The following is a 105,000-nucleotide window of genomic DNA, read 5'->3' as shown; positions in this document are numbered from 1 at the left end:
AAATAGGAGGCACTTTTTTACACAGAGAATTGTGAGGGTCTGGAATCAACTCCCCAGTAATGTTGTTGAAACTGACACCCTGGGATCATTCAAGAAGCTGCTTGATGAGATTCTGGGATCAATAAGCTACTAACAACCAAACGAGCAAGATGGGCCGAATGGCCTTCTCTCGTTTGTAAACTTTCTTATGTTCTTATGTTTTTAAGCAAAATATTTATGATAAAAACAAAAAGTAAACAGCTTCCAATTTAATTCTTAGTTAATTCCCCTTACCTTGTTTTGATGTTAGCAATTATTCTGAGTGATTTGTATTGCAAATACTGTGCTCTTTTATAAGTCTGTGCTAAGGTGCTTTCAACAAAGTTCAGAAGCTGCTCTTCTGTTCTAAATGACTCCCATAGATATATGTAACATAGTCTGATCAAGTGTCTAGACCAGTGCCATCTAGTGATCTGCCATGTTTCAAACAAGTTTCACTCAGATTTGCTGCAATACACTCCTGTGCACTAGATGGTGCTGGTGCTTACTAATATAACAATGGCTGAGCTAGTCTATGTCTATGACAGGCAACTAAAACTGAAGACCAGCTCCTGAACTAAAGAAACAGTATTTGTGTAATTCAAAAAACGATTGCAAACATCACATAAAGAGGACAGTAAAACCATATGCTCTTTGAAGCTAATCCTTAAGTAATATAAAAAAAAGTAAAGGTATTACTTCTACTCAGTACTTTACACTCATGTCTGCCAAGTCTAGAGGTATAAGGCAGTTAACATCACAGTTAGAACCTAGCAAGAAAGCAGGTTTTCTTAAAAAGGGAAGCAAATTATAAAAGAATGTAGTGCTCCATTTGCAATATATCAAGTCCACTCATTTTTAAAAAGGTAAAAATGATCTATAGTACATGTCATCATAAATGTCGTGCTGGCCTTTAAAAAAACAAAACAACAACATGCATTGCATGCCTACAACTACAAAACATAATACTGCAATGACAATAACATCTAAACATGAGACACACATTTTGCCCAGACTACTTTTTCACATAACAGAAAAGGGGGTTGTCACTTTCATGAAGTGTTATCAAGATAGTAAATAAGATTTTTGAAGCTGCATGCTAATACAGGTGAATGTTCTGATTCACCTGAAATATGGAATCTCTGACGGCAATACAAATGATCTTTTTACAACTAAAAAGACAAGTTTAGTACACAAAACCTTGAAGTAATGCTGGGAACAGATTAACCAACATGCACAAGCATCATTATAAAACAGTACTGATAATACTGCTTTGTCTTCCATGCATGTTCAAAATGCTGTTCTAATGCAGATTTGGTAGATCCTTTTTGAAGCTAGAATCAACACACATATATATATAAAATCAGGGTTCTCCCCAGGAATTCTGTACAGCCGGGTGGTAGAACATTAAATCCAGGCGCACTTATACTGGAAAAATAAACTTGCTTTCCCTTAAATATACAATACGACAAAGCACGACAAACATGCTTTTATTATGGTAAATGACCGTGCTTATTTAAGCACTCTATGATTTGACTGGGCAAAGATAACGTAGGGTTATTGGATTTCACAAAAAAAACCCAAAAAACTTGTAAACTTTGCACTTCCTTTTTAGCTTAATTATTGAGCTCATTGCTTCATTTAAATTGTTTTCTCTATGTTAAGTTATCAGGTCATTTTGTTTATGCATGTCTATTTTTGTTTTTCGTTTTTTGAATTGCGTACAACCCCAATATCTCCTATAAGCACCTGGGTACATATTGTTACAATATCACAACAAAAGGAATACACACTCTTTTTTTGGTGCACATGTATAGCTATGTAATATATATCACCTTACAGTCCAATAATATGACACAAATGGACTGAATGATAATACCTGAAAATAACCTTAATATTTTTTTTAATAAAGTAGCAAGTATAGTATCAGGAGGTGGATTTTTACACTCACCGGCTTATTTTGACCCCTTGCACTCATTGTCACTATTTTTGCTTTGAAAATAATTGTTTATTTTTTTAGCAGTCACTTTTAACATCTTAGCCTCTTGAAACGCTTAACACAAAAAAAACGCCCCTTCAACTCTCTGGTTGTGTCAAGATGTAACACAGCTGTCATGTGGTGTGCTAAATGCAAAATCAATCCTTATTGTTAAAGGCACAGTAGCATCTGCAAGATGGGCGGATTGGGTTTTTTGGGTGCGCGACTCGGTGGAACGGCAGACCGATTTTTCCGGACCCCCCTCTTAGATCTAAAAATAATAATATATATATATATATATAATATATATATTATATATATATGTGTGTGTGTTATCGTTGTAAAGTCTGTTCCGTTAAGGGTTCTTCTTAAAACTTGATCTTTTTTTTTTTTTTTGATTCAGTCGACGACGGTGTTCCCCCCTCCCCCCCCCTCAGGTCAGTATTCAGTAGGTGTACTTAAGAGGTTGGACTTTATTTGCTTAAAAGAAACACTTTAAATTTAAAACTTTAAATCAACTCATTATTTACTCTTGTGCCACAGCTGAACTATTATTGTATTTTCATACAAAAGATGTTTTCAAAGACTAATCTAACATTGTTTTGCCTCACATTAGTAAAAACAGCTGTCAGCAGGGATGCTCGCACATGTGGCGAAGGCAAGACTCATTTTTGCAAAACCATTTTTTGGGGGGTAAAAATGCCCAATTCTGTAACTCTGTATTGGTATAAATTGTGTGAGGCAAATTGCTCAATTGAAATAACCTGCAGGTTTTTAAGAAGTAATGATTTTATATTTAAGGATATCAATATATGAATTGTTGGAGGGTAGTGTAAGACAGTTAAATACATACATACACACAAAGGTAGTAGGTGGATCATATTTTGGGTAAAAGAGGACATAAATACCTATTCAGGGACACACAGATAATTAGCATGCAAAGTAGCCTGAGTGAGGTTACCTGGCAATAAACTGTCCATGCCTAGTTGAATGGCTTTCCTACTAAGATCTTTTTTTCCACAATACCAGGTGAGATGAACTGTTATTACAATATTCTGCATAATTTTAAAGATATTACCTATTCAGGGATACCAAGATAATAGTAAGAGGTTGAGAAAGGAAAAATGGGCAAATAAAATCCACACCCCAAGTTCAGTAAATCAATTGTTTCCATAATTTGTGTTGGTACTGTTCATACATACATAAATAAATACGTTCATGTGTTTATACAGATAGCCTATCTCCCTAGGTCGCTGGCTACTGTAATTGAATTCTAATGGTAACGAATGAGTTAGAAATGCAACAGTAAATATTGGAGCTGGTGCACCACTTAACAGTCTTTTAAAAACATGAAATAAATCTGTGACCCTCTTAGGTTTAATGCTACAGCAGCAGTGTTACAGATGCATGAAGACAGAGACATTAAGGGAACACAACACTGGCTCTCCTTCGTAAAATTTTCGGATTGAAAATAAGGGGAGAAATTGCTGCGATACTGTTTATATATAATTATATATATATATATATATATATATATACACACACACACACACACACACATACACACACACACTAACTCATCATGTACATTAACTCATCTTGTACATAAATCTTAGAAATAGGTCCACTTTTGGGTTTTGCTGATGTAACAGAGACCTTACCATAGGTTTAAGATAACAAATAAATACATTCTGGTCAGGACGCTGCCCTTATACTGCTAATCCAGCAATCTTAACAAAGTGCCAGTTTCTAGTTGTTATGGAAACGTAGATTTATTTCATTCCTGAGGAATGCAATATACTGGTCTCTGCATATTTCCCTATTAAAATGTATGCATACAGTTTCACTTATTTCCATCCTATTATACAAGCTATGTGTTAAGTCAAAGCTTTATGCATTGTTTTTCTGCAGGACAAACATAACAGTGCTAACCATTTGTAAATGGCACGAAAGACATAGGAACAGATTTACACTTTACTCTGAAGCCCACTGTTTGTAAATGAAAAATACAACTGGTAATGTTACAAACTTAGTAACAGGTAGTGTTAAAAGTGTATGTAAGTTTGATGAGAAAGGGTTTTTAAAAATAATTGATTAAAGAAATTGAGAATGATTCATTAGCATTTTCCACCAAAAAACGTTGACAAAAGTAACTATTTGTGTTCAGAAGTTAGAGATGTAATTTAAAGCTGATACTCTAAACTGTAACATTTAATAATCTTGTAAATATCAATGACTTCTATTGTGACCCTAGTTAGCTCTAAGCAAAGCTACTTTAGGTAAGGAAGTTCAAGACTAGTGCGAATCCAGGTCTGTGAAAACAGCCCTTAGTGTTTTATAGTGATCAGCATAGGTGAACTTTCATGAAGATAAAATCTCTGCCATTTTATCTACAATAGTCTATAAAATATTTACATCACACTCTGAAATTTGAAAGGAGTACTCTTTACAAAGCGGTTTTACATTTCAGAAGGAAATCTATCCAAATGGCTTTGTAGCATTTAATGCAAAAATGAGCCGTTTTAAAAAGCAAGTAGCTTCTAGTGTCATTTCAATCTTTTTTTACACTGCCTTCAATATCTGATGGTGTTTGCAATCATTGTGAGTGGTTCAGAGTTGTTATCATTTTCTCTAAATCTGCCTGGTTTAAAGATTGTCTGGATTACTCTAATTGCCAGGACTCAATGGCCACCTTATTCCATTTAAATCATGTGACAACGTGACCTTTCAACTCTCCCTACTTAATAGACAATTTGCAGGGCTGGCAGCTTCATTGCAAACACCACAAAATAGTGAGGAAAATGTATTTTAAAAAAATACACATATTGAAATGACATTTTGAGTAATGACTTACTTTTTGAGTAATGACTTACTCAAAGTTATCATCATAACTATTAAATACTGTGCTAAATTTAGAAATACTAATAATTAAATGGCAAATGTTTATTTCAGAAGTCTTTTTCAATGTCTTCAATGAAGTACTATGTTTGTACCATTACAGTTTTATTTATTTATTTATTTTTCTTTCTTAAGAGTCAAAGCTTATTAAATCTGTCCCACACAGAATAAAAAAAAAAATGATGCCACTGACTGCAAAACATCCGCCTCAGTAGTGATCAGTAATGGTGCCCTGCTGGATAAGCCTCACCCTTCCTTATTTGTTAGCAATGAGACATCCCAAGGAGTAATAACCCTCCCGCTATTGACTGCTGGTTAATGTTTCAACCATGATGCTTCCTTAAGGATTGCACATAATCCCTTTTAGTGTGCAAGTAAAAAAAATAGACCCTGCAAAGAGTGAGTACAATTTTGTTGCCTCATCACGAATTACATTTTTATTTAAAACAATTATTTTACGAAAATATTCTTCCCATTATCTAATGGACAAAAAACTCACTACTTAAGGCAAACTTGGGTGATCACAGTGACTCATTGTAGTTGGTTTTCATCTCTGTAGTGTATCTTTTTACACCTTACAGTAGCATTTACATTTTAGAATTTGTCCAAATATAAAAAATAATACAAACTGTAAGGATTCCCTTAATTCTGCTGTGTAGACTGCAAAGTAAACTAGTAGGATGATAAAAATAAAATGTGTACAAGTGCTGTTTCACTTTAAGCATGATAATCTATTTTTAGAACCAATAATATTAACTATGGGGAGGTTTAGTACTCCTTGTGCTTAAAAATAAAAAAAGAGAAAGAAATGTTGACCAGTGCTGGTAGATTTTAAATAAATAATAAAAATAAAATAAAATATGACTATTCACATTGAATAGTTTGGCAGGGTACAAAAATAGGCAGTGAATGCTGGTCAATTCAAAATGTAACAAATAATGGCAAATAAATAACAACCAAAAACAAACAACAAAGCAGTTAAGAACATGTGGTTGTCGACAGAAGTTGCACATCTTAAATGGCAGCCTGGACACATCTAGTCAATGTAAGAAGTCATGAAAAGAATTATATTGCCATAATTTCTAAAGGGAGGTTTAGTTTTTTTTTTTTTTTTTTTTTTTTTTTTTTTTTAAAAACCGATTTCAGATCAAAGCTCAATTCGATGCAAAATACAAATCGACAACCTTAAAAGATTGTTTAAGTCTGGGCGATGCAGAATTTCCCATTCATCAGCTGCAACGAGGGACAAATGGCAAGTGCTAAACTGGGCGCAGTGGCAAAATAAGCTCAGAACAACAAGCTTAATTTTTTTTTTTTTTTTTACATAACAGAGCTGCCACTATCAACAGTGGAACACCATTCACACACATCTGAACAATCTGAGGGGTTGCTATTCTTCTCTAAACCTGCAAGGGGCGCTGTTCCCTGGCCCCTTCCACGGGTGTTCCCACGCTACAGCCGGTCCATTCTGAACGTATCCTCTGTGGCAGGATCTGCAAGGACCATGTCTGGGTCGTTGAGCATGTGAAGTCCGTCGAGGGTCAAGGGGTCGATTTTCAGTTCGTCCAGAGGGAAGTGGGAGTCTGCGTCGAAGCTGACGTCACCGACCCCTGCCAGTGAGTTGGTTAGTTCCTTGGACAAGCTGGGAGGAGACTCTCCTGTAACTGAAGCAGGATATTAGCATAGGTAAGCATCAACAAACAGAGGATTTTCATTCCAATCTCATATTCACTTTATAAAAACCTGCCCAATTATTTTACCTACCATTGTCTCCCCAATTTAGAATGTGCAATTAGGTTCCCTCACCGCAGCTACTCCCCACAACATCTCTGGAGAACCGAAGGTCACTGGGCATCCTCCAATACCATGATCAACCTACCGGTAACTTCCGCTCAACACCCAGGAACTTGAGAGCGGATGTCAGCTAGCTACCGGTCCCTGAAGGACAAAGGCCAGCCCTTTAGAAGCACTCCTGATAATGTTTTGGGTCACTGAATAATTTATTCCCCAATTTAGACACTATTAAAATGCAACATTATCTTTAAGTCATGAGTACTTTCAATAACTACTGTACATACTTTAATTCTTATGCATTAACTACAACCTTACGTTTTAACTGTAATGTTACTTTGAACCACAGTGAGCACTCGGTTATCCGTTACCCAGTTACACGCCAGTCACGCTTTGCTGTCATTGTATTAAGAATAATATTATTCCCCATTATATATACTTAACAAATAAGCATGCTTACCCTTCACCAGTTTTCTGATATGAAGCCCATCTCTTCAATGTTACAATTTACTTGAATATCCATCACAGCCTGCGTATTTATTTATTTATTTATTTTATTTATTTATTTATTCTCTCATGCCAAATCAATCTGTTTTTATTGTGCAGTTACACAGCGCTTCCTCCAGTTTCACCTGACGAAAATGCAGCCAAAACAAAAGCTAACGAGACAAGCTAGGGTAAAGTAACAGTTAATCGTTAAACATATTCTGCAAATCTGAATACTGACTTTGGATACTGTTTAATTCTGGGAAGAGTTTTTTTTTTTTTTTTTTTTTTTTTTTAAATCTTTTGCTAAATTGCATTACCTTTTACATTGTATGCAGTTCTGTGCATGGGTAACATTTTGATTTAATTTTGCTTTTGGGTCGTTAATGGGGGATTTTACATACTGCTACAATATGTACCTGATTTAAAACTATGTACTGTACTACAGGCCACATGTTGTCTCTTTTGGCAAGTGATATTTTCAGAATCATATCATTCTTCTGTTGAAAATATAGTATTGTACCAACAAAACCAATACAGTACATCTAAACGGTAGCCTACTTATTTTAAAACACAGTCCCTTCAGCTATGTTTATATGATATTGTATCTTTTTTGTGTTCCCTAAAACAGACAAGGGTTGGAACGGGCCAACATGAAATAATCAGATATGCGTCACATACGTTTAACCGTTCCTGAAGTCAATGTTTTATAGGGTTGGATATGTGAGTGCTGACTGTAAAGTACAAAAACCTGTTTTTAAAATAAAAACAAAAAAAACCCCAATTATTCTTATTTCCTTTATTGACCACAAACAATATGGCTGTGAAGCAAATAACTTTTAGATTGATTTTTTTTTTTTTTTTTTTTTTTTTTTTTTTTTAATTCCAACGCTGCAGAAATAACTAAAGGCCTGTATGCACATACTATATATTTGCAGTGATTTAAACTAAAACAAAATGATGTATTTCGTGTACTCTCCCTTTCCAAACCGACAGACATGCTCTCTGCAGGTCTCCAGAAGTCAGTGGCTCCTAGGCCCAAATCTAATTGATGGAGCCACTTCAGGGGCAAGTAAAGCTGCTACCATATTCAAGTGCTTAAAATACAACAGCTTGCTCAGACACTAAAGTGATATAAAACAGTAACTTAATGCTGTACTCGTTCTGCTGAATGTATAAACTATGCAGCTGATGACTACAATGAACTCAGCATGTTTACATTTTAAATATTTTGCAAGTGTTTTGTATGGAATTGGCGACCACACATTTAATTGTGTACAGTTGTAATATAGGAAATAGGATGCTGCAGCTTCCATGTTGTTAGTGAAGTTCTGATGTGACAGCATGTAACAGAGCTCTGCCCTATACCTGAACCTCAGCAATGCTTAGTTAACTACAACACTGTTTTCAAATTTTGGACGTACACTTCACAATATACTGCAATATATGTGAAAATGTTCATATCCACTAAATAATAAACTATGCCCTTCTGCTTTTAAAGTGAAAGAGAAAAATCAGCCTATGGGTTTAAGACACAGTTTATTATGTGGTATGAATATCTTCAGGTAAATAGATGTGTAGTTTTCTGTATTAAACATTTGATAAGGTAAAATTGAAAATGTCTGCGTTTGTTTCACACGTGTAGCTCAAATGTATTTATTTTCAGTGCTCAAATTTGTGAAATGTCTTATTTTAAATCTCATTCTTTTTTTCTCCAATAGTGGTTTAACTGAGATTGAATATATATATATATATATATATATATATATATATATATATATATATATATATATATATATATATATATATTCCCTCTCGAAAGCATGATCAGCCTACTAGATACAAGAACATTCCTTGTACAGGAAACACAGATCAGGCAGAGTAGGGTATGCACAGGAAACACAGATCAGGCAGTGTAGGGTATGCACAGGAAACACAGATCAGGCAGGGTAAGGTAGGTGCAGGAAACACAGATCAGGACAGGATGGGGTATGTACAGGAAACATAGATCACGCAGTGTAGGGTATGCGCAGGAAACACAGATCAGGCAGGGTGGGGTATACACAGGAAACACAGATCAGGCAGGGTGGTGTATGCTCAGGAAACACAGATCAGGGAGGGTAAGGTATGCACAGGAAACACAGATCAGGCAGTGTAGGGTATGCACAAGAAACACAGATCAGGCAGTATAGGGTATGCGCAGGAAACACAGATCAGGGCAGGGTGGGGTACACATAGAGGGCAGGGTGGGGTATGCACAGGAAACACAGATCAGGCAGGGTGGGTACTTTTTCGGTAGCAGTGTTAGTGAGTGACACATTACACAACGTGTTACTGTAATCTGATTACGAATTTCATGCGAAAAAATAAGGTAGTTACATTTCACTGCAGCAAATGCATAATGGAAATCAGAAGCACTTTAGTAGTGCAAGTCAAACCTTACACATGACAGGAACATGCTTTTCAAACACGTTGCTAGAAATGGTGTCAGGGAGGGAATGTGTGGATTCGACAGCTGGATCTTTAAAGAACATTTCCAAAACAGTCTGAACAAACCGAAAAGAAATACTTCTGTAAAATGTGCCTGGGAGTCCTGATTTGTAATTGTGACACATTTTTGTTTTCTTCAGTAACTTTTAAAGTTCCCCACCCTGCCTGCCTTTGTGATGGTGTGCAGTCGCTGGTGGTACCTGTCAATATGATGTTGGGGATGTTTCCGTGGCTCATGTAACTCAGTTGCTGTGAATCTTGTAGACTCCCATGACTCCCTGTCAGGCCCATCATGGTTGCCTGGGAGTAGTTCAGGGTGGAACACTGGCTGTACAGGTTATTGGAGCTGATGGGATTCTCAATCATATTGAACTGTTCCAGCTGTGTGGAATAAACATGAATTAGAGAATCAGGAGTGAGAGGACAATTTTTTATTTCATTTTTCTCCCAATTTTAGAATGTCCAATTACTTTTCCTCACCGCAGCTCCCTAGAAGGAGAACTGAAGGTCAGGGGGCATCCTCCGATCCCCAAGCCAATCACCTCATTACATCCAGGAGCTGCCGGCCACTGGAGGACAAAGGGCAGCCTTTGAGCTCACTGAGCGCCAGGCCAAAGGGGTCCACTGCAGCACGGTGAGTGAAACAGTCCCTGCCAGTTTCCATTCCCTGTGGTATCCCCATCGAAGACTGCCAACTTCACCAACCCTAACCTGTTCTCCCCCGACTGTATAATTCACCCTGCCAGAGAAGATTGTTTTGATATTTTTATTCACACATCAGAGGTGAATAGGGAATTTTCTTCTAAACATGCTCCCTCCCGCAACAATGCTGATGCTCTGATAGAAATTAGTGCCGTATTGTGGGAGCTAAAAAAAAACAAAAAAACAGCAATGTTGCAGAGGGAGCTTGATCTAGAAACACTTCTCCTGGCGAACGCTTCTGAGTAAATGTTAAGAAATGCTTCCCCAGTTGATTTATGACCCAGGATGTGAGATTCAAATTTCAAGAGTTGGCAATATGTTTAAAAATATAATGCGTTATACGGACAACACAGGACACAGCAAAGGTTAACGCAATGTGTTTCTTGTAAACACTTTAACAGAAACTACTTTTTCTATTGAAGTTTACACCCTACCAAAAATCTGCAAGAAAGAAAAAGGCACAGCAATAATACAATTAATAACATTCCATTCAAATCAAACAGCACAATGGCACCAGAAAATATGGCAATGTTACTGTGGTAAGCTGCAATCTGAGCAAAGACTACACTCACCTGGTGGGACAGAGCATTCGTCTGCCTGGCCGTGAGTTGCTGATCATAGTACGAATCCCCAAAGATGCTGCCAAGGATTGAAGTGTGCTAAAATAAAAGCACATGCGATTTAATAAAGGATCTGACTCAAAACAAATACACTTCGTCACCACCTTAGTTTTTTATGCAGAAAAAGAACTGCAAGATGCCTGGGGTTTAAATATCATTTTCCAATTCTAAACAGACAAAAAACAAAAAGCAATCCAATAAAAAAATTCTCATAGCTTACTAATATCCTGCCTTCTAGCTGTCCAGTTTTCCTGTCACCTGTGTTTTCAGTTCTGCGTAACAGGGCAACATGGTACAGATGTGAAATGCCAGCTATCCTAATGAACGTATTCTTTTTGTTTAGATTCATTTCGTATAATTGTCTGTTTCAGTTGCATACTGATGACTTTCTAAAAGTTTGAACTCCTACCATGGCCTCTACAGAGCTCTTTAGAGACATGTCTAACATGGTACTAAGAGCCTAAAATATGGAAACTGTCCCAAAGAAATAATATGTAATTAAATTGCTTTTATTTAAAAAACAGAACAAAAAAAAACGTGTTACATTTGTTTTCATAATTAGACAAGTAAATCTATGTATTTATGGAAGATATAGTTTGTGCATGACGATATGCATTGAAACATTACGTACATTTTTCGAATAGTTTGTTCTTGTTATCATTGCATATTTTCTGACTTATTTATATAAAATATAAAATCGTTACAAATATGTCAAACATTACTATTCAAACAGTACTCGGAAGCATTCCTGGTCCTCGGTAGAGCTCTCAGAATCACATCTAACCTCATCTGCTACACCAGAGTGTAGCCCTTAACCTGCCCCCTGAAACACTACAGTGGTCGTAAAAAATATCACACCGCACACTTTTTTTCTTACATTCACTGTAATATTTTAGGGGGGGCAGGTTAATGATTACACTCTGGTGTAGCAGATGTGGTACAACATGATTCTGAGAGCTCTACAAAGGACATAGGGACAATTCTGGAGCTTAAAAAGGCTCCAGGATGTGATGATTGAAACACAATGTGAATCTAAACATGACAAATACAACTGAGGCACTTGCTTAAAACAATGTTAACTGGATTCTGTTTCAATGAACTGATCCCCATTTAATTCCTTGTCTCTGGTCACAGGTAGTAAGTAGCATTCTACACAAACCAAATGAAAACCAGATGCAACATCATATTCAAGGCTATCACTGGATCTGCAAGACTGTCTGAGAACTATTTCCTTTCAACCAGGATAATATAAGCATACAAAAGAATATATACTGCTACGATTTAGATACTGAATCCATGAGTAGAACCGAGAATTAGCTGGTGCTTTTAACAATTAAACTCACTACATACACTGCTGCTGGCTTAAAAAAACAAAACAAAAATAAAAACCAAAACACATATTTTGATGTTTTGTAGCTTTAAAAGACCATGAAACACTGTTTCCAGGAAACAAACAAAAATAAAATAAAAAATTGTTTATCAATTTTTCCATGTGGTGTTAAAGCTGCATTGTATCAATTTTGGTTTTAGAAACGTTGAAAATTGTTGAAAATGTCTCAATTAAAAGGAGGATACTCATTGGTGCTTTTAAAGGTCAATTATAAATCTAAAATATTTTCAATCACAAATTAATTACTTTAACTTCTTGACACTGCAGTGCGATAGAATCTTGGAAGTTCCATAAAAATCAGTGGATAGATATTTTTGTCCCTAAAACCTATGTAGATGCTTGAACTGTGGTCAAAACAATGTATTTCATCTAATTTAGTTTCCTTCCCATGAATTCAGCCGGTGCCAAGCCCCGATTTTTAAAATGTTTTTGTTGCCATTATGTGGGATTCAACGTTTTGTTGAACATATACCCAATGGGGCAAGCCACTATTTTCACATCTCAGCTGCCTGGGCTCTGAAACACATTTTTGTCTAGTTAAGCATCCCTTTCTGTAATTTGCCAGGTGCACAGGTATGGTTTGAGCTATAGTAACTCTCTGGAATTGGGCAGGTGCACAGGACCGGTTTGTGCCATGGTCCCTCTCTAGAACTGGGCTGGTGCACAGGTCTGGTTTGGGACATGGAAACATGAAGTGATCTCTTGACCGCTCTACAATGTCATTTTGCAGTAGGATTCTATGGAGAAGCAAACATCTCTTACTCATGGCAGTGAGCAGGGACGCATTACAAGCCGTACATACATTTAAACAAACTGAATATTTGAGGGGCATTCTAGCTAACCTAGGGAGAAGAAATTCAGGTAAGATAAATACTTCTTGAGACTACACTTTAACTAGTGGACAGAAACAGTTTCCCTGTGTTTCAGGGCATAACACTGGCTTGCTCCTTGTAGTTTCTTACTGTTCCCTTACCTTTCTATGCAAATCACCCTGCGTGGTTCTATCTGTAAATATATAATTACTACGTGAGAAGGGCAGAGGCCCTGCAAGTGTCATTAAGCCCTGTTGGTTAACTGGTTGCCATTTATGGGGGAGGGGGGGTGGCACCCTGTTGATTAACTAGTTGCCATTGGGGGTGGCGCCCTGTATAACACAAGGGCTGGGTGACAGCGCCTAGGCGGTTAGTTGAGAGAATTGACTGGGACTAGAAGGCTGTCCCTGTCATGACACAGATAATGCCTTTGCTTGGGTGCAGTTTTGTTTTGGATTTGTTTGTTTTATTGTTTAACTCTTTTTTTTATGTAAAAAGTGTGCCAAGTAGTGCATATAACTGCAGTCTCCCATCTCCTGGGTGTGCTTTGTTGACGTTAGCCAGCCTAGACTGTCCAGCTACCTTACAACAGTATGAAGGAGCTTTCACCCGAGTGCAGGAGCTGCTCTTCAGTTAGTTGCCTGCCATTGATATTTTATACTGTTACTTCAATTTGGCACCGCAGCATTTATTTTAAATTGAACAAAATGACTGCGGCCCTTAAAAGAGGGCAGCCATTATACAACCATTTTCAAACACTGCAATATCTTATTGCATGATTTATGACAATTTAGTATCGCGGTTGCTTATTTTCTGTGATATGTCAATTTGAAATTGTGTTTCTGCACTGAATTGTGTTACTGCACTGACAAAGGCCAGTGGCCGCAACACGCCTGCGTAAATGCGCTTCATTGTTATTTCATAATGCTGTTATAATAATAAATATATAAGCTCAACAGCAGATACCTGGTGAGTGCTTGACTTTTTACGACATTCTGTATATTTACTTGAACCTATAGCACACAGTCAATACAAGAACATTGATCTTTTAGCGTGCTCCTATTCTTTCAAAACTACAATATATCCTACTCAGTTATTTTTTTTCTCACTGTTTAAGTTACTTGTGATTTCTCTGCAAGAGAAACCGAAACTAAATCTTCTCACAGATAGTAAGCACATTGTTTTTATTTGTATAGGGATTACAATTGAACTAAAATCAAAACCACCTAAAAGACCTTCAGAAGGACCGCTGTTCAGTAAATGTGCTTACTATGTGTGTACATTAGTTTGTAATCACTGACTCAGGCTTAACAAAGATTGATCACTGAAAACAAAAGGACATATTTTATGCGTTCTGCTTTAAGGTCAATTCTCTTTTTTTGACAACATGGAAGACACACTGCAGCGACATATAATCAAAGCACTCTGACAGTCAACAGAGATTTTAAAATATTTTGTAATACACTTAAGGCTTGGTTGTCCTGTAACTTGTGTAAGCTGCTCTTTGTTATACACTTTTAATAGGTCATTTATGTCTTTAATGTTGTATTTTTTTAATTAAATGTACAACAGGAGGTTATTGCTATAGTTTAGAGCAGACGTAATATGGAGAATTATTACAGTTGTCATCAATGGGTCTGCCTGGGGACTTTCAATAGAAATTATAATACTGGCTTAATTGAACATACAATGCATCTTGTGTCATGTAAGTGACACTTAAGTTATAATTGTATGTGGCCTTCATAAATAAATACAATAATACAATAAACAAACAACGCAGAATACAAGGCTGCCATGGTGAGGTGCGATGCAGACAAACACAGTGAGCAGAGGGCCCATGGGTCAGTGATGGAAGGCTGCACTGAAAACGGAAAGCAAGGCCCTTGGAAGCACTGTGTCCCTTACTTGAGGGGAGCTGCCAGGAGAGAAGCCTTGATTGGAGACAGGAGAGGTGGGAGACTGGTTGGCTGGCGACCCAGCATTACTGCGGTACTGCTGGAGTGAAGCATACAGGATCAACATATGTGTTAAAGACAAGAGCTTCATTTGACCACTGAGAAATAATCCCTTACTGGTTTTATCCACCCGGGACAGGATTATTGCACTACATTTTCTGCACATCTCAAACTACAAACATTCAGTTTCTGGCCCCTTTTGTAACCGGCCTCCAACAACATATTTGCAAATTGTGCAAGCATACATTAATTAAAGACATTGGTTTGTCTTCCAGACAAGAGCCCTGCTTTATCATCACTGATTGGTTACAACAAGGTAATGGAGCTTTCTCATTGGTTCAGGTGCTTCCTTTTCTCACTGCAAGCTGTTTTAGTAAAAAGGGAAACTTGAGTGCACCGCAACACAGAGTTTGTATGTCTTTTTACACATTGCAAAATTTCAACAACAATATTTACTGTTTGTATTTTTTGACATATTAAAGTAAATGGCAGGGTGTCTGCCATCATTTCGAGTGGTTTTGGGTTATGTTACTCCAATAGAATTATTTAACCTTTTCTCTCAATCTGCCTTTAAGAAAGTGCCAGGGCAGAACAGCCTTCCTAAATATCAGGGACGGACAGAAGATTTATTTTATCAGACTACATAATTCATGTGTCAAAAATATTTGCTACAAAACAGCATTTTAACAACAGTTAACCTGTATTTACAGTATAAAACAGTAAGGGCCCCACATTGAAAAAGCTGCCTGTACTTTAGACGGGAGTAAAAAATAAATATTCATCTTGGAATAAATAAAGGCTAAATAAAGCAGGTGGGGCTGAGAGAGTTGAAAGGTTACAGTGCCACATGGCCTGAGTGGAATGAGGAGCTCCACTCAGTGCTGGCAGCTAGAATTCTCCAGACAAGCTCAAAGCAAGCTAAAAACTCAATTTTGGAGACACAAGCCAGAACCAATGTGGTTGCAAACAGCACACAATAGCAAGCCACCGGCAAATTAAATCAGATCGTTTCATTTCGTTATTCCTTACCCACACTTGAAATGAGTTCCATTGTTACCTTGAATTAGACATTCCCAAATGAAATAGGGCTGTGAAATGGTGACTCATAAACCTTATGAACGAAGAACCTCAAAGCTCACATTTTTATATATGAAAGTTCACACAAGCACCTTGGAATTCTTTACTTTCCCCAGCACTATATTTATTTAGTTATTACTGTGTATTCCACTTAGTGTTTTCAAAGAGATACTTGTATACAAGATTGTTATTCTATGACTTGAGGGACCTTACAATTCGTCTTCAAAGTTTTGTTGAAAAATATTGATGTCTGGGCAAATTATAAGACATTACTTCACCCGAGTGATTTTGTGATTTACTTTTATTATACAATAGTTTAGGAACTATGAAAAATACTTTAGTAGATGTTCCACTCCAAAAACAAACAAACAAAAAATTATATTTTTGAAATTATTATTCAATAAAATGTTTGGGTTTCATAGAAATAATGGTACAAAAAGGACCCTACACACTCCATGAAAGTTTCGTTGATTTTTTTTTTTTTTTAAATATGGGCAAAATACAAGACATTGTTTCACCCGAATGACTTTATGAATTGAGCCTTTTGTTAAAAAACACAACACATGATTTAGAACTGAACATTTATTTTAAAAATAAATACTGAGAACACCTATATTATATACACTGAATCACTGTCAGAAAATTCTGATTCACTGAATCAGACGACAGTATGTATGCCAACAATGATCTAATTGTCTTGCCATCTTGAAATAATATTTTGTAAACATTTATACTGTGTGCATATCAATTTCTGTACAAACAGTAAACATATACACAGAATCCCCCCCCCCCCCCCCCCCCCCCCCAAGCCAACTATAAGCATGCATAGTAAACACCAAGCCTTATAGCAGAACCGCCTCTGGAACTGCATATTTAGAAATAAAATATGAGTTCTTCATTCCATTATTATCAGTAATAAGGGGGAAAAAAAAACTTAATAAAGAGTGCAATATGTTTAACATAGCAGGGGGTTCTGAAACACTGTAACAAGGATTATTAGAGATTGAAGGTGACACATGTACTTCACACTAGACATAGTATTTTATACTTGTTTCTTAGGGTAGAGGCTTGTCTTCTACATTATATTCTGAGCACTTTGAAGTATAGCATACAGACAGATGCCTTCATACTTCATTCACACACACACACACACACATACACACATACACACACACACACTACCAGTCAAAAGTTTGAGTAAACTTGCTGGAAACTAGGTTTTTTTCATAATTGACAATGTTTTACGTCGTATACGTTTCTGTAAATACTTGAAAATGAAAACACATGTTTCAATATACAAAACAAAAGCAATGTTCAAGAAAATTGAAAATTGTCTCTAAATCTTGGATTCCTCAAAATTGCCTTAATAACAGCCTCACAAACATGAGGCATTCTGTTAACAAGTTTCAGCAGGAAATCACCAGACATGTTTTCTCAGCTCTTCTGCAGCAAATCCCAGAGATGTAGGGCGCTTGTGGGTAGCTTTGCTTTGATTCTTCTGTCCAGTTTGTCCCATACAAGTTCTATGGGATTGAGGTCTGGAGACTGGGCAGGCCAGGTCATTAGATTGAGTTGTCCTTCACTTTCCTTCTTCGCCAGATAGTTCTTGCACAAGTTTCAGGTGTGTTTCAGGTCATTATCTTGCTGAAGAATGAAGGACTGCCCAACTAGCTGTAATCCTGATGGAATGGCATGCCTCTGAAGTATGCTTTGACAGCGATGCTGGTAGAGCTTGCCATGGACTTAGTAAAGATCACCAACTCTGTCACCAGCAAAGCAAACCCAGACCATGACACTGCCTCCTCCATACTTGACAGTGGAAACCACACATGCAGAACTCATGCGCTCACCCTCTCTGCGTCTTACAAATACGCGGCGGTTGGACACAAATATTTCAAATTTTGACCCGTCGGTCCATAAAACCGGCTTCAACTCCTAAAACGGCCAGTTTTGTGTTTTTTGGCACAGGCAAGTCTCTTCCTCTTATTCTGCACTCTTAACAATGGTTTCTTTGCAGCAATTCTTCCAGTTAGGCCAGCTTCACGCAATCTCCTCTGAACAGTTAATGTTGAAATATCTGTACTTCTAGTAGCATTTAGCTGAGCTTGTACTTCAGGGGCAGTTAATAGCCGGTTTCGCAGACTTGTAACTTGAATGAACTTGTTCTCTGATTCTGAGGTCACCCTTGACCTGCCTGATCTTTTTCGGTCCTCGTGAGTGCCAGTGTCTTCAAATTGTTTGATGGTCTTGGCCACAGCAGTTACAGACACTTGCAAAGTTCTTGCGATTTGTCTTAAAGATTGACCTTCATTTCTTAAAGTAATTACAGTCTTTTTTCTTTGCTTAACTGAGCGTATTTTGCCATTTTCTGCTCCCTTACATTCAGGAATGACAAACTTGTGCCTATGCTACCTATATTTATAGTAATCATGGACCCTCACCTGTTAACAATAATTGTTGACAAAAGGTTAATTAGGTAACATGCTAGTTAACTCAGAGAACATCTAACAAAGACACTTTTATACTTAGGCCAGTGTTCTAACACCGTGTTATACACATTTCAGAATTTTAACTGACTTGGGCTTCAGACTGAAATCCCCTTGCTTCGGGTGACCATTTCATTGAAATTGACAAGATTTACATTATCATTTAAATTTTTGAATGCAATTCACTTAAGATTATCAGCTTATATAAGTACACGTATCATATAATGAAATATTAAGTTTTTATAGACAAGTTATACAGTTAAAAGCATAGATAATCATGAAAAACCTGGTTTCAAGCAGGTGTACTCAAACTGTTGACTGGTACTGTATGAAGACTGTTGGACTGGCAGCTCCACATACCCAGAGATTTTTATACATTCAATAGCGTGCTAAAGAAGGGAAGTTTCGTCACAATTGGAAAGGCGGTTCCTAGATACGTGGAAAATCCTAAAGTACAACCAACATACACATTTATGGGACTGTTGCTTTCTTTTTATAAGTAGACTGTATTATAAACATACACCATGTCAATGTGTCTTTCTAATACAGCCGTACATCTATGAATAAGTGAAGTGTTTGGTTTTGTTTTTTACCAGTATTGGATATTATCTAAATACTATTAAAAAACAATGTTAGTCTGTTGGGACCCAAAGATGCAGTATACTCCTCTGGGGTGAAGGGTTAGGGAGCTAGATGGTATAAAAAAAACAATACTAAAACACGACCGTAAAGGAAGTGACATTTTGTAATGACAATATATAAATATATAAAGAAATAAAAGACACAATGAGACAACTTCATCAAGAGCATCACATCAAAGTGCTACTACAATCTTGAAATGTGAACAATACTAATGTTTCTGGCCTGTTAACGATTGAATACCTTCTTGATAATTGCTGCATTAATAGCTTTTACTTTCATGAAAGCAAAGGACAGTTAAAAAATTAATACAGACTGAAAACAGCGAAGGAGACTGTTCTTCACACAGAGAGTGGTGAGGGTATGGAATCGATTACCAAGCCATAAAGCCATCCTTTAAGACCTAACAACTGGACAAGCACTGATGGGTTGAATGGCCTCCTGTGATTCGTATAGTCCTACGTTTAATACTTTTTCCTATTTTCTTTTTAAAATAGGGCCCTAAGCTGATAAGGGCCTGATTCCAAGCGTTTGCACCTGAGCTGTGCTCACCGAATTGATGTCGATGCCCACGGATGTCTGGCTGCCCGGAGGAGACTGGGACAGGGTGGAGGTGGTGCAAACAGACAGGGAAGGGAGCTGCACTAGCCTGGGCTGCTGCAGGCCGCTTACTACCTGGGTGTGGGCCTGTGAGCTGGGCTGGGTGAAGAAGGTGTAGAGAGGGAGCTGCTGTTCCAGGGTCAGAGCCTCCATCGTGATAGCCTTCAAAAAGAGAAAAAAGATGACGAATTTGACCTTACAACACCATCTATTGATTTTTGTAATTCACTGCCTATCTTAACCTAAAGTAATATTTTTCCTTTAGAAAATCCATATTTGAGACCTGTGGAAACAGTTAATGGAACAATTAACCCTGTTCCGCTGTTTATCCTGCTGCTGTACCTGGGAGATGGTTAGAGGAGGGGGCAGCATTGGGGAGAGAGATTCCTGGGAGATGCTTAGAGGAGGGGACAGCGTTAGGGAGAGCTGTACCTGGGAGATGGTTAGAGGGGAAAGCGTTGGAGAGAGCTGTACCTGGGAGATTGTTAGAGGTAAAGTGTTGGGGAGAGCTGTACCTGGGAGATGGTTAGAAGGGAAAGCGTTGTGCAGAGCTGTACCTGGGAGATGGTTAGAGGAGGGGAAAGCGTTGGAGAGAGCTGTACCTTGGAGATGGTTAGAGGTAAAATGTTGGGGAGAGCTGTACCTGAAAGATGGTTAGAGGAGGGAACGGTGTTGGGGAGAGCTGTACCTGGGTGATGGTTAGAGAAAGGAACAGCGTTGGGGAGAGCTGTACCTGGGAGATGGTTACAGGGGGGGAGAGTTGCTGGGGTGGCTGCCTCCTGGAGTCTGTGTTCAGGGTGAGCGGATCCACTGTCCGCTGATGATGCCGGCCGGATCCACTTAGTGTTGCCTGTGATGTTGTAACCACTGCAGGGGAGGAAAAATACAAGTCTTAATACCTGATCTGAATGAAACTCCACCAACAGAAACTGGAAGCAATAGCTGGGCTGTATTCCAAAAAATATTAATTACCCAAAACAAACTAGTTTGTTCCAATTCTAAATAATTTAAACAAGTATGTCAGTAATAAATATCCCCACCACACCTATAGACTCAAAATTAGAGAAAACAATAACATCAACAGTATGTACAGAATACTATAGAATAAGAAACAGTAATGAATAATGGAAAATTGGACAGGTGGTATTTTAAGCTAATCAAGTTCAAGCATTGTTTTCAAGTTACACTTAGAAATGTAACTTTGACATAGATGGATGGATGTACAGTAGACCGATATCCCCAGAATCTGATATTATCAATAATTTATGATGAATAATATTGACACCAAGTTTCATGACAACTTGATAAGTGGTTTCCAGATATAGAGAGAAATCTGTGAAGTGTGACATATGTACGGCTGCCTCCACTATACCCCCTTTGCAGGGGATTGCAATAATACTCCGGCTGTACATAACATTATTCATTACCCTACGCAAACCTCAGTTCTTTACAAATGTTTTATTTTATTTTTAGGGTTTTTGTGAAGCGTTGGCTTCTTGCTCTTGTATAATAGCGTTTTCATTGATTATTCTTGATTACCTGTCAGTTAGTCAATTAGCAGAATGTGAAATACAAAGAGACAGTTTGACAGACAGAAAGGGCCATCCCAGATTCCTGATAGGATCACTTGTGCTCATCCTGCAATAATGATTGCTAACTGGACTAATCTGTCATAAAATAGACAAAACTGCATTATTTCAGAGACATTTCACATTATACACAGTACGATTATTCTTCTGATAACTTCTTATACCAAGACTAAACCTATTATTGGTTCTAGTGAAGTAATCATGAATTTAGTGAGGGTCAGTGGACTTAGCCCTAACCATTACCATGACCAGTTACAAATTAAGTGGAGATAGACTAAGGACAGAAGGTAGAAAATAAAGGAATAGGTTACCTCATCATGCTGTGCAATCACTGGGATCCTTAAGACCAAACTTGACAACATTTTGGGATCAATTAGCTACTAGGAACCAGACAAGCACTGATGGGCTGAACGATCTCAAATGTGACAAAATACTGAATATTAAGTCAATTGGCCTACACTGTACACTTACTACTATGTAAGGGCAACTATTAATATGGCTTACATATTTCACGATTAAAACTCTAAACCCTATAGACAATGCAACCAAACATTTTTTCCTATTTTTAATCTTGCTGTATTGGAGTAATTGAACCTATATAGAACCAACTAAAACCACTCATATTTTAGCAGTGATTATTATTATTTGTATATTTAGCAGACACCTTTATCCAAGGTGACTTACAGAGACTAGGGTGTGTGAACTACGCATCAGCTGCTCACTTACAACAACGTCTCACCAGAAAGACAGAGCACAAAGAGGTTAAGTGACTTGCTCAGGGTCACAAAGTGAGCCAGGATTTGAACCGGGTACCTCCTGGTTACAAGTCATTTTCTTTAACCACTGGAACACACAGCCTCCTTGGTTATTTGTTTTTTATCCATTTGATATAAAAGTCCTTTTGATTTTGCTTCCTGATTTTTATATTTCCATAGAAACGTGCGTCTCCCAGTGTGCGCAATATCTATGCACTGAATTGTAGGATTTTTACAACCACATATCCCAGTATACAATAGTGGAAGACAATTTGGTCCAAGTGATTAACTCTAAGGTAGGGCAAATGAGGGAAAGGCTGCTTTTCTTGCCCTGAAACTCAATAATTTGGTATTATTTAATACCTGCTGAAAAAACATGTTAAAGGGAATTCCTTGTATTTTTTGAGAATCTGCAGGCCCTTGTACAGATGCCATGCCGTTGCATATGCAAGGCAATAGCTGCAGGCATACCTTGGTTAGCAGTGGTGATGCCCAGGTGGGTGAGGGTGGCTGCCAGGTTGCCAGTGCTGCTGGAGGAGCTCAGAATTGGGAAGGATGAATCTTCAGGGTCCAGCGGGGTGGGGAGAGGAGGAGGGAAGTGGATGTTTGTCAGGTCTGGCAGAGACCCCCCTGTGTTGTGAGCAGCTGGAATCAGAGATGATGTTGTTTCCTGGTCAGGTGATGTAAATATACTAAATCCAAAGAGAAAAATAATACAAGCATTATACTGTGCTGAAACTATTTCAGTTAAGTAATTTCAATTATCATTTTAATTTCTTCTTTAAAATTTAGTTTGTAATCTTTCTGCTTGGTAAAAGAAACACAGAAAAACAGCAACACAAGCACCAGTTCAGATCACTCCCTGGTTCATCTCAATCTCTGAAGATGCAGAGTTTCATGAAGATCAAAAGGAAGAAAATATTTTTGTTTCCACTTTTTTTTTTATTTCTCTAGATCTTAAAATCTAGTTTTACGTGTGATGTTAGAGTGTTGAGAAAAATATTCAATGGCACTGGAACAACTGAGATAGTCCCATTAGGATTTCCCATAAAGTGCCATCCTGTATAGGCTGCCTAGCTTGGCCTAAGTAATTACTGTGACTCCCAGTTTATCCCGGCACAAATCAGCAATCTTGTGCTTTAATGCAAATCAAGGAAGCTCAGTTGAATTAAATTCTCAGTAGCCCGTCTCACTCTAATCAGTTTTAATTAAGAACCAGTCACACTCAGAAAGGCTTTTATTATTTTGACAGAGTCATATCTTAGACACAGCAATACTTCCTACTGTAGCTTAGCACTTAATAGTCTATGAAGCACAAGAATCAGTATGGGAAAAAAATCTGTGAGCATGACATCATGACTGGTCAATCTGAGTGATTTAATCAAGTGCTGTGGAATTATACTGGCATAGAAATCCATGCTCTAGAGAAAGTCTTCAAAAATGACCTATTAGAAAATGGATCAGAGATTTCCTTTAACCTGATTGGTCAATACAATGTCCTTAATCTGATAAACGGACCTAGAATTATATAGTTCAAACTATGTTTAATCTCTGTTCCAAATCAATCCGTCGGAAAATATGTAAATTCAGTATTCATTTATGTAATGTACCTTTTTTCTGCTTGATGAAAGAAAATCTGTTTTCGTATATAACACTTCCTCTGAATGTTGTCAATGTAGACAAAGTCTGCTTCCTTGCTATCCTAGACGTTTAATCTGTCTATTAAATTTAGTACAGCAAAGTAAAAAAAAAAAAAAAAAAAAATAGCCAGGAAGGCGGCTTTAAATACTTTAATTTGTGAACAAGTTACTGAACAAATAGCACAATCCGCAACAACACGTGTAGGCTACTAGATATTTTTAATTACTACAACTCTCTTTACTTATTTATTTTATTTTGTTAATATATTACAGGACCCAACATTAGCTTAAATACTGAAACTTACACAACCATGCTCGCTTTTGTGTACGAGGTATCAGAACTAAAGAGCAGCACCATGTAAGTAGAAGCACACATGGAATTCAGAGCTAACCACATCATTCATTAAATATTGAGGAAAACATTTGTATTCATTAACAAAAAAAACTAGTGCGGCTCAGGACATTTCACTGCACAAGCCAGGTCTTACCAGACTAAGGATTTCTTCTTCGGGTTCTATTGCTTAAATAAGACTGGATTTGAATGAGTTTATGGATTCATTTGTTCTGTAAAAATCTTGTCTTTTTTTTTTTTTTAAAAAGGAGGGCTAAATCCCCCCCCCCCCCCCCAATTTAGAATGTCCCTCATCACAACAGGAGAATGATATTGGACAACATAATCAAGGGACCCGGCTATACCAGGAGATCAGGCCCTACACCAGGGCGGTGCCAAATCCAATTGGGTAGACACGTCCTAATGAAGTGGTAAGGCAGTGTATATAGTGAGTGCAAAACAGGTTTTATGAAACAATTTATCAGGTGCAATTCACTTTAAGAAGAGTGTGTGAGCTAGCAGCTGAAGGCCTTAATATCAGCATGCAAAGATAAAACATTATGGCAAAGTTTAAAGCATGTTGCTAATCAGGTGACCTGCAGTTCCTGTGGAAATCGTTGAAGTAATCAGATCAAAAAGCAAGAGGATAATGCGCCTGGTGAGTTTACAACTCAAATTAGGATTCCCCAGTGAAGCGTTTGATTTACAGAAATCCAGCCCTGCATGCCAGATACAGTTCAGATTAACAGTACTTTGATTTCATTTGAAACTCATTTAGTACCTCTTACCCAGTGTGCCTGGCTATCTGCTCTGCTCGTCAGAGACTCTGGGTTAGGGTGAAACTGCACCCTATGGGAATCATGTATTACATTTTGGAAAAATATTTTTACATTACCAAACATTAGAACAGACAGGTCTTATACAATATGTAACAGTGCTCAAGTAATCTTTTTATTTTGCAGACTCCTGCAGACTCCTATTTTTTCTATACGGTTGCCTGAAAATAAAATGGTTGCCTATTTAAAAACATGAGTGTGTAAGTATTTGTTACAGTCTTCGTTTTTAAAAATAAGTTAGAATAATTCAGCCCGCATAGACATACAGTAATGATTCTGAAACGGTAATAGAAACAAGCTTTTAGCGACTTTTAAATAGTTTGCAGAGTTTAATCCAACATTAACTGTAACTCTGTAATTGTAATACTTCTGGTAGTGTTGTCTTATATAATACATGACTCATGAGCCACATACGTTTGAAATATGTTTTCAACAGTCTAAGTAGTGCAAGTGTGTGCCAGTGACATTGTCACCAATGTCCCCCAGTGTATTTTGCTACACTAACTGCCACTGCAGCAACAATAAATAATAACATATCACAAAATTAAATAGAATTTAATGAAAACAGAAAGTGTGAAATGTACCATTTGCATGCGCGTGTTGAACATCTTGGATTCCAGCGAGATGGTTTCTTGGCTTTCCCTCCTGGATAAGTCACATGTAGACCACCTCATTTTCTGAACCAGAGACATCGGTGAATCCATCCACCATAAATGAAAAACAATTACTCTAAGAGTTGTGTTTTGAGTACATTTTGCATTTGTGCAGCAGTGGAGCCGATCATTTCGGCATACATTTTGTTATTTGTATAGGTAGCGTTGACATTCACTCCATTCATTTTTTGTAACTCCAGCACTGGGCGATACTTTGTGAAAGGGAGCTCTTCTTTTGCAATAAAACAGGCGGTGATCAATTCTATGCGCATATCCTCTTTGATTCCGTTTGATGAAAATACATGGAGATTGTCTGCTGTGTTGGTTGCATTTGCTTTTCTGAAATATACAGCTGAGCCTTTGCATGTCTTGCACTACTGTTAAAAGAGGTACAGCCTGCTATAAAATCAGTATTGCTGTCAATTTGTGTCCCTGCTTGCCTACAATAACTGCAGTGCATTAGCCCTGACTTGGTGAACTAACCAGCTGAAGTGTTGGCACCACGATGGCTGAGCTTTTCATTTCACCCGCTCAGAAAACGAAGACTTGGATGACTCGGTCAAAATAACAAAACCCTTTGAGTGTGACCGGCTCTCAATTAAAATTGATTAGAGTGAGACTGGCTACTGGGAATGTCATTCAGAAGTTGAGTCGCTCTCCTCTTTATTTGTGCTGCAGCGGTTTTGTAATACATTTGAGTATTTTCTGCTGTTCTTTCCCTGCCATTTTTAGCACGTTTCAATTTTTACCACCTGACTTGACTGTTCTGGTCTGCATGTTCATTATTATTATTATTATTATTAGTAGTAGTCGTAGTATTTTATGTTCAAGTTAATTTATGCTAAAGTACAGTACACCCATTTGATGCCTTCATTAAAGCATAGTTCTACTGCAGGATTAGTACAAAATGTGTCTTCTTGAAAAAAACATCTTGAACTACAGCCAGCTATGGAGCACGGGTCTGGATTACCGTAATGTTATTATGCACGTGCAAAGAGAAATGTGCTGTATTACTATATTTTTATGTTAAGAAAAACATCTAAATATTGTTGTAAAATGTTGTAAAAAGTATGTATGAAACAAGAAATTCCAGCAGAAAGGTGGTCACCTGAAGGCCCCTAGATTAATATTTACAGTCGCCTACAGAGAATAAAGGTTGCCATGGTGACCAAAATGGTTGCTACTTTGAGCACTGTGTAATATATGAAGAACCTGATGGACAAAGTAATTCTAGATAACAAAATAATTGCATTAATCTCACCCATCTTGCACATCCATTAACTACTCAAGTCACAGATGTGCAGTTGTTAAAAGAAAGACATGTTATAGCTAGGGTGTCTGATTTTTAGGTCAAACTGTTTTTACAAATTAGGGTGAATGCTTTTTTAAAAATCTTAATTAAAAAAAAAATAAAAAAATGAGTCAAATTGGGTTAAACCCCAAAATCAGACGCCCTAGTTATAGTGGACATGTGTTTTCATTTTAAAGCAGACATCTGGTACCACACTAGATTAATGAAAGTTCAGTTTGCATGTATTTCCTTCAAGGGAGTCTTTCATTGGTTATTCCATCCCAGTCTCTTCTGGGTCATGTTATTGACTGAAAGCATGTCAGCCAACAGAGAAAGCAGCTGACCGTGTATTGACAGGGAAGAAGCCAGTGAATGGGTGGGGACAGTTTCAATTTCAAGTGAAATGACCCAGGAAGTGCAATGGCTTGCCAATAGAGGTTTATTTAACCTAGTGTAGAACTTGATATCATGTTTTAAAAAGAAAATACATATTTGCTACACCAGATACCAGTAAACTTAAGCTCAAGCAAAAACACAGGATAGCAACACATTGCATAGAACTTCTGGTTAGTTAGTGAGAATACATTTATTTACATTGAATGCATCTTGATTTTACAGTGATTACTTATTTCCTATGCACAGCAGCACAGCTCTCCATTATCACTGGCTGTCTAACATATTGATGTGAACAGGCTGGCTGTAGGGGTGATGTCAGGCCAGAAAGGAGTACATAGACAGAGAATACTGGCAAGTGAAACTGATATGCTGTGGCACTCAGTGTGTTTATTAAACAAAAAAAGTTAAACAAAAAACAGCACATGCCACTTTGGGCCAAAATAAACAGACAAAAAAATGGACTAACACTAAAACAAACAGTGGACGAACACTAAAAACACAAAACAAGTACGGTGCTGGTGCTTCCAGCACTCGTAGCAGTTGTTATTGTTGTTATTATTATTTTTACCTCCTCACTCTCTCCTGTTCCTTCGCCTTGAACACACAATCCTGAGTGAGTGAAACATCTAAACACCAACATTAACACACCACATGCAACACATAACACAAAATACACACAGGGGCGGAGCATACTGCCACAATTGAGTATACTGCACTCTAGCTTATACATACATTACTCAGTTTGTTTTTCTCACCTGGACCGTTGTGTGTATCTTTTAAAACTGCACACTTGAGACCTATAGTATGGATGTTCTGGCAGAGAAAATACATGGAAGTACTTTTTAAACTACAGATACTTTAAGATGAGTTAAGGAGATTCCTACCAACCATGAATCACTTCCACACACAATTCAAGAGCCGCTGGTATACTACACACTGCTATGCAGACCTTCTGGTCAAGTATCAACACAAGTAGTGAAGAAAGAGCAAGACTTTTTCATGATCCCTGCAACTGCTCCCAGACATGCATTCCTAACACTCTCCAGTTTCCAGAGGTGGAAGGCCAGTGTACCTGCCCCCCACTGAACTAACAAAAGTACAGAAAGACCAGCGTACCCCCACTGAGCTAACAGAAGTGCAGGCTCAATACTCACTTGATTCCCGGGACTTCACAGGACTTCGGCCTCGACGACACATTCTGCAAAAAGAATAACAATGTCTCTGAAGTTGGCCAATTATCATTCCACCTTAAAGAATTGGAACAACGCTCACTGGTGTTCCAGACTGCACAGGCCTTCCTACCTTTTTGTTGTCCCACATTTGCTTTGGGTGTGTTTTGTCCATCTCGGATTCATTTTCTTCTGTGCCAGGTACTGTTAATAAAAGCACTGTGGGGGGGTGGGGACGCGAACAAAGTTGAGCAGCTTTTATTAAACATGTGAGACCTTAACCAGAAGAAAATACACATTAGGTTGTCCACAGCAGACTTTAGGCAAAGACTAGCTGAACAGCAAAGTGACAGTCAACCTCAGAAACTGGATGTCAACTAATGGCACATGATTGTGAAGCATGCCATTTCAGATGGATGGGTGTGCAGTTGCTGTTGCTTTTTATTAACATATAAATGACATTTTAGAACATTAATATATAGCTTTTAAATTCCAAGCAGTTTAAAAAGTAGTGCAAAAACAGCAGTGTTACGAAACAGTATATTCACAAATAGAGCACCAGACATTATGAAATGCATGACTGACTGAAAAAAAAAAAAAAAAGAGAGAAGTGGTGACTAGTCGACCTAATTGACCTATTCAACTATTGGATTCCAATTGGATGTTCTACCCTACTTAGCATGGGTTTAAAATATCAGTTGTTATCTAATGTATTCTTTTTATATAGTCACTTCATATAATTTTCTTTTTCAATCGTCAAATCCTGGTGATAAAAGCAACCCTGTGAATTCAGTAAAGCTTGCAGAACCATGTCTACCCTGCAAGTCAACCATTAACCTGTGCCCCTGCAACACTGCCCCCAGTGGAAGTAAGAAATGGCACATTTGTTCCATGTGGTATTTTAGACAAGAAATTCGTACATCCACAAGGGACTAGTGTTTCCGAGGTACAAGTTGAGGGTTACACTCTGGTGTGCCAGATGTACTTGAAGGTTAGATGTGATTCTGAGAGCTCTATTTGGGCACCATGATGGGAGAGCTCTACTGAGGGGCGCTTTAAACCTGAGTATGTGGCGTGATGACTCAGACAGTAAATGATATACAAAGTGAATCGAACTAAGAAAAAGACTACACTAATTAAGGCTACTTAACTGAAATAAACAAAATGTACTCCGATTATTTGACAATGAGCACCGATGTTCTTTATCCTGTTTAATCTCTCTGCAACGTTGGCTCTGAATTATCTATTAGCACTGACAGATATTATTGCAGTGTGGGAGCATTTAATCTCCAGCAGCAGCTTACCTCGTTTGTGCTGCATGTCCTGTGATCCTCCTGTGAAGGTGTCCTGTGGGTTGGGGTTCATGGTACTCTGATGCAGGGCAGAATCTGAATTGGTCCTACCGGAACAAGGGGGTTGCACAGTTTAAGAAGGAATCACTTTTTCTTTTTTCGTATATCCTTCTCTACTGATTACCAAGAGCTCTACTAAGCATTTGACCCACAGCCTTTTAAGCCACAAAGGACTAATGTATGACATATTATACTCAAAATAGACCTTGTTTAATGTCCTCCCATAATTCTATTTTACTATAAGAATGAATTTGGTTTTGCAAAGGGTCTAATGATGTAATGCACTGGGAGTACTTACATACTTTTCTTTAGCAAATGTGCAAGTCACTGCATCTAACAAAACAGTTCCACAAAAATTCTTTGTCATGCAAATATATTCATTTTATAGGTCTCAAATGTGTAATTTTGAAAAAAAACATGTTCTAGCAAACATGTACTTTCATTTCAAAACATGATAGCTGGTACCATACTAGGGTAAAGAAAACTTGACATGCCATGTTTGATTGTCTTTCACTTCCTGGGTCATTTCACCTGGAGAGTGTCACCACCTCTTCAGTGGCTTCTTTCCTGTCAATAACCAATGAGCTGCTTCCTCTATTCAATGACAAGTTTTCAGCCAGTAATATGACCCAGAAGACACTGCTAAGTAAAATGACCCCGGGAGTACAAGTACAAACAGATAACCCAAGAATAAGGCACAGAAACTGAGCTTCCTTTAAACTGAATTAGCACCAGATTTCATGTTTTAAAATTAAAATCCATGTGTGCTATAACATGTGTTATTTTTAAAACTGAGACGTTTGTAGCAAATAGAAGTGATAAATTATTAGGATTTATGGAATTATTTTATTAGCTACAATTACTAGAAGTACCAATATTTTAAAAAGTGAAAATGTCGGTATTGCTTACCTTCTCCAGCTGGTGTCCGGTGGGGGGGACAGGTAAACAGAGCTGTAGGGACAGCTATCAATGTGGGGCTAGCAGTCAAGGAACAGCAATCAAGGAAACACTTCAAAAAGCAGGAGGGGAAAATCAACAGGTACAATTTAAACCAAGTCAAGTGGAAGAATCTTTAAAAAGCTCAGTCCATATTCAGTTGTTTATTTGGACTTAACTTTCTTTTCCATACACAGTACTTGTTATACAAACAGAATGCTTGAAGAGTGTTGTGTTTATTTCACTCATGAGGACAGCCATAACTACAGTACCCCAGGAACAGTCATGATGTATCCTCTACTGAGACACAATCGGTATTGCTTCGGACACACATGTTCTGTGTACAGAAAAAGAAAATTTCTTTCTCTAGGATGATAGAGCTGTAAACTGAACTACTGGCTTGAGTATTCAGAACACAATGCTGGAAATTCTAGAAATGATGCGCTAAGGACCCAGTTACAAGCTTGACTATAAATGATGCGGAACTGCCTCTGGGGAGTGTGGTATATTCTTAATGTTGCATCACAATAGATCATAAATAGCACTATAAGTCATTGCCAGCTTTTTCTACTCAAGTAGATTCTCATTTCACTGGCTAGCAAATCCCACAGACAGATTCTACAGCAGGTCAGTGCATTGATTCCTGGCTTCCTGTGAAGGAAGAGGCTGAAAAACAGATGCCAACTGAAGCTAACTAGACGTAACTAAAATACAAAAAGTAATTTAACTCAGTTTAGCTTTTATGATTTGTATGATGCAAAATGTGATCACTTAAGGACTATTTTGTTAAAACTAAAAAATAAATGTGTAAGGAAGAGCACGTAATCATATCAACTATAAAACACACATTCAAGAACCACATGGTGAACTTCAGTGTTGTGCTTTTGGTCTTGTAGCACAATACATACCTATATTATGATGTGATATACTGTGAAATGAAAGCATCACGACCCATTGGTACATGATGAATCACTACACCCCTAATAAATGTCACTACTGTCCAAGCATAATTGAATCTAGCAAACACCCAGGAAGGAGGCAGCCTTGCATTATCATCCCACTGAAAGGATATCTGGCGCCCGTGCTTGTCCACTGAAAGCGGGCGTCTGTGTGGAGAGCTGATCCGGTTCCGGTCTCTGTACACCCTGTCCACCAGTCCGTGATGTCGGGTTGATCGGCTCGTGTCCAGACCTGCTGTCTGGAAAGCAGTCTGCAACATGAACAGACATTAATACAGTGGACTCACTCATCCAAACCATTTTTGACCCAGTTACAGAGAAGTGATTGGAGTGCCCTGAACTAACAATGCCTTAGGCAGTTTTATTTCATATAGTTAACATCAATTATGTACACACCAATGCTGTACAGCTCAAGAGAAATTAAGGTAACAGATCAAGAGAGCTGAAGGTCAGTTGGTGTCCTCTGATCCCTACACACTGGATCTCCACTACCAGCATCCGTCAGCTAGAGCTCACCGAGGGTCTGACCAGTAGAAGCCTCTTCAAATTTCAAATATATTTATTTAACCAGGATTGAGATAAACATGTCATTTACAAGAGGATCCTGGTAAAAAGCGGCGGCAAGAAATAACATTATAAAATGTTATAATGCTTGCGCGTCTGCCTGGGGCCGCTGCCTGGCTTGCAAGAGGATCCTGGTAAAAAGCGGCGGCAAGAAATAACATTATAAAATCAATGGCAAAAGTAGACAAATCATTCAGACAAGGCAAAAACACTTAAAACAATCATTAAAACACAAATACAAAATACATCCATAAAAACAGGACAATTCCAAATGATCCTGGTCAGTATCAGTACTTACAGGATTTGCAACCTTATTGTTGTCAGAGTTAAATAAACAATAGGTGTGTGTAGCAGGGCGGTAGGAAAGTCCTGCTTACATGTACATTCCACCCCCGTGCTTCCTTCTTCTGGTCTGACGTCACCGCTCAGCCATTTCCTGCCACAGTGTGTAATAATGATATGCCCCTTGGCTGCACAAATGCAGTTTGGTTTTTCGGTTTTAAACTTCCATTTCAGTTTTACAGAAAAATGACTGAAAGTCAAAAACAGCTGAAAGAGTTGATGAAAAACTGACCCGATCAGAACCGACTTGCACCCCTAAAGCGGATCAGCACAGCTGTGGCCAAAAGTTTTGCATCATTTGGAATTTTAGGATTGAGAAACAATTCAAGTAAAAAAACAAACATGTGAACATAATTTAACATCATTTAAATGAAATAAACTACAAAATGATACCACTAATGTCTACCGGAAGCCAAAATAACAGTACAGTATTTTATGTTATTTTTAAATGTTATATTCTTCTATTTTCTGTTTTTTGTTAAGTATACAGAAAACTACAAAGCGGTATGTAATTCAATGTTAACGTAACATTATTCAGCAGGTTTCATTCAACTTTACAAAGCAAAATTAGTTAATTTCAAAGGGTGAAGGGAAACTTTTGGCCATAGCTGCAGATACAAACACTACGCAAAGTAAAATTATATTGCAATTACTCAAATTGTGTTGTTTTTTAGTCTGCATTAAGGTACTTTCACCTGAGTTCAGGAGCTGCTCTTCAGTTTTAATTACCTATCATAGATACATGTAGCAAAGGTTAGATCAGTCTTTATAGAAGTTAGAACCAGTGCAGTGATGTACCACTTTGAATCAAGTTTCCTTTTGTTTTGCTGCAATACACTGCACAAGATGGTGCTGGTGTTTACTAATAGAAGGACATTGCGGTCTGTCTTACATTACTGTCCAAGGTAGGCAACTAGGACTAAACAGCAGGTCAAAGCAACTTAAAACATAAAAAATACAAACACAAGAGTCACATCAAAATACAACAGCAGAGTCATATCAAAATATAACAGCAGTCATATTAATGAGTGAGTGTTGCAGCCACGAGACCATTACTAGCTCAAAACCAATGAGGGACCTATTATTGTGTGGCAATAGGTGCTGACCCATATAATGATTGTATATAGTCTCTGTTTCTTACCTGGTTACCTTTACCTCCTTTAAGCTGTTTTTGTTTATGTAAAGTGCACAACAGAGACACATCTCACCTGGAAGGGCAGGTCGATGGTGCTGCTGCCTAGCTGGTTCACATTGGGCAGGGATCCTCCATAGTACTGCCCACGGCTCTGTCCCAGCTGCAAATACTGAGTCTTCTGTAACTGCAGCTGGACACAAAGATCATTAAGTCGAAACACATTGAAAAAGAAATGGATCAACTGCTGCACAACTGGTTATATACTCATGGAACAAGTGTCAATACTGTTGGTATTTATAGAGTCCTCGATAAACATTTTTTTGTATTTATTTTGCACAAACTACTTCAAACCCAGTGTTAATTTTTTATTGCAATTTTTTAAAAGCAAAATTAGATGCCATAAACAACTCAATAATTAAATTAAATTATTGATCACAAAATCCTTTATTTTGCAAACCTCAATTAAACAGTGATCGATTCATCACCCTACAGTATTTGGTGGTTCAGTGATTTCAGAAAATCGGGACTTTTGTTGTCCTCAGCATTTAAGTATTTTTTTTTCTATTACTTCCTAAATTGACATATCATTAAATGTTTATATTTTAAAGTATGATTAATTTACTACAAATTATCAATAATATTTTGAAAAAATATACATTGTAATTTATAGAAACTTACACTTAAGCCAGTAACATGGTTAAAATAATGTCCCAAGCTAAAGTACCAAAATTTCAAAATCTCACCAACAAAAATATTTCTGCAAGTTGTAAAGCAATTCAGCCTCCCTGATAATAAACAGTTGTATCTTTTTAAATAACAAATAATCAAAACATAAGAAAAAATGTCAAATTAGAAATAATGCATTTTAATTCTGAAAATATCGCGTCAACTTGGTCACAGTTTATGGATTTCGCCAATTTAAGTAAGGAATTGAAAAAGACAACTACAATGTTGGGGTCCTCAGAGGGGTCTTATCTCACTGCTGATAGGAAGAAGTTGACTTATGACTAGGGCTGCAAACTACTTTTTACTGTTGTTATTATTACTAGTAGAATTAGTATTATTATTATTTAGAGAGGCACGGTGGCGTTGTGGTTAGTGCTGCTGCCTTACAGCTCCAGGGTCTTAGGTTTGAATCCGATCTAGGGATCTGTCTGTGTGGAGTTTGCATGTTCTCCCCATGTTTGTGTGTGTTTTCTTCCACAGTCCAAGGTTGATTGGTCACTCTAAATTGCCCTCTGTGTGAGTGTGTGTGGTGCCCTGCGATGGACTGGCGTCCTGCCTAGGGTGTAGTCCCGCGTCATGGGTGGAACCATTAAAAGAACTGCAGTCAGGCTTGTTAATTAGGGAGAAGACATTTTGTCACCAAGAGAGTTTTGTGAGAAGGTTGGCACCCATCTGAAGTCTGTAGTCTTACATTTCATTGAAGAAAAAAATAGTAGGAATCTTTGAACTTCCTGAGCTGGAAGCAATACCTGGAACAATGAAGATGCACCTGGTTGTATGCTCTCAAGGAACCTCTGGGCCTACCATAGCACACAGAATCCTGTCTTCCTTTTGCCAGGGAACACAGTGAAAGTGTTTCAATCCCCAGGTGTGTTAGGTCACAAAAAGTTCAGAACTGAAGGCTCAAAGTTCAAGGAAAAGGAAAAATAAAGAAATCTACACTAAATAGTGTTCAAGTGGTTGAAGCAAGAGAAGATGGAAAAAAAGAAAAAGAGCAAGAAAATGATGCTCCAGCAGAAGCGATTTCTTCCAGCAGTACATAGTTAGCTTTGGCTTTTGGGGACTGGGTTGCAGTCGTGTACGAGAGTTCCTGGTTGGTAGGGAAAATAAATGAAGTCACCAATCAGAATGACGTTATAGTACAGTTCTTGCACCCATCAGGGCTCTCGACAAAGTTTTACGAGCGAACAAATGGAGATAAGTGCTACTGCCCAGTGTCTGATGTGTTAGCTAAGCTATAGAACACAAGTTTACCTTCATACACATTAAGAAGTTACACAGTAACCCAAGAGGTTATGGATTATATTGAAAAGATTCATCTGAAAAAATCCCAAGTTACAGACCAATGTTTGGGGGGGGGGGGGGGGTTACGACAACCAAAACTGTATATAAAAAAAATGAATTCACACTATGAATTGTTGTTTTTATAATGTTAATTTTAAATATTTGAAAAGTTAAATTATTTTTTGCATTGTGTAATTTATAAAAAAATATATATTTGATACATAGATATTTTCATGTTTTTTAATTATATATTGTTTATTTAAAAATCATTAAACAATAGCACAGAATACTAGTCAATTCTTATTCGTATTATCACAACATTTAATTGCAAAATTGGTTTGAATAGTAATTTGTATTTACATCTTTTTTTTAAATGTTTTTGCGTGACCAAGTTGACATTTCTTGAGGGACCACAATGTTTATCTTGTAGCCATAGCAACATAAAGTTGGTGGGAGCTTGGCAACTTCAGTTCCATGTACTCTAGGGGTAGTAAAACATTTTGGGACCAAACACTAAACACTTCATTGATTTAAAAAAAAAAAAAAAAAAAAAAAAAAAAAAAAAAAAAAAAAAAAAGCAAAAAAGTCCCAATTTTCTGAACTCACTGGGCTAAAGTAGCTGCTACCCAGAAACACATATGATCTCCTTAAACGATGCATGCTTCAAGCTATGCCTTTATGATAGTAAAGTTTTCTTGCTTTTTAATAGAACGTTTTCTGAATGCATATATTTTATTTAAGAAATAACAGCAAGGTAACACAGGAGTCTATAAATCCTAGAGACCGGAGGCATTGGTAATGCCATTACCACTTTATATATTTACATTGGTAGTCCACTGAAAGTGTTTTGTAAAATTAGCACCCCGGAATCATTTGGTCTGGGGTAGGCAGACCACGGGCCGAATCTGGATCACCAGTACATTTTGAACGGACCACCAGGTTATATGCTTTATGCTGCATTCACACTGGAAAAGCATCACAGTGCTTACGAGTGTGTTAGGAGAGGTACAATAGTAGTTACACAAGCAGCACTATGAATAAACAAAATATACAACAGTAGCAGCAGTTATAGTTATATGACACTGCTGTAGTGTGCTTGGGCTGCTGTAGCATGGTTTGCAAGCTCCTCCTCTATGGCTACAGCAATTAAACAATAGTCATTAGTACGTGTTTTGCAAATGGTTCGAGTTTGGAAAAATCACTCTTCACAGAGACGAAAACAACAACTATACAAGTACTACAAAGCCCTATGCTATAAGTATAAAAGTACTATAAAAGTAGCTCTTCCAAGCTGATTCTAACATAACCTATGATACGCTCTTGTTAATAACATGCAGGAGTTCATGTGTACTTGTGTTCTGCTGTTGCATACTCATCACTCAGGAATGCACACAATACTGAACTGTACTACACACACTGCACAAAACATTTTGCAAGTAATGGAAGCACAATGGGCAGATTTCACCCCCTTGAACTTCAACTTTGATATGGCATCATTCAAAATGACAACTTTTGCGGTCCAAGCCAGTCTTACAACACATGCAATTAAAATGTTTCCAGTCTGAAGTATGTGCAGCTCACATTGTGTGTATGTGTACTCATTCTCCAAGATGAGCATTATTAATATTATTAACATGATAGTTCTGTTCTGATGCAAGTATAGGTCTCCTGTAGCTCAGGGCTTCTGAGGACCTGCCACTTACTGTGAGTATTAGCCTGTTATAAATGTACTGAATGTAAAATTGCTATATTATCTATTAGGATGTGCTTATTTTATTTGGAATTCACTTGAAAGAGAAAGCACAATAATTTGTAGTTGCTTTGTTATCACAGAAAAATACAAGAACACTTCTACAATTATGTGAAGGAATGTTATCAGTAAGACAACAGCAAGAAGGCAAACTATTAAAAGAGAAAGCAATTATGCAAAAAATCTATTCCCAAAAAAACCACAAAAAACTCTGAAACCAACAGCATGTGTAAAAACTATATTTGTGCAGCTATGTGTTTGTGGATTTGGGGTTAGGAGTCAGAGTGTAAATGTTACTCTAGATCTGACATTGCTGTAACTAAGAATTGTGGACCTTCACAAAACATAATTGCACTACCCCGGAGACAGCATATTTATTTGTTTAATTCTTCTTATCATTTACAACTAAAACAAATGAATGGAAGAATACAAAACTAGCAATAAATCAATCCAAATGGGGATCAGTGCTAATGCTAGTGCTAACACAAGGTAAGAAACTGAGCTTGGGTTGCACTCTATGTACTCAAACAGACCCTGTTCCACTTGTGTTTCCACAGTTGTTATTGCCTGAATCCTGGAGTTCTGCTCAGGTCTGTATAACAGGGTGTGTCTGAACAACTTGACCTCCTTTTTTAATAATTAAGCAATTTGTGCGTGTGTATGTGTGTATATAATTTTTTTTACAAAACTCCAAAAACGCTAATTCAAAAGTATTCATACCCTGACAAGGAAAATGAAATAGCTAGCTAGTTGAGGCACCTTAAGCAAGAATAGCCTCTTTTAAACAATTCTGATATTTGTCAATGAGTTTTTGGCATGATCCTTTTGTGATTTTTGACCATTCTTCAACGCAAAATTGTTCCAGATCATTCAAATTCAGAGGACTTCTCTTGTGCACAGCCTGCTTCAACGCATACCAATGACTCAATCGGATTTAGATCGGGTTTGATTAGGCCATTCCAGAACACTGATTGTATTCTTTAACCATTCTGAAATAGATTGTGATGTGTGCTTTGGATCATTGACATGTTATAACATACAGTTGCACTTTAAAGCAAGTTTTGAAGTGGAGAGTTTCAGATGATTGGCCAATGTCTTTTGGTATGTTATGAAATCCATTTGACCATGTATTGGAACTAAATTTACTGTGTCATTAGAGGAAAAACAGCCCCATAGAAGGATATTACCATCCAGGGTTCTCCTCAGGCCTTTTCAGTCGGGCGGGCTGCCCGGCAAAGTGGCTGTCGTCGCCCGGCTATTAAACCTGAAGGCGTATTCCTTTCGTTGTGATACCGTAACAATATGTACCCAGGAGCTTGTGAGAGACATTGGGGTTCATTTATAGAGGCTGTACGCCTTTAAGGAGAAAGGCATGATGGGATATCAGCTTTTGTCAGCTGACATACAAATGCTTAAGTGCAGAGGTGCTGTATTATTACACTGCGGTAACGTGCAAGGTTGGTGACCAAACGTGTGTGAGTAATGCTGTGTTAAAATGAACAGTTGCATTAAAAAAATGTAGAATAGCAAAATACTAAAATAGACGCGAATTAATGCCCTGAAAACTTAACAAAGAAAACAATTTAAATAAAGCTATGAGCTCAATAATTAAGCTAAAAAGGAAGTGAAAAAGGTTACTTTTCTTTTTTGTGAACTCCAATAATTCTACATTATCTTTCCCCAATCAAATCGTAGGGTGCCTAAATAAGCACGGTAATTTACCTTAATAAAAAACAGTAATGAAAAGAATATAAAAAAGCGCAACCAGATATAGTCAACAAAAAACAACATTATTCAAATTTTGTCGTATTTTTTGACAAAGAATGTTTCCGTTAAAATTGAAATTTATATATATATATACACACACACACACACACACACACACACACACACACACACACACTACCGGTCAAAAGTTTTATAATTTTTCCAGTTTTTATTGAAATTTAAGTAGTTCAAGTCCAGTGAATAACCTGAAATGGTACAAAGGTAAGCGGTAAACTGTCAGAGGTTTAAAAAAAAGTTTAGGTTACCAAAAACTGAAAAATAATGTACATTTCAGAGTTATACAAAAAGGCCTTTTTCAGGGAACAAGTAATGGGTTAACAACTTACAGCTGTTCTTCAGCAATGGAAGTAAATTAAGCCTTGAAAGTTGACGCTAACAATGTCCCAACTTTTGTTGATTACTTACAAACCCTCAGTCTGATTAAAAGCAGTGTTGGAACAGACTGTGTTACTACACCCTCTTAAGCATTATTTGGACAGTATTGTACTGCAGGAAGTAGTATACTGCTATCATAATGGCGAGAAAAAGGCAATTAACAAAGGAAGACAGACAGACAGACAGACAGACAGACCATTATAACCCTTAAAAGTGTAGGTCTTTCCTTTAGAGAAATTACAAAGAAAGCCAAGGTGTCAGTGAGTACAGTTTCCTACACCATCAAAAGGCACTTGGAAACTGACAGGAAGAGGTCTGGCAGACCCAAAGCCACAACAGAATCAGAAGAATCAAGTTTCTGAGAGTCAACAGCTTGCGTGATAGGTGGCTCACAGGACAACAACTTCAAGCACAGCTTAACACCAGTGGAAGTAAGCAAGTCTCAGTTTCAACTGTGAAGACTTCGAGCTGCAAGTTTGACAGGTCGAGTGGCAGTAAGAAAGCCATTGCTAAGATGGCAAAATAAGAAAAAGAGGCTTCCCTGGGCCATGAAGCACCGCCAGTGGACTACTAAAGACTGGAAGAAGGTCTCATGGACCGATGAATCCAAATTTGAAATCTTCGGTTCATCACGCAGGGTTTTTGTACGCCATCGAGTAGGCGAAAGGATGGTTCCTCGGTGTGTGACATCAACTGTCAAACATGGAGGAGGAAACGTGATGGTCTGGGGCTCTTTTGCTGGATCCAGAGTCGGCGACTTGCACAGAGTGAGTGGCACCCTGAACCAAAATGGCTACCACAGCATTTTGCAGCGCCATGCAATACCCTCTGGTATACGCCTAGTTGGTCAGTGGTTCATCCTACAGCAAGATAATGACCCAAAACGTATCTCCAGGCTATGTCAGAACTACCTTAGAAGAAAAGAACAAGACGGTAGGCTTCAAATCATGGAATGGCCAGCACAGTCTCCAGACTTAAACCCCTTCGAGCTGGTTTGGGATGAACTGGACAGAAGGGTGAAAGCAAAGCAACCTACAAGTGCAACACATTTGTGGGAACTTCTGCAACAGTGTTTGGAAGAACTTTCCGAACAATATTTGATTTCCATTGTAGAAAGAATGCCACAGGTGTGTTCGGCTGTTATATCTGCAAAAGGTGGCTACTTTGAGTCAAAAATTTAGATTAAATTTTGTTATTTAAAACGATTCCATGATTTAATTTTCATCTCCAGTTGTTTATTTGTTCTATGCTTTGAGTACATTGAGACATTAAACTGCATAAATTTCAATTAAAACTGGAAAAATTGAGGTGTTCTAAAACTTTTGACCAGCAGTGTGTGTGTGTGTGATTTTTTTATATATATATATATATATATATATATATATATATATATATATATATATATATACACACACACACACACACACACACACACACACACACACTTCGTTTATAAGAATCACATCCGTCCCAGATTGAGTCTTATGAGCAGTCGATTCTTAAAAGCGGACCAATGATTACAATTAGCAAAAGTCTGCAGAGTCCTATTTTACTACAGTATACTTGAGAAGCGATCATCTCATAAGGGCGCCTAGTTTAACTGCCATGCGGTGTTATATAAGAACATAAGAAAGTTTACAAACGAGAGGAGGCCATTCGGCCCATCTTGCTCGTTTGGTTGTTAGTAGCTTATTGATCCCAGAATCTCATCAAGCAGCTTCTTGAAGGATCCCAGGGTGTCAGCTTCAACAACATTACTGGGGAGTTGATTCCAGTCCCTCACCATTCTCTGTGTAAAAAAGTGCCTCCTATTTTCTGTTCTGAATGCCCCTTTGTCTAATCTCCATTTGTGACCCCTGGTCCTTGTTTCTTTTTTCAGGCTGAAAAGGTCCCTTGGGTCGACACTGTCAATACCTTTTAGAATTTTGAATGCTTGAATTAGGTCGCCACGTAGTCTTCTTTATTCAAGACTGAACAGATTCAATTCTTTTAGCCTGTCTGCACATGACATGCCTTTTAAGCCCGGAATAATTCTGGTCGCTCTTCTTTGCACCCTTTCTAGAGCAGCAATATCTTTTTTATAGCGAGGTGACCAGAACTGCACACAATATTCAAGATGAGGTCTTACTAGTGCATTGTACAGTTTTAACATTACTTCCCTTGATTTAAGTTCAACATTTTTCACAATGTAACCGAGCATCTTGTTAGCCTTTTTTATAGCTTCCCCACATTGTCTAGATCAAGACATTTCTGAGTCAACAAAAACTCCTAGGTCTTTTTCATAGATTCCTTCTCCAATTTCAGTATCTCCCATATGATATTTATAATGTACATTTTTATTTCCTGCGTGCAGTACCTTACACTTTTCTCTATTAAATGTCATTTGCCATGTGTCTGCCCAGTTCTGAATCTTATCTAGATCATTTTGAATGACCTTTGCTGCTGCAACAGTGTTTGCCACTCCTCCTACTTTTGTGTCGTCTGCAAATTTAACAAGTTTGCTTACTATACCAGCATCTAAATCATTAATGTAGATTAGGAATAGCAGAGGACAAAATACTGATCCCTGTGGTACACCGCTGGTTACCACACTCCATTCTGAGGTTTTTCCTCTAATCAGTACTTTCTGTTTTCTACATGTTAACCACTCCCTAATCCATGTACATGCGTTTCCTTGAATCCCAACTGCGTTCAGTTTGAGAATTAATCTTTTGTGCGGGACTTTGTCAAAAGCTTTCTGGAAATCTAAATAAACCATGTCATATGCTTTGCAATTATCCATTATCGATGTTGCATCCTCAAAAAAATCAAGCAAGTTAGTTAGACACGATCTCCCTTTCCTAAAACCATGTTGACTGTCTCCCAGTACCCTGTTACCATATAGGTAATTTTCCATTTTGGATCTTATTATAGTTTCCATAAGTTTGCATATAATAGAAGTCAGGCTTACTGGTCTGTAGTTACCTGGTTCAGTTTTGTTTCCCTTTTTGTGGATCGGTATTACGTTTGCAATTTTCCAGTCTGTCGGTACAACCCCTGTGTCAAGAGACTGCTGCATGATCTTGGTTAGCGGTTTGTAAATTACTTCTTTCATTTCTTTGAGTACTACTGGGAGGATCTCATCCGGCCCAGGGGATTTGTTTATTTTAAGAGCTCCTAGTCCCTTTAACACTTCTGCCTCAGTTATTTAAAACTGGATAGGAACTGGATGACATGTGGGGAATGTCAGTATCTTCCTTTGTAAAAACTTGTGAAAAGTAATCATTTAATATATTTGCTATTTTTTTTTCTTCATCTATGATTTTGCCATTTGTATCTCTTAAACATTTAATCTCCTCTTTGAATGTTCGCTTGCTGTTGTAATATTGTAAAAACATTTTGGAATTGGTTTTAGCTCCCTTAGCAATGTTCATTTCTATTTCTCTCTTGGCCTTTCTAACTTTCTTTTTGACTTGCGTTTGCAGTTCTGTGTACTCTTTCTGCATACTTTCTTTTTGGTCGTTTTTTTAATGCTCTGTAAAGTGCCTTTTTTCGCTGAATATTTTTTTTAATTGATCTATTAAACCATTTTGGCAATTTAGTTTTACATTTAGATTTGTCTACTTTAGGGATGTAATTGTTTTGCGCCTCTAGTACTACATTTTTGAAGAACAACCATCCTTCTTCTGTGGGTGTTTTCTCTATTTTACTCCAATCTACTTCTGTTAGTCTCTGTTTCATACCTTCATAGTTTGCTTTTCTAAAATTGGAAACCTTAGCTTTAGTCTTTACTTTTGGAGATTTAAAAAACACTTCAAATGAGACCATGTTGTGGTCTGAGTTTGCCAGTGGTTCTCTGACCTCTGTTTTAATTATTCTATCTTCGTTATTTGAAAAGACTAAATCAAGGCATGCCTCCCCTCTAGTCGGTGCCTTGACAAATTGTGTTAGGAAGCAGTCATTTGTCATTTCCACCATTTCTATTTCATCCTTCGTGCTACCCACCGCGTTTTCCCATTTTATTTGGGGGAAGTTGAAATCCCCCATTAGTATGGCTTCTCCTTTGCTACACGCATTTCTAAAATCATTGTATAACAGATTATTTTGCTCACCGTCTGAATCTGGTGGTCTATAGCATGCTCCTATTATTATGCCCTTTGAATTTTTGTCCGTTATTCTGACCCATATTCGGTTTTATTTTCTTTGTCCAGGTTTAACACCTGGGCTTCAAGACTGTTTCTTATGTATAGCGCTACCCCTCCTCCTCTTCTGTCCTGCCTGTCTTTCCTATACAGTGTATACCCACAAATATTATATTCGCCCCCATCACTCTCAGACAACCACGTTTCTGTAACACCTATCACATCATAGTTACCTGTTAGTGCAGTAGCTTCAAGTTCTAGAATTTTGTTTCTGATACTTCTAGCATTTAGATAAATACATTTAATGGTTGTCTTACCTGAGTTGTTGTTCTTGTTTTGATGCTGTCTCCCTTCTGTTTTTTTGTTGATTTCTCCCCCCTTCCTTTCTAGTTTAAATGCTTCTGAACCTGCTCGAGGATCTTTTCTCCAAGTAGACTGGTTCCCTTGTTATTTAAGTGCAGTCCATCCCGTCTATACAGATAGTCCTCGTTGTAGAATGTGGTCCAATGATCAAGATAGGTGAAGCCTTCCCGTGTGCACCACATCTTCAGCCATGCGTTTAGATTAATTATTTCCAGCTGTCCATATGGTCCTTTGCAAGGTGCCGGTAGCATCCCTGAAAATACCACAGTTTTGGTTTTCTCTTTTAATTTCCTTCCTAGCTCTCTGAATTTGTTTTGCAGGGATTTTGGTCTGTCTCTTCCAATGTTGTTTGTACCGATGTGGACGACTACTACCGGGTCGTCTCCTGTTCGTTCTAGGAGCCTGTCCACGTTCTCAGTGATGTGCTTGACGGAGGCTCCCGGAAGGCAGCACACTGTTGTAGTAAGAGGGTCCAAACTGCGAATTGAACTTGATGTGTTTCTCAATAGGGAGTCCCCAACAATCATGACCTCCCTTCTTTTTGCTGTCTAGTCACCACTGTCAATGGGGTCCTGGATGTTGTTCCTTTCATTCTCTTGTTGTTGGTTCTGCTCATCAAAATTCTGAAGTGACTCAAATTTGTTGGTTGTTTTGATTTCTGGTGGTTGTGTTTGACGAAGTTTCTTTTTTTCCCTGCTTCTGCCTACCTGAACCCAGCTGTTCTGACCTATCTCCCTGGTGGCTTTCAGTCTGTTAGGGGTGATGCAGACTTCCATGAATTGTGGGTGTGCCAGTTCCTCAAGATCCTGTTGCTGTCTCACTTCTTCCAGCTCCATTTCTAGCATACTTACTAGTTTATGCAAATCCTGGATCGCGCAGCACTTTACGCACACTCGGTTTAGCTCCGCTGGGTTTTCTCAGATTTCCCACATCAAGCAGGTGTCACAGATTACTGGCTTGAAGACCGTGTTGAGGTTTTTCTTTTTAAGTTTAGTTTCTTCTGCAGCCGTCAACCTGCTTTCAAACTGCTTCGAAACTGCTCTGTACTTTTCCACGCCTGTACAGAAAAACACATGCGGCTGTTTGACTTTGAGCTGCTGCTGTGTTTCCCCTAATGTCCTCTGTTTTCTAATTAAAGCAATTCAAGATGCAATTTCTCCTTACTGCTTCTAAACTGCTCTGTACTTTTCCACGCCTGTACTTCTCCCACTCACTGTCGCTTCCACTTGCTGTCGCTGGGAAGACTGCCTCGTTTAAGCTATAAAACGAGCGACAGCGAGTGGAAGCGACAGCGAGTGGGAGAAGTACAGGCGTGGAAAAGTACAGAGCAGTTTCGAAGCCCAAAGGAGAAATTGCATCTTGAATTGCTTTAATCAGAAAACAGAGGACATTGGGGAAACACAGCAGCAGCTCAAAGTCAAACAGCCGCGTGTGTTTTTCTGATAACAAACAAGCTGAAACTCGGAGCAGCTGATTCAAATTCAGCGCCGTTTTGAGACACGGGCGAGGGGAGGAGCCAACAGCACAGCAGAACAACGCAGTTAAACGAGGCAATCTTCCCAGTGACAGCGAGTGGAAGAAGTACAGGCGTGGAAAAGTACAGAGCAGTTTCGAAGCAGTTTGAAAGCAGGTTGACAGCTGCAGAAGAAACTAAACTTAAAAAAAAAAAACCTCAACATGGTCTTCAAGCCAGTAATCTGTGACACCTGCTTGATGTGGGAAATCCGAGAAAACCCAGCGGAGCTAAACCAAGTGTGCGTAAAGTGCCGCGCGATCCAGGATTTGCATAAACTAGTAAGTATGCTAGAAATGGAGCTGGAAGAAGTGAGACAGCAACAGGATCTTGAGGAACTGGCACACCCACAATTCATGGAAGTCTGCATCACCCCTAACAGACTGAAAGCCACCAGGGAGATAGAAGGTCAGAACAGCTGGGTTCAGGTAGGCAGAAGCAGGGAAAAAAAGAAACTTCGTCAAACACAACCACCAGAAATCAAAACAACCAACAGATTTGAGTCACTTCAGAATTTTGATGAGCAGAACCAACAACAAGAGAATGAAAGGAACAACATCCAGGACCCTATTGACAGTGGTGACCAGACAGCAAAAAGAAGGGAGGTCATGATTGTTGGGGACTCCATATTGAGAAACACAGCAAGTTCAATTCGCAGTTTGGACCCCCTTACTACAACAGTGTGCTGCCTTCCGGGAGCCTCGGTCAAGCACATCACTGAGAACGTGGACAGGCTCCTAGAACGAACAGGAGACGACCCGGTAGTAGTCATCCACATCGGTACAAACAACATTGGAAGAGACAGACCAAAATCCCTGCAAAACAAATTCAGAGAGCTAGGAAGGAAATTAAAAGAGAAAACCAAAACTGTGGTATTTTCTGGTATACTACCCGCACCTTGCAAAGGACCATATGGACAGCTGGAAATAATTAATCAAAACGAATGGCTGAAGACGTGGTGCACACGGGAAGGCTTCACCTATCTTGATCATTGGACCACATTCTACAACGAGGACTATCTGTATAGACGGGATGGACTGCATTTAAATAAAAAGGGAACTAGTCTACTCGGAGAAAAGATCCTCGAGCAGGTTCGGAAGCATTTAAACTAGAAAGGAAGGGGGGAGAAATCAACAAAAAAACAGAAGGGAGACCGCATCAAAACAAGAACAACAACTCAGGTAAGACAACCATTAAATGTATTTATCTAAATGCTAGAAGTATCAGAAACAAAATTCTAGAACTTGAAGCTACTGCACTAACAGGTAACTATGATGTGATAGGTGTTACAGAAACTTGGTTATCTGAGAGTGATGGGGACGAATATAATATTTGTGGGTATACACTGTATAGGAAAGACAGGCAGGACAGAAGAGGAGGAGGGGTAGCGCTATACATAAGAAACAGTCTTGAAGCCCAGGTGTTAAATCTGGACAAAGAAAATAAAACCGAATCAATATGGGTCAGAATAACGGACAAAAATTCAAAGGGCATAATAATAGGAGCATGCTATAGACCGCCAGATTCAGACGGTGAGCACAATAATCTGTTATACAATGACATTAGAAATGCGTGTAGCAAAGGAGAAGCCATACTAATGGGGGATTTCAACTTCCCCCAAATAAAATGGGAAAACCCGGTGGGTAGCGCGAAGGATGAAATAGAAATGGTGGAAATGACAAATGACTGCTTCCTAACACAATTTGTGAAGGCACCCACTAGAGGGGAGGCATGCCTTGATTTAGTCTTTTCAAATAACGAAGATAGAATAACTAAAACAGAGGTCAGAGAACCACTGGCAAACTCAGACCACAACATGGTCTCATTTGAAGTGTTTTTTAAATCCCCAAAAGTAATGACTAAAGCTAAGGTTTACAATTTTAGAAAAGCAAACTATGAAGGCATGAAACAGAGACTAACAGAAGTAGATTGGAGTAAAATAGAGAAAACACCCACAGAAGAAGGATGGTTGTTCTTCAAAAATGTAGTACTAGAGGCGCAAAACAATTATATCCCTAAAGTAGACAAATCTAAATGTAAAACTAAATTGCCAAAATGGTTTAATAGATCAATTAAAAAAAATATTCAGCGAAAAAAGGCACTTTACAGAGCATTAAAAAAGGACCAAAAAGAAAGTACGCAGAAAGAGTACACAGAACTGCAAACGCAAGTCAAAGGAAGTTAGAAAGGCCAAGAGAGAAATTGAAATGAACATTGCTAAGGGAGCTAAAACCAATTCCAAAATGTTTTTCCAATATTACAACAGCAAGAGAACATTCAAAGAGGAGATTAAATGTTTAAGAGATACAAATGGCAAAATCGTAGAGGAAGAAAAAAAAATAGCAAATATGTTAAATGATTACTTTTCACAAGTTTTTACAAAGGAAGATACTGACAACATGCCCCACATGTCATCCAGTTCCTATCCAGTTTTAAATAACTTTAGCATAACTGAGGCAGAAGTGTTAAAGGGACTAGGAGCTCTTAAAATAAACAAATCCCCTGGGCCGGATGAGATCCTCCCAGTAGTACTCAAAGAAATGAAAGAAGTAATTTACAAACCGCTAACCAAGATCATGCAGCAGTCTCTTGACACAGGGGTGGTACCGACAGACTGGAAAATTGCAAACGTAATACCGATCCACAAAAAGGGAAACAAAACTGAACCAGGTAACTACAGACCAGTAAGCCTGACTTCTATTATATGCAAACTTATGGAAACTATAATAAGATCCAAAATGGAAAATTACCTATATGGTAACAGGGTACTGGGAGACAGTCAACATGGTTTTAGGAAAGGGAGATCGTGCCTAACTAACTTGCTTGATTTTTTTGAGGATGCAACATCGATAATGGATAATTGCAAAGCATATGACATGGTTTATTTAGATTTCCAGAAAGCTTTTGACAAAGTCCCGCACAAAAGATTAATTCTCAAACTGAACGCAGTTGGGATTCAAGGAAACACATGTACATGGATTAGGGAGTGGTTAACATGTAGAAAACAGAAAGTACTGATTAGAGGAAAAACCTCAGAATGGAGTGTGGTAACCAGCGGTGTACCACAGGGATCAGTATTAGGTCCTCTGCTATTCCTAATCTACATTAATGATTTAGATTCTGGTATAGTAAGCAAACTTGTTAAATTTGCAGACGACACAAAAGTAGGAGGAGTGGCAAACACTGTTGCAGCAGCAAAGGTCATTCAAAATGATCTAGACAAGATTCAGAACTGGGCAGACACATGGCAAATGACATTTAATAGAGAAAAGTGTAAGGTACTGCACGCAGGAAATAAAAATGTACATTATAAATATCATATGGAAGATATTGAAATTGGAGAAGGAATCTATGAAAAAGACCTAGGAGTTTTTGTTGACTCAGAAATGTCTTCATCTAGGCAATGTGGGGAAGCTATAAAAAAGGCTAACAAGATGCTCGGATACATTGTGAAAAGTGTTGAATTTAAATCAAGGGAAGTAATGTTAAAACTGTACAATGCACTTGTAAGACCTCATCTTGAATATTGTGTGCAGTTCTGGTCACCTCGCTATAAAAAAGATATTGCTGCTCTAGAAAGAGTGCAAAGAAGAGCGACCAGAATTATTCCGGGCTTAAAAGGCATGTCATATGCAGACAGGCTAAAAGAATTGAATCTGTTCAGTCTTGAACAAAGAAGACTACGTGGCGACCTAATTCAAGCATTCAAAATTCTAAAAGGTATTGACAGTGTCGACCCAAGGGACTTTTTCCCAGGGGTCACAAATGGAGTTTAGACAAAGGGGCATTCAGAACAGAAAATAGGAGGCACTTTTTTACACAGAGAATTGTGAGGGTCTGGAATCAACTCCCCAGTAATGTTGTTGAAGCTGACACCCTGGGATCCTTCAAGAAGCTGCTTGATGAGATTCTGGGATCAATAAGCTACTAACAACCAAACGAGCAAGATGGGCCGAATGGCCTCCTCTCGTTTGTAAACTTTCTGATGTTCTTATGTTCTTATATACAATAGCCTTTGAATTAAAATGACATTACCGTACAGTATTTACTGTCAGGACTACCACTGCATTTTCACACCCCTCTTCCTCCTCCTCCTCCTCTTCACTGCAATCCCACTCCTTCTACATGCATATCACACAATAACACTGCTGTACTCTGTATGTATTGAACATGTATTCACTTTATTAAAACAAATTTTAACTAACCAGAGAACACAAAAAATACCTGTACAATGTCAGCTTCTTTTTCCTACCATGTCGACATATAAACTGCACGGCTTGTTTTTTTTCTACTGGTAGTCATTGTTGACCAGGGAATACAATGCACATGCAGCGTACCTCCCTAATCACGCAAGATGTGATCAAATTCAAATTCAGCTTTAATCGTTGTACGCATCAATGCACTTGATACAGTATCATATTACATGCAGTCAGCATGATTCTTAATGATTCTTAGAAGCGTATTTTAGCATGGTTAGTACAGCAATGAATTTGTCACAGTGGTTTTGATCATTATATGCGGTTGATTTTATATGAGTAATTCTTATAAACAGATAGCACTGTGTGTATGTGTGTATATATATCAATTAATCACAGTTAACTTCTGCAATTAACGCGTTCATTTCTTGGGAGATTTCATTTTTTTAAACACATGTTAATCACACTCCTAGTTTGTCCCTCTTACCATACCATAACTCATTTCCTGCACCACCATTTTAGTGTCATGGAACCGCATTAGCAAAGCACTCAAACTAAAGGACTTGTGAATAGGACGTTTATTTTTTAAACATTTTCTGACAGTTCATTGGATAGAAAGAGGGTTACTTGTATATACTGTCAAAGTGAGTTCCAGTATCATTGAAGTGCATCTAGTCTGCTGTATCACCTGTGTGTTAAACATGCTTTCACTTCTTAAAATACACTTACTAGTTTTTCTGCTACAGTAGTCAACAACAATGCAACAACAAATGAAGTTTGACAGAGAGTACTCTTAGAAGTTTAATATCGCTGCAACTCATGAATCAAGCTAAGAAAGATATTAGTTTAAGCAGTGCTGTTGGATAGCTGCCGACTGTAGCCCCGTTAACACTGTAGCTTTTTATTTTATTTCAATAACCACATTTATTTTTAAAAGACATTAATTATAATTATGGAGGATATAAACGTTACTTAGTGAATTTCATATTAAGAGAAATTAAAATTATTAATGTTATCATTTAAAACATCAGTTTATGAGTAAAGGAAACTGTAAAGGAAACTAATAATTGTAAATGCAATAATAAACTGACTCCATTGTGATTTAGCAGTTGGTTGAAACTATTTAACAACAGTCCTGGATTGTAAATATAAACGAGAATCCAGAAATAGGAAACAATGTACAGTCTGTGTTCTTTTGAGAGGAGCCGACCAGGATCGTGAAGTGTATAAACAATGTTCAAACGAGATTTCTCTCTTCAATATCCTGTATTTCCTTGGATCAGGTTTGTTGCTTTTAGTTACAGATACAGAGCTCAATGAAACTTGCTCAATTCAGCAGCCACGTCTTCCAGTTAAAGCTATAGTAGCATTAGCTGCACAGTACAAAACAGAGTTCAAACTAATCATTTCTGCTGTACTAATTCTACACTAATAACAACTTCAATAAAATAATCTTAACAGTGCAAATACAGTAACCTGGCCAAAACAATAGAAAATATATTCCAACATTACAATAGCATCAGTAAAACAAACTTAAATGAGATTGATGCAGTAATTGTATTAATTAAACATGCGATTCAAACCAAGATTAACTGAGATTAAAAAAAAATACTCATGATTAATCAAGATTAATTTCAATCACTTGCCAGCCCTAATATATATTAACATTCTACTTCAGAACTTTTCTTTTGAAGGACAACTTGCTTATACAGCTTGTTTACAGCACGTCCAGACATAACCTGTTTTGGTCAATTTTAAATTTATCAATTATTCACATTTTTGTGTACCTACATTACATTTTTCTTTTTGATTTTGCACCATTTGGTGCACAGTAGTTTCCCTTTTTCAAGTACTATATATATATATATATATATATATATATATATATATATATATATATATATATATATATACACACACACACACACACATACACATACACACACACACACACACACAGAGCTCGGGAAAAAATTAAGAGACCACTGCAAAACTATCAGTTTCTCTGGTTTTACTATTTATAGGTATGTGTTTGGGTAAAATGAACATTTTTGTTTTATTCTATAAACTACTGACAACATTTCTCCCAAATTCCAAATAAAAACATTGTCATTTAGAGCATTTATTTGCAGAAAATGACAACTGGTCAAAATAACAAAAAAGATGCAGTGTTGTCAGACCTCGAATAATGCAAAGAAAATAAGTTCATATTCATTTTTAAACAACACAATACTAATGTTTTAACTTAGGAAGAGTTCAGAAATCAATATTTGGTGGAATAACCCTGATTTTCAATCACAGCTTTCATGCGTCTTGGCATGCTCTCCACCAGTCTTTCACATTGATGTTAGGTGACTTTATGCCACTCCTGGCGCAAAAATTCTAGCAGCTCGGCTTTGTTTGATGGCTTGTGACCATCCATCTTCCTCTTGATCACATTCCAGAGGTTTTCAAAGGGGTTCAGGTCTGGAGATTGGGCTGGCCATGACAGGGTCTTGATCTGGTGGTCCTCCATCCACACCTTGATTGACCTGGCTGTGTGGCATGGAGCATTGTCCTGCTGGAAAAACCAATCCTCAGAGTTGGGGAACATTGTCAGAGCAGAAAGAAGCAAGTTTTCTTCCAGGACAACCTTGTACTTGGCTTGATTCATGCCAAAGCTGCCCGATTCCAGCCTTGCTGAAGCACCCCCAGATCATCACCAATCCTCCACCACATGTCACAGTGGGTGCGAGACACTGTGGCTTGTAGGCCTCTCCAGGTCTCCGTCTAGCCATTAGACGACCAGGTGTTGGGCAAAGCTGAAAATTGGACTCATCAGAGAAGATGACCTTACTCCAGTCCTCTACAGTCCAATCCTTATGGTCTTTTGCAAACCTCAGCCTGGCTCTTCTCTGCTTCTCATTGATGAAGGGCTTCTTTCTAGCTTTGCATGACTTCAGCCCTGCCCCTAGGAGCCCGTTTCGAACCGTCCTCGCCGTGCACTTCACCCCAGCTGCCGTTTGCCATTCTTTTTGTAGGTCAATTGATGTCATCCTACGGTTGCTGAGTGACATTCGAATGAGTTGGCAGTCATCCCGGTCAATTTGGATTCATATGTTGTTTTTTTCTGACTTTATGTGAACGAAAAGACACACATTTGCCCATTTTCCTATTGGAAATAGTGATATGTTGAAATATCACTGTCCTGGTCACAAAAGCAAAGTTTGTGGGGAATAATAGCCATTTTCTATACTTTTGAGGCATAAGCAATTAGGAAATAACACTTACTACCCAGAAACAAACAAAAAAAAAAAATTTTGTTACACAGTGTAATGTTTTACATCGTATACGTTTCTGTAAATACTTGAAAATGAAAACACATGTTACAATATACAAACCAAAACATAAGGAGTATCAAAGTGTTGGAAAACATGGATTGAGAATTGATTAGGGGTTTGCTGCGCATGTGGACTAGCAGAGCTATACTGGTGTTCTTTTCTGAAAAGAGACTAATATTGCAGATAGCAGACTGTTTGGTTCAAATTGCATGTACTGCTAACCACTGATAGAGACGATGCGTCTACAAACTGCCCAACAATGACTGCAAGCTAACGAGATAACAATGCTGTGGACTAGAAGGGAACAGGCTCTAGACTTCAGAGAGATCAAAAGAGATAATCCCACTGGCATCAATGGGGGTCGCAAGGAGATAACAAAAGGCAGATGTATGGACCTTTTGTCTCCAGGAGTGTGAAGAATGCACTGAGTTCAGAGGTTGTCACACTAGACCACACACACAGACACACACACATTAACACTCACACAATAAATTAAATTACCTTGACCATTGGTTAATGTCAGAGAAAGGGGAGGTGGACCATCTATACAGAAGGGTATTTAATGTCACGCAAACATTGTAATTTTGAGTTCTGTATGTCCTGTACCTGGGACCAGACTCCCTGCATATTTCAATAAACCTGGCAACTGATTGAAGAAAAGGACTCTGTGCATTTTCTTGAATCTACTTACTCACCATCTATTTTTTAAGTACTTCACAAAGCAATGTTCAAGAAAATTGAAAATTGTCTCTAAATCTTGGATTCCTCAAAATAGCCACCCTTTGACTTAATAACAGCCTCATAAACATGAGGCATTCGGTTAACAAGTTTCAGCAGGAAATCACCCGACATGTCTTCCCAGCTCTTCTGCAGCAATTCCCAGAGATGTAGGGCACTTGTGGGTACCTTTGCTTTGACTCTTCTGTCCAGTTTGTCCCATACAAGTTCTATGGGATTGAGGTCTGGAGACTGGGTAGGCCAGGTCATTAGATTGAGTTGTCCTTCACTTTCCTTCTTCGCCAGATAGTTCTTGCACAACTTTGAGGTGTGTTTCAGATCATTATTTTGCTGAAAAATGAAGGACTGCCCAACTAGCTGTAATCCTGATGGAATGGTATGCCTCTGAAGTATGCTAGGTTAGCCATGCTGGTTGAGCTTGCCATGGACTTGGTAAAGATCACCAACTCCGTCACCAGCAAAGCAACCCCAGACCATGACACTGACACCTCCATGCTTGACAGTGGGAACCACACATGCAGAACTCATGCGCTCACCCTCTCTGCATCTTACAAATACTCGGCGGTTGGACACAAATATTTCAAATTTTGACAGTCCATAAGACCGACTTTCACTCCTCGTCCAGTTTCTGTGTTTTTTGGCACAGGCAAGTCTCTTCCTCTTATTCTGCACTCTTAACAATGGTTTCTTTGCAGCAATTCTTCCAGTTAGGCCAGTTTCACGCAATCTCCTCTGAACAGTTAATGTTGAAACAGCTGTACTTCTAGTAGCACTTAGCTGAGCTTGTATTTCAGGGGCAGTTAATCACCGGTTTCGCAGACTTGTGACTCGAATGAACTTGTTCTCTGATTCTGAGGTCACCCTTGGCCTGCCTGACCTTATTCAGTCCTCACGAGTGCGTTTCTTCAAATCGTTTGATGGTCTTGGCCACAGCAGTTACAGACACTTGCAAAGTTCTTGCGATTTGTCTTAAAGATTGACCTTCATTTCTTAAAGTAATTACAGTCTTTTTTCTTTGCTTAACTGAGCGTATTTTGCCATTTTCTGCTCCCTTACATTCAGGAATGACAAACTTGTGCCTATGCTACCTATATTAATAGTAATCATGGACCCTCACCTGTTAACAATAATTGGTGACATGCTAGTTAACTCAGAGAACATCTAACAAAGACACTTTTATACTTAGGCCAGTGTTCTAACACCGTGTTATACACATTTCAGAATTTTAACTAACTTGGGCTTCAGACTGAAATCCCCTTGCTTTGGGTGACCATTTCATTGAAATTGACAAGATTTACATTTTCATTTAAAAATTTAATTTTTTGAATGCAATTCACTTATGATTATCAGCTTATACAAGTGCACGTATCATATAATTAAATAAAGTGTTTATAGACAAGTTTATACAGTTAAAAGAATAGATAGTAGACCTGCATGAAAAACCTGGTTTCAAGCAGGTCTACTCAAACTTTTGATTGGTACGGTATATATTTTTACAAATACACATTGTGTACTTTAAAGTGCAATGTAAACATAAAATGTCAAATAAAAAAATAAAATGTAAATTGATTATTGTGCTAACAGTGTTCTGGTTTAGCTTCATGCACGCATTCACTTTCTCCTGTCAATCTTGTCAAGGTTGTTTTTGATATGATTCAAGTGGGAAACACCTGCTTACACATGGTGGAGCCAAACACTGTTAAGAGAGCATTGTGCTGTATGCAAGTGGAAGTTCATTAGGTCGTTCGTGTACCAAATTCTTCAAAATCGGTCAGTTTGTGCAGTTTTGCACATTGTCGAGATACGGTTTGCAGATTTGCATTTGGCGTGCAAAACTTTTCAACCCAATGTCTGACTCTTTGAAGTCAACAACTTGGCTCCGAATCTCGGCTTGATGCCTGGAATCAACGTCAGCTCCAGTTCCCTTTCAAGTGGAAGGACAACCATTACTGAATGGGAAGAGCCTCTTTGACCCATCAATCACTGAGCATATATTAAAAAAGCTGCCCTGTCAGGGCCCTTCTGTGAGGGGGAAGTCTCTCCCACCTCCTGCTGAACAGGGATGTCCTCACAGTAGCATATCGCCATTTTCTCTCTCACCTTACTGAGACAACACCTATATTGCTTTGTGCTGGAAATTGTCTCCTTTGTACGGTTTAAACCTGTAAATCAGATTTGTTACAGTAAGCGACAATATTACAACAATATTACTGTGGCTGGGGAGCGCCCCCATACCCCTGGTTCTCCCTTCCCTACCCCACCACCACTTCAGAGGCGTACTCGTTCCTCTGTGGAATCGTGGTAAACACAGCCGAGGCGGCACCGCTCAAGAAGGCGCTCACCGGGAAGGTACCGCTACCCTTACGCGTCTTCTGAGAAACGCCAGAGCTCTGCAGAGCGACGTTTTGAGGCGCTCGCTCAGGCCGTGAGAGCCCAACAGACCAATGCTGGAGACCTTGCTACAGGCTCAGGAGAGACTGCCCCCTGCTATCAGGCAGCCCCAGCTCCAGTACCCCCGCTTTCAGTCTCTGGCCCCACCTAGACCCCCAAGCCCTGGCAAGCTTTCGTTCACGGCTTCAAGGTCGGACGTGTCCGACCCCGCCACTTCGGGTTGGGCAGGCCACAGCGGGGGCTCCATACCACCCTTCCTGCATACCACGGAGTTCCGTGACCTGATGCAGCACGCTGTGGCTGCCACGGATGTTCCTTGGCCTGTGGAGCAGGAGGGAAAGGGGAATCGATTCCTCAAACAAAGGCCACTCACAACATGCCCTTCCTCTCTGCAAGGATTTTTTGGAGCTGGTTCGCTCTTCCTGGAACCACCCGGCGTCGCTCCCTCTGACTCCAGAACATACAAGAGCATATAATTGCCCAAGAACTGCAAGCAGTAGCCCTGGCGCTAACACATGCCCTGACACAACACATGCTGGTCCGGACGGACAACATGACAGTGGTAACCTACATAAACCACCAAGGCGGTCTGCGCTCACTTGGCCTTCACCATGTGGCCCACAGACTCCTATCTTGGACACACAGAAACTTGCACTCCATCAGGGCAGTTCACCTCCCCGTTGTTGACAGCAGAGCAGGAGATCTCCTGTCCAGAGGAGCTCCAGACAGCTTGGAGTGGAGACTGCACCCTCAGGTTGTGAAACAAATTTGGGAGATGTTTCGTACAGCACAAGTCTACCTCTTCGTCACAGTTGAGTCCACTCACTGGCACCTATGGTTCTCTATGGAGAGAGAAGGGAGGCCCCCTGGGAGTAGACAAGCTAGCTCACCCCTGGCCACAGGGGCTTTTGTATGCGTTTCCTCCACTACCGCTATTACCCAACACTAGAGAGGATCAGGGTGGAGAAAGCCTAGGTTTTGCTGGTCACACCCAGATGGCCGAGGTGCCCCTGGTTTGCTCTCCTCTCCAACATGTTGTTGGGTCAACCATGGCAGTTCCTGCTCCGCAAGGACCTCCTGAGCCAAGCGGAGGGGTTATTATGGCACCTGAACCCAGCCCAGCTCCAACTCTGGGTTTGGCCGTTGAGTGAAGCCATCTATCCAGACGAGGTTTGCCAGACACAGTGGTAGAGACACTGCAGTCTGCTAGGGCGCCTAGCACTAGAGCCCAGTATACGTATAAATGGAAGGTTTTCCAAAACTGGTGCACTGCTGGGGGTCACAACCCTGTGACCTGCCCTATTGAGACAATTCTAACCACCTTAAAACACCTGTTTGATGCAGGAAAATCTGCATCTACTCTGAAGGTCTACTTGGCAGCAATATCTGTGTACCACGATAAAATTGACTTCCTGGCAGTGCAATTATTTAAATGACTCGGAGGCTCAGTCCTCCAATGAAAAGCATAGTCCCCAATTGGGATCTGGAGCTGGGGGTCCTTATGGGTCCCCCATTTGAGCGCATGGTGTTTTTATTAGCCATTACATCTGCCAGAAAAGTAAGTGAGCTTCATGCACTGGTCATCGATAACACATGTATGGCTTTCACTGGTAATGACTCACAGGTAACATTAAGAACTAATCCAGCCTTTTTGCCAAAGGTGGTCTCTCCATATTAACCAACCAGTGGTTTTGGAGGCTTTCAGACATCCCCCGCACGAATCAGAGGAGTATTGCAGACAGCACACGCATTGCCTGGTTCGAGCTCTGCGCTGTTACCTGGATAGGACAGCATCCTGCAGGCAGTTGGGTCAATGGGTCCCACTCTAGAGGTCAAGCCCTTTCGAAGCAACATCTAGCGTACTGGGTGTCAGATGCCATATGCTTGGCGTATGAACAGACGTACTCCCCCTTACCGGGGGACATTACGGCCCATTCTACCAGGGGACAAGCAACTTCATGGGTTTTCCTTCATGGCACCTCCTTAGATGAGCTTTGCAATGCTGCTACACGGACAGGTAGTCAAACATTTGCATGTTTTTACCTCCTTGATGTTGCAAACCAAGCAAGACCCTCCCTGGGCTCTAGGGTGTTGCAGGCAGCATGCGTCATGAAGGCTCTGAGGCTATCGCCGTGGGGCTGTACTGTCGGTTATCTGTAGCCATGACAGCTTTGGTACAGCTTCCCATTCAGTAATGGTTGTCATTCCACTTGAAAGGGAACCATAACCCTGGTTCCCTAACAACCATTACCCTTCGAGGTTGTGTCCCCAGCTGACCTTAGATTTCGAAAATGGCGATATGCTAATGCTATATGCTCAGTGACTGACAGGTCAGAGATTCTCTTCTGATTCGGTAATGGTTGCCATTCTTTTCAGTGAACCAGGGTTATGGTAATAACCTAACGTTCTTCCACGTAAGCTTCATGGGGAAGAATCATAAACTTGAACAAGACGCAATGCCAGTGAGTCCACAAAGCGAGACCTGAAGGACATAACCAGCTCCAGGGCTCGCAAAATCGATAGCCAGACTTTCCCGGACAACCAAAAAAATCTTTTGGACAGCGTGTTTTTTTGGCTGCTTGCCTGACGGGCAATCCACTTTTTTTTACTCTATAACAAGATAATGTTCTGTGCTTTAATTAAACAGCGGTTTCTCAATCGAGAGTCCACTCACAGATCATCACGGTAAAACACGTTTAGAGGGATCAATGTTTTTCATTGGTAATGCTTGAGTGATTTCCGGGGTGACGTACAAGTAGACATTGCTTGTGACCAAATCCCGCGAGGATTGCCCCGTGTAACACCCCTGACAACTCAAGCAATCCTCTCTAGTCAGTGCACTCGTATATATCTCAGATGACTGTGTCGTCTCCAGTGAAACAAAGGTTAGAACAGACACTACAACAGCCAAAGTATATACTTTTATATTGAAGACTATGATTTTTTTTAAACAAAGGTACATACTGGAATTACAAGCTACTGTACTCTGCTCACCAAGATTTACATTTTGTTAACAGTAGTAATATTATTAATAGTTTAGCTAATGCCTTTATCCAAGGTGACTTCCTTAACTTACTCCAGCAGCTTATATTGTTCGTTTTGGATTGTCCTTTTACTATAATGAGCAAAAGGCTTTGGACCCAAACAGGGTTGTTATAGCGAGGGCGTACTGTATTTAGTATTTGACTTATATGCTTAACACACGACACTTGCACATTTTACTATAAAATGTGTGCACATTTATTTCATTTTTGTTATTTTTCACCTCCCATAGTGTTCAACATTTAGAGGGTATAAAGAAGTTTGGATCAGAATCCAATATCATCCCTTACAAAAAGGTAACATACAGCAAGTATACTTGTGGAAGAATTGTCTGGTTTTAGTATACTATTGGTACCATTATTCTATCCTATTTTGGCACAAGTATACAACTTTGTATATTCTCTTTGTAAATAATGCAATGTAGTTCTCAAATATTGGACATTTCTTAGATTGTATCTTACTTCTTTTGCATACCTGCATTGTCTCTTGCTAGATATGCACCTCCAGATTCTGACAAATACTTTTAGAAAACCAGGAGCAACTTCTGATCTGGATCAAAAAGCTATAATGCTCTGCGGCTGCCCGTCTATGTGGATCACAATCAAAAAACTAGTATAAGCTAACTAAAACACAAGTCTGGGAAAAACAAATGAAAATCTGGAAAAAGTATGGAATTTTGATGTTGAAAATGTGTGTGAACCCTGAGATACTGTACCTATATTGAGTACAGTGTACTTTGTACGAATCATAGTCCATAGGTCAATTATGGGCAACTTGACATTTTATTTGGACAACCAGATGTCGACAAAGGACTGCCTAAATGTACCATTAACAAAATTTTGCAAGCCCTGAGCTCAGATGTGAATGCCACAGGCTGCTGCAGATCCAGACTATTGCCAGAATCGTCTTCCATGCATGAATCTCAACTTGTTCGTAACAAAGCGAGTCAGTCTGCCAGTCTTGATATCACTAATTAACAGTAAATTTGGATTAAAATGCAAAAACCGCCTGCTGTCGAGATAGGACAGTGTTCACTTGACCGTGCGGTTCAACATTAAGTTGTCTAAAATTACCTGTAATGTCCACAAGATAATAATACTTGAAGTTTAGACTGTGATACCTTTCATTTTTAGGAAAGTTTATTTCTTTTAAGCAGGCAGCAAAGCGAGCTAAAACTTTGCCACGGACAGCCAGCCAGCATACATCGTTGTGCATCGAAAGTCACGGATATTCACAATCCACTTCATTCAACAGGGACTGGAACCGACGGTGTCTGAGCACTCAAGCAAAAATCCAATTGACAACTGTGACGGAAACATGAGTTCTGTTGATGAATCTTCCTCCCGACCTGTGAGGGCGCTAAAGAACGGGAGGAGAAGTATCTGGAAGGGCTGGCCTGACAGTTCGTTTCCGGGTCAGGGAAGTGGGTCAGCCTGGAAAGAAGCGAGACTCTGTTGTAAGACCGTATTGATTTGAAAGGTAAACGAGAGGCAGCTGCAAGTAATAAGGCAGCTGCAACCGTTTACCTAGATATCATGCGGGATTACATATAGGGGCCAGGGTAACACTGATCTTTTCCTTCATTTGGGTAAACGAGTGGAGGGCAAAGGAGCGAGAGAGGAGCTCGCAGTAAATACAATAAATACATGTTCTGTGTGTTTTGTTAAACTGTTTGTGTTTTGTTCATGATAGACAGTCTCCGGAGCTGTCAAAAAAGGGTCAGCACTATCCGGAGCACCACAGCACTTCACACAACTCTGTGTCTACACCGAGCACCTGCACGTCTGCACGCACCCAGGACTCGTGACCGTGTCTTTTTTTCGTTCGGGACTGTGCCCAGTTTTTGTTATTCCCGCGCTATACACATTGTTGTGTATAGCCGGGGAGTTATTATTTATCGGTCACCAGACCTGGAGTACAAATTAAAGCACTTTGTTCACTGAATCACTGTTGTCTGTTCATCACTCCTGCACCGCATCACCGCTACATCTGTTCCCCTTACCAACCACTCTGCCACACAACACACAAAACCAATGCCATAACATCACGTAGTTCCACTCCACATGACTAGGCACAAAGTGCTTCCTGCTGCACAATACAGAAAAAAACTTAAAAATGAGCCACTTATTTTGTTCTGACAACAGAGCTTTGTGTTTACCCATCATGCCAGGTGCACTGTGTGTACACAATGAAACAAGCTTCCCTAACTGTACCTGCTTTTCACTAACAAAATCCAGCACAGCATTAGGTATATCTTCACCTCTTGTTTGATTTTATGTACTGAATTGCAAGCATTTCTTCCCCTACTACATTGCATATAACACCGCCCATGTTACACATTGTGACCTGTGCTAGCGTGCAATTTGCTTGTTGATAGGTCTATCGACCAATCAAAACATGTAAAACAGACTCCAGGAATAGAAATACCAATAACAGCAGAGGGTAGGTGGACCTAAAAGAACAGTGAGGTAGAATGTCATGAGTCAAACAGTGGTACATTTGTGTTGATGCTACTACTATGGTCTTTATAATTATATACAGTATCCACCACTTACACTGTACAGGATTATTTCAGGCAGCCGTTTATATCCGACAAATAGCATTTGTTTTTGCCATGCCCATTGATTTCAATAAGAAAGGCATAATTTATACCACGTTAAGCACACTGTATATTTCAGGCAAACTCAGTTGTTTGGATCTCGTTATGTGCCATTCACACAGATTAAAATAACAAACGCACTGCTTATACTGTAGTAATCGCTCTTACTAATCCACCAATCAGCTGTTTTCATCTTGTTACCTTGCCATTCACACAGATTTCAATACAAAAGGCAGCACTTTACTGTAGTAAACGCTTGACAGATCGATCAATCAGCTGTTTGCACCTCGTTACTGAGTGATAACCCCTGTACTGCATCTTGGCTATTTAATCCCTGTACGCAGTGTCGGGTTTACAGTTTGAAAAAAACAGCACCGACTGCAACAGCAAGCCTGGCTGGAAAGAGTAAATCAGCATGAAAATTCAGCATCAGCATGAAAATTCAGTGTAAATAAAATGTCTCTGTTAGATGCTGTGCGCTTGCTAAAGTATGCTTGGAAATCAGTCAGTCAGCAAACAATGCAACGTTGCTTCAAAAAAGCTGGGGTTTCTGTAGTTGAAGAGGAGACTGGGGAAGGGGGTGGGATCACTCTGTAAATAATGTGTGTTTGTAAACAGTTCTTGTTCAGATCTGTTAGCATTCTCTGTGTGTTTTGGTGCTTGTGTGACTTAGCGCTGAAAGAGAGTTGAACACAAATGTACTTATCACTGTATCAAAAAAAAATGATTTAAAATGGACAATGAATTAAAAAAAAAAATTAAAAACATAAATTTTTAAAGAGTGAGAGAATTATTTTTATTCAGATTTCTTCTACTTTTAAACGGAGCCTAAAGCAAGAGCAAGCTTAAAATACAGGGGTGTTACTAAAATATTTACTGCAAACAGATTACAGTACTTTGGAATGAAAACTAGTCACGAGTTTATGAAAATCGTCTTTATATTCAGTGACAGCTGTAGCATCCCGCATTGCATTCTGTTAATACACTACCACCTAACCTTCACTATCTGTGAAACACAATGTGGAAATCTCTGCCTAAAACAATAAAAACTAAAGCTTAGAAATGAAAAACTAAACACCAAAGTTCTGAGTATGGTAAGTCAGCACCCTATTGACTTCTACAAATCAGGTGGTATGATGTTCTGCAAACGCTGTCAACATTCAATTGACTGGACCAGGAAAAATACCTGCAAAGATCATTTAATGTCAAAAATCCATCTAAAGGGTGACATTGCGTATGAAAAGACTCCGCGAGGCTCCCAAGCACGGCACAGCGCGATCCCAGACAGTATGGTACATTCACACAGCAGGCAGGCATCCAACATGATAAAGCCACATTCGTTGCAGCAGTAACTATAGTATATACATTTACCACATGCACAGCATCCTATATAAACTGGAACCTGAAGTAATCTGCCACCTAAGGAGCTTCCACATGTACAGTTGTCTAAAGCAGGTGGCTTCATATTCAAATAGCTCATTTTAACTTGCACTGGAAAATCCTATTCTGGAGTTCACATTCAGGTAAGACCAGGTGGTTACAATAGAACCACACAATTAAGGGCACTGTGTTTTACTCCCATTGAGAGCAATATAAACCACCTCAAATATTAAGGCCACCCCTTATTCAATTTCAAGGCGGACACCAGCAGTGCCAAACATACCAAACCTCTTCAATAATACCAACATGCTTCAACTCTACCTCTTGATAACACACCCATTTGGAATGAGATTTAAAAAAAAAAAACTGAACTCAAAGCTGTGAATTGGAATAGTTTGCACAGAAGAAAACTGCAAATAACATCTTAGCACAATTCTTAGAAAATGTGTCGACCCTTCAGTAGTAGGACCACATGTTTCATTCATAATTCAAGCATAGGTTTGTACAGCAGTGATTTATTTACCATCAACATTATACAAAAAGCACCAAAGCAAACATCATTACGATTTTGAGATATAAAAAGCAATAGTGGAGATTTGTGTTAACCAATGTGTTTTCTGGCAGGTAACAGATTATCGACTCGGTCCAATTCCCTCCTTTGCTTCCAAGTTCAAGAAAATATACTCGTTTTAACATGCAACACTGTACACTCACACTTGTAGTACAATGCTGTTTATACGCTTCAACGATCTCGCTATCCAAACAGCAACTTGCTCCGTTCTGTTTTGCAACACTTGTGAATCCCTTAACCGCCCATTCATAAAAACTAGTGTTCAACAAGGCAATGTAGCAAAACTACAATACAAAAAGCGCGTGGACTCCAAAGGTATGTGGCGTAAATTGGGTTAATCTAGCAACATTTTAACAAATCAGTTAAATTAATAAAAAAAATAATAATAATAAATAAAAAAAAAATAACGTACTGGCTTCTGAAAAGTCTATATACTCTGGCTGCGGGGTATATGATGTTCACGATTTTGTTTTAGTTTTTTCTTCAAAATGACATCAGTCAGAACCGAGCACCCTTTAATTGTGCCCATGTCCTTTCTCTATGCTGCCTGGTAGGTAGACGAATCTTCTTGTGTTCTGGTTTTCCTGCGGAATCAGTGGAGCTGTCAGTGAGTGTCACACAGTTGCCAGCCTGTCATTGCAATCCCATGCATGCATGTATTGAACTTATAACACCCGAAGTCAGGTGCAAGCGATGCAAACGGTACCGGTAGTTTATCTATTGCGTTCACGTCAAAGTGTCGGCGCTGCCTCTATCCATGCGATCGATAATTGAGACCGAGTGACCGATTGGTTTGTTATTGTTTACCTTCTTGTCCAAGGTAACAGTGCCGATGCGAGTGCCCAGACGAAATAATCGGCAATATGGACAAGGTCGCTTACCCGTGCCGCTCTGGTAATGCTCAGGTCTTTCATCACCTCATCGAAAGCCGCCGTTTCCTCTGCCTGTTTCTGGTTATGTAAAGCGATTTTCTCGCTGAATTTCCGTGGATTATTTGAGGTCGCCATCTTTCGCTCTTCTCTTTCCCTCTGCGGTACGTAGCAAGCGCGCGTACGCAACGTCACCACGCTGTGTTATAAGGACGCTTGGTACGATGATGTTTGAATGCACTCTACAGTAATTTTATGAATGCGACTGTCATGACTTGATAATAACTTTTTTTGACTAAATATTGTGTTTTTTAATTATGCTTCCCCTGAACATATAACGTGAGCATAATTATCTATATAAAATAGCACAAAATAAACCATTTCACAAAACCACGAAATAGATTATAATATAAAAATATTTTTATATTACATGATAATAATCATGTGTTGGCGCACACACCATATTTACGTGAAATTAAATCAGTAAGCAACCATTCAAGTACAATTTTGGCCATTAATTATAAATTAAATTATTTATATATATATATATATATATATATATATATATATATATATATATATATATATATATATATATATATATACACACACTATATATATATATATATTATAATGTGTGTGGGTATCTATATATACAATATTTATATATATATAATATATATATATATATATAATATATCTACACCACACACACATATATATATGTGTTGTGTTATAGCGACCTGATAACTATATTTATATATATATATATATATATATATATATTATATATATATATATTATTAAAACGTGGTCGGTGGCTGCGATAGTCACCAGTTGGATTTTTACTTGCACTAAAACTAGCAGCTGGATTTCCTTATCCAATGCATAACCATATAAAGACTGATTTTATTAATTTAATGTCAATACATTATACATGCATAATAAATAAAAAGGCTACTGGTTCTACTAGTCAGTCCGAATGAAACATATTGACTGGCAGGCAGGAGAAGCGTGCTGCTTTATCAGCCAGTGGTGCAACTACAGCTGAACAGCGCTAATCTGAAGGCAACTAATAACAATTAAAAAAAAGACTCTCTCAGCCTGATTGCAACATCTTGTCCCTAGGTACCACTCACTGCAGAGCCCCTGATTGGTGACGTCCCCGAACACCTACTGCATTTAACTGTTGACCCTGGGTCATAGAACCTTCCCGAACGTGGTTACAGCAGACCCAGGGTATTACACAACTCCCCCCTTAAAGTCCCTCGTCCCCAAGGGGACAACAAAGTCTCCCTGCATCCGCAGTTGGTGATCTGTCGGCATCACAAAATAATTTCCACTAGGACATCAGATGATTGTTAATGGTTAGGTTTAGGGTTACGGTTAGGTTTTAGGACTGGGGTTGCTTAAGGTTACCGTTGGGGTTGGGTTAGGGTTCAGGATAGGTTGATTTCATAGGAGTTGCCGAGCTGTGGAAGTGACAGGTGTGAATGCTTGGCGAGAATCATCTGATGCTCTCAGGACACTTCCTTTACACTGTGATCTGTCGAGTCCAGGTGGGGGACTATTGGACAGCACCAGGGCTGAAGGGTGGTGGACAAGGACTGTCAGGTAAGGGAGAGGCAGGTACTGTCGGGCAGGGCTGGACAGGGTCCCATCCCCGGTAGAGGTGAGCCAATGACGGTGGAGCACCACCCTCCATCCTCCGTGGTAACTGAATCCGGTATACCATCCCCTTGATTCGTTCAAAGACCTGGCAAGGTCCTAGCCAGTGGTTGTCCAGCTTGGGGCATCAGCCCTGCTTCGGTTGGGGGATGTACACCTAGACCAGCTCCCCCATTGTGAAGTGCCTCCCTTGTGCCCTGGTGTTATAGTTCCTCTTCTGCCGGCAGCCAGCAGCCTCAAGTGGTTCCTGGCGAAGCCATGGGCCAACTCCAGGTGGTCCTGCAGCAGTCTGGCATAGTTAGGTCCAGTTGGTTTAGCAGAGGGGTCTGGCAGCTGGCTGAACACCATCTCAGCAGGTTTCAGGCTCAACATCCAGAGTGAGGGGGTGCAGGAGGTGGAGTCCTGTATGGCAGAGCCCCAGGTCAGGAGGACAAGGGGCAGTTGGGCATCCCAGTCGTGTTGGTGAGTGGCAGTGGTGATGACCAGCTGGACCGTGAGTGTGCGGTTAAACCACTCGGCTAAGCCAACGCTTTGTGGGTGAAGAGCACTGGAAACTGGATCCAGCGACGAGAACCACGAAGACCTTGCTACCAGGTCCAGGGACTCATGCATATGGGGGAGGGGGATAGGAGTCATTTTTGGTCATCTCATTCAGCAGTCTGTAGTCAACGCAGAAGCGCCACTCTTCTTGGGAACCAGACCAACTGGTGATGTTCAGGGGCTGTGTGACGGCTCAATCAGGCCTGCTTCCCGCATCTTCCTCAGTACCTTTTTGGCAGCCTCCTGTCTGGCCACAGGCAGTCGGCAAGGTCGCAGCTTGACCGAAATACACGACATTTGTATTAATAAATTTAATTTTTCCTTTTCCCCCTGCCAAGTCAGAGGTCAACCTTTGTATCTGTAATACTTACTTGTAATTGAATAAATTGGATTATTTTTCTCTTTAGCTCTGTCTGTGTGGAGAAAATAATGTGGTTATAGCACAAAAAAGGATATGAACTTTACTTGAGGTATAGCTAAATTTGCTACATTGTAGAATTAATACTAATACAAATATTTCACATATCCTTATAAAATGTGGAAGGTTTAATATAAATAGAAGTATAATAGCGCTTACCTTGAACAGGATCACCTCGAGAGAATGTCTTGTGCCTATTTAAATTATCAGCTGAAATAGTATTGTGTTATCTGACTATAGATAACATGTTATATTAACAATCTTTTTCCTAATATGGACAAAGGTATTTTAAAAGATATTTTAAAGTATCGAATGGAAACATAAAAACAGTGTAAACAAAGATCTACTTGAAATATTCAGGCGTTCATGACAGTTCATTTTCAATGGAAATTATGCTATGGAAATTTTCAATATTCCACTAACCACTCATTGTGTACATTTAACATTAGAATATTACTGAGCCTTAATGGTATGGAAAAAAGTACCATAGAAATACCAGTGTATTTTTCTACCATTAAGAATAGCATTTGCTACCATTATTTACCATTACTTACCATTTAAAGGCTCAGTGGTTACCATCAGTATATTTTTTAAAACTGTCTCACCCCTCCACACACACACACACACACACACTACGCCGCAGAGTGCAATAATACCTTGTTTCCATGGTCAGCCAACTCGAGTGTGCCCAAATTGGTCTGACTTCTCCCAGAACTCAAGTTGGTGAAAAAGGAGGTGCTTCCATGGTTTTCCAAGTTACCCGAGTGGGGCAGGAAATACTTGCGAGTTAAAAGGTCAAGATGTGCATTCGCTGCAGATGGTATTACAGTCAAATTGTCAATGATTTCAAAAGATAAATCCATCTAGATATTCTTTCGCATTTGTTTAATGCAGTACATATACCTCTGGCAGGCAGAACAGGGAAAGAAGCGCCGGATAAGGGAAATAATGTGTCTGATGTCGAAGTGGATATGAGAATGGCAGTGATTAAAAGTACATCTGACATTTCCATCAAAGGATTTAAAAAATGTGGAACTGATCTGATGCCCAGAGGCACTGTAAACTGTGCCTGCTACTGTAGAAGGACAGTTATTTTTTAAGTTAAGCATTTTCTATGTTTTTTTTTTTCAAGGGTTTAATTAACAGCCAAATGTGCTGCATTTTTCTTTGTGACCATGCTAAGTGAAAAACGACAATTCAAAAACCGTCAAAATCCCCCGGCTTTTATACCAGCCAAACTGTCCCATTATACAGCATGTTCCCGCCTCTACAACAATTTTGATTGACATTTAGTGATGTAATTTCCTCCCAGCCCAAATTCAGACTTTAGAATTCAGGCCAGCACGAGGAGTGAAATCAGAGCTGTAATAGAGTAAATGCGAGTACCCTTTAAGACTGTGTTGCTGCTATCCCAACCCCGGTGGGAGTTCAAAGTGCGAACCAGAGAACAAGTGGAGCACAAACTTAGAGGCGAGTTGTATTGATTAGGAAAAAAAAAAGAAAGCGGGTCAAGATGGTGCAGGTCGGACAGATAGATGAGTATGGAGAAAATGTCCTTGCAGTTAAGGACATATTCAGGAGAGAAAATCCCTTTACTGGGGCAAGTGAGAGTGCGAATGCAATACAAGATGTAATCTGCAACCTTACCACTAGTCATTGCTAGAGGCAATAATCCAGCTTTAATGGAAAGAAACTGGTTGAAGCACATTCATTTAGACTGGGAGAGCATTTTTCAAATTAAAAACACAACATAACTGACTGTGACAGAGACAGAATGATTATTGGTGATAAATCTCCCTCCCGACCTGTGAGGGCGCTTTGTAAAGGGAACAGAGTGCCCTGGACTAGATGGCCAGATAATTCATTCCCAGGATTAGGTGGAAGACAGCCATCTAGAAAGGGAGCGGAGCTACGGTACACCAAGTCATCGACCAGGAAGGGAAGTCATGTGGCAGCCTTGGACTGGAGGAGCAGTTGCAATCATTAACCAAGGGGGCATGTTTGACGGTACATAAGGGGATGTAGCAAGGCAATCCGTTCCTTTGTATGGTTAACGCTGAACCGGAATGAGAACGTAATTGTTATTGTGAGTGTTTTGTTTGATTTGCCTTATCTAAAATCTACTTGTTTCTTATTAGACGGCTAACACGATGGAGCTGTCGCTACAGGCCAGCACAAAACCCAGACAACACTGCTCTTGTTCACGATAAAATATATTTTCACCACTAGAACTACAGCACTCACTTTGGACTTGTGACAGTGTTTGTGTTAACTGTGTGTGTTTAAATACTGTGTTTATTGTTTCGAGACTAAACCCATGGATTTAACTGAACAATTGCCAGTTCTCATTATTCTTTATTGTTGTCATAAGACACTGGATTATAAATAAACCATCATTTCACCAGTACTTTGTTTGTCATTGTCTTGAGCACTGCATCACCCCTACACATGCGCACTGCAAACTACTTTGCCACACTGACTTTAGAACAATCATTAGAAAAACACAGAGCAGTGTTCTTGGAATTCAAAGCTGAAATAATAATGAAACCTGATGCAAAGCCCCGCTTTCACAAGGCACTCCCTGTACCCTATGCGCTGAAGGAAAGTGGTGAAAAGGAGCTGAACAAGCTTGAAATGGAAAGCATTATTTCTAAAATTGATAGAAGCCAATGGGCTGCCCCGATAGTAGTGGTACCAAAAGCAGATAAGACATTGCTTATATGGGAGACTATAAAGTCACTGTGAATTACAGTGTAGCGGAAGAACAATACCCCTTCCTACATATGAAGATTTGTTTGCCACATTAGCAGGTGGAAAGTGTGTCTCTAAAATTGGACCTGTTTCACACATACCAGGAATTAGAACTTGGGAGTCCAAACAGTACTTGGTTCTAAACACACATAAGGGTTTATTGTTACAACCGTCTGTTTTATGGAGTTTCGAGTGCACCAGCCATATTTCAAACAGTGATGGACCAGATCCTGCAAGGACTGGAGCAAGTAACTTGCTTCTTCGATGATATATTGATCTCTGCAGACACAGAAGTGCTGACCCAGTTGGAACGCTATGGAATCCGGGTGAAGCTTGCAAAGTGTAGTTTCATGCAAACCAGGATGGAGTATCTGAGACACTGAATTGATTCAGAAGGCCTTCACCCAACCGAAGGGAAGGTATAAGCTATTAGGGAAGCTATTAATGTGACTGAGCTCCGGTCATTTCTTGCTCTATTGAATTATTACACTCCACACCCTGGCAATGGACCAAGACATGTGACGAAGCTTTCAGCAAGTGTAAGCAAATGCTGCTTGAAAGCCAAGCGCTGGTTCGTTATGCTACAAGAAAGTCACTTCGCTTAGCATGTGATGCATTGCCATATGGTGTTGGAGCAGTGATTTCACGTCTTCAAAAATGGGGAAGAAAAACCCATTGTTTTTGCGTCCAGAACTCAGTTCTAGTGAAAGAAATTATGCACAAATCGAAAAAGAGGCCCTAGCCATAATATTCGGGGTGAAGAAATTTCACAAATATTTGTATGGCTGCAGATTCACGCTGGTTACACACCACAAACCTCTGCTTTCAATTTTAGGACCCAAAACAGCCGTGCCAACTCTGGCAGCTGCCCGAATGCAGTGTTGGGCCATTATTTTGTCTGCCTATCAGTATGACATTGAGTACCAATGACCTGAGGACCATGGAAACACAAACGCATCCAGAATGTGGAAATGGCTGACAGTGGAGACAGTGTCTTCTATTTCTCAAACGTTGATGAGCTGCCTATCCAAGCCACTGATATTGAAATGGAGACCCAAAAAGACCCAATTTTGTCTCGAGTATTGGACTTTACCCTAAATGTTTGGCCAAACTACAGGGACAGTGAAGACTTGGTTTCACATTTTAGCAGAAAGGAACAGCTTTCAACAGAACAGGGTTGTGTGCTCTGTAGATGAAGTGATCATACTACCAGTGTAAAGATCCAAGCTATTGGAGGTACTACACAAGGCACACCCTGGAATATGCCATATGAAAGCACTTGTTTGCAGTTACCTGTGGTGGCCAGGTCTTGACAAAGACATTGAGAACAAGGTTCAGCAATGTAATGTGTGCATGGCAGTGTGAAACATGCCATCAGCTGCACCATTGCACTACTGGAGGTGGCCTACCTGAGTATGGCAACGCAAACACATTGATTTTGCAGAGAAGGATCACTAATATTTTTTGGTCCCGACTGATAGACATTCAAAGTGGCCTTATGTGATGCCCCTCACACAGATTACTACGTCCAGCACAATCAACAGGTTGAACCTTGTTTGCTGCGTATGGAGTCCCAGAAGAACTGATATTGGATAATGGTCCACAATTCATATCGGCAGAATTTAAACATTTTACCAGGGGCAATGGTATCAAGCACGCTCTAATTCCACCATATCATCCTGCTACTAATGTAGCAATAGAACATATGGTACAGATTATTAAAAGGGGCTCTAGCCAGAGATGTGTTGGAGGCAGACCGAACAAAAACAAAATCAGCACTACAGCATTGGTTAGCTAACTTCCTAATCATGTATATATAAAAGTACCCCCCACTCTGTAACTGGAAAATCACCAGCAGAAATGTTCCTCAAGCAAGAAATTCACACAAGACTGACCATGCTGAAACCAAATTTGGAACGAGATATGGCGGCAAAACAAGACCAACAGAAAGTGTACCACGATAAAGGCACCACATTGGAAGACAGATAGGGGAAAATGACAAAGTGTGAGTGAAAAATTGGAGGGTGGGGAGAACAAGTGGATTAAAGCAGTGGTTTATGGAAAATGAGGACCACGATTGTTTATGGTGAAAGTAGGTGAAGAAATGAGACTAGTGCATTTAGATCATTTGCTGAAAGCTGCAGAAGGTGTTGCTCAGGGAGAAGCAGAGGACCAGTCTAATCCAGTCTAAATAAATGTCAGTTTTCCTAAACCGGAGCTAATCTCACTTAGACGGAACTCAATTATAGAGAATATAGACCCAGCAATAATGACAGACCCCAGGCAGAGTTTCTACCTCAAGCATGTACCTGGGTACCTCATGGAAACCTGGTATAATTGTCTACATTACCATTTCTACACTGGTGTCGGTATAAAAAGGTGGTGTAAACAAGGTTTTTGCTTTGCGAGTGTGTTCCACTGCTTCTGCTGTTTTGTTTGATACTGTCAATAGTAGACACTGAGGTTACCATGGAAACCTGGCCTAGTTTTTATTCAGAGGCCTCCTGGCTTCAGAAAACCATGAAGTTTATCTTTATTTATTAGCTCAACACCATGAAACCTGTTCATTATACAGCAGGTTCAATACTTTCAGTTTAGGGTTGTTTCTGACCAGGCTGAGCTGACGACTGATTGAGTAGAGCTGAGATAGCCAACGTCAACAATAGGAAAGCATCAGGTATGATTGACAGCACTACTTTTCAAACAAGTCCCCGCAGTACTCTGCTGTGCTCTAGATGGCCCATATGAATGTAAAGACCCTGATTTAGCCTAAAACCGTCTATGGCAACTAGAACTGAAGTGGAGGCTCAAACTCACAGTCATCTTAACACAGTCATCTCAAACAAGAAGAGAATTCAGATCATTGCAAGAAGGACCACTTTGAATGCAAACATCTTAAAAATGTCCAGTCAAAACCGAGTAATTTGAAGTAACATATTCTTTAAAATGTTAGCGAGTCTGCTTCCCCTGCATAAGAACATAAGAACATAAGAAAGTTTACAAACGAGAGGAGGCCATTCGGTCCATCTTGCTAATTTGGTTGTTAGTAGCTTATTGGCTTCTTGAAGGATCCCAGGGTGTCAGCTTCAACAACATTACTGGGGAGTTGATTCCAGACCCTCACAATTCTCTGTGTAAAAAAGTGCCTCCTATTTTCTATTCTGAATGCCCCTTTGTCTAATCTCCATTTGCGACCCCTGGTCCTTGTTTCTTTTTTCAGGCTGAAAAAGTCCCTTGGGTCAACACTGTCAATACCTTTTAGAATTTTGAATGCTTGAATTAGGTCGCCACGTAGTCTTCTTTGTTCAAGACTGAACAGATTCAATTCTTTTAGCCTGTCTGCATATGACATGCCTTTTAAGTCCGGAATAATTCTGGTCGCTCTTCTTTGCACTCTTTCTAGAGCAGCAATATCTTTTTTATAGCGAGGTGACCAGAACTGCACACAATATTCAAGATGAGGTCTTACTAGTGCATTGTACAGCATGTAGCTATTACAATTTCATATACAGCAGTTATTCTAGCCCTCTTAATATTGTACCATCATCAGACTCTGTAATGAGGACACATCCTCCTCTGATCACCACTGCAATCGGGGATGGTATAATTACGCTAACACACAGCACTCACATGGGAGCCAGCAGTTTATAGAAGATTATATCCAGTGGTAGTGTTTAGGGCAGAGGTTTCCTGTAAGGTTGCCAACTTTCATTGTTTCAATCACCAGACATCACCACCCCCCCCCCCCTTTCTTTTGACAGCGATATACACTTATGCCATGAGATAAATGTTTTATTCAAATATATCTTTATAAATATATATATATGTTTATATATATATATATATATATATATATATATATATATATATATATATATATATATATATATATATATTATATATACACACAGCTCTGGAAAAAATTAAGAGACCACTGCAAATTTTTCTTAAATCAACATCTCTACATGTATGGCAGCCATTCCATTCCAGTGTCTGTTGAATTCCAACACAGGCACACCTCATTCTACTGAATGAGGTACTGATTAGAGGATCACCTGAGCCAAATCTTATTTAACGAGGAAAAGTATAAAAACCACTCCTGTGGTCATCACTATCCTCTTGCAATAGGACCAGCTGGATGGGAGAACAGTGCTAGTAGTACCTCAAAAGTAATTGGAATCAAAAAATAACTATTGACCATGCCCAAAGAGTTGAAAAGGAAAGTTTTGAGTGAGGAAAAGAAGGGTTCAATTCTGGCTTTACTGGCAGAGGGATACAGTGAGCGTCGGGTTGCTTCCATCCTTAAAATTTCAAAGACGGCGGTTCATAAGAACAAGGTCAAGCAGCACACATTGGGGACAACAAAGCTACAGAACGGCAGAGGGCGAAAACGACTCTCCACTGACAGGGATGACTGCCAACTCATTCGAATGTCATTCAGCAACCTAGGATGTCATCAAGTGACCTACAAAAAGAATGGCAAATGGCAGCTGGGGTGAAGTGCACGCCGAGGACGGTTCGAAACAGGCTCCTAGGGGCAGGGCTGAAGTCATGCAAAGCTAGAAAAAAGCCCTTCATCAATGAGAAGCAAAGAAGAGCCAGGCTGAGGTTTGCAAAACACCATAAGGATTGGACCATAGAGAACTGGAGTATGGTCATCTTCTCTGATGAGTCCAATTTTCAGCTTTGCCCAACACCTGGTCGTCTAATGCTTAGACGGAGACCTGGAGAGGCCTACAAGCCACAATGTCTCGCACCCACTGTGAAATGTGGTGGAGGATTGGTGATGATCTGGGGGTGCTTCAGCAAGGCTGGAATCGGGCAGCTTTGGCATGAATCAAGCCAAGTACAAGGTTGTCCTGGAAGAAAACTTGCTTCCTTCTGCTCTGACAATGTTCCCCAACTCTGAGGATTGGTTTTTCCAGCAGGACAATGCTCCATGCCACACAGCCAGGTCAATCAAGGTGTGGATGGAGGACCACCAGATCAAGACCCTGTCATGGCCAGCCCAATCTCCAGACCTGAACCCCTTTGAAAACCTTTGGAATGTGATCAAGAGGAAGATGGATGGTCACAAGCCATCAAACAAAGCCGAGCTGCTAGAATTTTTGCGCCAGGAGTGACATAAAGTCACCCAACATCAATGTGAAAGACTGGTGGAGAGCATGCCAAGAAGCATGAAAGCTGTGATTGAAAATCAGGGTTATTCCACCAAATATTGATTTCTGAACTCTTCCTAAGTTAAAACATTAGTATTGTGTTGTTTAAAAATGAATATGAACTTATTTTCTTAACATTATTCGAGGTCTGACAACACTGCATCTTTTTTGTTATTTTGACCAGTTGTCATTTTCTGCAAATAAATGCTCTAAATGACAATGTTTTTATTTGGAATTTGGGAGAAATGTTGTCAGTCAGTAGTTTATAGAATAAAACAAAAATGTTCATTTTACCCAAACACATACCTATAAATAGTAAAACCAGAGAAACTGATCATTTTGCAGTGGTCTCAGACTGTATATATATATTAGCAACTGACCTTGATTTATGTTCTTTTAAAAAAAAAAAAAAGAAAAAGGGTGACAGACTATCCTAGAACCAGCAGGCTTGCTACACAACGCAGGCACCGCCTCCTTATGTTTGGCTGCTAGCAAGATCTATCTTTACAGTTATTTGCTGAAAATAATTGAATGACAACACTATTAAATTATGTACCCATCTGTGATGGGGTACTCCCCCACCCATGTGCATGTTTTGTATTATTTTGTATTTGTTTATTATTATTATTATTATAATTTGTCACCAGTGTTTATTTAACTTACAGAAAAATTCACTGTTGATCATAACTCAGTATGGGAGCAATAGAACCCAGAACCACTCGAATGATGAATGATCACTCCTTCATTGATGGCTGGAATCATGCCAGTTGTGAGTGCAGTGAAATCCTAACCTAGTCTGGCAGCCTGCCAACAGCCCTGTGAAACATACAGCAATGCACAGCTATTTAGGCAACCTAATTTAATTTATTACTTGTCTGTAATAGCATCCATTACAGAACCTACTTGTTCTTTCAAATATAAAGAGGAACATGTTTTTATGTCAGGACAGTGCCAAGATTAGAATTTAATAAAAAATCCTCAAGAAAAACAACAAACTACGGCAAGCACAAGGCAAAATAGCAATCATGCCCATAGCAGATGGGGAGGAAATGTGCGTTGTGTCGGTGCAGCAGAGGACATCACCAGGTTATCTGGCACAGGGATTTCAACAATGTTTGAACTGCAGCTGTTCTAGAATACATAATCCACTTAGCCTCTGCATCGGCTGCATTTGATCTGGTCAGAAGCAAAGAGCACATTGAAAATTACCACATTAAGTAGGAAAGCCCCTGCAACCCGGTGCACAATCAACAGTCATGTTTCAATTAAGATGTATTGTGTGTTTTGTGAGCAACTGAAACATAAACTTTGAAATGGAACATACACAAGTGCAATTAGTACAAATGCTGTTAATTGATCATTTCATGTATTTGAAATGCTGTGCGATTCAGAATCGACAGCTTGTGAAAATAACCACATTACTGGATGTGTTGGAATCAAATTGTTTTATAAGTTATCCGAACTCTAATAATCTTGTCATGTTTCAAATGTCTAGAATTGAAAGAAACACGTTATAGCAACTTCATGTGGAAGTTTTTTTCATTTTAAAACGTCATCTACCTCACTGCACCGATTGCGTGAAACATTAATACTGATTGGATCCCTGGATACATCCAACACCTGTGGAGTCACATTGTGCCAAGGCTTTGATCAGGACAAATGAAGGCCCAACCTGATATTAGGTACAGGTCCCCAAAAAAGAGGCTAGGCAGTGTGTGTGTGTGTAATTTATATATATATATATATATATATATATATATATATATATATATTATATTATATATATATATATATATATATATATAACACACACACACATTAATTTACTAGAAGTAGAACACATGGTGTGCACCGTTTAGGCAGAAATTAGATCTGAATGTTATAGCTAGCATAAAGCAAACAGGGTTTACTGGTTTGTACCCAGGATGTCAAAAAATAACTAATCATGCAACTTTATTTAGCAATAAACTTGAACCAAATACAAAAGAAAAGGAACTGACAACAATACAAAAACCAAGCAGGCACAAGAAAAGGGGTTGACAATGGTCAACTGAACAGAACCATAAATAAAGTAGAAGTGATATACCTTTTTAAAACAGAACAGTTAATTAAAAGAAAAATGGTAGCTGCCAAAGTAAATCTTACCTATTTTGCATTTGCAGAAACCCATGTATTTTAATTTTAAAAAACATCTTGTACTACACCAAGTTCTCACTTTTCGTGCCTTACCCTTCTGGAAGTCTGTTGCTGCTTTACTTCATTGATCACTCCAGCAGGGTCTTCTGGGTCATGTCACTGGCTGACTGGTTATTGTCAGGAAAGAACATAAGAACATAAGAAAGTTTACAAACGAGAGGAGGCCATTCGGCCCATCTTGCTCGTTTGGTTGTTAGTAGCTTATTGATCCCAAAATCTCATCAAGCAGCTTCTTGAAGGATCCCAGGGTGTCAGCGTCAACAACATTACTGGGGAGTTGATTCCAGACCATCATAAATATCCCCATCATAAATATCATGCTATAAAGAATTACATTTAGAAGCTACTTGTTTTAGGAGCCATTACTAATGATGACAAGAAGCCAGTGAAGGACTTAAGACAATGCCAACCTCCTAGAGACCAAGCAAGTTACACTACCTGAAAGCATTCATATAAAACACAGGTTTCTTTAACAAAGTGTAGTACTGTAAAATAAACCCATATTTACAATACCACGTGTTAATTTCAAAATTGGACATTGAAGACATCTATTACAAATGTAAGTGCACAACAGGTAAGATTTACAGAATTATTTTATTAGATACAATCCCTTTCATGTCCAATGGAGTGTAAGAAATACTACTATTGCATACAGACGAAATATATACATTTATACTATTCATTTAAACACTTTGTATACTTTCATTTTATGTAATTGTTCTACTTTGTACAGTTAGGATTCTCCAAGCAAGCTCAGAGGCAGGTAGAAACTAAATGATAATAACTCAATATTGGATCAACAGAACCCAGGACCACTCCACAAACACATCTTCCTACATGAAGAGTGCAATTGTCTCCACTCCTTCACACCTTCTCTCCTGCCATTATCCAACCAGCTGATTCCCTCACTAACTGACACCCTTTCAGCCAGTAACATGCTTTGAAGTGAAACAGTTATAGGACTTCCTTAAAGTAATACAGTTTAGTACAGACCCATTCCACTCGAATCATGTGACTTGCATTGTGTTTTAAAGTAATTGCACTACACTCTGTGAACCACAGCTCCTAGTTGGCAGGAACAAGAGTCTAAAAACACAACTTGCAAACAGATGTTTCTTTAACCTTGTGTAGTACTAGATACATGTCATGGTTTAAAACCAAAATACATTTTTGCTATAGCATGCATTTCTTTCATATATACACATTTGAGACCTATATAATGAATGTTTATAATTGATAATTTATTTTATGAACCCAATATATGTCAAAGCATTTGTTAAAAATAACATAATTCTTAATGTATTCTTAAACTATGTATGTTTCGCTATACAAAATAACAAACTAACAAATATGAATGATTCCACACAACAATTAGAAGTCGCATTCAACTTTTAGTAATGTCTCCTAAAACAAGTAACTTCTAAATGTAATTCTTTATAGCATGATATTTATGATGCTTGCAGTTTGAGCAGTTCAAATTGAACTTACTCAAATCCCACACTAGATCAGCCAAAATGTCTTTATAGAAAAGCCAGTACCATATAGTGATCTTCCACAGTTTTGTTTGGTGCTGCTGGAAGTACACAGCTGTGCAGTAGCTGATTATAAGTCTGTGCAGGCAAAGAGAACTGAAGAGCAGCTCCTGACCTCATAGTCAAAGCACCTTAACACAGACTTACCAAAAAAAAAAAAAACACCTATGAGTAACTGCAATAGAAACCTCTAACAATTACAGACACCGTAAACAGACCAAACCATTGTTATCTGAAGCTATTAATAAAAATAATCTTAATTTACTTTAAAGCAATGTATGCATCCATACCTCTATTAAAATATGAATCAAATATAAATAACAAATATACTTATTATACTGTTACTTTCCCAAACACAAGACTGGACAGATTTACAAACTCCACACAAAAAAAAAAACAAAACCATCAAAAAAAAAAAAACTACAACCAACAAGAATGCCTTCCAATTCAGGAGTTACCAGAACTACAGACTGGTAAAATTAGATCTAGTACCATAACTAGCTGTTTGCATGCCTTACTTTGAGGTCTCAGTGCCTTAGTAACTTGTGAAATTGTCCAGTTAGCCTTCTTTCCTGTCATTAACCAACAGTTGCTTCCCATAAAAAGACACTGGTGAGTTGAAATTACCTAGGAAGTGCAGCACTTGAAAGTAAGGCATGGAAACTGGAGCTTTCTTTAACCTTGTATCAACATATCAACAAGTCAAAATACATTTTTGCTAGAACATGTGACAAAATCTTGATGCATAAAACTGCAGTTTATGCTTACTGTTTACAGGACATACAGCTTTAACAGCAGAGTAAAACGGGTGTACAGAATGAATACCCCCTCCCATCTATCATTTATGGTATTTGGTTTCCAATTGTTTTTTGTTTTCCATTGTGAGTTATAGATGAACGTTCCAAGAACACAGACAGTTCTGAGATTCACAGATTTAAGACTATTTCCCCCATGGATTGAGCCTAGAAAGCAGTTAGGTTTCTACAGGCAAGCTCAAAACCACATAGGCATAGAAAATGATACTCAGTACTGGATCAACTTAGAATGATTGTATGCATCACATAAAATCCTAACATGCTGAACTAGTGTTTATAGCACAAATCCTGTGAAATTAAACCCAGTGATCAAACATGCTGCTGCAAGGACACTGCTACCAAAGGACAGCTTGACATCGGCACGCAGAATCAAGAAACAAGCCTTTAGGAACAGACCCAAGCAGAGGGATTGTGTGTACTGGAACCAGAGATAAATCATTCTGCTGGATTTAACAGAAATGCAAACATATGACCTGAACTGAGGGCATTAGTTACTGTTTAACAGAAGGATTAAAGCACATTTAAATGTTTAAACTTTAAAAAAGGTATAAACTTTAAAAAACAAAACTGACCAGCTGTACTAGTTTCCTGCTGTAGACAAAGTATCGAGTGTAGGCTACATCAGCCAGTGTCTCTATTAGCAAGCACCAGCGCCATCTAGCACACTGCTGTGCATTGCCAGCAAAACAGAAGAACACTTGATGCAGTTGCAGTTTAGAAAAGTGCTGTTAAGTTCTGAAATGCTAACTTAAATGTTAAGCATTTACCAAAGTATGCCTGTCAAGATGTCAGATGTTAGCATAAGTGTATGGTTTACACACACTTCTGTCTTGTGTAAAGGTAGTCATTATGTCCTCAATATGTATTTAAAGTCTTCTTCACTTAAACATGAAGTCATTTATTGAAAGAGAGAGAAAAGGGATTTCTAAAGCTTTACCTGCAATGGAAAAATACATTAAAATTGTATTTCATTTAAAAATGCTTTAACTATTATCCAGCTGTATTTAATTCAAAGTTTAATGCTTATGGAGTTGACTGCAATGTCTTTCTTATACTGCTAACTGTAAGTAGTTTCAAATGTAATTCTGAATGCATTTTTTCATTACCCTTACTATTGTTTGCAATAATTCTGAGCAGTTCTGGGTTCTGTTGCTCCTCCAATACTGAGTTATCATCATTTTTGTGATACTGTGGAAAGGACACATTACCACATGGAATAAGGAAGCCTAATCAGAAATGGCATTGTAAAGTCAGATTACAGAAAAAGAGATAAAAAATAAATTAAAAAAACATATTGAAACAGAACCACTAAGACTAATTGTGAATACATTGTGAACAAGTAAAAAGTGTTTTTCAAAAGCACAGATATCACAAAATAGCATTCAAATGAACAATCATTGGAAACTGTAAAATTTCAAGAGGAAATAAAAGGGTATGCTTTTAATTTTTAAACATAAAACACCAACTGTGCCACTTTCAAGTTTTACCATACTGTTTTCTTGTGATTTAAAAAAAAAAAAAAAATCATACCCGAGCCACCTCTCAGAATGCCATTCAACTGCAAAGCCATCAAGACAGTGCCTCTTAGCGGTATTCTCTTCATCAACCTTTTCCCTCTTTTCAATGCACTTGAAATGGACAGTATAGAATAGGAATTATAGGACTTCTACGTGTGCTGATATTTTGCCAGCACAGACGCTGACTGTCGAGGTGCATAGTAGAAACTATTGCCCTGAGAGTTGAAGAAAGAAGGTGGGTTCTATAAACTGAGAAAACCCGAGTCAAAATCACACAAGCACACCTGCAGAGTACAGTAAGATGCAATCATTCTGATTAGAAAACGAACAGCCAATCATTGGCTGTGCGAACAGCCAATCAGCTTCCAGATCTAGCCGGCTTCTATTTTGCATAGATACCCGCTGGAACGTTGAAGTGCTTAAATGCGAATTACATTTTAAAATCAATCCGCGCATAAATACAGGCTTTTTCCCTTAACATTCTAATCTACAACTAATCTGATAACATAAAAAGCTACTTAAAACATACTTTCTGACGCTGGTCTTGACTTTCGTTAGCGCCCTCGCCTATGGCTTGGGACACATAACTCCAGTCGCAGTCATCTACCACACGGCTTACGGGGTTAATTGACAGAATAGCCAGAATGAGGTAGTGCAAGAAACATTCCAAGTTCCAGTGACTTCAAGTTTTGTTTTATATCACTTTGCAATTATCCAATAATACACTCTGCAGAACTTTTTATACAGTCTTTGAATTGCCCCCCCCCACCCCCCATATTACTCAAACCTGGTACAAGTTCATTAGCTGGTAGAACACACCTGGGTACCTTCAGTATATAATGGCCTTTCTCTCATCATCAATTGGGATCTAATACATTTATGAAATGAATTGTTCTCAACTGCTTTTGGCAGACAGTCTTTCAAATTCTTGTTTGCTGATGTCAGAATGTAGACTCAATGCTGGCGGATATCCGTTGTGCACAGAGTCTGTACTTTACTACCACCAGTTGTATAAAATACAGTACTTTGTCATTTTTGCATTGCAGCTGTAAGAGTAATTGAAAAATCAGAGTTTAAACTCAGCTGACTTATCTGGTTAAATAAAGTGGTGATTGATTTTCAAAACAGTTCAAGCAACCCGGTCATATGAAAAAAAACTCAGAATGACTACAAATATAAAAAGCTAAGGAAAATAAAAAATAAATAAATTGCCAAATAGGTTGCTAATTGCAATCTATGGATCTACCTTGAAGGAGATCAGTTAAATCAATATAATCTATTTCAAAATACAATACCTAGACTATTATATTTAATTATAAAAAGTTACACTTTCTAAGACACATGCACATATATGTATATACACTGATTAATTTAAAACACTATCAAAAATCCTCTAAAATGTGCAAAATCAACAGCTTTCCTCAAAATGCGTCTTTACTGAGTTTATATATTCACTGTATTTATTATATCAACAAATAACATGCTATTATTTCACTGGTTTCTCTGGCATGGTTATCACTGAGTGGTCATCTGTGGGAGTATAACTGGCACACATCCTACTCCGGCAAAGGTTTCAAGAAAATGCAAGTCTCGTTCCCATTCATCTGTCTCACTATTATAAACTTGTACAATGCTAGTCACATTATTTAAATGCCAGTTGTAGCCCCCAACAACATAGATCTTCTTATCCAACAAGCAGCATCCAGCCTCCGACTGGATAGCTCGCATAGGGCTTACAGTAGTCTACTGATCCGTGTCGGGAATGTAATATTCCACAGCTAAAACATCGAAGCAGCGGTCAACATGATCTATTCTGCCTCCCAGTGCATAGACCCGGCCATTGGTCCCAACCATTGCGTGCAGTACTCTCGGTTCATTCATCGGGGCTTTAAACTCCCACTGGTCTGCCGCAGGGTCGTACCAATGAAGAGTCTTTTTATCTTCTACAGAGACGCCGTATCCACTGGAAATATACAGCTTTCCCCCACAAGGGGCGCCAGCATGTCCCCAAATCCTCCGCTTTAGAGAATCAACGTATGTCCACTCGTTCTTTTTGGAGCAGTAGCATTCCACTGAGGATAAGCTTCCGGACCGATTACGCCCTCCTGTGGCATAAAGCTGGCCTTGCAAGATGTTCAGCTGGAACTGTATTCTGCTTTCCTGCATCGACTGTATCCAGAGCCATCGGTTCAAGTGAGGATCATAGCGGTAACAAATGTCCACCGCGCCTTCCCCGCTACGGTACTGTAATTGCTGCCCTCCGACAACGTAGACTGCAGCAGGTATCCATTTCAGTCAGCTCTTTAAACTGCCTGGCACCGATGTTGGGGAGATAGTAAACTTTGCTGCTTACAGTCCTGTCATTGTCTGTGTAAGGGGTGCCACCGAATGTTATGAGAGACACAACATCCGATCGGATTATCGTCCGAGGCGACTGCATCTCATGCAGGCGGAAAGGCAGGATCTGGTAGTTAAAGGCCTCTAAGAGGTACTGTCTGCATAAGACATCTTCCACCATGATATCAACGGTCTGGACGCTGTCCACCAGCTCTGAGGATTTCATTAGCGGAAAGTGGATGTGGCACAGGACCTGGCTGGCACTTGTGCGCCTGGACTCCTTGTGCTGTAGCCAGCGGATTGCAGCATGGAAAAGGTTGATCTCATTGCAGTTTTTCAGTTTGTTGCTTTGAAGGAAAAAGACCAGCCTCTCTAGTGGAATGTGAAGGAAGTCGTCCTCCTCGGCAATCTGGTGGAAATGCCGGAAAGTGAAGGTGTCCACAGACTCCTTCAGGGAAGAAAGGCTGAAGGTGGTAGCCAACTGTCCGATGTTTAAACAGGTCTCCACGCTCTTAGCCGATTTGAGGAACTCCTCACAGAGCTCAACAACCGGCAGCATCTGCAGGAACACGGCTGCCCCCAGCACATCATGGATGCAATCCAGGTCTAACGTTACTTCAGCGCTGTACGCAAATTCAACAATGTGCTTCAGTCCTCTTGCTGACACACCTTTCAGCTCAATAGTGTCTTGATAAGACTCTCGCATCCCCCCAGTAAACATGGCTCTGCAAGTCAAAATTAGAAACAGACAATCAGTCATACTATATAAGAACATAAGAAAGTTTACAAACGAGAGGAGGCCATTCGGCCCATCTTGCTCGTTTGGTTGTTAGTAGCTTACTGATCCCAGAATCTTATCAAGCAGCTTCTTGAAGGATCCCAGGGTGTCAGCTTCAACAACATTACTGGGGAGTTGATTCCAGACCCTCACGATTCTCTGTGTAAAAAAGTGCCTCCTATTTTCTGTTCTGAATGCCCCTTTGTCTAACCTCCATATGCGACCCCTGGTCCTTGTTTCTTTATTCAGGTCGAAAAAGTCCCTTGGGTCGACACTGTCAATACCTTTTAGAATTTTGAATGCTTGAATTATGGCGCCGCGTATTCTTCTTTGTTCAAGACTGAACAGATTCATTTCTTTTAGCCTGTCTGCATATGACATGCCTTTTAAACCCGGAATAATTCTGGTCGCTCCTCTTTGCACTCTTTCTAGAGCAGCAATATCTTTTTTATAGCGAGGTGACCAGAACTGAACACAATATTCAAGATGAGGTCTTACTAATGCATTGTACAGTTTTAACATTACTTCCCTTGATTTAAATTCAACACTTTTCATAATGTATCCGAGCATCTTGTTGGCCTTTTTTATTGCTTCCCCACATTGTCTAGATGAAGACATTTCTGAGTCAACAAAAACTCCCAGGTCTTTTTCATAGAGCCCTTCTTTAATTTCAGTATCTCCCATATGATATTTATAATGCACATTTTTATTTCCTGCGTGCAGTACCTTACACTTTTCTCTATTAAATGTCATTTGTCATGTGTCTGTCCAGTTCTGAATCTTGTCCAGATCATTTCGAATGACGTTTGCTGCTGCAACAGTGTTTGCCACTCCTTGTATTTTTGTGTCATCTTGTTTTAAATCAAGCAGAATCTGCAAATTTAACACGTTTGCTTACTATACCAGAATCTAAATCATTAATGTAGATTAGGAACAGCAGAGGACCTAATACTGATCCCTGTGGTACACCACTGGTTACCACACTCCATTCTGAGGTTTCTCCTCTAATCAGTACTTTCTGTTTTCTACATGTTAACCACTCCCTAATCCATGTACATGTGTCTCCTTTAATCCCTACTGCGTTCAGTTTGAGAATTAATCTTTTATGTGGGACTATGTCAAAAGCTTTCTGGAAATCTAAATAAACCATGTCATATGCTTTGCAATTATCCATTATCGATGTTGCATCCTCAAAAAAATCAAGCAAGTTAGTCAGACACAATCTCCCTTTTCTAAAACCATGTTGACTGTCTCCCAGAACCCTGTTACCATATAGGTAATTTTCCATTTTGGATCTTATTATAGTTTCCATAAGTTTGCATATAATAGAAGTCAGGCTTACTGGTCTGTAGTTACCTGGTTCAGTTTTGTTTCCCTTTTTGTGGATCGGTATTACGTTTGCAATTTTCCAGTCTGTCAGTACCACCCCTGTGTCAAGTGACTGTTGCATGATCTTGGTTAGCGGTTTGGAAATAACTTCTTTCATTTCTTTGAGTACTATTGGGAGTATCTCATCCGGCCCGGGGGATTTGTTTATTTTAAGCGCTCTAGTCCCTTTAACACTTCTGCCTCAGTTATGCTAAAGTTATTTAAAACTGGATAGGAACTGGATGACATGTAGGGCATGTTGTCCTCCTTTGTAAAAACTTGTGAAAAGTAATCATTTAATATATTTGCTATTTTTATTTTTTTTCTTCCTCTATGATTTTGCCATTTGTATCTCTTAGACATTTAACCTCCTCTTTGAATGTTCTCTTGCTGTTGTAATATTGGAAAAACATTTTGGAATTGGTTTTAGCCCCCTTAGCAATGTTCATTTCTATTTCTCTCTTGGCCTTTCTAACTTCCTTTTTGACTTGTGTTTGCAGTTCAGTGTACTCTTTCTGTGTACTTTCTTTTTGGTCCCTTTTTAATGCTCTGTAAAGTGCCTTTTTTCGATGAATATTTTTTTTAATTGATCTATTAAACCATTTTGGCAATTCAGTTTTACATTTAGATTTGTCTACTTTAGGGATGTAATTGTTTTGCGCCTCTAGTACTACATTTTTGAAGAACAGCCATCCTTTTTCTGTGGATGTTTTCTCTATTTTACTCCAAATCTACTTCTGTTAGTCTCCGTTTTATACCTTCAAAGTTTGCTTTTCTACAATTGTAAACCTTAGCTTTATTGGGGTTTTAAAAAGCACTTCAAATGAGACCATGTTGTGGTCTGAGTTTGCTAGTGGTTCTCTGACCTCTGTTTTAGTTATTCTGTCTTCGTTATTTGAAAAGACTAAATCAAGGCATAAGACGCTTTACTGATTGTCCAGAAGTGTATATGTATCGCCATGGCTTCGGCATTTTTAGATTTTGTGATTGCTTAAAGAGTTCTAAAATGAAGCCCAACGTCACTGCTCAGAATTCTAACAGGTTCTTTGTGTTTTACATCCACGACTATAAAACCAGTGCAATCACATACAGAGGGCCCTCATAATCCCAGCAAGAGGTTAGAGTGAAATGTATTCTGAAACGTCTATAGAATTCTAGGAGTGTAAAATAAAAGTTTATTGTAGACTGGTGCAAAATTAACACAGTTATCGTGTTTACAATGTAGAGTGTAACCGACAGGCATGTGGGTCAGTGAAATAGTTCAATGAAATGTTTAATTACATTTTTAGTAATATTTAACATACTAGATACTGTACCTTTTAGAACATCCATGGAAGAGTTTAAATGTAGATTATAATTTAGGGCTTCTGTTTCTCGGTGTTCATTTTATTTTTCGGGGCTTATTTTTAGCTATTTTTGAGTTTTACACAAAATGTTTTTTTGGGGCTTTGGTTTTTAACATACTGTATGAAATTAGTGTTTTCGGTTACATTCCAAAATGTTTGAGAATTTTTTTTTTCCTGTCAAAATATGTATAGTAGTAACTCAACAGTACTTGCACACTTAAGTTGTACCTTTTTTCCTTTGTCTTTCACGATTAAATTCTAATGGTCACGGGCATATTCTTCTGAGGTTTTTGTGTGTAGGGATTCTTTTACATTTTGCCACAATTTGCAATTCTGTTTTAAACCCTCTGTATCTTAACTGTAATACAGCTTTAAATCCTGCTAACAACCCTCCATTCCTAATTGTAATCTTGTTTTAAATCAAGCAGAATCTCCAACAGAAATGTAGGAATGTGCTGACACGCAGTAGTTGGGGCGGGTTTAAAGTATTCAGAATGAATCAATGACAGATACAAGGCAGGTATGCGGGAAATGTATATTTTTTTATTTTTATTTGTAGTAGATTTTATTTTTTAATGGGAAAAGGGTGAAGTCAACATGAATTGATTAACCATTTACACTGTTTTTCTGGTGGTTTATGGTGTTTATTGGCTATCCACCGGTTTTATTAGATCGGTTAACACCAAAAATCAGAAGCCCTAATTATTTATTAGGTTTATTCGGTTATAAACTGGCTAACCGTGAAAATAAATATGTTGTTTAAATATGTATGCACACCAAATACAAAAATATCCTACTGCATTGGCACAAAAACAGCTAGATCCCCTGCCACGAAGACTAAAATAAGATTTGATACAAAACAGACAATCCATTCAAAATACCAGAATGAATGATATATTTAATTTTTACTTTAGAAATATTAATACAATTTTTACATTGTTTCAAACATGGTCATAACAATAGCATTAGTCAATTATTTTTCAAGCTCACCTGTTATAACGATGCAACTTCTATTTGGAATCGTTTGTTTTGTAGCTAATTTACTGGGGTAATGTACGGCCTGCACAACATTTTCTTTACTCCTGGGATACTTTTTTTACTTTCACATGTTACATTTTGTAAGGTCTTGCTGTAAAATAAAGGCACACACACGGGGCCACGGCCACGGCCACACCCCCTGCCCCTGCTGCAGCCACCCTGCGTTCTGAGCAATGAATGGCTTTTATTAGTTTTTGAAAAACAAACGAATATCCAAATGAATAATTAAGTTATGAGCGAATATTCCAACATGAAAATCCTATGTTTATCCCAGCACTAACCTATATATACACCCTAACCTATATTGTACACCCTCGCTATAACAAACCTGCTGGGTCCAAGCCTTTAGTTCATTATATCCAGGGGTTCATTACAGCAAAAGGACAATCAAAATGAAGGAGTAAGTTAATGAGATGAGATTGTGAATATAAGTAGAATTATACGTACCTGCTCGTCTCATGTATGAAGTATTCTGCCTTTGCTTTATCCTGTTAAAGTATTAAAACAAAAGTACAAAAAGAACAAATTCCAAATTGAAGCTGAACATTTATTCAAAATCAATCTGACACAAATCATTTCAGGGTGCACCAAATCTTAATCCAATATGCAAGAATCCCAAACTGATTATTTCAAAAGTTAATCAGATCTAGTATTTTTTTCTTTAATTAATTTTGCTTTGCCGCATGTTTGCTTAACAAGCCAAAAGAGTGTTTTTTGACAACCTACACTATATTCACGATAGAGATATGCATGCGTTACTCCTTTTTACAAACGATCAATATAGTTTCCAGCATTGTTGCAACATAAAATTATTTTCGTTTTGGAGGCATAGTTACACAGCGCACACTTTTATTAATACAAAAGAGCTGACTGCACTGCGGAGTGTTATCCCGTGCGTATGGACCGGGGTGTTATCCCGTGCGTACGGACCGGGGTGTTATCCCGTGCGTACGGACCGGGGTGTTATCCCGTGCGTACGGACCGGGGTGTTATCCCGTGCGTACGGACCGGGGTGTTATCCCGTGCGTACGGACTGGGGTGTTATCAGCGTGTTTTAATATGATCTTTTTTGTTTTTTTTTAATTTGGGGTCCAGGGACCAAGTTTGTTATAGCCGAAGGTTTGTTACAATAAAGGGTGTTATAGTGAGGGTGTACTGTACCTGTGTATATATATGCACACTGATACATTAGGTGTCATCTCACAATGCTACTTGCTAACTTCTAATTAACCTCTGGAGGCCTGGGTTCAAACCTGTCTCCATTGGTTTGGTGGTCTCAACGTATTTCTAGCACACACTGGGATCAACAACACTGACCAGCCTACAGTCTCTGCTAAAAGAGGCCCACAGAGGGCCAGGTTAGCATTGAAGTTTGTTAACAAAGCTGGGACACCACTATACTACAGGCACTATACATTGTATTACCAAACTGTGCTCCATTAGGGCACTGGCCCAGGGCTTATTATTAAACATTAAAGATTCGCTACAGACTTCTTAGCAGTGACAATCAAACACACCCTCATGAAAATCTGAACCACCATCTCACTAAAGCATTTTCCTTCACTCTCTAATTATATATGACAGTCTCATGCTACTGTACTGTGAAATTTCACAAATAGCAGAAAAACAGCAGAGTTAGCCTTCACTACACAGACACCACGGGACATACATAAGAACATAAGAAAGTTTACAAACGAGAGGAGGCCATTCGGCCCATCTTGCTCGTTTGGTTGTTAGTAGCTTATTGATCCCAAAATCTCATCAAGCAGCTTCTTGAAGGATCCCAGGGTGTCAGCTTCAATAACATTACTGGGGAGTTGATTCCAGACCCTCACAATTCTCTGTGTAAAAAAGTGCCTCCTATTTTCTGTTCTGAATGCTCCTTTGTCTAATCTCCATTTGTGACCCCTGACCCTTGTTTCTTTTTTCAGGCTGAAAAAGTCCCTTGGGTCGACACTGTCAATACCTTTTAGAATTTTGAATGCTTGAATTAGGTCGCCATGTAGTCTTCTTTGTTCAAGACTGAACAGATTCAATTCTTTTAGCCTGTCTGCATATGACATATGACCCAGAGGCGGCCCGGCTCCCTCTGGTGGCGGAGGCGGCCCGGCTCCCTCTGGTGGCGGAGGCGGCCCGGCTACCTCTGGTGGCGGAGGCGGCTGCGAACCCTCGGCAACCCTAGAAAACAAAAAGGAGACACCAGCAGTCCCAAGCGATGCGGAGCAGCAGGCAACCCCAGGCGATGCGAAGCAGCAGGCAACCCCAGGCGATCCAAATGTGTCATCCCTGAACGGAGCAGGCGTGGCATCCCTGGGCGGTGCAAGGCAGGCATCCTTGGGCCATAGCTACTCCCCTCTGGGCTATGAGAGCGGCGGCTCCTCCCTCTCGAGCTCTGAAAGCGGCGGCGGCTCCTCCCTCTCGGGCTCTGAGAGCGGCGGCAGCTCCTCCCTCTCGGGCTCTGAGAGCGGCGGCGGCTCCTCACCCCTCTCGGGCTCTGGGAGCGACAGCGGCTCCTCCTCCCTCTCTGGCTCTGGGGACGACGGCAGCTCCTCACCCCTCTCTGGCTCTGGGAGCGACGGCAGCTCCTCACCCCTCTCTGGCTCTGGGAGCGACGGCAGCTCCTCCTCCCTCTCTGGCTCTCATGAAGGCGGCTCACCCCTCTCTATTGGAGTGACCGGGGCATCACTGGGTGTGCCAGTTCCTCAAGATCCTGTTGCTGTCTCACTTCTTCCAGCTCCATTTCTAGCATACTTAGTTTATGCAAATCCTGGATCGAGCGGCACTTTACGCACACTTGGTTTAGCTCCGCTGGGTTTTCTCGGATTTCCCACATCAAGCAGGTGTCACAGATTACTGGCTTAAAGACCGTGTTGAGGGTTTTTTTTTTTTTTGAAGTTTAGTTTCTTCTGCAGCCGTCAACCTGCTTTCAAACTGCTTCTAAACTGCTCTGTACTTTTCCACGCTTGTACTTCTCTCACTCGCTGTCGCTGGGAAGACAGACAAAGCATTTGCCAAATAAGTGTGTGCATTTCTTCAGAGAAAAATAACTGACATGCTTTGAGCCCAAAGACACTGCTGAGGTGAAATGACCTATGAAGTGAAACCATAACACAGTAAACAGGAAAGACCGCATCAAAACAAGAACAACAACTCAGGTAAGACAACCATTAAATGTATTTATCTAAATGCTAGAAGTATCAGAAACAAAATTCTAGAACTTGAAGCTACTGCACTAACAGGTAACTATGATGTGATAGGTGTTACAGAAACGTGGTTATCTGAGAGTGATGGGGACGAATATAATATTTGTGGGTATACACTGTATAGGAAAGACAGGCAGGACAGAAGAGGAGGAGGGGTAGCGCTATACATAAGAAACAGTCTTGAAGCCCAGGTGTTAAACCTGGACAAAGAAAATAAAACCGAATCAATATGGGTCTGAATAACAGACAAAAATTCAAAAGGCATAATAATAGGAGCATGCTATAGACCGCCAGATTCAGACGGTGAGCACAATAATCTGTTATACAATGACATTAGAAAGGTGTGTAGCAAAGGAGAAGCCATACTAATGGGGGATTTCAACTTCCACCAAATAAAATGGGAAAACCCGGTGGGTAGCGCGAAGGATGAAATAGAAATGGTGGAAATGACAAATGACTGCTTCCTAACACAATTTGTGAAGGCACCCACTAGAGGGGAGGCATGCCTTGATTTAGTCTTTTCAAATAACGAAGATAGAATAACTAAAACAGAGGTCAGAGAACCACTGGCAAACTCAGACCACAACATGGTCTCATTTGAAGTGTTTTTTAAATCCCCAAAAGTAAAGACTAAAGCTAAGGTTTACAATTTTAGAAAAGCAAACTATGAAGGTATGAAACAGAGACTAACAGAAGATTTTGGGATTAAAAAAGGACCAAAAAGAAAGTACGCAGAAAGAGTACACAGAACTGCAAACGCAAGTCAAAAAGGAAGTTAGAAAGGCCAAGAGAGAAATAGAAATAAACATTGCTAAGGGAGCTAAAACCAATTCCAAAATGTTTTTCCAATATTACAACAGCAAGAGAACATTCAAAGAGGAGATTAAATGTTTAAGAGATACAAATGGCAAAATCGTAGAGGAAGAAAAAAAATAGCAAATATGTTAAATGATTACTTTTCACAAGTTTTTACAAAGGAAGATACTGACAACATGCCCCACATGTCATCCAGTTCCTATCCAGTTTTAAATAACTTTAGCATAACTGAGGCAGAAGTGTTAAAGGGACTAGCTCTTAAAATAAACAAATCCCCTGGGCCGGATGAGATCCTCCCAGTAGTACTCAAAGAAATGAAAGAAGTAATTTACAAACCGCTAACCAAGATCATGCAGCAGTCTCTTGACACAGGGGTGGTACCGACAGACTGGAAAATTGCAAACGTAATACCGATCCACAAAAAGGGAAACAAAACTGAACCAGGTAACTACAGACCAGTAAGCCTGACTTCTATTATATGCAAACTTATGGAAACTATAATAAGATCCAAAATGGAAAATTACCTATATGGTAACAGGGTACTGGGAGACAGTCAACATGGTTTTAGGAAAGGGAGATCGTGCCTAACTAACTTGCTTGATTTTTTTGAGGATGCAACATCGATAATGGATAATTGCAAAGCATATGACATGGTTTATTTAGATTTCCAGAAAGCTTTTGACAAAGTCCCGCACAAAAGATTAATTCTCAAACTGAACGCAGTTGGGATTCAAGGAAACACATGTACATGGATTAGGGAGTGGTTAACATGTAGAAAACAGAAAGTACTGATTAGAGGAAAAACCTCAGAATGGAGTGTGGTAACCAGTGGTGTACCACAGGGATCAGTATTAGGTCCTCTGCTATTCCTAATCTACATTAATGATTTAGATTCTGGTATAGTAAGCAAACTTGTTAAATTTGCAGATGACACAAAAGTAGGAGGAGTGGCAAACACTGTTGCAGCAGCAAAGGTCATTCAAAATGATCTAGACAAGATTCAGAACTGGGCAGACACATGGCAAATGACATTTAATAGAGAAAAGTGTAAGGTACTGCACGCAGGAAATAAAAATGTACATTATAAATATCATATGGGAGATATTGAAATTGGAGAAGGAATCTATGAAAAAGACCTAGGAGTTTTTGTTGACTCAGAAATGTCTTCATCTAGACAATGTGGGGAAGCTATAAAAAAGGCTAACAAGATGCTCGGATACATTGTGAAAAGTGTTGAATTTAAATCAAGGGAAGTAATGTTAAAACTGTACAATGCACTAGTAAGACCTCATCTTGAATATTGTGTGCAGTTCTGGTCACCTCGCTATAAAAAAGATATTGCTGCTCTAGAAAGAGTGCAAAGAAGAGCGACCAGAATTATTCCGGGCTTAAAAGGCATGTCATATGCAGACAGGCTAAAAGAATTGAATCTGTTCAGTCTTGAACAAAGAAGACTACGTGGCGACCTAATTCAAGCATTCAAAATTCTAAAAGGTATTGACAGTGTCGACCCAAGGGACTTTTTCAGCCTGAAAAAAGAAACAAGGACCAGGGGTCACAAATGGAGTTTAGAAAAAGGGGCATTCAGAACAGAAAATAGGAGACACTTTTTTACACAGAGAATTGTGAGGGTCTGGAATCAACTCCCCAGTAATGTTGTTGAAGCTGACACCCTGGGATCCTTCAAGAAGCTGCTTGATGAGATTTTGGGATCAATAAGCTACTAACAACCAAACGAGCAAGATGGGCCGAATGGCCTCCTCTCGTTTGTAAACTTTCTTATGTTCTTATGTTCATTTGGCCGTTTTCCCATTGGAAATAGTGATATTTTGAAATATCACTGTCCTGGTCACAAAAGCGAAGTTTGTGGGAAATAATAGCCATTTTCTATACTTTTGAGGCATAAGCAATTAGGAAATAACACTTACTACCCAGGAACAAAAAAAAATAAAAAATTTGTTACACGGTGTAATTCTTATTCCCTGCAATGAAACCACAATGATTTATACTACTGAGTACTGAAGCATTGTAGAAAATTTAAAAAGTAAATTCAATCAAATCCAATGAAGTCACTGAAAAAGATTCAGTTTGATAGGCTGAGATAACAGCTCATGCCAGTGGTGCCCTGTGGAACAGAATCCTGTAGAAACAGATCATTACATGTCCATGCTTGCATTATTACAGCTCTCGCATGATTTCTGGCTTGTCAAAATCCCAGGGATTGTGGGGGACGATGAGAGGCCCCAGTTGAAACTCCAAGCCTGGGTGGGCATGCACTTGTGTTTCCGCTCGAGGGCGAGCTTTGATTAAGCTGGAGAGAATGGAATGAATCACCTCCTAGAGGCTGATCAGTTAATAATATCTACTTCAGCATTAGTCTGGTGCTTAATGTACTGATGAAAGATTTAAGTAACTGTTATACTAAACAGCCACTAGAGGGCAGTGTTACATTATGCTCTATAACTGTGAAAGTACTAAAGAGAATTCCCTTTGAATTGAATGACAACCATTACCGAACGGGAAGAGCCTCTCTGACCGTCAATCACTGAACACTGAGGGGGAAGTCCCTCCCACCTCCTGTTGAAGAGGGATGTCCTCAAAGTAGCACATCGCCATTTTCTCTCTCACTTCACTACAGGTCACAGATGGCTTTGTGATTTCCGAATTTGGCTGATTTGTTGGTTTTTAACCGTCAAATTTGATTTATCCAGGATAGTATCACGCTTTCGAGCATTTTTGAGAGTGCCCCTACCTAATTCTCACGTCAGTTTACTGACTAGAGCTGGTTTTGACCCCTCTTTTGAGACTGGTAAGAGGCCATTACTCTCTTTCACTGCATGAGGCTTCGTGTAGATTTCAAATACCATGTGGAGAGTTGTTTTGGTGCTGTAGAGAGACCCCGCGGGCTTGCGACGTTGTCCTCGACGCTGATTTAATTGGCTACAGTGACCACAAAAAAACAAAAACAAAAAACAAAAAAAACCCAGCTCGGGCCTAGCTCCCCTCACAAGCGCTCTACTAGCGCGGCTGCGCTTGCCCTTGGCAACCACGCCGAGTGAATCGGCTGCATTCCCCTGCATTGACCGCAGTTTTCCCGCCGAAATTGAGGCAGAGAAAAACAGCGCCTACCCGGTCCCGATTGACTCAGCACCGGTGTAATCATCTTCGGTGCCACCTACAGCCAGGCATCGACCATGCCTTCCTTAGGCACCAATCTTGGAACAGGTTGAATCGGCAGCAACCACTCGCCATCGACAGCGCTCTCCTTGGCGCCATTCCCGGCACCGATTGATTTGGCACCGGTGAACCTCTTCGGAGCTGTGTACATCCCGGCACCGACCACGCTACCCATCGGCACCGAACTTGGCACCGATTGACACGGCGCCGACCTCTCTCCACCGACCGAGATCTTCTTGACGCCAATCCTGACATCGACTGATTCGGCGGCGGTGAATAGCTTCAGGGCCGTCTACAGCCCAGCACCCACCGCGCTACACATCGGCACCGACCTCGGTGCCAATTGACTCCACACCGACCATTCGGCACTGACAGCGTTCTCCTCGGCACCGATCCTCTGCTGGGTTACACCAGTGTAACCAGTGCGTGTCGAAGCTACCCAGGCAGGATGAGCACCAGTTCTGCGCCAGATGCTTAGGGCCAGAACATACTGCCAAAGCACTGGCAGATGAGCTGGACTGCTCTCTTTGTAGGAAGTTCTCTAGAAGAACTAAACGCCGGAGAGCAGCCTTATCCCCAGCAGAGTCTCTCTCCCCGAGCCATGGGAGAATGAGGTCCGTGGTCCAAGGACCTCCACAGAGGTCATCTAGGACCCCACCTGCTAAAGTGACCAAAGAGCTCCCCCGCACACCTCGGTCACCCTTCCCTTCCCCACCACCAGTACAGAGGCGTAGACACCTCTCAGGGGAGGAGAGATGGTCACGGCGAGGTGGTACCACTCGAGCGGACACTCACCAGGGGACAGGCGGTCGCCGCGCAGGCACCGCTCCCCTTTCCCACACAGGCGCAGACGATCCCCGTCGGAGGCGCCTTGGAGGCGCCCAAGCTCGGCTGAGCAGCGTTTTGTGGAGTTAGTGGAGACCGTAAGGGCTCTGCAGACCACGTTAGAGACCCTACTAAAATCTCAGGGCAGCTTTCCCCATACCACTGGGCAGCCCCAACCACCCCAGTCCCAAACTCCATCTCCGGCACACAGACCTCTGAGCCCAGGCGAGCTGTCGCTCACAGCCTCAAGGTCGGACGTGTCTGAACTTGCCACGTCAGTTATGCAGAGTTCCGGGCCTTGAGGCAGCGCACAGCTGCTGCCGCGGACGTTCCCTGGCTAGCGGAGCAGGAGGGAAAGGGGAACCGCTTCTTAAAACAGAAGGGGCATCCACAGCATGCCCTCCCCTTGTGCAACCCAGCATCCGTCCCCTCAGCCTCTAGGACAGCGGAAGCCCTGCTACACAATCCAGGAAGCCAAGAAGCAGGTCTAGGACCATTTCCCACCATCGAGGACACAGTCACGGTACTGGTGCAGGGTTCCACCCTTACCACAGGGGACAATGACACTACCTGCCATTCCAAGTCGTGCAGAACAACAGATGCCATGCTGAAAAAGGCATACGTGTCCACGGCACTGTCAGCTAGAGTGGCCAATGCAATGGCTATACTGGTCCTTTACCAGACACAGCTGGCCGAGAGGCTGCAGGAGCAGGCAACGGAGGCAGACACAGGGGAGTTACTGGCGGTAACAACAGCGATGACCGACCTAATGGGGGAGTTAGGTCAGGCATCAGGCAGGTCTCTAGCAGCGCTGGTAGCTGCGCGCAGACATCTCTGGCTAACACAGGCCAAGGTCGTCGAGACCGAGAAGGTAGCACTGCGAGATGTTCCTATTACACCGGGGCAGACGTTCGGAGCGACCATTGATGTGAGCCTTGAAAAGTCCCACAAGACCACGGAGGTCGCCTCCAAGTTCTCGTGCCTTCCTGCCTACCGCCAGCACCCAAGGAGGCATTTAGAGCCTGCAGGGGCAACAGGGTCGGAACACCACCCGCCACCCCAAAAAAGACAAGCAGGCAGAGAGCGGTAGCAGAGCCGGTAGCAAGGGACCACCGCTGGCCAGGGGTAACCAGTTCTCCGGCTGTAGACCGAGGCCGGGGCATAAGAAACACCCACCCAATCTTAAGCCCAAGGGAGACCGCCCCTGAGGGTCCCCAGCTGCCACCAACCCCCCTCACAACCGGACTGACCCAAGGCAACGACCCATGGTAAGGCTGCACCCAGGACTCCTGGGTGCTATCGACTATGAGACACGGATACACTCTACAATTCTGCATAGGTTCACCACCCTTCAAGGGTGTGATCCTCACCACCATCGAACCAGCGAGGGCAATTCTCCTTAAACAAGAGATCGCCAATCTGCAAAGGAAGAACTCTGTATGCTTGTCCAAACGATGCCCTCAGCGGTTTTTATTCCAGGTACTTTCTGGTGCCCAAAAGGGACGATTTCAGACCTATTCTGGACCTCAGGGTCCTCAACTTGTTCCTCAAGCAGAGGAAGTTCAACATGTTGACAGCACAGCGTATCCTCCAGTCCGTCCAACTGGGCGACTGGTTCACATCGATCGACCTGTAAGACGCCTACTTTCACGTCCCGATCCGTCCCGCACACAGAAAATATCTGCACTTCGCCTTTCAAGGCAATGCGTACAAATTCTGCGCGCTGCCATTTGGCCTCTCGCTGGTGCCCCGCACATTTTCAAAGTGCACGGATGCAGCACTGGCTCCACTCATCCTGCGGGGTATTCCGATCCTAAACTATCTGGATGATTGGCTAGTTTGAGAGCATTTCAAAGCACACGCAGAGGCGCACAGAAAACAGGTCATAGATCATGTGACAAAGTTAAGGCTCTCAATACATCAACATGCTAGAAATGAAGCTGGAAGGAATGAGACAGCAACAGGATCTTGAGGAGCTTGACAATTCATGGAAGTCTGCACCACCCCTTACAAGAAGCATGCAAATGAGAATATTGAATCACAGAAATGCTGCAGCAATGAACACATTTCTATTTATCTTTCTGCTTAAATTGCAAAAATGTTGTTTTTCCTAAACCAAAACCAAAAAAGTAATTGTTCTATTCTGGAAGTATACACTCTGTTTGCAGTCCTGCAAGTATAAACACTGTGTTTGCAGTCCTGCAAGTATAAACACTGTGTTTGCAGCCTACACATCATAAGAACATAAGAACATAAGAAAATTTACAAACGAGAGGAGGTCATTTGACCCATCTTGCTTGTTTGGTTGTTGTAGCTTATTGATCCCAGAATCTCATCAAGCAGCTTCTTGAAGGATCCCAGGGTGTCAGCTTCAACAACATTACTGGGGAGTTGATTCCAGACCCTCACGATTCTCTGTGTAAAAGAGTGCCTCCTATTTTCTATTCTGAATGCCCCTTTGTCTAATCTCCATTTGTGACCCCTGGTCCTTGCTTCTTTTTTCAGGTTGAAAAAGTCCCTTGGGTCGACATTGTCAATACCTTTTAGAATTTTGAATGCTTGAATTAGGTCGCAGCGTAGTCTTCTTTGTTCAAGACCGAACAGATACAATTATTTTAGCCTGTCTGCATATGACATGCCTTTTAAGCCCGGAATAATTTTGGTCGCTCTTCTTTGCACTCTTTCTAGAGCAGCAATATCTTTTTTATATCAAGGTGACCAGAACTGAACACAATATTCTAGATGAGGTCTTACTAGTGCATTGTACAGTTTTAACATTACTTCCCTTGATTTAAATTCAACACTTTTCACAATGTATCCGAGCATCTTGTTAGCCTTTTTTTTATAGCTTCCCCACATTGTCTAGATGAAGACATTTCTGAGTCAACAAAAACTCCTAGGTCTTTTTCATAGATTCCTTCTCAAATTTCAGTATCTCCCATATGATATTTATAATGTACATTTTTATTTCCTGCGTGCACTACCTTACACTTTTCTCTATTAAATGTCATTTGCCATGTGTCTGCCCAGTTCTGAATCTTGTCTATATCATTTTGAATGACCTTTGCTGCTGCAACAGTGTTTGCCACTCCTCCTATTTTTGTGTTTTTTATCTGCAAATTTAACAAGTATGCTTACTATACCAGAATCTAAATCATTAATGTAGATTAGGAATAGCAGAGAAACTAATACTGATCCCTGTGGTACACCACTGGTCAGTAGTCTCTATTTCGATGGAAGCTGAGCCATGTAGTAACGATGGATAAGAAATAAACTACACAGAGCTGCTGGACTTTTAAAATAGTAAAAAGTACTAACCCAGATCATATGAAACAAACATTAAAAATAACTCATTATTTAGACAATGACTCAGCAGCGCTACTCAAAATGACAGCAAATGTGATCAAAAGTATAGAAAATGTGCTACTTTAAATATGTAAAATTGTGGTGCACTCTTTCAGAATGTTTTTCATAAAGCAAAAGACCAATATTATTAATTGTGTAGCTCCCCACAAACCTTTGAAAGATATTTTTTATATGACTAACAAACCGAGTCTAAATGTAATGTTGACTTCAAACGTAATTTCCTAAGCTTACCTATTTTTTCAGACAAAGCACATTTTTGTGTGGTAAGTTTCAATTTAAAACTTCCCGTGTACTTTTCAAACTGTTGTAACAGCACTGTGAAGAGGCAGATTTCAAACCACACAAAGTAGGCTGAGACAGAAACCTACAACCACAACCTCAAAGATAAGCTATCAAATGAGGAAACTGCACGTCTGCTGCAGTGGCTCGCTGCACGTGCTTGGAACAGAGAGCATGGTGGGGGTGCCTGGCTCACAGAGAGCAGGGTGGGGGCGCCTTGCTCACAGAGAGCGTGGTGGGGGCGCCTGGCTCACAGAGAGCGTGGTGGGGGCGCATGGCTCACAGAGAGCGTGGTGGGGGCACCTGGCTCACAGAGAGCGTGGTGGGGGCGCCTTGCTCACAGAGAGCGTGGTGGGGGCGCCTGGCTCACAGAGAGCGTGGTGGGGGCGCCTGGCTCACAGAGAGCGTGGTGGGGGCGCCTGGCTCACAGAGAGCGTGGTGGGGGCACCTGGCTCACAGAGAGCGTGGTGGGGGCGCCTGGCTCACACATGAGTTTGGTAAGTAGGCTTTAGTGGTGGACATTATCATAAAGCCAGCACACAATCCGGCACCATTTCTGAGAGAGGACCAGGACTGACTGGGGTGCAGGGGGTGTTCAGGTCAGGAGTGACGTGCACTCCGTATCACAGTATCACAGTCTGTGTTAAGGTGCTTTAACTTTGTGTTTAGGAGCTGCTCTTTAGTTCTAGTTACATAACATATATATTACTAAGCACTAGATGGCCCTTACTTCTACAAAGAACTACTGTTTATATCTATGGCAAGCAACTAGAACTGAAGAGGAGAGCCTTCTTATAGAAAAGCAATGCAAACTCACCTGTGAAGGAATAAAGTCAATTTCAAATGAAAGTGCATTCTCAAAATAGTATTTTCATTTATTCATGAAAACCATTGCAACCCTCCCCCCTGACTACACCCTCATCCCCAGACCTTGTTCTCCCCACTTTTAGAAAGGCTCTGGCACCGTTGCCCCATATCATGATCGAACCATCTTCAATTTGTTCCCCAAACATACTGTGGTCCATTTTTGAGGGAAAGTTCTATTTTAGTTTCACTGGGCCAGAAAAAAAATGCTTCAGATTCCTATTCGTATTTATTGGCAAATTTCAGATGGCTTGTTTTAAGAATGTTCTTTGAAATTGGTTTGCAGCAAGGTCTATGTTTATGCAAGTCTTCTATGTTCAGATGCCTTGTGCAGGTCTTTCATGCCTGATGCTTCTAAATCTTTCTTTAAGTCCTTGGCTGTTTATTGTTGGACGATTCTCCTACCTGCTGTACCTGTAATGTTATTTGGATGTCCACTACTTTCAAGTGCTTCAGTTGAATTTGCTCTGTGGTACTTCTTGATTATTGCTCTGATTGTGGATTTTGGTATTGTATATTTCTTTGATACTGTTCTGTAGTCCTTTCCTTTGTTTGCTTCAAGTGCTTTTCTCAAACTTGGAAATAATTACCATTTTTCTTAGGTTAAGTGTAGGGTGATAACACTTATGTCTGCAATGGCAGATCTCTGTCAATTGAAATAGTTCTCCAGCTGCCTTCAAAATTGCTTTGAAATTTCCAATCATTTTCCTCTCACCAGTAATTCCCCACACAGCTGTAATGCAATGAGGAGCAGTCTCTTCCAGTTCCTTCGCCTCCCTAACCCACAGGAGCGCCAGAGCCAATACAACGCTCCCTTCAGAGTCCCTAGCGAAGACCGGTGACTGCACACAGCCAGGATGTGAACTTCCTGTATGACCCTGCCCTGCACACCACGCCATTGTGCTTTTACCAGGTGAGCCGCTCTCATTACCCCTTTCTATTAGAGAGGCTGTCAATATTTGTAAGTCAAGCTTAATAGTTTTAACATTACTTACAAATGTAACAGTTTTTATCTATTTGATATGCTTATTTGTGTAATTGTGTGTTTTAAGATTCTTACTCCTATACTACGTTCTTCAATTGTTTTTTATGATTAGAATTATTATTGTTACTTATTGTAATTTTCACTGCTTCTTGATAATAGCATACTGTTTTAACCAACATGTAAAGCTCTTTGAGATACTGTGGTATAAAAAAGCGCTATATAAATAAAATGAAATTGAATTGAATATTCTCAGTAATTCATTAATCTGTTTAATGACAAATTCACTGCTCTTTAGTACAAAATAATTCCAGTACATCTTATCGAATATGTATTTACATGATTTCACAGGTCTCATATTTTTCTATATGGTAAAGGTGAGATTGTTTTTTTTTTTTTTTTTTTTTATGGATTTTTTTTTTATGGCACCCTTTTAATCTTTTTACGCAAATATGAATTGACATAGTTAACCCGAACCAATACTTTAAGCACATTGCAGAAACCAGGACCAGAGGACATGATTAGAAATATGTGGAGATATACTAGGACAGTGGAAAGAATACACTTCTCACACATTGAATGGGGAGGTATGGAATGGGTTACCTAGTAATGTTATTGAAGCAGAATCACTGGGATCTTTTAAGACCCAACTTGACAAAGTTCTGAGATCATTCAGCTGCTGGGAAATAGACAAGATTAGATGGGCTGAAAGCCCCCCATTTGTTTTTAAATCTTCTAATGTTCTTATGAATCTTTTTATGTTACATTAAGGAACGCAGTCATCTTTGAAAACAGAAAAAGCAGCACTTGGTGCTCGGAAAGTGAGTCACAGCGTGATGCTGCTTGGAGTTTCAGTTCTAATAAAAACATACAAAGCAGAAATGTGAAATGTTTTGATTGACTTTACATCTTCCTCACAGAGAGCGTGGTGGGGGCACCTGGCTCACAGAGAGCGTGGTGGGGGCGCCTTGCTCACAGAGAGCGTGGTGGGGGCGCCTTGCTCACAGAGAGCGTGGTGGGGGCGCCTTGCTCACAGAGAGCGTGGTGGGGGCGCCTTGCTCACAGAGAGCGTGGTGGGGGCGCCTTGCTCACAGAGAGCGTGGTGGGGGCGCCTGGCTCACACATGAGTTTGGTAAGTAGGCTTTAGTGGTGGACATTATCATAAAGCCAGCACACAATCCGGCACCATTTCTGAGAGAGGACCAGGACTGACTGGGGTGCAGGGGGTGACGTGCACTCCGTATCACAGTATCACAGTCTGTGTTAAGGTGCTTTAACTTTGTGTTTAGGAGCTGCTCTTTAGTTCTAGTTACATAACATATATATTACTAAGCACTAGATGGCCCTTACTTCTACAAAGAACTACTGTTTATATCTATGGCAAGCAACTAGAACTGAAGAGGAGAGCCTTCTTATAGAAAAGCAATGCAAACTCACCTGTGAAGGAATAAAGTCAATTTCAAATGAAAGTGCATTCTCAAAATAGTATTTTCATTTATTCATGAAAACCATTGCAACCCTCCCCCCTGACTACACCCTCATCCCCAGACCTTGTTCTTTTCTCACCCCTTTTAGAAAGGCTCTGGCAACCGTTGCCCCCATATCATGATCGAACCATCTTCAATTTATTTTCTCCAAATAATCTGTGGTCCATTGTTTTGTGGGAAGTTCTATTTTAGTTTCACTACTGGGGGGCCAGAAAAAAAATGCTTCAGATTCCTATTCGTATTTATTGGCAAATTTCAGATGGCTTGTTTTAAGAATGTTCTTTGAAATTGGTTTGCAGCAAGGTCTATGTTTATGCAAGTCTTCTATGTTCAGATGCCTTGTGCAGGTCTTTCATGCCTGATGCTTCTAAATCTTTCTTTAAGTCCTTGGCTGTTTATTGTTGGACGATTCTCCTACCTGCTGTACCTGTAATTTTCTTTGGATGTCCACTTCTTTCAAGCGTTTCAGTTGAATTATGTTCTGTGTTATTTCTTGATTATTGCTCTGATTGTGGATTTTTGTATGTATATTCTTTTTAACTTTCTTAGTCCTTTCCTTTGTTTGCTTCAGTCTTTTCTTCCTCAAACTTGTAAATATTACCCGATTTTTCTTAGGTAAGTGTAGGTGATAACAGTAGGGTGATAACACTTATGTCTGCAATGGCAGATCTCTGTCAATTGAAATAGTTCTCCAGCTGCCTTCAAAATTGCTTTGAAATTTCCAATCATTTTCCTCTCACCAGTAATTCCCCACACAGCTGTAATGCAATGAGGAGCCTACACACTTCACATTCGAAGTCCCGTCAAGGAAGCGGGTATTGGGTGTCCTCGGGTCTCGGTTATCTCGCTATGGAAAGTCAACTGATCAGTAACCCCCATATATGCGCGCGTCCCAGCGAAGACCGGTGACTGCACACAGCCAGGATGTGAACTTCCTGTATGACCCTGCCCTGCACACCACGCCATTGTGCTTTTACCAGGTGAGCCGCTCTCATTACCCCTTTCTATTAGAGAGGCTGTCAATATTTGTAAGTCAAGCTTAATAGTTTTAACATTACTTACAAATGTAACAGTTTTTATCTATTTGATATGCTTATTTGTGTAATTGTGTGTTTTAAGATTCTTACTCCTATACTACGTTCTTCAATTGTTTTTTATCATTAGAATTATTATTGTTACTTATTGTAATTTTCACTGCTTCTTGATAATAGCATACTGTTTTAACCAACATGTAAAGCTCTTTGAGATACTGTGGTATAAAAAAGCGCTATATAAATAAAATGAAATTGAATTGAATATTCTCAGTAATTCATTAATCTGTTTAATGACAAATTCACTGCTCTTTAGTACAAAATTACTTTGAACATTTATCGATATGTATTTACATGGATTTCACAGGTATCATAGTTTCTATATGGTAAAGGTGAGATTGTCTGTTTTTTTTTTTTTTTTATCGGGATTTTTTTTATTTGGCACCCTTTAATCTTTTTACGCAAATATGAATTGACATAGTTAACCCGAACCAATACTTTAAGCACATTGCAGAAACCAGGACCAGAGGACATGATTAGAAATATGTGGAGATATACTAGGACAGTGGAAAGAATACACTTCTCACACAT

The 105,000-nt window shown here is 39.7% G+C and overlaps 1 protein-coding gene and 1 pseudogene across 7 annotated transcripts; both read right to left on the bottom strand.

Moving 5' to 3' along the window:
- Positions 1–4,983: 4,983 nt before the first annotated feature.
- LOC121300940 (CREB-regulated transcription coactivator 1-like) lies at positions 4,984–65,073 on the bottom strand. Of its 7 annotated transcripts, none has more exons than XM_041229949.1 (14): positions 64,929–65,073; positions 33,964–34,080; positions 31,963–32,100; positions 30,864–30,925; positions 29,907–30,001; positions 28,736–28,878; positions 28,588–28,631; positions 22,758–22,978; positions 20,676–20,809; positions 19,895–20,104; positions 15,091–15,180; positions 10,936–11,022; positions 9,862–10,042; positions 4,984–6,558 (listed from the first exon to the last, which is right to left on the bottom strand). In XM_041229949.1, the coding sequence occupies exons 1-14, from the start codon at positions 65,052–65,054 to the stop codon at positions 6,347–6,349; spliced, it is 1,860 nt and encodes a 619-aa protein (XP_041085883.1). In that variant the 5' UTR covers positions 65,055–65,073; the 3' UTR covers positions 4,984–6,346. The 7 variants fall into 7 exon arrangements, with proteins under 7 accessions (XP_041085883.1, XP_041085884.1, XP_041085885.1 ...); XM_041229950.1 differs by having other exon boundaries at positions 15,091–15,177; XM_041229951.1 differs by having other exon boundaries at positions 4,985–6,558; positions 28,736–28,821.
- Positions 65,074–83,027: 17,954 nt separating this feature from the next.
- Positions 83,028–84,570, bottom strand: LOC121300684 (annotated as a pseudogene).
- Between the last annotated feature and the right edge of the window lie 20,430 nt (positions 84,571–105,000).

The sequence above is a fragment of the Polyodon spathula genome, chromosome 26, assembly GCF_017654505.1.
Source record: "Polyodon spathula isolate WHYD16114869_AA chromosome 26, ASM1765450v1, whole genome shotgun sequence".
Taxonomy (NCBI): Eukaryota; Metazoa; Chordata; class Actinopteri; order Acipenseriformes; family Polyodontidae; genus Polyodon; species Polyodon spathula.
Note: the sequence above shows the minus strand (reverse complement) of the source record. Positions and strands in the feature narration are given on the sequence as shown.

What these genes read in the sequence shown, in the direction of transcription:
- LOC121300940 (XM_041229949.1), bottom strand. Translation starts at nt 65,054, where the DNA reads ATGGCGACCTCAAATAATCCACGGAAATTCAGCGAGAAAATCGCTTTA. An exon ending in GCATTACCAGAGCGGCACGG is followed by an intron (nt 34,081 to 64,928) that starts GTAAGCGACCTT and finishes CTTTGTGTCCAG; the next exon opens with CTGCAGTTACAGAAGACTCA. An exon ending in AAATGTGGGACAACAAAAAG is followed by an intron (nt 28,632 to 28,735) that starts GTAGGAAGGCCT and finishes TTCTTTTTGCAG; the next exon opens with AATGTGTCGTCGAGGCCGAA.